The sequence below is a fragment of the Megalobrama amblycephala genome, linkage group LG3 (genome assembly GCF_018812025.1).
Source record: "Megalobrama amblycephala isolate DHTTF-2021 linkage group LG3, ASM1881202v1, whole genome shotgun sequence".
Lineage (NCBI taxonomy): Eukaryota > Metazoa > Chordata > Actinopteri > Cypriniformes > Xenocyprididae > Megalobrama > Megalobrama amblycephala.
In genome coordinates, this window is record NC_063046.1 from 34,688,771 (window position 1) to 34,829,749 (window position 140,979).

General features: G+C 36.7%; 3 protein-coding genes across 7 annotated transcripts; 1 reads left to right on the top strand and 2 right to left on the bottom strand.

Moving 5' to 3' along the window:
- Window positions 1–25,901: 25,901 nt before the first annotated feature.
- stim2b (stromal interaction molecule 2b) lies at window positions 25,902–79,638 on the bottom strand. Of its 5 annotated transcripts, none has more exons than XM_048185250.1 (13): window positions 78,715–79,638; window positions 78,404–78,557; window positions 43,370–43,500; window positions 39,413–39,524; window positions 35,589–35,700; window positions 33,527–33,642; window positions 32,841–33,018; window positions 32,029–32,206; window positions 29,444–29,605; window positions 28,891–28,991; window positions 28,548–28,786; window positions 27,101–27,281; window positions 25,902–26,512 (listed from the first exon to the last, which is right to left on the bottom strand). In XM_048185250.1, exons 2-13 carry the CDS (start codon window positions 78,543–78,545, stop codon window positions 25,984–25,986), a joined length of 2,181 nt encoding a protein of 726 aa, XP_048041207.1. In that variant the 5' UTR covers window positions 78,546–78,557; window positions 78,715–79,638; the 3' UTR covers window positions 25,902–25,983. The 5 variants fall into 5 exon arrangements, with proteins under 5 accessions (XP_048041207.1, XP_048041206.1, XP_048041209.1 ...); XM_048185249.1 differs by having other exon boundaries at window positions 78,691–79,638; XM_048185252.1 differs by having other exon boundaries at window positions 78,404–78,523; window positions 78,715–79,637.
- A 10,341-nt stretch (window positions 79,639–89,979) lies between these two features.
- tbc1d19 (TBC1 domain family, member 19) lies at window positions 89,980–120,137 on the bottom strand. The gene is made up of 21 exons (XM_048185253.1): window positions 119,905–120,137; window positions 119,712–119,784; window positions 118,529–118,574; window positions 116,453–116,528; window positions 114,901–114,975; window positions 114,750–114,813; window positions 112,341–112,387; window positions 111,931–112,041; window positions 111,515–111,587; window positions 111,110–111,148; window positions 109,162–109,274; window positions 107,225–107,299; window positions 105,616–105,678; window positions 103,360–103,444; window positions 103,228–103,272; window positions 103,009–103,041; window positions 102,816–102,925; window positions 102,612–102,703; window positions 98,804–98,919; window positions 98,464–98,534; window positions 89,980–91,988 (listed from the first exon to the last, which is right to left on the bottom strand). Exons 1-21 carry the CDS (start codon window positions 120,001–120,003, stop codon window positions 91,914–91,916), a joined length of 1,581 nt encoding a protein of 526 aa, XP_048041210.1. The 5' UTR covers window positions 120,004–120,137; the 3' UTR covers window positions 89,980–91,913.
- A 7,235-nt stretch (window positions 120,138–127,372) lies between these two features.
- Window positions 127,373–135,340, top strand: cckar (cholecystokinin A receptor). Its single transcript, XM_048185254.1, has 5 exons — window positions 127,373–127,854; window positions 128,117–128,368; window positions 129,972–130,230; window positions 131,323–131,450; window positions 132,898–135,340. Exons 1-5 carry the CDS (start codon window positions 127,728–127,730, stop codon window positions 133,467–133,469), a joined length of 1,338 nt encoding a protein of 445 aa, XP_048041211.1. The 5' UTR covers window positions 127,373–127,727; the 3' UTR covers window positions 133,470–135,340.
- Window positions 135,341–140,979: the final 5,639 nt, after the last annotated feature.

The window sequence follows — 140,979 nt, forward strand, 5'->3', positions numbered from 1 at the left end:
TCATGTCGTTCCAAACCCGTAAGACCTTCATTCATCTTCGGAACACAAATTAATGATTTTTTTGATGAAATCCAAGAGCTTTCTGGCCTCCGATAGGCCGCAACATTATTAACTCTTTCAAGGTCCAGAAAGGTAGTAAAGACATCATTAAAATAGTCCATGTGACTACAGTGGTTCAACCTTAATGTTGTGAAGCGGCGAGAATACTTTATGTGCGCAAAAGAACAAACAAAAATAACAACTTTATTCAGCATTCTTCTCTTCTCTGCGCTGTTCACATAGTAAACACTGTTTCTACACTGTTCATGGCCGACGCTGTTCAAGTGAGCAGCACGATGCATGTAATGCTGATGCAGGAGCTGGCCAATAATGAGTTGGTATTCTGATATAGAACCTGGAAGCGCTGCACTGTGTTTACTATGTGTACAGCGTAGGAGAATGACATGGAACAGAAGAAATTGTTGAATAAATTCATTTTTTTGTTTGTTTTTTGAGCATAAAAAGTATTCTTGTTGCTTCATAACATTAAAGTTGAACCACTGTAGTCACATGGACTATTTTAACAACCTTTCTGGGCCTTTAAAGAGGTAATAATGTTACGGTCTATCGGAGGCCAGAAAGCTCTCGGATTTCATCAAAAAATCATTAGTTTGTGTTCTAAAGATGAACAAAGGTCTTACAGGTTTGGGACGACATGAGTGTGAGTAATTAATGACAGAATTTTCATTTTTGAATGAACTAATCCTTTAAGTAACGTCAACTAAAGACTTGATACAAAGGGCTATACACAAAGGAATAATAAGGACCTCGTTAAGATGGGGAAAATCAAAAACCATGGAAACCTAGGGAAATAAACACCAGAAATGAAACCAGGAATATATTACAAAATAATTAGGAAAAATACAAACAGAGTATATAATAATAACACATAACACATACAGTTCTGTCTTAAGCAGAGTTCTCCAACCCTGCTCCTGGAGAGCTACCTTCCTACAGACTTCAGGTCTAACCCTGCTCCAACACCCCTGCGTGTAATGCTGCCTTCACATGCTATCGGAAATGTCCTACTTCCCACTTCTGAAGAAGTGCTTTGTTGTCAGAAAGAAAAAGAATCATGGAGGCGACCAGGTTTATTCTTGTCTCTTTATTGGGAAAAATCATATTAAAGACAAAATTATATTTAGCGTCCCATTCACTGACAACCATATAAACATTCACAGCGCTATCTAGATAGTCAGCTTGCTGACAATTCTGGAATTTCGGTCAAATACAGGCTACTTTCGCTGTGTATAAAATACACAATATGCTACAAATGAGTATTCATTTATGTAAATATGAGCTACTTTAACGACAAGACAAGGTGTAGCTGGAAAATATGAATAAAGAATACCAGTCACAGCATCAATCATTCTTCCTCCACCATGTTTAAAGTTTATGGCATGCCCAACTCAGGAACTTTGGTATCAAAATTTTCCCCTAGCTTCCCAGTGATAAATATGACTTGAGAGGAAATACGTATTTATAATAATTCCGATAGCATGTGAAGGCAGCGTAATTTTCAACTAACCCTTCAGACTTCAGAGAGCTTTGGTGATAATGCACATATTTAATTACTACAATACTAAATTCTCACTAGAAATTACATCAAAAGTGGAAAAAGTTGGTCAAAAATGTATTTACTCACAAACTGACCACTAACCGCAAATTTCAGATGCCATCTTTATTTTTTAGCTTAACTGTCACGCAATGGAACGCACAGGACTGTGGGATATCAAAAGCACCAAAGAACACATCTATGGTGTCTTCAAAAATTGATATCTCAGGTATCTCAGGAGACAGGATGTGGCACAATCATTGGATTTGGACGTGCCATGTTGCCTTCTTACCCCTGTGTCCTGTCTGCGGAGTGCAGAGACAGCATTTTTCAGCTTTCAGACACAGGTCTGGTCTTAAGTTTGTCTGTCCTCAACCTGAGCAACCAAGCTGCCCTTCACCCTTAAAAAGTCAACATGACAGAACATTAAACATTAACAAGTTTCTCCTTTTTCTTGCTAAAAAAAACACTTTTCATTCAGTCCCATACTGGAAATCCTTTTTTTCAAAATGAACGGGAATTTTAAGTTGAAACTGGTAGTTTAAATTAAACCAACAAGAAGTCATTTTGTAAATGAATGTAAATCAATCAAACTCATTTATATTATACCAATGACAAAAAAAAAAAAAAAAGATTAATCAGATCAAGTATAAAAAATTATTTTGTTCTTTAGTAATGACGACCCGTTCATGCTTTTTTTTAGTGTGCTTATCCTATTTCTATGGTGCAGACAGAAATGCAATCACATCATTCTCCACCACTGGACAAAGCAATCTCACAATCAATTTACCATTTTATTCATTTTGTGATGGTATCACATTTTGTGGCTGTTAAATCGAGTACAACTCAAGGGAAATAGTTTTGGTTTATATAGATAAAGGATAGTTCTGGCACAGTAACCCTTACTCCAGTGTGCCGTTATAACCAGGTTAAACTCAGCAAGCCCTGCAAGATGAACATCAAATCCGTCAGAGCTATCGGCACTTGCAGACACTTAAATCACCCTGTTGAGTACTGATGGCCTTGCCTGTCTGTTGTCTGTGCCCTAGGGCGTCTTCAGGTGGGGGATAATAGTGGTCAGCAGCACTGAGCTTTCACTCTACATACATTTTTCACACTTTTAGGATGAAGACATACTCTTTTAAAGCTCGGAACGCTTGTATCCTGAAATGTTTGAGGCTGGCTTTGCTCAAATCAAGAAGTTAGCTGTTAAAATCATTCATATTTGATATACAATCATTCATAGATGCTTTCCTTTGGAAGTAAGCAAATACACATTGAAATACTGGTTGTTTATTTCAGTAACTGTCTACAGTATGTGTGCTTGGTTCAATGGGAAACAGAGGTGCCTGCAGTGTGCAGTTTGTTTATTTGTTGTGCATCTTTGGAATATGGCGTGTGTATGTGCAGGGTGGACATACTTAAGGTGAGTAAGTGAGACTAGAATTGGAAATGGCACTTTTGGAAAATGGTACTCTAAGTGCCAGTGGAGCATCATGGGAAATGGCCTGTTTTTGTGGTGTTTCATGATTTGCAGATGATTACATTTTTTGATGTGCTTTTTTTAATCGTTTTCTATTCTGTTGATTTTGTTAATAAAGTACAGTTTTGTATAGCACACTGTATCTCTCTCTCTCTGCCTCTGAACACTGGTGTAATTTAGGATTACCATAGAATTAATTAAAAAAAGTTTTAGAGGTCCTAAAATTGGCTGCTATAGAACACTGCATATTGGATTGTGATTCATGCTGAGAAAATAGTAGAGTAACTTTTAAGTGAATGAGGAATAATAATGCAATATACAGTACTTACCAAAAGTCATTTAAATGATCATTTAAGTAAAGCAAATTATGTTTTTTGTTTATTTTTGATTGCATAATAATTGCAATATATACCCGTCACAGTCAGCAATGCCACTATGGCAGCAAACTGGTCCAAGTTTCATTTTCAATATCTTTTTTTATGGTTTAAATGATTGATTACTAAGGTTGATACACAAAATTTATTTTTATTTTAGAAACAGCTTTTTAAACCAGCTTAAAGTCTTTGCTGAAAAGTGCCCCCCAAACCCCTCTAAAACCAGCAAAAAGTCCAGCCTGATGAGATTTAAGATGTTTTTTTGTTTTTTTTTTAATAAGAAGATATTGTCCCTTATCAACGCAAAATCATCACAAAATACAACCTCATGCTGATTTTAACTCTTTCCCTGCATTTGACAAAATTTTGGGCAATGTTATACAGTAGGGGGTGATACCATGCATCTTCTAAAATAGTACGGAATCACTGGATCAAAACACATGCGAAAAAGATTAAGAAACAAGCTATAGAAGTATTGCTTACACTCATGTAAGCTAAAGCTATCATCAAACATTAAACAGCAGATAAATCAAAACTGCCAAAAGTTACCGAATGAATTATCGAACCCACAAAGAGCTAGCTGTGAAGCTTTTGGGCTGTTGGACACATTCTATTAAATCTGTTTTGATAATCGTCCTGAATCCAATCCAGACATAGTCACTGGCAAAAACACTACTTTTTCAGCTTTTTGTTCAAAATGCTGATTTTTTTTTTTTTTTTTTTTAATGAAACTTGTCCACATTCTGTTACTGATTAAAAAAAATATATATGAAGCTAGAATAAAAGTCTACTTTTCTTTTCTTTTGATATACTGTATGTTCAGATATTCAAACAAAACAAAATATTCTGGGGGCCATGAAAGTTTTGTGAAAATGATCAAAAATGCTGGAGCTGGCTGGCAACTCTTCTTTTGGAAAAAAAAAAAAAAAAAAAAAAAAAAAAAAAACGCTGATGGGGAAAGACTTAAAATCTTAAAAAGCTCACTTTGCTGTATGTGTGTGTGTGCACACAATGATACTGAGTGAGGGTATGATCTCTATTATCCAGATTCAGTGCGCTCTCTCACTCTCTCTCTCATGCCAATGTGACATTTTCTTTAAGGTCCTCACAATCACACTCATACACTCTCTCTGTCTTCCTTTAAAGTCATTGTGTTGGTCCTAAATCAATGAAAAGATGTCAGGGTCAAAGTGAACATTGTATCAGTGGCCTCAACTAGTATTTTGTGTCAAACAGATGAAACAAGTTGAAGTATATAAACCAGCACACAGCAAATACCAGTCTAGAAACATATGGTGTGTTTGCGTAAACCTACACACGCTCTTTTTAGAGAATGCCGATGATGGTGGTAATGATGTGCTCTCCCACACCTCTTGTTTCTTCTACTGAGTGTGTATCCTGAAATGTGCCAAGCCATCTGCTGTGTCTGAGTGTGTGTGTTTTTGTGTACACATGCAACCACTTTCTTTTGATCATGCCTGATCAAGTCCGTTTCCCATGTGCTGTTACTGACTTTGATATGTTTTAAGGAATCACTCCATATTTTGTCAGATCCAATAATTCTTCTCACAATTATTACCCGAAAATAAGAAAAGCATTTCATGATGCCCACACTTTGAAATTTACTCAGCAAAAAGCTGTCCTTTTGAAGCTCAATGCTTTTTATCTGAGAGGGACATAAGTTAAAAAAACTTTTTGACTCGGTTCTTTGATTATGTGATTGTATTAAATGCAGCAGAGCAGCTAAAATCATAGCTGAGAGTCACAGTTGAGGAAGGAGAGATTGCACAAACAAAAGACAAGACAGAATTAAACTGATTTGCTGAAATTTAACAGACATTAAGAGGAAGCTAGTTTTTCATGAAATCACATTTCCTGTGCTGCTACTTTAAGAAGCATTCAGACTTTTACTGGTAGAGGAAACCACATACAGTAGCAAAAACTTAGAAACCACCTAGAACACAGCAATGCACTGGCAACACACTAGCACAAGTTGAAGGGTTAGTTCCCCCAAAAAATGAAATTTGTGTCATTAATTACTCACCCTCATGTCTTCCAAGACCTTTGTTCATCTACAGAACACAAATTAAGATATTTTTTACGAAATCCGAGTGTTTCTGAACTACAGGTGCTGGTCATATAATTAGCATATCATGAAAAAGTTCATTTTTTATTGTAAATTATTTTTAAAAATGAAACTTTCATATATTCTAGATTCCCTACATGTAAAGTAAAAAAATTTTTTTTAATGTTGATGATTAGAGCGTACAGCTCATGAAAGTCCAAAATCCAGTATCTCAAAATATTAGAATATTTCCTAAGATCAATCAAAAAATGGATTTTTAAAACAGAAAAGTTCAAGTTCTTTAAAGTGTGTTCATTTGTACACTCAATACTTGGTCGGCAGCACATATTACAGCAAATGGCTTGCTCCTAGCACAAATTACAGCATCAGTGAAGTGTGGCATGGAAGTGATCAGCCTGTGGCACTGCTGAGGCACTTTTGAGCCTTCAGATCATCTGTATATTGTTGGATCGACTGTTTCTCATCTTTCTCTTAAAAATATCCCATAGATTCAGGGGTCAGGCATGTTGGCTGGCCAATAAAACACAGTAATATCATGGTCAGCAAACCACTTGGAAGAGGTTTTTGCACTGTGGGCAGGTGCTAAAGTCCTGCTGGAAAAGGAAATCAGCATCTCCATAAAACTTCTCAGCAGATGGAAGCATAAAGTGCTCCAAAATCTCCTGGAAGATGCACTTTGCACTTGATAAAACACAATGGACCAACACCAGCAGACGTCACAGCCCCCCCCCAAATAATTACTGACTTCAGAAACTTCCCACTAGACTTCAAGCAGCTTGGATTTTGTGCCTCTCCAGTCTTCCTTCAGACTCTGGGACCATGATTTCAACATGAAATGCAAAATTTACTTTTATCTGAAAAAAGGACTTTCGACCACTGTTCACTGTCCAGTTCTTTTTCTCCTTAGCCCAGGTAAGATGCTTCTGACGTTGTTCCTGTTTCAGAAGTGGCTTGGTAGTCCTTTTCCTGAAGATGTCTGAGTGTGGTGACTCTTGATGCGCTGACTCCGGCTTCATTTGACTCATTGTGAAATTTTATTAGTCGCTTAGTCGCAGGGAAAAAAAATCCACAGGAAGTGGCAAAGTCACACAGTCTGTGACGGACAGATTGTTAATAGCTGGTCTATGTGGTAATATCAGTACATCAGGCAGGACAGCCAAACGCTCGCCAATCATTCACTGGACTCAAATATGGCTTATCATCTGAAACATCTAAGTATTAGCAACTTTACATGGCCGCTCACTGTAACGTCAACCTAAAAAAATGTGGGCTACTGATTTTTTTTTTTTTTTTTTTTCGGAGTGTGAAAGCTGAATAGTAGTGCGCTTACTGCATGACAGCTAACATGGAGGCGCCGGTGCGATCGTTTGCCTTTAAAATATGCCGTCATTTTTGGTCATACAGATAAAAGTAATACATCTTTTGAATCTGTGAAGAGTCTACTTTTATTTGTGTGCATTCACAACAACAACAAAATTTTGTGCTTTTGTAAAATTAGGAAAGAAAACAGGGTCATCCCTCTATCTGTGAAAAAGAACCAAAACTCCATGTAAACTTGCCTCACAGACATGAAAGTGAATATATATAGAACGTGACATGTCTACTTATAAATGAACCAAATCAAATGGAAAACAAATATTCTCAGGTTATGTAATCCATATGAAACGTGCATATAGGTGCGTCCACTACTGCGGAGATGATGAGTCAGCATCGTGAACTACATCACTGCAGCCGAAAATATAGAAAACAATTAATTTATCAAGCTTAATGTGTGCTTGAACGCTGATTAGGCTATATAGGCATTAAAGGCTCTTTATTATGATTTACATGGTTTATTAATAAACGTGCGATTAGTCGCTTAAAATGAACAACTACTAGTCGACCAGAAAAATCTTTAGTCAAGGGCAGCCCTAATAAAGTCGTTATTTTTGTTTTTGCACACAAAAAGTATTCTCGTCACTTTATAACATTAAGGTTGAACCACTGTAGTTATGTGGACTATTTTAATGATGTCTTTACTACCTTTCTGGGCCTTGAAAAGTGCAATGATGTTGCTGCCTATGTATGGTTCCGAAACACCTGGATTTCATCAAAAATATCTTAATTTGTGTTCTGAAGATTAACAAAGGTCTTACGGGTTTGGAACGACATGAGGGTGAGTAATTAATGACAAAAATTTCATTTTTGGGTGAAGTATCCCTTTAAGTTTGTTTGTTAGTTTTGTCTTTGTCTGTATTTCTGTCTTCATCTTCTGATTCTCCCATTGTTTCCGCTGATAAAGCACGATAAGTGTCTACAGTCCATTGTCAATTTTTGCTCTTTGCGTCACCAAACTACAATACGTTACTAGCCTATCTCCAGAAGCAGCAGCCAATGAGTGTGATGATTCTCTTTGACGTTTAGTGACGTTTACCTCCACAGGTTAACATTGGTGAAATACACTGAGAGAGGTGCACCATACATAATTAAAACACTTTTTATAGAAACCTATTAGTACAGTGTAGTGACTAAGACAGATCAGACATACAATTATTTATTGTATTTAATAACTCCACAATACCCCTCACTCAACAAGTAAACTATGTGTAAGAGTTCTATGGGACAACCCCCGAATGGCAAATGACCCCAGATCGAGGACCAGGCACTGGTTACCATAACAGCAAAGGCACATCAACAAGATAAGACTGACCAAGATAAGAGAGAGTTCACTATCAATCCATTCCCTACTGAAACAGACACATAAGCTTATGCACATAAAAATGACTTTTCTAGAGTAATTCATAGACCTTTCTATGAATGAACATGCATATCCCCAGGTCATTGTGTGTGCATTATTACTGTTTTGTATATTGTCATCTGTATTGCATACTGTTTTATGCATGCCTTATGATAGAATTATTAGATAATGTAACCTTATTGGTATTATGTTTCATGTCAAAATGATCCTCGTTACATTGGTCGAGCCAGCCATAAGAGGTGTGACCTCCTCAGAAATTAAAAGCCACTATCTCTACGACACCAGTGGGTTGTTCATGTCAGAAAAGAGTGGAGACATCAGGGGCCCGTTTCAGAAAGGAGGTTAAGTGAAAACTCTGAGTATGTTAACCCTGAAATGAGGAAAACTCTGGGTTTTCCGTTTCATAATGGGAGGTATGTCAAACCCGATAAAGCAGGTTAAGTCAAGCCTGTTTCTGAAAGAGAGGTAACTTATACTCAGAGTCAGTTGACATGGTCGGGAAAGATGTCAGGGTCAAAGTGAACATTGTATCAGTGGCCTCAACTAGTTTTTTGTGTCAAACAGATGAAACAAGTTGAAGTATATAAACAAGCACACAGCAAATATCAGTCTAGAAACATATGGTGTGTTCGCGTGAATGGCGTGTTAGTTACCAACCTAACCTAGGGCATCGTTTCAATAAGGAGGTTCAACCAGCTCTGAGTTAAAACTTGAACTCTGAGTTGACTTACCCTGAAATGGGAAACTCTGAGTTTTTCGGTTTCAGAACAGTTGAATTGAGTTAGTTCAATCGTCTCTGAGCAGGTTGACTCTGAGTTAAGCGCATGCACCATGACTATGAAAAGCCATCATAAATGGAGCTCCGATATTACGATTCACCATGGCAACAGCGCGTGACATAATGACGTCCGCATACTTCAGAGTCAATGTAAGTTTAATTCTTACCACTGTTACAATATCAAAGGTGAAAACTGGCAGAACAGTAAGTTATTGAAGTAATATTCATTATCATGGTATCCTACATGCAAAAAAAAAAGAAAAAAATAATAATTTAACAGGATGCAATAAGAAGAGTGTAAATGATTTTATCATTATTAAACACTCGTTAGGCCATTTACTTCCACTTTTAGAACATTTTCTTCATTTTTATTGAAAATAAATGCCTTTCTGATGTGATATGTGATGGGAAAAGAATGAGCTTGGCAAAGGGTGGACTCGAACCCAATCAATCGCATCACAAGTTAGTTCTGCGCACACCAACACACTTCTGCCTACACACTGAAGTCATTAATCACATGGGTTGTTTTTAACCTTGAATAATCTCCGAATAATCTTGTTTTCCGTTTGCATTAAGATTATTTGTATTACCACACTGGCAGATATTGATAATTGTACTTAAATAAAATGCACTTAATTTAGATCCCCCCAGGAAACAAGACTAAATATCTTATATCATTTTCTTATAGAGAAAATCCATCTTGATTTAAGAATTTTTAGATAATTGTACCTGAAATAGGACAAAAAATACCCTGTAAGAAAAGCATTTATGCAGCATGAATGAATTAATGAACTATTTAAACATCACTTTAAATAGGGGGAGGAGAACGAAGGAAACTCTGGGTTTACCAAAGAAAACCTGCTCCTGACCAGGTTAGGTTCACAGAGTAAGTTACCATGGTAACTGACTCTGAGTATAAGTTACCTCTCTTTCAGAAACGGGCTTGACTTAACCTGCTTTCTCGGGTTTGACATACCTCCCTTTCTGAAACGGAAAACCCAGAGTTTCCCCCATTTCAGGGTTAACATACTCAGAGTTTTCACTTAACCTCCTTTCTGAAACAGGCCCCTGGTCAGGAGCAGATTTTCTTCAGTAAACCCAGAGTTTCTTTCGGTCTCCTCCCCCTTTTTAAACTGCAAGTGATGTTTAAATAGTTCACTCATTCATTCACACTGCAAAAATGCTTTTCGTACTGAGTATTTTTCGTCCTATTTCAAGTTCAAATATCTAAAAATTCTTAAATCAAGATGGATTTTGCATATAAGAAAATTATATAAGATATTTAGTCTTGTTTCCTGGAGGGATCTAAATTAAGTGCATTTTACTTAAGTAAAATTATCAATATCTGCCAGTGTGGTAATAAAAATAATCTTAATGCAAATGGAAAACAAGATTATTCGGAGTGTCTAATACTAAGTGCAAATTTACAGTAGCTCCGCCCACCAATGGCAGATCAGGTTAAAACTGCAGTGGTGTAGGCAATAGTGTGTTGGGTGCGGTGAACCACCTTGTGATGCGATTGACGGGGTTTCGAATCCGCCTTCTGGCGAGCTCGTTATTCTCCCTTTTCCAATCACATAAGAAAGGCATTTATTTTCAATAAAAATGAAGAAAGTTTTCTAAAAGTGGAAGTAAATTGCCTAACAAGTGTTTAATAATAATAAAATCATTTACACTCTTATTATTGCATACAGTTAAATTATTAGTTCAATAACTTACCATTCTACCAGTTTTCACCTTTGATATTATAACAGTAATAAGAATTAAACTTGCATTGACTCAGAAGTATCCGGACGTCCTTTTGTCACATACTGTTGCCATGGTGAATCGTAATATCGGAGCTCCATTGATGATGGCTTTTCATAGTCGCTTAACTCAGAGTCAACCTACTCAGAGTCGATTCAACTGTAACTGATGGCTTTTAAGGGTAATTACTTATTTGCTCATTATCATTTCATTCTATTCAGCTTTTCTCTCTGTTGCCCCAGAAGAAGAAAAAAGTAGAACGGAGAAAGATTAGAAGGACTGAGAGAGGTGCTTGCCTTTGGTCTGAGAAACATGATGCTATAATACTCACACAAACACACACACAATGTAGGAACAGCAGTGTATATGGACAGAGATGCCAGCACACTTTGAGTAAAAGAAGAAGCAGTCTTTGATCTTGGAAGGTCTATTGCCCTCTGCATTTCAAAGCAGAGACAAAGCACAGAGTCAACACACACCGATACTCCACACGCACACACACACACACACACACACACACACGTATAGCGGCATTCGGCAGAACCCCACAGCACTGAGTGTCCTTGGACGGCTGACTGATTGACAAACCAAGGCTTAGGTCACTGAATGGAGCCTTTGGCTGGGCTTACACACACACACACACACACACACACACACACACACAGACACTCACAGTGCTGTCATCTATACTGTCACAAAAAGTGCCTCCCTACCGCCAATAATAAGACTCGCTTTATCAAATTAATGTGTCGCTCTCTTCTTCTCTCTGTCTTTTTTTTCTACTGAGAGAATGAGAGATTCGAAAGGAAACTGAGGGAGTATATAGCGCAGGGCAAAGGGAGCGGGAGAGAGGAAGGAGATAAGGCTTCTCCTCCCAGGGCTCTGGCAGTGGGGCGACAGTGGAAGCAGGGACTGCTGGGGGAACGAAGGGATGCATGGGAGATATTTAATAAGGAAGAATACGATGAAGGAAAGAGGCATGTATTATTCATCCCCACTCTCATCCGCTGAGTTTGCGCAAATCAAATAGAAGCTCTCTTTGTTTGAGAGATCAAGACTGGCTGTTTGACTTGTATAGAATTTATTAAATTCATTTGATCGAAGTCGAAGGAGGATGAGGAGGACAGACGTGCTCCAGTCAATGTATGGGATGTGTGGAGAGGGAAATTTTGACCCTTAAATGGGACAGAGTGAATTGCAATGGAAGAATAAATTTAGACAGGAGGGACGAAAATGATCTTAGCATGTCGCTGTAACTCTGCCCCGCTCTTTGAATCTCTGGAGGGAAGCAATTTCCTGTAGGTTTTTACGGCAGACAGCCAGACAGTGTGTGCGTGTGTTAATGTAAGAAAAACACCCTCGGATTGTGATACCAAATGTGCAACATCTAAATATGCACAGCCTTGTGGTGACATATCACTTACATAAATATTCTCATGCACCGCAGGAAAGTGTGATGGCGTGAAAGATACAGAAAGAAAGTGTGTGCAACACGGAGTGGAATGAGCTGGTGAATGTGTGAGAAACGTACAGAATGAGTAAGAAAATTTACAGAGTAAAAGTTTCTAAAAGCTGCAGAAGCACTATGTGTGTGTTGGTTTATTTTATTTCTGGACACAAAATGGTGGAGTAAATGCAAATCTTCAGTAAAAGTAGATACCCAAAAAGTTCTTATTTTCATTTTTCACCAAAGCACACACAATGAAAAACATTTAACTTCAATATAATAAAATATGTATATATTTATACTTCAAAATAACACAATTATGTTAAAGGTGCCCTAGAATTAAAAATTGAATTTATCTTGGTATAGTTGAATAACAAGAGTTCAGTACATGGAAATGACATACAGTGAGTCTCAAACTCCATTGTTTCCTCCTTCTTATATAAATCTCATTTGTTTAAAAGACCTCCGAAGAACAGTCGAATCTCAACATAACACCGACTGTTACGTAACAGTCGGGATCATTAATATGTACACCCCTAATATTTGCATATGCCAGCCCATGTTCAAGGCATTACACAAGGGCAGGACATCTGGATCTGTGCACAGCTGAATCATCAGACTAGGTAAGCAAGCAAGGACAATAGCGAAAAATGGCAGATGGAGCGATAATAACTGACATGATCCATGATAACATGATATTTTTAGTGATATTTGTAAATCATCTTTCTAAATGTTTCGTTAGCATGCTACTAATGTACTGTTAAATGTGGTTAAAGTTACCATCGTTTCTTTATAAATCGTTTCTTTATACATCTCTTTATAAATCTCTCCAACAGTGTGTAAGCTTTAGCCACGGAGTGCCATCAAACTCATTCAGAATCAAATGTAAACATCCAAATAAATACCATACTTACGCGATTAGACATGCTGCATGACGAACACTTTGTAAAGATCCATTTTGAGGGTGATATTAGCTGTGTGAACTTTGTTTATGCTGTTTAAGGCAGTCGCGAGCTCGGGGGGTGGGGAACACGAGAATTTTAAGGGGCAGCAGCCTGAATCGGCGCATATTTAATGATGCCCCGAATCGAACTGGAGATCTATCCGGATCATTGAATCAATTGCTGACTCAAGAACAGCAGCAATGGACTGGTTAAATTCACAAATGTTCAGTGCAATTTCGGTGCAATTTGCAATTTTACACGATCATCGCGTAAACGATTGGCCCTCTGGCTTGTCAATTACTGCCATGACATTCCTTGTGAGAGACGTGCGCGCTCCAGTAACTTTCCACACTCCAAAGGCGCTGCATGCAATGTTTTTGTCAGGAGTAACAACTGCAGATTATGAGTTACCTGCGGTGAGTCCGACATAATGAATCCACTAACACGACACAGCAAACTGCTGTGGTAAACAAACACTCGTGTTCCAATACTCGTGCACGAGTTTTGGGAGGCGTTCCCTCGAAATGAGCTGTGAAGGAGGGGGGTTGTTCTTACGCATGCACTCATTTCAAAAACTCACTAACAGTTTTTGTTTTATCAGTCGTCGAAAACATCCTCTGTAGCACCTTTAATAATGAGTAACTTCCATTTTAAAAGCAATATTGTGCTCTGGGAACAGCCAAATTCTGTGGTACAGTACATCTTCATTTAGATAGAAAATGTGCGTGTCCAGACAGTGTTTCCCCCCTCAGAGACCTGAGCTGCATTAGCTGTGATTTCTCTCCAACGGCGAGAATATGAGCCACTATGACACTTGAAAACTACAGCCCTCATCTTTCAGCGGTCCTCTCCACTCACCCAGAAGAAGCGTCAAAAGATGTGGGTGAAAATCTGCTGTCGGCAAACCACTTATTAGATTTCGCAGACATGAAACCATTCAGGAGCTAGTCACCATGACTCTGTCTCTGTGATCTAGCACACCCATGTCCAAAGATGACTAACTCCCTACTATATAGTATGTGAAAAGCTGTACATCAAATAAATAGTATGCCCAAATACACACCAAGCAAAAAAAAAAAAAAAAAACAGGATGACCTACTACTTCCACAGAGAATGAAGTAGGCATCTGATGGACACTTTACAATGAGGCCACAGGAGAGAAGTTGTCATATTTGTAAATGTCAAGAAACAGTTATGCGGCTGACGTCGTAAGTCAAAAAAATATTGCCAACATGATGGATGTATGTTTGGATTATATTCATACTACACAGATGCATACTACAAAATGCACTTTATGAATTGTCAAGAATCAAATTTTTTATAAAACGCAGTACTGACAGTTCGCAATTTACTTCGGTCATTGCAGGTGTGCACAGCTACATTGATGATGATGTTCTCCTGATGATTTCAAATGCAATATGTATTTCCCTTTTGAAGCATAGACAAAAAACAATAAAAATGTAAGATTGTTCATTTTAGATTTTGTATTGTTATGTGAGATAGCACTCAGGGTCATTGTGATTACAGACGCGGTGGTGAAACAACATATGCTGACACGCGTACACACAGGAGACGTGTTAAACCTGTGAGCTTGGGAGTGGTACTGGGAGCTTTTACTATTCCTTCAATGGTACATGACTGCCATCTAGTGCAACATCTGTTTTGCTGTGAAAGGGATCATTAAAAGAGACTGCAGGTTTTCTGTGTGTGTGTGTGTGTGTGTGTGTGTGTGTGTGTGTGTGTGTGTGTGTGTGTGTGTGTGTGTGTGTGTGTGTGTGTGTGTGTGTGTGTGTGTGTGTGTGTAAGAAAGAGAGTGCCACTGAATGTATTTGAGCAAGAACAAGAAAGAGAAAGACAGTATGTTGGTGAAACATATGAGAGTGAGCGAGGTTGAGTTGTTTTAACATTTCTCCTTCTTGCCCGCTCACACTCTCTCTCTCCTTCCCTCTCTCTCTCCCTCTCTCTCTCTCTGAGCAGCACATTCATCATAAGAATCTTCTCGGCATATCTCTGTGTGGAATTGATGAACCATCAACACAATTCTCCTCACTTTCTCTTTATATTGATAAAGCAATCATGCATGTTTCTCCTCCAGTCACCAGTGCCCACTTACAAGATAAATGGGGTGTCACACAAACACATTTTTGCTTTTTCTATTGCTCTAATGTATACTTCAACCTCCCTAAGAGACAGAGACTGAGGAAAAAGAGGACAAAAATAGTATTCTCCACAATTCTTCTGTCTTAAAAGATGTCACTATTCTCCAGAAATGTGGATGTCTAAGGGTGCTGCAGAAATAAATCCTAAGTTACCCCTGGGAAATAAGTTAGCATTTTTGAACTTCTGGCCCATCATCCTAAAGTCAATTGGTTTTTAGAATATGTTTAAATCGCTAAAATTAGTTCAATGGTTAAGACAAGCTCAAAGATATTTTCATGTTTTATTCTACAACATAAAATAAATCAGTAATGCCCCACTCTTGATTCTTTCATTTACATGCCTTGAAAAAGGAAGTTGCTAACAAATGGCTAAATGAGACTATAGGCCATGCAACGTCAACTGGCGGCCCGCGGGCCAAATCCGGCCCGCCAGAGATTTCCATCCGGCCCCCAGAATAATACTGAATTCAGGAATAGCCTTGTAAGAGGAAAAAAGTTTAGGGCTGGTCCGAATACCATTTTTTGAGCTTCGAAGCTTCGGTAGTAATGAACATCGACTCTTCGGAGAGAGGGGCTGAACATATTTTTCTCTCTAATAAAGGCAGGAATCTGTGTCTGTATGTCCGTTTGCATTTTTATTATTTCGAGAACCGTTCATCCAATCGACTTCACAAGGCAGTGCAGTGTCGCATTTGGTGCAATATAGATGGACACGCGAGACATTCAGAATTAATAAACTTTTAGTAAACTACAGTCAGAACAGCGCGAGCGAGAAGCGGCGCACCTCACGCGGGCAGGGCTTATGCTCCGAGAACGGACACTGCACTAGTGATATAAAACGCACACACACAGGTCTGTTAAATTAAGCAATACTTTTAAGGTAGTCTAATATTTTTCTGACTAACAAATTGGCACAGTAAGGGTAGATTTAAATAAAGAAAAACGAAATTTAAATAAAGAAAAAACGAAATTTATATAAACAAAAACAAAATTTAAATAAAGAAAAAACGAAATTTAAATAAAGAAAAATGAAATTTAAATAAAGAAAAACGAAATTAAGTTAAATTAAAAACGAGATTAATTTAGATTGATAATAACGGGTAAAAATGCTAATACATTTTGTTTCTATTATTGTATTTTCCACAGTGTCAAAGCAACAAAACACAAGCTCAGACATGCACTTCGGTCCATACAAACTCCGCTGTTCTGAACACTCCCGTTGCTGGAACACGCGTCGGTTCTATTTCTAGCATGCACGCGTTTTCCGCGTGGCTCGAGCGCGCCTGAGACGCGTGTCTCAGTGTGCAAACTCCAACCTGTTAAATATGGGAGCCGAAATAAAAACGGACACGCCACGCAGCTGAGACGCTCACGCAGCCAGTGTGTCGCCGGCCTTATTCAAGGGGGAATGAGAATCGTTTCGCGGGGGATCCCAGGTGTGCAAAAAATAAAAATAAAAAAATATTCGAATGTCAAATTTTCAAATCGAATACCAACCCACCGAACGAATATTTGAATATTCGGGTCCGTTCCATATTTGTTTATTTTTAAATCTAACGAAAAAAAAAAACCCTTCTGAAAAGTAGCTTGTGCCATAGCCTGCCTTCAGTAAAGAATGACGATAAACGCGTTCTCTCATTGAACATCTTTTATTGTTTCACGTGCTCATTTTTTCACAAATGTCAAAATTTTCCTTGCCTGGGATTAGCGCACAATTGCGTGACAGTGATGGACAGCTTGACAGCCTCACAAATATGAAGCCTAAAATATCGCTATCGCCCCCTGGTGGCTTGCTGCAGTACAGGTAATATGTAAAAGATAAAATAAATTTGGAATTAGAATTAGTATATCAAATAATAACATATTAGGATACAATTCGAATTTTATTTTATATTACGAGTATCTGGCCCTTACAGTGTCTGCAGAGAAAAATTCTGGCCCTTGGACAAATATAGTTGATGACCCTTGCTATAGGCTCTCAGGGACGTTAAAGGTCCCGTTCTTCGTGATCCCATGTTTCAAACTTTAGTTAGTGTGTAATGTTGTTGTTAGAGTATAAATAAAATCTGTAAAATTTTAAAGTTCAATGCCAAGCGAGATATTTTATTTAACAGAAGTCGCCTACATCGAACGGCCAGTTTGGACTACATCCCTCTACTTCCTTCTTTAATGACGTCACTAAAACAGTTTTTTGACTAACCTCCGCCCACAGGAATACACAAAAAATGGGGCGTGGTCTTGTTGCACTCCCACGGAGAAGAGCAAGAGTTGCGTTTGTAGAGTGTGTTTGTCGGCATGTCGTCGAAACGCTGTTATTTTCATCCCGCAGTCCAGTCACCTTTGTTAGTCTTCCCAGGGACGCTGTACTTAGAGATCAATGGTTACAATTTATGTTTAACTCGGTTCCCGAAAATTATAATCCACATGTAAAACTATGTTTACAATAACACTGAGCGCATGCATCTCCACGTTATGGTGGAGCAAGGTGCGCTAAGCTGCTGTCGAATCACAAAACAGGAACCACTGGCACAATCAGAACTCGTTACGTATTTCTGAAGGAGGGACTTCATAGAACAAGGAAGTCATCAGCCCGTTTTTATGACAGTGGAAACAGCGGTATACAGATAAGTAAATTATGTGAAAAATACTGTGTTTTTTTACACGCGAAAACACATGTTGTATTGCACACTATAAACACAATCAAAGCTTCAAAAAAAACACGAAAAACGGGACCTTTAAAGGATTAGTTCACTTCTGAATGAAAATTTCCTGATAATTTACTCACCCATATGTCATTCAAGATGTTCATGTCTTTCTTTCTTCAGTCGAAAAGAAATTAAGGTTTTTGAGGAAAGTATTCCAGGATTCTTCTCCATATAGTGGACTTCAGTGGCATTCACTGGGTGGAAGGTCCAAATTGCAGTTTAAATGCAGCTTCAAACGGCTCTACGCGATCCCAGACAAAGAATAAGGGTCTTATCTAGATATATACTTTATAACCACAAATGCTCATCTTAGCTCTGCGATCCGCACACATGATGTAATCACATTACAAAGTTCATGTGTGACACAAGCAGAAGTACCGATCCAGTGTCTACAAAGCGAACGTGCAAAGATTAAACCAAACACCCTTTACAAAAAAAAAAAAAAAAAAAAAAAAAAAAAAAGGTAAAACAATGATATCGGATTATTTTGAAGTTGGAGAAGAAAATAAGATTACATTTCTGCCCTACCACAGTACTTCCACCTATGTCACGCGTGACCTTTCAACGTAATGCGTGGCACATCACAGAGCAGTGCAAGACAAGCATTTTTGGTTAAAAAGTACATAAATCGTGTAGATCGTGCAGAGCCATTTGAAGCTGCACTGAAACTGCAGTTTGGACCTTCCACCCAGTGAACCCCACTGAAGTCCACTATATGGAGAAGAATCTTGGAATGTTTTCCTCAAAAACCTTAATTTCTTTTCGACTGAAGAAAGAAAGACATGAACATTTTGGATGACATGGGGGTGAGTAAATTATCAGGAAATTTTCATTCAGAAGTGATCTAATCCTTTAAATGTCATATTTTATAGACTCGTGTTTATACACAATCTTCTTATCACAATCTTGCAAACCAATATAACTCAAAAAGTTGTCAGAAGCTTAGTTAGATCTTAGTGACAATCTAGTTGATACACTGATTTTCACATATCTAAAACAGCTGTACATTGGAAATGCAGCACAAATAAATTATACTATGAATAAAATAAAATAAAATACTTGAAAGAGGTAATATTCTCGAAATAAAATTACAGAGAGCTAGATTCAAATCCCAGATGATTACTGTTCAGTTCCAATCAATTCAAGTGTGGGGCACATTTGATTGTCTTTATTTTATGATTTTACTCACTTGATTAATTTGACCTGTACTTTTTTTTAATATAATTTCTAACCCCAAGTGTTTGGCTTCCAGCAGATTAGGAGATTTGTAAGTAGTCTAATAACAGTGGAAGTGGTGATGGCTGCCAGTTTCAGGGAGGGAAATATAGCCTAGCATAGAATGCTTGTAAATAATAGCCTGGTGGTATGACAAAAATCTTAAGGGCTGTACTTCCAGTAAAACTGTTATGAATGTGTGATAAATTAAGTTAAGTGTGTGCCTGACTGCTAGGGCTGAGAACAACCTTGCTCTACAGAGCAGTGAAATTCTCTCATTACCCATTTGAGAAACCACAGGGTGATGCTAACTTCCGAGTTGGCCTATAATATATGTCATCACTGCAGCTATGGCCAGTCCTGGAAAAAAAGATACCTGCAGAACTAACACATACCTTGTTATTTCATGACTTTTGTGATGCTTCACCAGACGACTTGCTCTTAATGGTTTTCCTTGTGGAACTCGACGGATTTTCAGAATTCAGACTCTCAACTTCAGAATCAGTCTCTAGTAGTCATCCGTGTTTGATGAGAAACGCTTGCTGTGGCCGGAGCTTACTAGCTCGACGTTACAGAAATAGAAACCAAGCGACTGACAAAACGCTTGTTACTCGCCGCGGCCGCTTAGGACAGAAACTTTGATCATAGAAGAGATACATTTTATCGTTTGTTGCGTCTACTTAGGCTACGAAGTTATGTTTTCAGCTTCAGCGTGGAATGAGAGAGCGCCAAGTGGAGACGTTCTGGGGTGAGTTTCCCGAAAGCATCGTTGGTGAACCATGGTCGCAAGTCCCATTGAACTCTGTTGGTAACGACGGAACTTGCGACCATAGTTCGCTTTGGGAAACGCACCCCTGATTGGTTGTCCTTTTGAGATCGATTGCGATGCTCGCGCCATTGTATCACGCCTGGTTGGGACAGCGTAGAGCAGTGGTTCCCAAACTGGGGTACGTGACGTGACAAAAGGGGGTATGCGAACAAAATGTTGAGTATTAAAATCGAGCATGTATTTCTAACTGCCAAAATGTCGTAAATCTAGTACATTTAATCAGATTACCTCATCATTTGCAGTCAAAAATAACTGTATCCACACAAGCAGAATGGCATGCATATGATAGAGTGCGTAGACTGCACGCTGCCTTAAATCGCGCTAAATTACTGTCGTTCTCGACAATGCACCTTTGTAAAAGTGGGGAATTTAGCACTTACTCGCATGAAGAACAAATACAGACACCGATTATGGATTAATTTCGATTTAAGACTCAAACTTTCTCCGATACAAAAACATACCTTGTGTGAGTTCTTGTATAACGAGCAAGAATGCAATTGTTCCCAAATATCCACATGACTGCAAACGTGACATTATTATACAACAGGTCAAAAAATAAAACGTACATTTTAAACAGTAGCTACTGTCATATTTACTCTATTTTGCAATGAAATAATAGTTCTAACGAAAACCACAGCAGAACTACAACACACGTCTGTTTCGCGAACAATTCTGCGGCTTTGAACGAATCGTGAGTCAACGATTCAATGATTCATTCACAGCCACTTGCTTCGTTACTGAATGAATGACTCGATGACTCACTCATAGAAACAGTGACTTGCTGCCACCTGGCTACTGGCGGTTTTAGTTTAATATTTAAAAGTTTTACTTAATTTTACCAATTGCATATTTCTCTATTGAACTTTTTTTTTTTAATTTAAAACATTATAAAAAAAATAAAGTTATTCATAAAGGTAAAAAAAAAAAATGCACTGGAAAATGTAGGGGGCAAATTTTGTCCCTTAATGGTAAAGGTGTGACTGCAGTCGAAGTGGAAGAGAGGGGGTACGCAGAAGGATGGTAATCCCTTCAGGTACTCCAAACTAAAAAGTTTGGGAACCACTGGCGTAGAGTTTGGTCTAGCACAGGGATGGGCAACTCCGGTCCTGGAGGGCCAGTGTCCTGCAGAGTTTATCTCCATCCCTGATAAAAATTCACTTGCCTATAGCTTTCTACTAATCCTGAAGACCTTGATTAGCTGGTTCAGGTGTGTTTGATTAGGGTTGGAGCTAAACTCTGCTGGGCAGTGGCCCTCCAGGACTGAAGTTGCCCATCCCTGGTCTAGCAGCTGAAATCGGCTGTGCCAGAGTAATGCATACCTAATAATTCACAGACAGTTAAGTGATTGCACAAATGAGACTTTTGCCTCATTTTTTTTATTAATTTGTTCTACTGTATACAAATATTCACACAAAAAAAACAGCTCAGCTCAATCATCTCAACATTCATGTGTCCACGTCAGTCACTGTATAAATATATATACACACAAACACACGTGTATATGCATTTTTCCTTCATCTATGTATCAGCGTATACAATGCTGAGTGAGTGAGTTCTGAGACAAACAAATTTAGGCACCACTGTCACGCTGTCCTCTCTGGCACTGGACAAAGGTCTTGCAATTCCAAAAAAAAAAAAAAATGTTTTTTTGCCAAAACATAATCAGTTTAGTGCCCCATTGTGGATGATTTGTATGAGTGGAGAGAGGTATAATGATCACAGTGATGGTAACACCCTTGAAACAGGGCACTCAGTCCAAGAGAGAGGGATTTTGGGTCAAAATTTGCATATCTTACATACATTTCTCCTCAGAAAAAAAATATCTTTCCTCAGCTACCCAAAAGAAATCAAATTTCTACAATTTAATAACTTCTAATAAACATATTTATAACATTTCAGAGAATAAATGTTGTAAGAGGCGTCAAATTCATCAATTTGCTGCTTTTTAACGCACCTTTACAAATATTCTCCTTAATCTAACTAACATAACTTACTCTTATGCCGCCAAAAGCGACTCTTTCCTGGTAAGGAAAGCAATAGTGCAACAACCTTTAGCAGGATAATTCAGTAGCGCTTTCCACACAGCAGTTAGTCAAGACGCCTTATAAACGCCACACCTGAAACTGTCTTCAAAACACTTCTAAAGGTCAGCTGTGAATTTAATACAGCTATGAATATGCTGGCATCAATCTTGTATTGTAAAATGGTGTTTTAAATCAAAACAGAAGAGTGTAAGGATAATTCAAATATAGTGCTCAAGTATTTAGCAAGTATTTAGAACGAAAAGTAATTTGTATTCATTTACTGAACTATTAAATTGTGTTTATTATTTCACTATGTAGGCAGTCTGACATGATGCTTTATGTTAAGTGTTACCTTTTTTTTCTTCTTCTTTAAAAAAATATATCAAGTACAGGAGCTCTGTGGCAGTAAACAGAAGTGACAAAGCTGAAAGCCCACATTTCACCCTGGGCCCTTGAGATGAGGGGAAATGATTTTTGATTATTTGCACACTATAGGGAAAACTTAACCCTACCAATGAACTAAATATTACAAACTTCGCTTGTGATGATGTCAAAGGCAGAGATATCTCAAACAACAACCAGCTGCCGATTAAAATCTTGTGACTTTAAATGTCATAGTTTAGCAAGAAAGAAATAGTTCAACCAAAAGTGAAAATTCAGTCATTGTTTACTAATCCTTAGTTCGTTCCAAACCTGAATGCTAATAATTTTTCGGTATATCACCAAATTTGGATTTTTTTTAACGAATCGTTACATAGGTCTTGTCATGCAACTACAGTTCATGGTGATCATGGGTTGTTAAAGGGTTAGTTCACCCAAAAATGAAATTTCTGTCATTAAGTTCTCACCCTTATGTCGCTCTAAACCTGTAAGACCGTTCATCTTCAGAACACAAATTAAGATATTTTTGATAAAATCCGAGAGGTATCTGAACCACACATAGGCAGCGAAGTCATTGCACCTTTCAAGGTGCAGAAAGGTAGTAAAGACATAGTTAAAATAGTCCACATGACTACAGTGGTTCAACTTTAATGTTATGAACGACAAGAATACTTTTTGTGCACAAAAACAAAACAAAAATAACAACTTTATTCACCAATTTATTCTCTTCCCTGTCAGTCTCCAATGCTGTTGACGTAGTAAAGAACAATGCAGCGCTTCCTTGTTTACATCCGAACACCAGCTCAGTATTGGCCAATGCTGTACAAATGAGCAGCACGACTCAAAAATGAGTAGGCGTTCTTATGTAGAACACTGAAGCTCTGCACTGCGTTTACTACATCAACAGCATAGGAAACTGACAGGGAAGAGAAGAAATTGTTGAATAAAGTCGTTTCGTTTTTGCGCACAAAATGTATTCTCATCGCTTCATAACATTAGGTTGAACCACTGTAGTCACGTGGACCATTTTAGCGATGTCTTTACTGCTTTTCTGGGATTTGAAAGGTGCAATGACGTTGCTGCTTATGTGTGGTTCAGAAACCACTTGGATTTCATCAAAAAATATCTTAATTTGAGTTCCAAAGATGAACAAAAGTCTTACAGGTTTGGAACGACATGAGGGTGAGTAATTAATGACAGGAATTAAATTTTTGGGTGAACTAACCCTTTAAGCACCAAAAAAAAAAAAAAAAAAAAACTAGAGGACTATAAAGGTTGTCCATACGGCTTGTGCTGTATCTTCTAAAGCCACATGATAGGTTTGTGTGAAAAACAGCTTGAAATTTAAAGGTGCCCAAGAACGTTCTTTCACAAGATGTAATATAAGTCTAAGGTGTCCCCTGAATGTGTCTGTGAAGTTTCAGCTCAAAATACCCCATAGTTTTTTTTAAATTCATTTTTTTAACTGCCTATTTTGGGGCATCATTAACAATGCACTGATTTACACTCGGCGCCGCCCCCTTAAATCGCGTGCTCCCTGCCACACCAGCTGTCGACTATATTACAGCGCATTTACAAAGTTCACACAGCTAATATAACCCTCAAATGGATCTTTACAAGATGTTCGTCATGCATGCTGCATGCATGCTTCGAATTATGTGAGTAAAGTAAGTTATTTATTTGGATGTTAAAGTTTTATTCTGAGTGAATTTGAGGCTGTCCTCCGTGGCTAACGGCTATTGCTACACTGTTGGAGAGATTTATAAAGAATGAAGTTGTGTTTATGCATTATACAGACTGCAAGTGTTTAAAAAATGAAAATAGCGACGGCTCTTGTCTCCGTGAATTCAGTGAGAAACGATCGTAACTTTAACCTCATTTAACTGTACATTAGCAACATGCTAACGAAACTTTTAGAAAGACAATTTACAAATATCAGTAAAAAATATCATGCTATCATGGATTATGTCAGTTATTATTGCTCCATCTGCCATTTTTCGCTGTTGTTCTTGCTTACCTAGTCTGATGATTCGGCTGTGTGCAGCTCCAGACATTAACTGGCTGCCCTTGTCTAATGCCTTTTATAATGTTGGGAACATCATGGGCTGGCATTATGCAAATATTGGGGGCGTACACCCCGACTGTTACGTAACAGTCGGTGTTATGTTGAGATTCGCCTGTTCTTCGGAGGTCATTTAAACAAATTAGATTTATATAAGAAGGAGGAAACAATGGGGTTTGAGACTCACTGCATGTCTTTTCCATGTACTGAACTCTTGTTATTTAACTATGCCAAGGTAAATTCAATTTTTGAATCAAGGGCACCTTTAAGTTATTTTTCACTCATTATCTGCACTTCAAACCAAGCTATGGTTTAGCCCGAGTCCAGATCAGCTGTGTAGTAACCAAACACAGCATGCCATTTTTAATGCCGCACTGAAACAGAAATAGTGACAGATATTTTCTTCCAAATTGTGATGTAGGATCAGAAAGTAACGGATTACCAAAAAAGTAAAATGTAGGGTGCATCAGTTGATGATTGGATTTTGAGATGTAAGCATTGCATTTAAAATCAGATCTGAATGTGAGCTTGTAGTCAATTGCAGAAAAGCAGGTTTTAAGCCAGGGCTGCCCAATCATGTTCCTGGAGATCTACCTACTTGCAGATTTTTCAAATTATAACGCCTTAAATTTTGATTTTGCTGGGGTGAAGTAGAAAAAGGCAGTGAGATGCCACAACAGTCAAAAACATCCATCTGAAGCATTTGTAAATAGGCTAACAGTAAAAAAACAAGAACAAAATACAGATGGACAGAATACTTGGAATATAGCACATGAGTTGTATAAACTGCTTGATTTTGGTGTTTGTTTGTTTTTTGTTTTTTAGTTTACCAACCCTTAGTCACTATGAACCTTGGTTGTATGACAAGAGCTATGTAACGGTTCTTCAAAAATAAATAAATAAATAAATCTTTTGTATCCCACATTAAAAACAAAGCATACAGGTTGGGAAGGGCATGAGGGAAAGTAAATAATGACAGAATTTTCACTTGTGGATCACAATACATTTAAAACAAATTATTCTAGGAACTTCAAAGAGAGAATGTTGGACTGTTTTGGTATACTTCCTGACCCCTTCCTGGTGACATAATTAGGGTGCACTTTATAGGAAACAAAAACCTAACAGAAGACTGTGAAGAGGCCATGTTCTGCAAAATGCTAACATGACATTTTCTGGCCTTCAAAGGCATACGTGTGAGGCTAAAAAAAAAAAAAAAAAAAAAAAAACATCACCATAAAAAGGCTTCCAACCTAGGACTGTACCCAGATGGAGCTACATTCCATTTAATTAAAAAAAAAAAAAAAAAAAAAAAAAAAGGACAAAGAAACTGAAAAATGTTTTGGCTTCTGGTTGACAGCATCACCCTCATTTATTTTGTTTTAAGGCTTCTTTTTCTCTCCATTTCTTCTCTACTGTTCCTCACAGCTTTTTGCTTTTCTTGAACAAGCTCTTGATCTTGGAGCGTTTTTTCTCTCCGTTATCACAAGAGTCCTGGGAGGAGGTGGTTTGGAGTTGCTTGGGCTCCTTGATAGCTTTGCTTTCTATGTCGAGTGAGCTAATCGAGGGGTAATGTCCCTCTGGAGGCGTCCCACCAGCGGGCAGCTGCCCCATGCTGTATGACTTTTCTAGAATGCCATTATAGGCCACAGCTTTGGTTCCAGGGTGAAAGGTTAAACTTTGAGATTCTGGGAGGGCGGAAGGGCGGGTAAGGTCAGGAGAGCCCTTGTGAACTGAGGAGGAGTCAAGAGATGAAGGGGAGGATGTGGAGGGAGGTAAGGTCTCCATGGCTGCAGCCTGGGCCTCTTGAGCCAGGAGAAGAAGTTCCTCACGAGAAATTTTACGTGGTGGGGTATCCGTGCCCGTAACACATGTACTTTGACCGGAGAACTGCTTCCTGCCCAAAGAGGAACTAAGAGAGTCTGAATCTGAGCATGTGTCCTGGGGGTCCCTGTGTAACAGAAACATAAAAAATAACACAAAATTCATCATAATAATCTAAACATTTTGGAATAATTACATTTTTTAAAAATGTTTTTGAAAGAAGCATCTTATGTTTTCCAATGCTCCATTTATTTGATCAGAAATACAGCAAAAACAGTATTATTTGTATAGCAAAAGCTTTTTTCAACATTCGTAACTCATCCAACAACTCAGAATATTAAAATGATTTCTGAAGGATCATGTGACAGAGAAGACTGGAAAAATGGCTGCTGAAAATTCAGCTTTGCATCACAATAAATGACATTATTAAAAATATTCAAATAGAAAACAGTTATTTTACATTAAAATATTATTTCACAATATTACAGATTTACTGTATCTTTGATCAAATAAATGCAGCCTTGATGATCATAAGAGACTTTCAAAAATATTAAAAAATCTTTTTTGACCAGTAGTGTACATTCACAGCCATAAATCACATAAGTTAACAAATTAATGTACAGAATTTTTAAAAAGAAAGTTTTGTATATCAAATAAAATTCTAATGAGATATGAGGAAAAAAGGTTAAAAAAAGAAAAGCTGTAGATGTCATACCCCTTCCTTTCTACAGTGAAGAAGATGTGATCATCATCTCCCTCAGGTCTGTACACCAGGGGGGCTGAGGCCATGGACAACAGGTCAGGGTCAGCAGAGAGGGTCGAAGGCTGAGACAGAAGACTTCTGCGAGAACGACAAACACTGCTGTTGCGGGTCAGAGGAGGACGAATCAAAGGAGCTGTGAGGACAAATATATCATTATGCACTTTCTCATGGTATGCTTATTATAACAAAGAATGTACTTTATGAATAAACAAGAACTGTCCAATGAAAAGTCCAATGCTGAAATAATAAAGGAACATTTCAAACACACTACTGTAGATTCTGACACACTAACACTTACAAAGTGACAAGCAATAAAAACACTCTATGTTAATCCAAGTATCTTTCCCAACCACATGCAAAGAGAGACACTACATTTTGTCAGTCACTTGATTTTATGATATCTTACTGAACCAAAATCCCATTCCTCATCTACATTAAATTTTAAACATGGACTTCACTAAGACATGACAATATGTTTCAAAACATTGTATTAGGGATGCACCAATATTACAATTTGGGCTGATACCTACAGGTTGAAAAGGCCACAAAAACATATTAATCAGCTCAACTGTTTTAAAACATTGATAATGATAAGAAATGTTTCTTGAGCATCAAATCAAAATAACAGAAAGATTGTGTGACACTGAAGACTGGAGTAATGATGCTGAATTCAGCTTTGCCATCACAGGAATAAATTACAGTTAAAATATTTTCAGATAGAAAACTAAAATGAAAATTTTTATTTAATTACTGCATTTTTGATCAAATAAATGCAGCCTTGGTGAGCATAAGAGACTTCTTTAAAAAAAACAAATCATACCAACCCCAAACTTGAATGGTATTGAATAATATTGTATAATCTAGTACTCGTATTAAATGTTATGACAGATAACTGATAAATCGCTGATTTTAAAATACTATAATATTTAATGTCTCAGTAAAATAAAAATAAAAATCAGTTGTTTAAATATTACAAGTCAATTTAGGCATCACATCCTTATGGAAAAAAAAACTGATTTATTAAAGATTTATTAATGTTATTATCTTTATTTAATATAGTATTTAATTGCACAGTATAATTAAGTTTAACCTTAAGTAAGCATTAGATGACTGAAAGGGTTTTCTAAATGTAAAAATAGGGGAAATGCATTCATAATTACATATTCAATATCGGTAGATACTTATAAATTACAAAATCTCTAATATCATGTGTTAACCCATATGATAACCAATATCCTGTGCATCCCTATATTGTATATTTCTTAAATGCATATGAATGAGTTCAGTGTAGACAGAAAATTGCTTGTTTCTGGAATGTTGTGTTGTACCTTAACATATACATTAGTTCAAAAATAAGTGACATTTTCCCACAATCTTGATCTTGAAGAGAAAAACTTACAAGTGAACTGTGGAATGATTGGTGGTGTGTCCTCGTCAAGATCGTCCACCCCGCCAGCGATCGGGTAGGGTGGCACCGACACCCGCGGCATGACCACCCAGCTGTGATCGGCGTACAGTGAGGCGGTGAGGCTGGGCAGCCCAGAGTTATTAACCACTGGAAAGCCACATAATTTCTCAATTTGCTGCCAGCGGTGGAGACGTTCCCGCAAACAAGCTGTAACCTCTGACAGAGATTTTCTAAAAAGAAAAAACACTGATAAGCCTTCATGTAATGTGAGAAACCATTAGCGTTTTGTGTGGGTGGTTGGTAAAGTGACTGCATTTGTATAAAGTGTGCTTACTTAGCCTCAAGTATTTTGTGGTCTACTTCATCCAGTGATGAGCTGTGTGCAACATGAAGGGTACCAAACACAGAGTTCCTCTTCTTCTTTATCTTTTCTGCCTGAAATTCACACAACATGAACATAGAAACACACAAGTGATGAAAATATAAAGATACTTCATGGAAATGCACCAGTCATTTGTTGGTTGTACTGAACTCAAGCTCATCTCTCCTGCTGCAGTGGCTGCTAATTGCTTTAGTTTAACTGCTGATGACTCATTCCAGAAGCAAATAACAAACGGAAAAACAAACCATGTAGTTAAAAGGTAATTTAACCACATCATTAAAAATCTAAATTAAAGAAGTTTCAGCTTCATTTTTGTTAGTCGCTGAGAGAGAAAGATATCTGTTTAGGTAGTTTGAAACTGAAAATTAAACTTCACTTTTAATGTATAATGGTTGATGTACAAAGTACATCTTATATAAACTGAAAGAACTAATAACTGTTTGGTCAGAAACTTTAAAACAACCACTTCCTGTTTTAACACGAAGTGACAACATAAACCGCTCACCTCGTCCTTTGCGACCATGAGCTGCATCTCTGCATTCTGTTTTTTAATGTTGTAGTACTGCACTTCCACCTCATGTGTGAGCTGTAGCCACATCTGCAGGGCTTCAGGCACCGACCAATCTGACTGCATCTCCTTCTCTGCTCTCTTCAGCGCCATTCGCACCTGGAAATACCCAACAAACACAAACACTCAAACATATATTACAAGTGGAACTCGTAATATATCATTTGTAATGTGGAATGACTGAAATACCACTATGCCTCCATCTAGTGGTGTATTTAAAGGTGCCCTAGAATCAAAAATTGAATTTACCTTGGCATAGTTGAATAACAAGAGTTCAGTACATGGAAAAGACATACAATGAGTTTCAAACACCATTGCTTCCTCCTTCGTATGTAAATCTCATTTGTTTAAAAGACCTCCGGAAAACAGGCGAATCTCAACATAACACCGATTGTTATGTAACAATTGGGATCATTAATATGTACACCCCCAAAATTTGCATATGCCAGCCCATGTTCAAGTCATTACACAAGGGCATGACATCTGGATCTGTGCACAGCTGAATCATCAGACTAGGTAAGCAAGCAAGAACAATAGCGAAAAATGGCAGATGGATCGATAATAACTGACATGATCCATGATATCATGATATTTTTAGTGATATTTGTAAATTGTCTTTCTAAATGTTCCGTTAGCATGTTGCTAATGTACTGTTAAATGTGGTTAAAGTTACCATCGTTTCTTACTGTATTCACGGAGACAAGAGAGCCGTCGCTATTTTCATTTTTAAACTCTTGCAGTCTGTATAATGCATAAACACAACTTCATTCTTTATAAATCTCTCCAACAGTGTAGCATTAGCCCGTTAGCCACAGAGCATAGCCTCAAACTCATTCAGAATCAAATGTAAACATCCAAATAAATACATTACTCACATGAACCGAAGCATGCATGCAGCATGCATGACGAACATCTTGTAAAGATCCATTTGAGGGTTATGTTAGCTGTGTGAACTTTGTTTATGCACTGTATTATAGTCAAGAGCTCGGGGGGCAGGGAGCGCGAGATTTAAAGGGGCCGCAGCCTGAATCGGTGCATGGTTAATGATGCCCTAAAATAGGCAGTTAAAAAAAATTAATTAAAAAAAATCTATGGGGTATTTTGAGCTGAAACTTCACAGACAAATTCAGGGGACACCTTAGACTTATATTACATCTTGTGAAAGAACGTTCTAGGGCACCTTTAAGGAAGGGGGCTGTTGTAAGGCAACAGACGAGCAATAGTAAACGGCAGGAAATTAATGCATTTTGGATGCATTTCAATTAATTACATTTTAGATCAATTTTGCAAGGTGATTTTAATAGCTTGAAAAATAGATTTATCATTACTGTATCAAGTCCATAGCTCATATTTATTACATATTGTATTGCTTTTAGACAGAGAGAAATTCTGACCACAAAGCCAACATACACATGACCTCTTTGTTACATAAAATGGTCTATTATTGGTCAGTTTGTTTTTTGGAAGCATTCATTTTTTATTAGCATTCATTTCACTTCTTACAATAGGCCTACCATTCAAAAGTTCGGGTCATTAATGGAACACTCCACTTTTTTTGAAAATAGACTCATTTTCCAACCTCCCTAGAGTTAAATACTTGAGTTTTACCGTTTTCAAATCCATTCAGCCAATCTCCAGGTCTGGCGGTAGCACTTTTAGCATAGCTTAGCATAGTTCATTGAATCTGATTAGACCGTTAGCATCTCGCTATTTCGATATTTTCCCTATTTAAAACTTGACTCTTCTGTAGTTACATCGTGTACTAAGACCGACGGAAAATGAAAAGTTGCGATTTTCTAGGCCGATATGGCTAGGAACTATACTCTCATTCCGGCGTAATAATCAAGGAACTTTGCTGCCGTACTATGGGTGCAGCAGGCTCAATGATATTACACAGATTGGCTGATCGGCTGAATGGATTCGAAAACGGTAAAACTCAACTGTTTAACTCTAGGGGAGTTGGAAAATGAGCCTATTTTCAAAAAAAGTGGAATGTTCCTTTAAGATTTTTTTTCTTTTTTGGGGGGGGGGGGTTACAGTAATGACTTTTACATTGTTAAAAAGTTGACTATTTATAATAAATGCTGTTCTTTAGAAATCCTGGGGGAAAAAATCTGAAGGATCATGTGGCACTGAAGACTGGAGTAATGGCTGCTGAAAATTCAGCTTTGTCATCACAGGAATAAATTACATTTTAAAATATATTCAAATAGAAAATTGTAATAATATTTCACAATTTACTGTATTTTTGATCAACTAAATGCAGACTTAGTGAGCATTCGAGACTTCTTTCAAAAACATTAAATTCACGTACTGACCCAAAACATCTGAACAGTAGTGTACTGTATAAATGTAAAGTCATTTACATTTACATACGGCCATGTATACAAAATCATTAAAATAATGCGTAGGTGGACATTTCTTTGCCAGAATAAACTACAATATGCATAAAGTCTAGCTTAACACACTAAAGACCAACTCATATCTATGAAAGCCTTTGTGTGATTTATATTGGTTCCTACCTGCACTAGTTCCTCCTCTGCGTACTTGAGTCTGCTGAGTTCACATTCAGCCCCCTCTCGCAGCTCTCGCAGTCTGCTAGCTTCTCTCTTTGCTCCGTTGATCTCGTCACGCATCTTCTGCTCCAAGTTTTGCTTCTCCACGGCCACTGTCCGATTCTCCTCCTGAGCCTTTTCCAACCTGATGAAACCACAGAGCAATTTATATCACATCTGAAATCTGCTGTGTTGCAATTTAAAAATATTATTAATAATAATAATCATATTCTGACATTTATTCAATCTCATGTTGTTCCAAACCTATGACTTATTTCTTCTGTGGAAAATAAAAGAAAGAGTATCCTATACACTCTTTTCCATATAATGGAAGTGATATAGGCTGTGAAGCTTCATAATATCATAAATAGTCATATGATAGCTTTGTATGAGTTTGATTATAGATTTCTTATCACATTATGAATGTAATGCCATACTTGACATGTAATCGTCAATGACAACGGGTCTCGTTGCTTTGACATCACAACATCATTAGTCTCTTAGATCTTGCTAGTCTCCTCTTTTGTGTTCCACAGAAAAAAAGAAAGAAAAAAAAAAACTCATGTGGATCTGGAATGAAATGAGGGTGAGTAAATGATGACAGAATTTCCTTTTTAGGATGAACTATTCCCTGGAGGCTACGTATAGAAGAGCTTAATGAGCCTTCTCATAACAAGAAATGAAATGTGATGTTAAACAGATGATAGAATAAGACAGAATATCCTATGGTCTTATTCAAACAGGCCCAGTCTCTCTCTCACTGTCTGTTATTTGCTCACCGGCTCTGTAGCTCTATCAGGCTCAGCTCAGCATGCTGTAGACTCTCCAAATCTTTCATCATCTGGGAGATGTGAACTTTAGACGATTTGTTCTGTATGTATGCAAACCAGCAGCCCCCAACGCCAATGATGATTGAAATCATCAAAATAAAGTCCTTCAGCCAGTGATGGTGTGGACCTAGAGGAAGAAGAGAGGAAAAGAATGCTTTTTAAACATACAATAGTTTTGTATAAGAAACTAACAAAACTTTGCAGTACTTGAGTGAGCTGTGACTGAAAATTATCTCATCATTTACTCACCCTCATGTCATTCCTGTTTAGTTAGAAATTAAACAGTTGCAGTTACCATCGACTTCCATTGTATGAAAATCAATGGGAACATTCTTCAAAATATCTCCTTTTGTGTTTAGCAAAATACTAAATTCTTTCCAAAGCAAAACACTGTACTGACCCTAAACCTTTGAATGTTAACGTAGTCATATGGATTTTGATACTTGTGGTGCTTTTTGAACCTTAAAAGCTTCCATTCCCATTCATCTGAACTGCATTGAAAACAGTGAGTACTACATGATTTGTGTCACAAGGAAGCAAAGTCATATGGTTTTGGAACAACATAAACGCTGGGCCGAACTATCCTTTTAAATAAACAATTAATGTCTTAATGCAGCTTATGTGAATGCACTTACGTAGCGGAGGTCCAAAAAGCACTGCGTCCAATGCTTTTAGATTTAATTTCTGTTTATGTCGTTGGTCTAATATCTTTAGCTGCATTGACATAAACGATGGTTCGTTGGCCGCTATTCTGTAACAGAAAGGAAAAACAAAACAGGTCAGGGGTAAGAATGTTAGTCAAGATCACACAAAATCAACTTACAAGAATCATAGTTTGTGATTCCTCACACAAACGATATTTTGAAATGTATAGTGCAAATCAACATAAGGACATCCAATAAATTGTTATACTTAATTTTTGTGGTCAACAATAAGTAATGTAGACCTACATGTCAATTAACTCTCATTAGAGTATTAGTAGACTGATTGGGGAAGGGGTTAGTAGAATAAGGGGTTCGGGGTAGTAGAACAAGCTGACATGTAGTTGCAAAGTTATTTATAGTCAGGAGAATGTCTGTTGGGGGAGCATCAAAATAAAGTGTTAGCAGATATTAAGCAGACAGTCTACTAATACTCCAATGAGTGTTAGTTGACATGTAGGTGCAACATTATTATAGTCAAAAGAATCCATCAAAATAAAGTGCTACCTAATAAATCTAATAAAGGATCAAATGCATATGAAATCTTAGGAATGAAAAACAAATCCCTGTAAGTGCAAAACTATCCTATTGCGTGAAATGAACTGGTATGTATGGGTGGGTGGGGGTGGGCACAGTTTATGTGACTGTATGTGTGTGTATGAATGGCAAGTTCAAGCTCAAAGGACTAATTTTAAGAAGCGAGTACTATATAGCTGAAAGATCACATGTGCTGCCACACACATACTGGGCATAGCTGCTGGTGAAAGGTGATCTGCTGCTGTGACATCATTTCATGAGTCATGGAGAAGCAGCCTTGAGGGGAAACTCAACACCATAAACCTTTCTTTACCCCCCACGCTCATGCACGTCTCCACTGTCTGTGCACTGGCACATCATCACCACTAGGGGGAAGCATTGCTGTTAAATCTCACATTTGGTGATTTTTTTTATTGGTGTATCAGCATTTAGAAACTAATAATAATTAATGTGAAATACATAAATTCTTAATAGGCTCTTTTTTACTTTTAGCGGTAACACTTTACAATAAGGTCTCATTTTTAACATTATACTGTATTAATTAACATGAACAATGAGCATTTTTTTTTTTTTTTTTTTTCATTTATTATTACCCTTATTAGCTAATACAAATGTTCATGTTAGTTCACAGTGCATTATCTAATGTTAACAGGTAAAACTTTTGACCTTTTTTGTTTTAGCAAATGTTGAGATTAACCCTTTCATGCATAGAGGTCACTATAGTGGACAGCTATTCAAAAAGCATTTTCTTGATGGCATAACTGCACATTAACCTCTACAGTTGACCTTAGTGCATCATCCTATACATTGCCACCAAGTGGCCAGCTGCTGTATGTCGTTTTTTTTCCCCCTCTAAACCATGATGGCCGATGGCCAGTCAGAAATGCCAAGTTGCTCCGGAATATCTATCCATTCCTTCTATCCTATGAGACTCTTAGGTTAAAAAATGGTTTAGCATCAAGCAATGTCTAATGAGTCATATCACAGTTACATTTTCCAAGTATTGATTTTAAATTGGGAGAAAATTCTGATTAATCATCTGTCCACTATAGTGGACATCATGCATCAATAGCTATATTTCAGCTACAATTCATACTATTACTGTGACTGTTTTTGAAAATATGTCATCTGCAATAACTTTGACTATAAATAAATGTATTTTTGGTATTAGAATGTAATTTGCATTAACATCAAAAAAGTTATGTGATTACGTCATGTATATGTCTTTTAAGATACTTTTATTTTCTACTAGTTTCAACTCTAGTTTCAGTTCTCTATTAGGTTCTGTCACAGTAAATGTAGCTTAAAAATCCCACTAAATAATGCATAAATAAAAAATAATAATTGTTGAGAGACTGTGTTAGGATTAGGAGTAGAAAAGTTGTTATGACTCAGTATCAAAACAATACAAGTCACTGGAGAGCCCATGACAGAAAGAAAAAAGTGCATGCATATTTACCGAGGTAACGTGTTGCCATCTACTTTAAATTCTCTGAAGTTTCTTTCATACTGAGGAAGCTCCACTGACTCCTTCAGCCATTGAATTGCATCCTCCAGTGTCCAGTTGTGCACTGAGAGCAAAGAGAGTGGTGAGAAGAAAAACGCATATTTTAAAAACAGATTTGTAATGTTTTGAACACAAAACTTCAACAAATAGGGATTCAACAAAGGGTTCAAATGTCTGAGACTACAACGTCAATCAAAATCCAATTGAAACTTTTAAAAGTCATGAAGAATGAAGAAAAAATATTTCCGATTCGGCACTTTTTCTAGGTTACTGATTGTGCTCTTTGTACAGATGGTCAAATGGTCTTCCATTGAAGCTCAAGATGCTCTGTGGATCATCTCAAACCATGCTGGAGAACAGCAGCCTGAACAGCAGGTCTGACACAATCTTGTGTGAGTTAATGCAGCTCAAGTGCTGTATCCATTAAAGGGATAATGAACAGTAACAGTGAGGTGCCAATTGTGCTGACGGATAAGCGTCAACTCCAGCAGGTGCTTTTACTGCGGTAAGTGTGAGGGCAGGGGGTCTATATGCATATAAATTGGTCAGTAAACTGTACAATATATATATATATATATATATATATATATATATATATTCACAAAATGCCATGTACAGCACAGACTTTTCTTTCCTATACAAAATAACTAAAAATGTGCATCAAAACAATGAAAGCCACTATCAATAACCAACCCATTGTATCTCCTCCACTCTCCTAAAAGATTGAAATGGGAATTCCCATCAGATAGCTCAAAGAATCTACTAAATAACCCTTAAGAGCTTTAAACAATACAAAACTGTAATAATAAACCAATTATAAAGAAGAGCAATATTCAAAATAAACAATAAACAGATGTAAGTAATGAATCTAAATGACCCCATTAATGACAGTTTTATTGATGAACTCATGTATATAAATGTATATTTTATTCCTTTAACATTCAGAATAATATGGGTTATGTTATGTTTAGGTTTGGGATGGGGTTTAGGGATCTTACATTTATCTACAAAACAATAAAAGGGAAATTATACATATATCTTTATGACATTAAAGATAAGTAAATGTTTTGAATTTAATTTACGCAAGTATTTTTATGTTTTAGTGCTATAAATGCGTCAATATTGTACGTTTCAGCACCTTTCTAAATGTACAAAAATGTACGTTTTGTGTCTTTGAAAGTTACGTATTAATACCTATTAACAATGAGACCAGGCTGGACCTTACAGAACATCCAAAGCAACATTGTGTGCTTAGTGTAAATGCACTCATTGTACATGGTGGTATTTTTACCAGGTGAGAACTCACAAGCTGCTTATGAAACATGCAGACCGGTCAAAACACTGAATTTGAGTCAAACCACACCAGAGTTCGTTTGGAAGAGGAACGAGAACACCTGAAAATGTGGTGACATTTTAACTTGACGCAGTGCATTAAAAACACAACACTGTCTGATTAACTCCAAAATAGTCTGCGCTTATTATGATATCTATGGTAGCCTACATGCAGGCAGCACAAAAAGTAACAAGAAAGGCAGTCATTTTCTTCTTAAGAAAATATTTGAGAACTTCTTAGGAATTTTTCAAGAAGTACACCTAGGAACATTCTTCAGAACTTCTTAGAATTTATCTTAAGAATTTTCTTAAGAAGATTTTCATGAATCCAGCCCCAGGGTTCAGTTGGCAATCGCACCAGAGTTTGTTTTAAAGGGGTGATGAACTGAGAAATCAAATCTTCCTTGAGTTTTTGACATATAAGAGGTCATCATACTATAAGAATATCCTGTAAGTCAGTGGTTCTCAACTCCAGTCCTCGGGACCCACTGCTCTGCACATTTTGTATGTCTCTCTTATATGACACACTCAATTCAGTTGATGCAGACTCTCCTAATGAGCTGATGATCTAAATCAGGTGTGTTAAATAAGGGATACATACAAAATGTACAGAGCAGTGGGTCCCGAGGACTGGAGTTGAGAAACACTGCTGTAAGTTTCAGAGCTGAAAACTTCCTTGTTAGTCCAATAAAAGCTTTAATTGACACCAGACCCAGCAAACGACAGGATTTACAAAGTGGGGATCTATGACATCAAAGGGCAGCAAGCACCGCCTCCGCAGAAGAAGATCAACGCCTACTTCATCACTGCCTGTTTAGCCCCGCCCACCGATTCGCACATGACATGCAATAGAATAGGTAGCCTAAGTAACATAGGCCTATATGGTGCTAAACCAGATCGAGCTACCAAACAATAAACATGCCATTGAGGATTACAAAATATTGTGCAGTGCCTGGATTCGACAGTAATGCAACAACATGTAAGTAACTGTGTTAAATCTAATGCCTGATCTGATATGTAATGATTCATGTACAGTCAGATGTTCTTTGTCTGTGTGTCAGTAAATCAAACCAGTGACTAAACGGTCAACTTGCATTGTTTCTCTTATAAAGATGCAAATAATCTGTTATTTAATGGTGATTAAATTATATAAAGAAAGCGATCAAATAAAGCTCCCTTTGCAATCGTTGGAGCAGCGCGCGCTGAAGCTGTCAATCAAACAGCGCGAGTTTATCGTGACACACACGTGCAAAACTCCCGTTTTATTCAACGAACCTTTTAGTTATATTGCATTTGCACTGTTAGTGAAGATGAAAGCATTTGTTAGTGTGCAGAAATTGAGTTGCAATCTGTGATCGGCTACACAGTGTTCATCTCTGCAACCTTTCATGCCATAGATCTAAATGTAATGCAACACTTTTCACGATTAGTTAACCTTGAGAGCTGTAATGGTAAAAAAGTGCTAAAAGTTTTCGAGACGTAGCTATTTCAAATGGAAATATGTTAGCCAATCACAGCAGTGGGCGTTTACACTGAAGTCTCACAGCAGACACGCCCCTTAAAACAGAGCGTTCAAACCAGAAGGATAAAATCAGGGTAGGAAAAATGCCTTTTATGATAATTTTGGATGTAAAAAGCATACTAACATTATAAGTGCACCCCAGAAAACATTATAAAACAATGCAGTTCATGACCCCTTTAATCAAACCAAACCTGCCAAGCTTGAACACACTCTTAATGCACTCCCTGTACCCACAGAAAAACCTGTGTCAACTAGCCTACATACTATGGTTTCAATTTACATCTGACTAGACATATTCCCTCAAATTCTTATGATGATAAGATAATTTGTAATGAAAACAATTGCCTTAAAATGCAAAATAGAAGAGTTTTCTCTAGCGGCCTTAGATTTTAGGACCCCACTGTACAGTATGTTCTCTCAACTTGTAGTTGACATCAAGAGAACATGGTGAACCTGCACAGGTGTTGTTCAGGGAGATGGTCAGATGGCCACTCATGACAATGAATTACTTAGTTATTACTTAGTTATACTTAATAGTTAATATAATGACTCAACTATTATATTTCATACTGGAACTAAAAAGAAACCAGACTCAAAAAACATCACAAATTGTGTGTGTGTTTGTATGCTGAAATTTTGTTTTTTATAATTTTTAAAAGTTTTATTAACTTTAACATCAACTAAATACTATTATGATGCAGCAAGTTGGGATATTAATATGTTAAAAAGTCCTTTCTTGTCTTGATTAGTTTGGGACACATCCTGCACAGGATTTTCAAATTATTCCATGTTTTTGCTCTCACATGTCCAGCCAGGGTATAAACAGGAAAGCAAAACCTCTACCAGTGGACACATTTTTTTTCTGTCACTCAAGGCTGTATCTACCACCCAGCCCATGTTTTCTCTATCCATCGCTCTTTACCTTCTGATATTTTCCAGCCCCTCCACAGCTCCTCCACCGTGATGTGCTGGTCCTCTCTGTGAAGATTACTGTGTTTATTGGTCTGCTGCTGTTTCATGTCCTCTATTATAAACTGCAGAAGAACAATAAGATAACATTACTGACATTACAGAGCATAGGAAAATGACTTCTTGTGAATTAGTTCATGCCATATCATGTTTTATTTGGCTTCAGGGTGCAAGCGACTCTATCAGAGGCTTTAAAGGTTTCAAAATGATCTTTTAATATCATGCAAATATTTTTAATGCAAAAAAGACACGAGAGAAACATCACACTTGAATATTGAGTCCATTGCATTAATTCATTTTTCAGATGGTTTTAACCAAAGCGACTTTCAAATAAGGAAAAACCCAAGTGATTAATCATAATGAGCCAACAACATTTGCAGTGCTGCAATGCAATAAAAGATGACCAGAAGAATACATACTAGATTACAAGCATACTAGATTAGTGTGAAGCTCTCTGTGGTCAGGTCTGTGTAAACTGTGTATCTCTCTGTGGTTCTGCTTATTTGTGTGCTGCACATACAGTACATGATGCAAAATGTCCTTATCCCTAACACTGTGTTGATAACCCTGTAACATCCATACCCCTGGTTTGACAGACAAGGATTAAGCTAGTCCTAGACTAAACTGCACATTGTAGCCATTTTAACTGAAAGCAACTTGCACTGAACATATCTTAAAATATGTCAGGGCCATTGTTTTGTCTCAAGATCTCAAGCACACCAGTAATGTTTTTTCTAGGGTACGTTTATAAAAGCTACTTAAATGGCCTAATTGAACTAAGGCTTAATCCTGGCTTAGTCTAAGCCCTGTCTGTGAAACCGGGCCTTGGTGTTCCTGGTCAAAAATGACCGGCCTACAAAAAAAAAAAAAAGTTTATAAATCTCTTGGTATACTATATTATCAACAAATATTGGATTCAAACTTTTGGTCAACTTGTTTTCTTTCAATTAGGACAGGTTTTGTATATATTTTTGAAACTGATTGATCGTAGACCTCATTGATCTGACCTGAGGATAAAATTCATCTATGTGAAAAAAGAAAGCCTGTAATAAAATAATTTGTTTGTGTACATGAACGTGTGTGCATATATCCACACATGGACAGGTCCAAGGCCTTTATCTTTGCAAGCACTCATGTACATATGAGACCATGATGAACATGCTTGTGAACAATAAATGTTTCTCTTATTTTCTATTTCTATATATCCTAATAATATATAATTCGTTATTTCCAGGAGCTCAATTCTACGTTCAATTAAACTGCTAACAGTGATTGTAAATTAAATTGCCTAAATTATTGCTTTGTTAGCTAACTGCATGATTATATGTACATTTCTGAAACCACATAAATTGGACAGTCCCCTTCGATACCAGATTCTCTAAGTTATAATGTTGACATGCATTCTCTGTAAAGCTGCTTTGAAACGATATGTATCGTGAAAAGAGCTATACAAATAAATGTGAACTGAACTGAATTATTTTTTATCTCCCCCTTTTATTTTCAATGGATGGTCATTTTTGACCAATATAAGCTCAGATCAATGAGGTCTACAATCAGTCAGTTTCAAAAATAAATACAAAACCTGACCTAACTGAAAGAAATCAAGTTGACAAAAATATTGAGTCCAATATTTGGTGATAATATAGCATAACGAATATATATATATAAATATAAATAATATATATATTTTTTTTTGTAGGCTGGTCATTTTTGACTGGGAACACCACAAGTGTGACTTTATCTTCTGCCATTTTTGTACAAGATAAAAGCATTTCAAAACAAATTTCCTGGTTAAACATTTAAGCACACTAGTGTGATAAAAAGGTGCATTTTATCATATTTTATTGATTATTGAGAAAATTATCCACAAATACTGCTTTTTTCACTGAAAAACTGAACACATAAGCTCAATGAGGCCTAAGTTCAATCAGTTCCAAAAATACATACAAAACCTGTCCTAATTGAAAGAAAACAAGCTGACAAAAAGAATGAATCCAACAAGAGATTTATAAGCCATTTTTGCAGGCCGGTCATTTTTGACTGGGAACACCACAGGTATAACAACATTTTCGGGAAAATGAAAATCTTCTCAGGGTCTCCGGGTCCCGAATAAAAAAATAAGGGTTATGAAAATCAGATACTCATAACCAACAAACGAGGGGCGTGACATCTTTAAAGTCGTGTAGGCTTATTTAGTGACTCTCTCTCTCTCTCTCTCTCTCACTCACTCTCACACACACACACACTCAGAAATCTGCTGTGTCCTGAAAGAGGACACCAACTTTCAGTGGCTGTAAGGAGGAGAAATTCTTGGGCCTCTTCTCGAAACAGTTCTTGAGCCCAGAAGCACCTGCCATGACCAGAAACAATCCTCAAAACACACATCATGTCCTCACCAACCACACGCATATATACAAACAGTCCCACTTAAAATTAAAAACAGCTGAACAGACAAAAAACAGGAAACTAAAGCGATTCTTATAATCTTGTGGTTGTGAGCGAACCTGAAGGAAATGGTGAGGGCCACTGGTGACGTCTGTATATGTTAGGTGTGGACAAACCAGAAGAGAATTAGAGTAGGGTTACAGTAGGGCAGTGAGACTTTTGGATTTACACTTTTGAGTAGTGTCAGTTTTCATGTTTTATGGGGACATACCATAGACATAATGATTTTTATACTGTACAAACTGTATATTCTATTCCCTAACCCTAAACCTACACATAACAGAAAACTTTCTGCATTTTTACACTTTCAAAAAAACTCATTCTGTATGATTTATAAGCTTGTTACCTCATGGGCACCTTAATTCAGGTCCCAATGGTGACACGAATCCCTTTTTCCACAACTGATGTGTGAGTTGATGAATGTTTATATGTGAATAAAAGCCTAGATTCAGTCTGTTCATCATACAAAGCGATCGTGTCTCTTCAGAAAATTTGGACTACATCGCTCAATTAGTATGGATTAGTTTTACGATCTCTTTATTAACTTTTTGAAGCGTCAAAGTGTCAGTTGTGTATATGTCTATGGAGGGACAGAAAGCTCTCAGATTTCATCAAAAATATCTTAATTTGTGTTCCGAAGATGAACGAAGGTCTTACAGGTTTAGAACGACATGATGGTGAGTCATTAATGACACAATTCTCATTTTTGGGTGAACTAACCCTTTAATGTATTATGAACAAACATGTATTAACAATGAATAATAGTATACTTATAAATTAACATTACCTTAGATTAATAAATGCTGTAAAATGTTCATTGTAAGTTCATGATAACCTGGTAATTTAAATGAACCTTATTGTAAAGTGTTATTAAAAAACATCCATGAAATCTTATAATTCCACATAAATATTCATGATTGTGGATTCATTTATTGGAACAAATAATTTTCTTTTGTTAGAACAATAATACATCTAAACACTGTTTCTGTAAAACAAAATGGAGCATGCAGAGGTCACATAAATCATGTAAAAGTCAAGATTATATTTAACTAGCACAGAATGTGGTGCATGTTTAGATCACGTTTAGGAAGACATGCATATGCATGTGTGACATATGCACGTGACATAAAGCTTTAACATCTCTCAAGCAAATTATATACAAATCCTATACGAATAATGCATGGATTTTTCATCTTGTAAACACTAACACACACACAGTAATAATAGCCCTATGGGAGAAGTACTCATATGTCACTGGTCTCTTCTTGCAGGCAAGAATCAATGTCAACTTTGCCCTTTGAGGTCCCTGGTAGGTTTAAGCTTCACTAGCCTGCTTTTAAGCCCCCCAACCCCTCACAAAATGCATGCATGCCCCCTCCTCACTCCAACAAATGTATTATTGTATTAAATGAGAGGCAACAATTAAGCAAACACAATTTTCCAAGTCTAAATGTTATATGCTCACCTCCACACTCTCATTCACTTCAATTCCTCCATCGTTGTCATCATCTAGCTGCTTGTGAATGTGCCGAAGTGCCTCTAAACTGAAGCGGTCGGCTTCGTTCATACACGGAGGGATGACTATCAAACACGGGTCTGCAGGAAGAGACACACAATTAACCTTTCTACATAATTAAACTCAGCATTCAACTTCTGCTTTTCTACACAGTTCATTCCAAGTTTATAGTACATCCAGATGATTTATGATAATTATAATTTATGGCAATTTTCATGACTTGCTTATGTAAACAAAACTTTCTGCTGTTGAATAATAAATAATCATATTACTCATCAAGTTTTTATCTAACTGTCTGTACATGTGCATGTCTGGGCATTTGTAGGGTTCTGTTTACAGTGGTGTGCTTTCACCGGTCTTGACACGCTTATTAGGTTGCAGGCTGTTGGCAAATGGTGCTGGTATTCGGTTGGATCACATCTTGGCTCTTATTTCAGAAAAGTGTGAAGGAAAACGAATCAATTCTGTTTTAACAAACTATTACTGGAAAAGATCCCTGATTGGATGAAACATCACACAGCACTGAGGAGGCCAGGAACATTTTCCCAGAGACAGACACATTCATCAGAAAAAATATATAAGTATATGAAATTCTTCCTAAAATATAAAGGCAGCTATGTATTTGCTTGTATAAAGACCAATGTATACTATATGAGAAAAGTATAATATTATGCAAAAAATATATTATTTTTATTGTTATTATACTAAGGCCAAAGCAAATAATTAAAATATCAACTGAAAAATACTGAATTATTAGTATTAATTAATATTACATTAAGGTTATGTGTACTGTATGGGCTTATATTCAATTTAAATGTATTTGTAAATTTGTTGTAAAAGAAAAAATAAAGTACTTTGCTCTACCCACTATTACAGAAAAAAAGTTATATTTGTGGGCCTAAATTCAATTTAAATTTATTTGTAAATTTGTTGTAAAATTGTAATTTGTAAATTTGTAAAGTGTAAATTATTTGTAAAATGTAAATAACACTTTTCACAATAACAATAATATAAAAAAAGCAAAACTTTATGTCCTCAAATGGCCTCAAACCCATGCTCTTGTAAAAAAGTTACTTACGAAATAATATACTGTATTTAAAAGGAAGATACTTAAGTGCAAACTGAATTTTTCTTACACCTAGGATAGTTCACCCAAAAGAGAAAATATTCTGTCATCATGTACTCACACTCAAGTTGTTCTAAACTTCTATGATTTTTTCTCTTCTGCTGAACACAAAAGAAGATATTTTGAAGAATATGGGTAAAATAGTTGATGGGTCCCATTGACTTCCATAGTATGGGGCCCTTCAACTGTTTGGTTACTGACAATGTTCAAAATATCTTCTTTTGTGTTCAGCCAAAGAAAGAAATTCATGAAGGTTGGGAACAATTTGAGGGTGAGCAAATGATGACAGAATTTTCACTTTTGGGTGAACTATCCTTTAATTGCATGTTATTTACAATTAAATGATATGTATTATAGTTTACATTAAATGCAATTAGTTGTGTTACTTAACCCACTTAAGTAGGACTTAAGTACATCTAAGGCAAATGTAACCCTTCTCAATAAAATATAAAATGCAAAATTCTGCTAAACAAACTTAAACAAAAGAAGGTCTTCTCTAAATATTTGCATTATGCCTTGCATGTGTTCCCCCATTGGATTGCATAATCATATTTGTGTGCCAGATGTCCCTGTCCACACTCATTTCCATGTGTGGTTTTTTGCATAAAACTCACTTGAACTGATGGGTGACATCACAGGAACACTGTGACAACAAGTAATGTCTAAAAATTACAAATACTGTTTGTCAAACAGTGGGGTCCAAACTTCCATTGAAAATGTGGGATTTTGTTTTATTAAAACATGAAAATGATTGTGGAAACTAAAAACTGTTGTTATGTTATGATGTAAAATTAATGAGAAATATTTGTAGGTCTCTTTATAGGAGATGCTTTATCATGCTGGAGAACATGGTCGTCAGGATGGACACAAAAGTTCAAAAGGTCATTAGAGACTTTCTGAAATGTGTTAACTTAGTTGGTCATGTGCAATGACAAATTGTATTAAATTACAAAAGGATTCAAAATAGAAGCATTTCCACTAGTAAGTAACCTACTTTTGGAGTCCACTGTACGTATCATTAAAAGGAATAAAAACAGAAAACTTAACAACATGTTCAGATTATACCAAAGAAAACAAAAAAGACTGCTGATGATATACAGGTCCTTTTTCATTCAAGTGACATTGCTGAACTATTAACAAACCTCACCTAATACGTGGGCCTATAGTATGTGGCAGGAAGTAACACTGTGCGGGGGAGAATAAATAAAACCATGTAGCAAAAATAGTTCTGAAGAACAAAATGAGTGAAATTAGGACACGGAAATCTATAAATAGATTTTCGTTTCCAGTTGTCAGGAAGTGGTTATCTAAATGACAAAGAACAGTACGGACCTCCATGAGAAATACACACACACATAAACAAACTTCTTAAATGACAGAGGCTGGAGGCACAAGTTACAGATAAAAGATAGACCGCCACTTGCTAAAACTTTCTTTCCATGATATAAAGGCAAGTGAAACTAAAGTCCTCAAACAATCTTCAAACACCACTTTTAACTTAAGCTACAAATTACATGCTACAGATTCCCAGTCTGATCAGTTTCTTCAGTCTATTTTTAATGGTGAAGGAAATCAGTTGCAGCCCTATCTGAAAAATTACAACAACAAAAAATTAGAATACACACAAGTATATAATATACAAGTAATCACACGAGTAGCCGCTGTGATTCGGCCAAAAACATTCATTAAATATGAATGTGTTCATTCATATTTAAATATGAATATATCTATATCTATACAATGCATTATATATATATATATATATATATATATATATATATATATATATATATATATATATATATATATATATATATATATATATATATATATATATATACACATACATACATACATACAACAGTTCTGTCTGGTTCTCGAATCTGATTGGTTGATAGCCATGCGATATTTTAGTGATAACAGCACTCCTACTGCCTTTTCACCGTTTGTATCACTCCGCTTGAAGTGACCGTCATGGCGGCCGATCAAATCAACCGTAATTTTTACAAATACTACTTCTTGTACCACGAACTGTAGTTTTAATAGTTTTTTAAGCGAGAATGTAGTTGTTTAGACCTGAAATATGTGACTCATATTTAATAACAGAGCCTATTTTACAATTTGTTTTGACGTTTTCGGAGATGCGAGCTCGAGTGCGTCAGCGGCCGTTCAGTGCTTCTGTAACCGCCGAGAACAGCTTCATCTCGGCCAGTGCCTCGGGGATTTGCCGTTGGCTCTTATAGTGGTTAAACATGAGACATAATTCAATTTGAGTACATAGAACGGGCAATCTTTGGTCTTATTAATCTATTATTTGTTACAGAGCAAGTCGAATTGTGCTATATTAAGTTTGATAATAATAAACGTTACGTTACATCCTTATATAGCACATGGCTACAAGGCTACAGGCTACAACTAGACGGGACATATCAGACTCTTCTCCGCTTCAAATACGTAAAACATTAAACTTTATAAACATATGGTTTTTTGAGTAAAGAAAACGCTTTACAATTTTTTTTTTCAAACATCAGATCTTTATTTACCGTTGCATTGCACAGAGGAGATGTCCAAACTGCGTGCGCACTTTATTCAGGAGGTGAGGCAGATTAATGAGGCTTGATTGACAGTTTGAGGATCCAATGGAGTTAGGAGGTTTTGTCACAAGCTCTTTAAAATCCTTTTCATTCGTTAAATATTTGTAAAACCCACATACAAGCCTAAATGGTGACCTATTTTTTTTTTAATAACTAGTGCTTTATGTTTGACTGAACTGTACAATTGTGCTTATTTGTTGTTCTAAATATTATTGTTAATAAATATGATTTTATATAAATGTCCATTAAGTAATATGGATTGAGTGAACATTACATTAATACGCCATTAGATGGCGGCAACACTTTACAGGAGAATAAGTCAGTGAAGCACAAGAGACTTTTAAATTTAAAGGAACTTTTGCAAAAGGAAGTTGTTTTAGCGTTGTGGTGTAATGGATTTTATGGAAAATTCCCAAACTGTAAAAAAGGACAAATACAAAGATCGCTTTCCTCAGCGGACATTCAAACGGACTTGTATAAAGGATATAATATTATGGACATCGACTTGAAGAATGAATGTAATGCAATATACCAGACACAGGTAATAGCCTACTCTCTCTCTCTCTCTCTCTCTCTCTCTCGCGCGCTCTCTCTCTCTAATACTGTACAAAATTCAATGTGTTTCAATGAAGCGACTCAACGTTCCTTCGTTACTAGTTCTGAAGCGACGTTTTAGAGTTAGTAACGGAGGCTTGGTCCAACTGTCAAATTGAGATTTGAATCCGTGGCAGAAGGAAGTAGTGCTGCACAAAAGAGGGTTTTAAAGACACTCCGTTGTTGTTCTTATTTATTTACACACTCGTGCCGTCGAACTGTTGTATAAACGCAATATCACACTCGTAGCCGTGCGATATGGCTGTATATCAGCACGCTGTGATTACCTGCGGCCTCGTGCCTACGGACGAATCACAGCGTGCTGATATACAGCCATATCGCACGGCTACTCATGTGATATTGCTCATATATATATATATATATATATACACACACACACATACACAGTGGGTACGGAAAGTATTCAGACCCCCTTAAATTTTTCACTCTTTGTTATATTGCAGCCATTTGCTAAAATCATTTAAGTTCATTTTTTTCCTCATTAATGTACACACAGCACCCCATATTGACAGAAATACACAGAATTGTTGACATTTTTGCAGATTTATTAAAAAAGAAAAACTGAAATATCACATGGTCCTAAGTATTCAGACCCTTTGCTGTGACACTCATATATTTAACTCAGGTGCTGTCCATTTCTTCTGATCATCCTTGAGATGGTTCTACACCTTCATTTGAGTCCAGCTGTGTTTGATTATACTGATTGGACTTGATTAGGAAAGCCACACACACCTGTCTATATAAGACCTTACAGCTCACAGTGCATGTCAGAGCAAATGAGAATCATGAGGTCAAAGTAACTGCCTGAAGAGCTCAGAGACAGAATTGTGGCAAGGCACAGATCTGGCCAAGGTTACAAAAATAAATTCTGCTGCACTTAAGGTTCCTAAGAGCACAGTGGCTCCATAATCCTTAAATGGAAGACGTTTGGGATGACCAGTACCCTTCCTAGAGCTGGCCATCCAGCCAAACTGAGTTATCGGGGGAGAAGAGCCCAAAGATCACTGTGGCTGAGCTCCAGAGATGCAGTCGGGAGATGGGAGAAAGTTGTAGAAAGTCAACCATCACTGCAGCCCTCCACCAGTCGGGGCTTTATGGCAGAGTGGCCTGACGGAAGCCTCTCCTCAGTGCAAGACACATGAAAGCCCGCATGGAGTTTGCTAAAAAACACCTGAAGGACTCCAAGATGGTGAGAAATAAGATTCTCTGGTCTGATGAGACCAAGATAGAACTTTTTGGCCTTAATTCTAAGCAGTATGTGTGGAGAAAACCAGGCACTGCTCATCACCTGTCCAATACAGTCCCAACTGTATTGGACAGGTGTTTTTCAGCTGCAGGGACAGAACGACTGGTTGCAATCGAGGTAAAGATGAACGCGGCAAAGTACAGGGATATCCTGGACGAAAACCTTCTCCAGAGTGCTCAGGACCTCAGACTGGGCCGAAGGTTTACCTTCCAACAAGACAATGACTCTAAGCACATAGCTAAAATAACGAAGGAGTGGCTTCACAACAACTCCGTGACTGTTCTTGAATGGCCCAGCCAGAGACCTGACTTAAACCCAACTGAGCATCTCTGGAGAGACCTAAAAATGGCTGTCCACCAACGTTTACCATCCAACCTGACAGAACTGGAGAGGATCTGCAATGAGGAATGGCAGAGGATCCCCAAATCCAGGTGTGAAAAACTTGTTGCATCTTTCCCAAAAAGAATCATGGCTGTATTAGATCAAAATGGTGCTTCTACTAAATACTGAGCAAAGGGTCTGAATACTTAGGACCATGTGATATTTAAGTTTTTCTTTTTTAATAAATCTGCAAAAATGTCAACAATTCTGTGTTTTTCTGTCAATATGGGGTGCTGTGTGTACATTAATGGGGAAAAATTTAAGGGGGTCTGAATACTTTCCGTACCCACTGTATGTATGTATATATATATGTATATATATATATATATATATATATATATATATATATATATATATATATATATATATATATATATATATACACACATATACATATACACACATATACATATACATATACACACATATACATATATATATATATATACATATACATATATACATTTATACACACATATATACATATATACACACATATATACATATATACACACATATATATATATATATATATATATATATATATATATATATATATATATATATATATATAAAAAAATACACACACACACACACATAAATATTTTTTAAATATATACACATTACAATATGATTATGACAATACGATTACAAATCACAGAAATCGGCACGAGTCTTTCACAATGGCAGTCTTTCGTCTGGGACAGCCAAAAATCATGGAGTGTATCATGGGCTTTAAGCAAGGCTGGAAAACTCTGGCCCAAAAGTTTTTCTCTAACCCTAATCAAACACACCTGAACAAGGTCTTGAGGATTACTAGAAAGCTACAGGCAGTTGAGTTTGATCAGGGTTGAAGCTAAACTATGCAGGAAAATGGATCTCAAGGGCCAGAGTTATCCAGCCCTGCCCTAAAGGTAAAATTTTTGCATATTTTTTTTCAGACAGCGTATGCATCTCTCTAGATTATCATAGGGCTAAATGTAAAATAAATTTGCATTCAGTTCAGAACGTAATCACACAACACGGACAACCATTTTCACAACCAAGTTGTGCAGACCTTTTAATCTAACTGGTAATTACAGAATTGCAAGGGAGAAGCGTCGTGTAAAGTAAATGCATACTGTGAGAGATCTGATATGTGCCTGGGACACTCGGATTACTGATGGATGTCTCACTTGAATAGGAGCAGAAACACTGCTGAAACACACAGCTTCTCACTTCTATCGGCTTTCAGAGGAAGTATGTCGGGATAGAAACAATGTTTACGTGACTTTGTGTTCGTTCATTGCAGGAGAGAAAACACAGAGAAAAACAAATGTGATATGAGCACTCAAAAGAGTTTATGAATGTGGAGGGCTACTGTAAGACGGCCTCTTTCTGTCCAACACCCACACCGGTCCTCTAGAGACCGTAAGACGAGAGGGTGAGAAGTTCAGTCAAACAAACGCAATGAAATGCGACTTTCACCTATCATCTTGCTGCAAACATTACCTCAAAGAAAGAAAAAACGCTATGGGAAAACAAGAATGGCTCATGTGTCTTTCTCAGCAGACTCTGCTTTGAGATGTTGTCATGGAATGGAAATACCAGTTCTGGATCAGGGATCTCTGTTAGGGATCTCCATTGTTTAGTCATGCTTCTAATATCACAACATGTCGACATAGGTAAAACAACTGTGTTGCTTTTGATAGTTCAATAGTGTCCATTCAGTTTTCAAACGTTAGTTGTTTTCATGCCTTTTGCATAATATTTGCACTGCTTTTCATCTTCAGAAAGATCTTTATTCCTCCCCATATTGCATGAGAACTGTGACTTGCTTAATAATGTGGAACAACCTCTTTAAGTAGGGCTTCCATTTACCTAAGAAGACCTGGCAAACTATTTAATAAACATGTCTGAGATATCAGTTATCTAAAAAAAAAGATATGAGAAATAAAACAAACAGACACTTTCTTTGAAACACTAAAATCTGAATGTTTATTGTACTGAAATCCTACTGATATGTCACTTGCATAATAATTTGGAACACAGTGTATAGAGAAAAAAGGTTCTTTATATTATTAAAATGTTCTTCACACTAAGAAAAATTGTTCTTTCAAGAAATGTTCACTGAAAGTTTCTTTTGGGGAACCCAAAATGATTCGTTGGTGTAGTTCATGCATACAGACAACACACAATATGCATGTTGTTCAATCCAAATCTGAATCTGCTCAAAAAAAAAAAAATCATAAAACCAGTTTAAAAACAGAAAGATACTTTTCTGTATACATGGGTGTAACCCATGGGTGTAAACCACATTCACCAAATATACTAAATCCCCTTCGCTTCTGTCTTTCTGAACCTCCAAAAAAGGCATATTATTCCGGCACCTATAATCCTCTGCTTATGATATTGCATAATTCTCAAAATCTGACAAGGTTCACAATCCAGGAGTTCAGACTTCCAGAAAAGGAGACAGAGCTTGTGCACCATTACAGTAGGAATGTGCAGATTGAAGCTGAAACTCAAGACCTGGGTGACTAACCACCAAAGCAGAGAGACAGAGTCTTAATTAGAGCAGATACTTATCTTTGATTTTATAAGCAACACTGAAGATAAGTGTTTGCACTAGAAGAAAAAAGAGAGAAGTGCACCGTCATGAGAGGGAGAACAACCACACATCATCCGTTTGTGTTTGCAGATGATGTGTAGAGATATTAGTCGCACAGGCTGACTTAAAGAGATAGTTCACCCAAAAATAAAAGTTATCCCATGATTTACTCACCCTCAAGTCATCCTTGGTGTATATGAATATCTTCTTTCAGACAAACACAAAGATACATTTAAAAATATCCTGTCTCTCCCAAGCTTTATAATGGTAGTGAATGGGGGGCCTGTTTTGAAGCCCAATAAAATGCATCCAAGCTTAGATGCCTCTCACAGTTTGAACAAATAGGGCTGTGCAACAAACTGAAGCTCCTCTTTTCTTATATCGAAATCCTCAAACACTTCTCTTTAAAATTTCTCGTTTTAGACTTCTAATTCGTGACCGGTGTTTTGTTTTGCTCTATCCTCTGCGCTTTCGCGTTTCAGTGCGTCATGCGTCAGGTCAAAGGTTACTCTCCCGCCCCAAATCGATGCATACGGCCGTCTGGAAGTTAGTTACTATAGTTAAAGTTTTAAATATGGATATTTTTCTTACAAAAACCCATTGCTTTGCTTCAGAAGGCATTTACTAACCCGCTGGATTATATGATTTTATGATGGATGGATGGATGGATGCTTTTTTTTTTGGACTTCAAAACAGGCCCCACATTCAATACCATTATAAAGCATGGAAGAGCCAGAATATTTTTAAATATATCTCTGATTGTGTTCATCTGAAAGAAGACCTAGGATGGCTTGAGGGTGAGTAAATCATGGGATAATTCTCATTTTTGGGTGAACTATCCCTTTAAACATAAGGACATCCAGTGAGGTCCACACTGTCTGAGGGAACTTCTCTGATAAGATCAGTCAGTCAGATGGGAGGAGGTCCACCCACGTACCTTAACCGCCTAACTACAAATGCAGAAGTCTGAACTGACAGTCAAAAAGTCAAAGGGGTCATAGCAAGTCGACCAAGGTTTGGTAATTCATTACTTTGATTGCTATATTATTAAAGATTTTTAAGTTTCACTGGCCCCACCACAAAAAGATAATCCATTTTACTTTTAGTGATGAATTTTATATGCACCAGACATGCTTTCTTTAAGAAGTAATAATGGAAATGAATGGAAAATGATAGCATATGCTGCAAAACATGGATACTGGATGTTTATTAACTTTCAACCCACTCTGATGATTTCAAGTTTTATATCTACAGTGTACTAGCTAGCAACACAATGTTAATGTACTGACATTTAAATACGTACAATCTGCAACAACAATATTCATTGTAAGATTTACTTCTTTTACTGTTGATTTCTGTATGAATTTAAAATACTGCATTGAGAGGGAAAATATGAAGTCAGATGACCTGATGACTGCTTGTCAAAATGTGTTACATACTGTATGTGTGAACTGCTGGTTTATGTGTTGCTTGTGTTTGCATACGTAAGAGGAAACCTGTAAAGTTAGGACTGCCCAGTGCTCTCAAACTCAGAAAAAAAAAAGGGGGGGGGGGGGGGCAATACTGTAGATAACTTACAAAACATACTGTGAATAGTTAAATATAAAATAATAAAAAATATATGAATATGAAAACACATGCCTGGTTAACCTAGCATAAATGTATTTGGTTATTGTGATATTTGCATTTACGTTGACATAAGAAAAACAGGTCTAGTCAAACAGTTCTTTATTAGTCTGACTTTTCTCGAAATAGCATCATCATTGTTGATATGAGTAACATTGTGAATATTGTGAGTAGGCAACCTTCTTGAGTTCCTGTTTAAGAACTGTTACTTCCTGTTTGTTTGGAACCACTTCCTGCAAACTCTCCTACAGATTCTCTATAATGCCACCAACACAATTATGACTTTAGCACTTATACAGGGAAATACAACAGATATGTTCAACAAAATGAGCTATACCACACTGACACAATCTTTACAGAATCTGCATAGAGTTTCATTCCTTTTTTATTTTCATTTCAGCTTTACAAAAGGCTTACATCCAGGAATTTCTTGTCAAATTTTCCCCAAGAGCATCTGGGCTTTATTTTCCAATTGTTGAAGAAATTCTGCCACTGATGGCAAGTATCCCTCAACATAAAGTATAAACTTTCATGAGACTGAGAAGGTACAGATGGTGCAAAAGCATTATAAGTATGCAGAAACATTATATTTTAATGAGAATGTGGCAGACTTCAGATTAAGTGACCCGAAATACAGTGTCTATGTCAGCATGATAATGTATTTGAGCAAAATGGTAGGTTGAATGAAATGATAAAACTCCACTATAACACTTCCATTATTTCAGCATTATGACAGTACACACCTCGCTCACTGTCCAAAGAGATGACATCAGAGCATGATGGATTTAACCTTTGACCACATCTTAGGCGCCACTGGATTAAGCCTTCAGTCTCTCCAATTAGCCGAACAGAGTTATAGCGGAAGTGCAGCACATAGCAACACCGCTACAGAATGTGTAACTCTAGCGGTTTGTGAAGTAGGATAAGCAGCCCTTGAGAACACACCTGTTTTTGGGGGGCCTGCAGAGCTGGATTACCACTAACCTCAAAGCATACGCTGACTCATCTAGCACTTCAGCCCACTGTACCCACAACGGAAAGTAAATCTCAATAAAAGATGGCTTGATTTAGCATTTCTCATTTAAAAACATAGTTTGTGAACCATTGATTCTTAATACTGTGTGTCGTTACCTGGATGATCCACGCCTGTTTTGTTTGTTTGTTTGTTTGTTTGTTTGTTTTTTATGTGATGGTTGTTCATGAGTCCCCTGTTTGTTCTGAGCAGTTAAACTGAGCTCTATTCTTCAGAAAAATCCTCCAGGTCCTGCAGATTCTTCAGTTTTCAATCATTTTTTTGGATATTTGAACTCTTTCCAGCAGTGACTGTATGGTTTTGAGATCTAACTTTTCACATTGAGGACAATTGAGGGACTCAAGCACTATAAAAAAAAGGTTCAAACATTCACTGATGCTCCAGAAGAAAACATGATGCAATAAGAGCCTGGGGTGAAAACTTTTGAAGTTTAAGTATCATTTTTTTTATTTAGTACTGATCTTCGGAAGCAACAGAAGATATTTTGCATGTTTCTCAGAAGACAAATAAGTACAATTTACCTTGATCTTCAAATTCAAATGTTTTCACCCCCCGGCTCTTATTGCATCGTGTTTCCTTCTGGAGAATCAGTGAATGTTTGAACCTTTTTTAATAGTTGTGTTTGAGTCCCTCTATTGTCCTCAGTGTGAAAAGATGGGTTCAAATATGCAGAAGATGCTGGAAAACTGAAGAATGAGCAGGACCTGGAGGATTTTTTTTTTTTTTTTTTTTGAAGAACATTGCTCAGTTAAGCTGTTCAGAACAAACAAAGGACTCGTAAACAACCATCACAAAACAAAAACAAAAAAAAAACAAAAAAGACGTAGATCATCCAGGTAACAACACAGTATTAAGAATCAATGATTCACAAACTTTTGAATTGGGTTATTTTAATAAATTCAGCTTTTGTTTTTTCTTGTCAACTATATATATTATATATATTTTATATTTATATCTATATTATATATATATATATATATATATATAAACATCTTTTATGTAAAATATCTTACTCAGGATATATATATATATATATAAAATTTACATTTTCACAGATTCTGCAAGTGGTTCACATACTTTTTCTTGCAACTGTTTATGAAAGGAATATAAATTGGTTATTGTGATATTTTGTGGTAGGCCTATATATACACACACATTTTTAAAATCTCTTATGTTCACCAACACTGCAATTATTTGATAAAAATACAGCAAAAAAGTAATATTGTGTAATATTATTACAGCTTAAAAAATGAATTTTCAGCATCATAACTCCGGTCTTCAGTGTCACATAATCCTTTATAAATCATTCTAACCCTTAAATGCATACCTCAGGTCTTTAGTGACCCGGGACGTCATTCACTACCCTCCTCCTCATTCATTTTTTAAAGTTGAGGTATTCCTCAATCAATTCATTGTAAAGAATATAAAAAGAAAAAAATCATAAAATTATAAAAGAATGCCTATTTTTGTATTCATTTTTTGTAAAAATTGTATAGGGTCGCAAACGACCCGAGGTGTGTATGAGTGTACGTATATTTTTTCTGCACAACAATAATTGAATCTTAGATGACGGAATAAGTACAATTCAAGTGCAATGATTTGGTGCTTAAGAAACTTATTATCAACGATGAAAACAATTTTGCCGTTTATTATTTTTGTGGAAACGGCGATAATTTTTTTTTTCTTTTTTCAAGATTCTCTGATTAATAGAAAGTTCAAAAGAGCAGCATTTATTTCAAATAGAAAACAGTAAAAACACTGTATTGTAGTGATGCATGCTGCGAAGCTGTGAGAGAAGGAAATATTGTGCATTATCATCTGATATTATGCTAGTGCCACTCCTGTAATACTCACGGTAAAAGCATAAGAAAACATTGAGGAAAACTGGGTGTGATAAAAGGGCAAGTGATGTCTCTGTCATATACAGCTTACTGTAGACAAAGTGTTGTGAGGCATTCATTGAACTAAGAGATAAAGAAACTCAGAGTGTGACAATGAGACGTTCATTTTTCTCCACTGCTTTCAATGGTTTGTGAGCTGGTTGTTTTTCTAGTGACAGATAAGTGACAGCTTTTCTTCTTTTTTTTTTTCTTTTCAGTAGAATGCACCCTTTCTAAGCACTCTGTATCTGTCTGTGTTGGGCTTCTTTGCAAAGCTAAGATGTAAGACTTGCAGAGTCTGCCATCTCCCTCTCTCTCTCTCTCTGACCCTGAAGAAGAGGGAAAGTCCCTGAAATGAGAGGCCACTGCTATTCCTTTCATCCAAAATATCTCTTCATCTCCTCACCCATGAACAGCACCAATTCAAGCTTTCATAATACATGTATTATGAAAACATATTATTAAATAAAAGTCTGCAGTTTTGGACAGAAAAGCAAAAGCACATATTGTAAAATAATTGATTTGGAGTACATTTTATTGAAGTACATTTTATAAGAAAATACTATTTCAGTCTTTCTACTTCATTTAATTTAATGCGTTACTGCCATTTCTTTGTAACCGTTTATGAAAATTACAAGCAATTACTGAGTGAAAATTGTTTTTACACTTTTTTTCTAGTGTGAATGAGTAAAATGTCTGTCTATATGTTCTCTCATGCACCTTGTGAGTTTAACACCATGGCAATCTGATAGACATGAGCAGTGGCCAGTTTTCCGCCCAGGCTATCGATGAATACACACAGCTACTCTCTCTTGGCATTGTGCTGATGCCTGACGCTTACATCATTACTGAAGAAACCGATGTAAATAAAACTGATACAGATGTTTGAACAAACAGTTCTGTTTTCATCACTCGCGAAATGTTACTGTGACAGTGGAGATTTGAGACGTTCTGATGCGGGTATAAATACAGAAAAGAATGAACAGAGACAAATGTAACATGACCTTTAGGAGAGGAAAGCAGGCTGTAATACTGACACTATATTCTATAAAATATCTCAACGAACCCTACTTGGATTTGTGGACTGCATGCATTCTGTGTGAATGTGAGAGCGTGTAAAGGAGTGTGTGTGATTGCACAGAGATCAAGGGCATGTAATCTTGGGACCACAGCTGGACTAATATGTGTCTTTATTATCCTCTGTAGTGGGTCTTAGCACCTTCATGTCATTCCCTTTTTAGCATCATGCCAACGGATTTCACAGCCGAGTGTTTGGCGTGTCAGGCTCCCCAATGTGATACCTTTGTTATGTCGTTCTAAATCACAATCCCAAATCATCAGGGTTACGAGCCATTCAAAAATGAACTGAGAATTCTACTGAAACTGCAAATCCATTCATGAATTTTAATTTAATTAAAATTGGTTTTCAGCACTAAAACAACAACGACAACAGCAAAAAAAACATAATATGTTTGCAGAGATTTAGGAAACATGCTAATTCGCCTACTTGTTTCTCTAAAAACAATGCTACAGAGAGTTATTCTACTTTGAAATGTGTCTTCAATTGTCGGAAGGTATATTAACCAAATAGTATTTCAACACACTGGGTTGCCATTTGGTGGAAAACACAGAGTATTGTAGCCACAGAAACCAGTAAATAAACTAGGTCAGCGATCGCACATTCTACCTGACCTAAAAAGCCTCGGCATCCATGTAAAAGGCTCTATGTCTAGAGGCATATTAACATGTATAAATCTACTCAACTTATAGTGTAAGGCAGGGGTCAGCAATTAAGTTTGGCATCGGACCAAAAAATAATTTCACCACTTGATGGCGGGCCAGAACATAGTCAAAGGATAATTTGAATTAATTAATGAAAAATGCAACTAGAATTGCCTGTGACAGACTGTTACAGTGTCTTTTGTAACTGGTAGTGAGCTGTTACTCTGTGTTAAATCCTGTAGTAGGACAGTCATTAACAAAAAACCACATTTGTGGCTGGATAATTTAATAAAGTGGAGTAGTGACCTGGCAAGTATCTTCATTCACCAACTTGCAAAACAGACCGCCTTGCTAAAACACACATATGTTGGAGATGCGGAATGGATAAAAATAACTCAAATAAAAGAGGACTTGAATAAGCCCATTAATGGCATGTTTGAGTCATGCTCTTAACAAACTATGTTTTTATTTCCTCTTTCCATATTGTGAATAATAAATGCGTATCATTTTTATTTGCTTGTTACACAATGGAGCCTAACATATTGTAATAATTATTTGATGTAGCCTACTTTTACACTCAGAATTATTCCTTGGCATCCTCACGTACTAAACTGCATTTATTTTAAATTGTTTGTGTGCTGGAGGTAAGCTATTACGTCATGTGCAGACTGATGTTAACATTTAAGCTAGCTGGTGAGAAAAAAATGGCACTATCGAAGAGTCTAAAGAGGAGAGTTGACAGCAAAAATAGGGCATACAAAGAAGAATGGAAAGACAACTATGTGTTTATCTTACCTATCTTTTTCTTACGTCAAAAGATAATAGAACCCATTATAATCAGTGATATTGACTAAACACTTGATGTGTCGCGGTGCGACGCGAGTCACCCAACAGTAAACTGATTCCCCATTCTGTTTTTGAAATAGCCCAAGTGCTTTGCAATGGTTGGTTTGTCGCGTTCAGCGTAGACAGCTTTTAGCTGTTGCGGCGCGATGCGAAAAAAGTCACGTCTGGTATAGACACGGTGATAATATTAAACGGCACCACGTGACGAAGATCTATTTCAGAACCAGCCGCTATCAAAATAACGCGGGTGCGGGACAGATATTATTGCTGGCGGGCCTATTTTGGCTTGTCACCTTCCATTGTCCATTGTGCTCATTCCTGTTCTCAAACTGCCAACCCGCGTGAACTTCCAGTCTGAGGAGGAGGTAGCAGGAGACACAACCTTCTCCAATATTTTGAATTTGGACTGCAGTACCCATTTCAACCACTAGCTTCAATATTACATACTGCACCTTTAATATAATCATCTAATGTCTTATGCAGTGGTTCCCAACCACATTCCTGGAGGCCCCCCAACACTGCACATTTTGCATGTATCCTTGATCAAGCACACCTGAATCAGGTCATCAGCTCATTAGCAGAGACTCCAAGGCTGTTTCTCAATTCCAAGAAAACAGAGAACGGACTTGCATTCTCGTGGAGTCCGGTCTTGCCAGGCGACCTTGAAAGAACGAACTCAGAAAGACACAAGGACACAGAACTCATCATTTGAGAATTGAGATGTGCTGCAATTTTGTTGCTCAACTGACTGTCCCAGCATATTATAAGTAGCGGCTAATACACAATAAATGCAACATAACATCACAAACAAAATGTCATAACCTATTAAAAGATTTCTTTCATATTATTAAAGACATTGTTTTCATATAATTTTATATCTTTTTATTTTACCGCATGCATTTATGAAAATCTAGCCTGTGTGTTACATGCTTTGTCAATGTTAAGATTCTTTTTTATATTCCAATAAAAATACTACAGGCTTTCTTCAGGTTATCACTTTATTAAAATTAAGCAAAACAAACGGTTTACTTTCACGAACCGTCAAGTATATGCGAGCTTGTAGCGGGAATCTCATAAGTGAGAACAAGAACTTTAAAGCTTACAGGCTTCCGTACGTCGACCACCCGCAGCGTCTTCTGGGATTTTTAACGGTTCGATTCCCCCAAGACTGCATTCGATGCATCCTCGACATCAAGAACACATCCAGGTACTTTCAAGCGTCCTCTGTTCTTGCGTTCTTGAGTATTGGAACTGACCTTCGACGGTTGATGATGACGTAGAGCAAGAACACAAGGACACAAGATCGCTGAAGAACGCATTGGAGAAACGGCACAAGACCAGAAATGGGTGCGTCAGACAAAGGAGACATGGAAAATGTGCAGTGTTAGGGGGCCTTCAGGAACGTGGTTGGGAACCACTGGTCTAATGTAATATTAATATATTATCTTTACATCTATATCTATATCTCTCTACAAGCGTTTGGGTTTGTAGGCTTTTTTAATGTTTCGTGTTATTTTTATATATTTTAAAAGGTATTGTATTACTGTGAAGGAAAAGTTGAATTTTCAACATCATTACTCCAGTCTTAACTGTCACATGATCCTTCAGAAATCACTCTAATATGCTGATTTGGTGCTCAAGTAACATTGATATGACAATGTTAATATATTTGATCTTGGCGTACTAGATCTACTATGCATGCTGCTGCTACAAAGCAAGTATGACTTGCAAATGCCAACAGATACATGAATAGGCATAAATAAAGTCTAGAGCATATCTAGACAGGTGGAGCTGGGGAGGTGGAGGGGACAGCTCTGATGTCACGCTGCAGGACAGCTTACAGCAAACACTGAACCAGACTATTTAAACCTTGAAGAGGCAATTTCATTGGCTGCAAGATCAGCAGAGGCCAATCAGCTTGCCCTATGTAAATGATGCAATTGCTATCAATTACATTTAAAGCACCTATCAGTCTGCGCTATCTGGAGATTTGTGATTAAACTGGATATTTATTTAACACAAATCTTTTGTAACATTATAAATGTCTTTACTAATGCATCCTTGCTGAATAAAAATATTAATTTCTTTTAAAAAAATGATCAAATGTAAATTTCTGTGTGGCGAACTCAATTCAAATTCACACTCATGAACTGACAATTTGCCAAATTTTAAATTCTTAAAGGGCACCTATTATGCAAAATTCACTTTTACATGGTGTTTGACCATAAATGTGTGTTGGCAGTGTGTGAGCAAAACCACCCTAGAATGAGAAAAATCCACCCAGTGGTTTCGTCACTGTGACGTAGAATTGCGCTAAGCCCCACCCACGTGGTTTGATTGACAATCTGGTTTTGGCATAGACCCCGCCCTCGGTGATCTGTCAACCATCCTCCATTGTTTCAACGACAGCCGGTAATGTCTCCTAAGAAACATAAGTGTTCTGTTGTGGGATGTAATAATGAACATAGTAGTTTTCACTTACTTCTGACATCAGAGCCACTGAAAACGCAGTGGATGGATTTTATTTGCGAAGGAAAGGCGCCACTCAAAATTCCAAAATACGTTTATGTTTGCGCAAATCATTTTTTGACTGACTGTTTTGAGAACGAGGGTCAATTCAAAGCAGGTCTTGCTTCAAAGTTAATCCTCAAGTGTGGATCGTTGCCTACTGTTCACGATCCAACGTCACCTCCAGAAGAAGTAAGTGTATTTAATGTTTTTTGAGCAAATAGTCATTTCAGTCGATGTCAGCCAATTCAATAACAAATGCGTCTAAAGTTGTTGTCGTCGTCGTAGAATGTCTGTGTATATAATTTAAACCTTGTTTGTATAGTGTGTATCCACACGTATATATATATTTTTTAAAGATATTGTATTAAAAACTGTGTATGTTTACTTAGCAAACGTTATCACAGTATTTGTGTTTGTAGTTTCAAAAAATTGCACGAACGTTATCACAGTGTGTGTGTGTGTGTGTGTGTTGCACATCCATAATTGCAAAGGGGACGCGATTAAAACTCTATAAGTACATAAATGTATCAAATAACCATTCAGAGACGTCCTGCTCCATTCTCAATTGTGTTTCTTCTGCCGGAGTCTCTTCATCATCTGGGTCTGATTCCGGTTCAAACATGTACGGCTGAATGCCATACAAAACAGCGGGTCTCTCACTCTCAGCCATTCTGCTTCTACCGACTGTTTATTGCCATAGGTATGCAAGTTACGCCCTCATCCAAAGGCAGGGCGGGGATATGCAGCTCATTTATATTTAAGGTGGTACACACCAAAACAGCTCTTTTTAAAACAGGCCCCAAAAATGACATTTTCAAATGGTTATAATAAATTAACTGTGGGGTATTTTGTGCTGAAACTTCACAAATACATTCTGGGGACACCCAAGACCAATATTACATCTTGTAAAAAGGGGCATAATAGGTGCCCTTTAATTTTGCCCAAACCTGTAAGTCATTCACATCAAGTTTGTACAACATGGCTGCATTATACTGTGTAGAAAATCTGACTGAAACATGGTAGAATCAATGAGGAGTGCAAACAAAATCCATAAAAAAAAGAAATAAACATACTTCAGACAGGAGGATGTATGTTTATTTCTGTTTATTTGGCTCACCACCTGTCCATGTCTTTACTCAAGGAATTGTATGCACTTTCAGCGATTCTCTTGTGTCTTCCATTACAAAATGCGCCATTTCCCTATGTATCCTGAAATGCACCAATCACATTGTGAAAGCAGCTAGTCAGACCAGGCTAGAAATGACAAGTAAACCTCAGAACACAGCCACATCCAGCGCATCACAAAGAACTCCTTCAGTCCCTCTAGAAAGAATGACAAAAAACAAGCTACACAGACCAGCTCAATAAAATGACCTACATTTCCATTGGGGACAATTTTCTGCATGAACTGAGATACCAGTTGGATGATGCAAGCCTTCAGAGAATAGTTTCAGTTAAATTAAAACATTACTCTTGCCATTTTATTCGTAAAAGAGACTGTTCTGAACTTAGATAAGCACATCAGCGTCTGGAGTCCCATCATAGACACATGAGAATATGTGCAAACTTACAGTATGTGGATCTTAACTGCTTTTTCTTGACAGTCATCTGGAGACTGAGAATATAAATACATTTTATCAGTCATGTTTGCAAAGAAAAATATTACTATTGCTCATATAGGATTATGTATTTAAACAAACCCCTTGCTCTAAGTATTAAACTTAGACAACTTATCTTTCAGCATAAATGAGTCATGTTACTATGTTTCAAAGCAATCAGGCTTACTATTTTTGCCTGATCGACAATAAAACAGAACAAATTAAATAGACTTACATTGAAACAGTGTGCACTGCAGAGTTATTCTCATAAACAAGAATATTATAGATTACCCAAATAAAAACCTTATTTTCAATTGGATCACAGTGATATTTAGCCTGGAGCTAATAGAAATATGTGTTTTTTTCTGTGCGTACTAATGTAAACCCTCAGGGATTCAATTAATTACCCCAAGTGAGAATAGTGTAGGTTAAACTCTTGATGATGGCAGGAAGCAGACATGGATATTCCCAAACTGTTACTGAGTACCCAAAGGAATTGATGGCATCTAGTGTTCCATATAAGCAGACGTGTGTGAATGTGTTCCACTAGATCTAATCGGAAAGCATGATCAGACCCTTATAAATACTGTCAGGACAGTCTAGATTATGACGTCTAGTTCTAGCACCCAAGTTTAGACCGCGATCATAATCTTTTGATAATATAAAGCTTGAGAATGTGAATACATAATTGCATAAATAAACCTGTGACTGTACCACTTCCTTACTGAATAAATAAATACTTGGTCAAATAATTACAAATTTAATAGAGAAGAAATACAGTGTGTAAAAATGTTGTAAAATTCAATGTAAATTATGATTAACCCAAAATTAAAGCTTCTGTAATCATCTACTCGCCCCCTGAAAGATATTATATAATATATAATATATATGCCCTAGTGACTTTGAAAATTCATTACCTGAATGGAAAAAAAAAAGAAAAAAAAAAGTGTACTGTTGAATGTACTGACAAGCATTAATGGTAAACTAAAATATACTTTAGTGTCATTTCTATTGAACATTGTATGTTATGCATTTAAATATATTTGTAATTACACATTTGGAATGAAGTTGCAATTTGGTACAGTTAAAATACATTTACTTTAAATGTCAAATTTAATTAACACACTACAGTTCAAATTAAAATCAAGTACTTTTTATGTGCTTTAGCATTTTAGTCAAAATAAGTGCACTTTAAAGCATGACAAAAATTAAAACAGTTATTTAAAATGTACTTTAAAGTAAGACTTTAAATTTGACAATACAAACTTTTTAAAAGTGTATTTCTTCTAAACAATCATGAAATGTACTCCAAGTACACATAAATTGACTTTTATTTCATTGATATCATATCTGCAAGTACAGTCTTGTACAAATATACTTATAAGATTTGAAGAACACTACAAGTGCATATTAAAGAATATTAAATGCACTTCTTTTTCACAAGGGTTTGTCCATAATGAAAGTCAGTGGGGTCTAATATTATTTGGACCCCAGTATTCTTCAAAATATCTTTAGAATAAAGAAAATTGTACAGGTTTGGAACTACCTGAGGGTGATGATGACAGAATTTACAGAATTGATCCCTTTAAGGCTTTTCTGTGCGTTCTTGTTAATATTGTTAAGATCATCATGTCAAACAGTAATGATATCTACAGTACTGAAAAAAAAAAACATATACAAGTAAAAAAAAAAAAAGTGAAAGTGACGTGACGTGACGTGTAGCCAAGTATGGTTTTTGTACTCTGCGTTTCACCCATCCAAGTGCACACACAGCAGTGAGTAGTGAACACACACATACACCGTGAACACACACCCAGAGCAGTGGGCAGTCTTTTTTTTTGATGCAGCGCCCATGGAGTGATTGGGGGTTAGGTGACTTGCTCAAGAGCACCTCAGTTGTGGGTAATGAGAGTGGAAGAGAGCGCTGTTCATCCACTCCCCCCCACCTACATTTCCTGCCAGTACTGAGACTCAAACCCGCGACCTTCGGATTACAAGTTCGACACTCTAATCATTTAGACCACAACTAGGTCACATTTAGGCCACAACTGCCCCATTACTTTTCAAAAAGTGTGAATAAATTACTTGTCCAAAAACTACTTGAGTAAAAGAGTAGCTTATTTAAAACTACTCATGAGTAGTGAGTACTGAATTGTGTATTCTGCCCCCATATAACCACTGTACACTGCAATTTAAAACTGTAGAAAACACTGTAAACACTGTAATTCACATTCTCTTTTGCTGTTTGTCAGAAAGAAGGAAGAATATCCTCTATATACAGTTTTAATTTTGACTTTTAAAATACATTACTTATCAGTGATTAAAATGTATCTACTTCCAAAAAAACAGGGAAATACTACAGAGATGAAAAAGTTACTTTCAATACACAGTACAAAAATACATTAAACTCATTTATAAGGTCTTAATGAACGATGAGCGAGTTATTGTCGCACTTAAAATATCAATGTTCAGAACAGCGCAAAGAATACAACGTATGAAATGGATCAAACAAACAAAAAAAAACTAATGTTTAACTAGTCTTTTTTTTCCTTATTAGAATGATTGAATTGGATCAACAACATTGGTTAATAAAGATAGATTAAGGACAATTCACACCGCCCCGACGACGGCCAACAAACGCCAACAAACTCGTCTGTTGGAGTTTGTTGGTTTGGTGTGATACCCCTGTTGGCGTTTGTTGGCCGTTGTTGTTGGCGTTGGTCGGAATCGGTTTTCACCCGACTGAACATGTTTAATCGGCGTTTGTCGGGTCGTGGAATGTCTGCGCGGTGTGAACAGTTTTCCAACAGACTGCAACCAACTCTGACGTAATCTGACCTGTTAACGAACCGTTTCCATGACGATGAGGGAAGTCCCCTGCAAAGACAGCTATTTGATCGCGCCCGCGCCTCACGCGCACACAACAAAGCACTGGAAACGTGACATCGCAGCTTGTTCGTTATAAAAAATAAAATACAGTTAATATATATATATATATATATATATATATATATATATATATATAAAAAAGGTACAATAGTCTATAGTGCAATCCGTGCCATTCAGCAAGAGCAGCTGCTCCACTTCACCGAAAGAGAGAGGTAACGTTATAACCACCATGAGAGCAACGCAGGTTTACCTTCAGTTTCGTTTTTTAATAATTCGTTTTGACTTGTTTAGCTACATGGTTGTATATGCTTATGGGTCTCGTTAATAAAAAGGGTCGCGCTAAAAAAAAAAGTTTAAAAACCGGTATACCAACCGCAGCGCAATAGGTTACGATCAGATCGATGGCTACAGCGCTTCGGATTTCAGGTTAGTATTTTTGTTTTGCCTCAATACTTTAATACAATGAAAATATATATGATACTATATTATTAATATAGTAAACTAACCTGACATATTGTTAACATGGTTACTTGTGTAGTTGTGGAATTTTCCCAGTCAGACGTCACTCGTTGGTCGGTGTTTGTTGGGGCGGTGTGAACATGACAGTTTTTTCTCATAGAATTCTAAATCCAACGGCCAACTTGTTCGTTGGCGTTTGTTGGTGTTTGTTGGCGCGGTGTGAATTGGCCTTTAAAATGCATAAAGTGTACTTGTGTAATTTAACATTTAAATATTGCAGGTTTGCGTAATATTCCGAGTTTGCATTTCACTTATTTTTATTCATTTTGAGGAATACTGACTCCGTTTTTGTATACATGATATGAGTAAATGCATGCTCACATTTAGTCTAGAACTGCCATCATGTTTACACAGTGCACACAACTCCTCTGCACCTTACTCCAGATTTCTCTCAACGTGAGGACAGGAGAGGTGTCAGTCCATAAATGGGAAAACTTGTTAATTATTTGTTATTTACATTGTTACTACTTACATTGTGTAGGCAATGAGGGTTTGCCCTTAACTGCATTGGGGGGCAAAAATCACATGTTTAAAGACACAATGCTGCATAAAAGCAGAAGTTTAACATACCAGCTCTGATCCACCACAGCCCCACGTATTAGAGGTGCTCTGATGCTGCTTCCAGAGTTTTAATAGCTCTGTTTGTGTTAAGACAATGTCTATGGAAAACAACTGCCCGGGCAGAGAGTTCCTTTTAATAAGACCAGATAACGAGATTAACAGACAAATGAATGGAAATGTAAAGCGACAACAACAGTGTTTACAGCAGTGCTGCTGCTATTACTGACTCTGTGACTTTGCGATGGAACCAAAGATGAGTGACAACTGACAGCTAAACTCAACCATCCAAAACGTTTCTATCTAAAACCTTTTTTTAAGTCAGCGTGAAAAGTAAATTGTGACAGTTTCCCACACTGTGATGTGAAGCGGCTTATTGAAGGTGAAAAACGTCTAGGATGGGACTTGATTTAGTCTGTAAATCCACTAAAAATAAAATTTAAAAAAAGTTTGTTTCAAGTCGGCACAACAAGAACAATAAATTAGCTACATTTTGTCACAAATGTATCAAGTGTATGAACACTGAATAATTTATATTTCTTACTCATTGCTTAATTTTAATTTATATTTTTAACTATTTTAATGTATGATTTTAATAATAACAGGTGTAAATTGGTATAGTCCTGGCTCAACTGCTGCCCCCCTAAAAAGATAAGACATTACTAAAGGAAAATGTTAACTACTGAAATAAGTTAAAGACAGGACAGTCTTTTGTTTATTGTTAAAGATGACCCAAATTCGAATGCTGATTTATCACATCTGAATGAGCATGATGCCGCTCTGTCGTAACATTTAAGCATTTGTGTAAATCCATTTATCATGCATATTATTAGATTCAGCCTCAGTGCTAAGAAGGCACTATTTAGAGGATGATAAACATTATATGACAAGTAGTACACACAAACTGAATCCATCGAAGCATTAATTCTGTTGAAAAGGTCAAGAAACACCCTTGTAGGCCTATGACTTTGGATTCCACTGATGTCAATCCCACTAGTCCAAGACAAAAATGTTGCATTACAAGTCTGTCTACAATTGAATGGCTGACGTGACAACCAGCATATGAAAAGCTGCTTTCACATTATTGCTTACTTCCTACTTCAGATTTATGTAATAATACCTCTTGTCTAGACATTTTAAGGTTACATTAAATTACAGTTCCCAGACTCAAAATTCCAGGACAGAGTGTCCCTCTAAGAGGCAGTTTGTTTGTTGAGAAGCTAAAGAGTCTAAATACACAAAGGCATTTAATGTGAGAACGGCCACGTTCACAGGAATATAAGGGGATTTCATCTGCCAACTCAACAAACATATACAACCTCAATTTCCAAAGAACCTCCTGAGAGATTTATGTTAGTAGTATGAGGAACTGTGACTGCTAAATGTGGTAAATATAAAAGAGCTGTTTTCAGTCACTTAAAAAAAAAATGTTATGAAACAAATCATTTTAGTAAATATCTGTTAGCCACCATTCACTATCTGATTTAGCATTTTTAAAGGGTTAGTTCACCCAAAAATGAAAATTATGTCATTAATGACTCACCCTCATGTCGTTCCAAACCCGTAAGACCTCCGTTCAAAAACATAAAAACATCATCAAAGTAGTCCATGTGACATCAGTGGGTTAGTTTTTGAAGTTTTTGAAGCATCAAAAATACATTTTGGTCCAAAAATAACAAAAACTACGACCGGGTCTGTTGTCAATCCAGGTTCACGACTCTGCAGTGACGCTGCTGACTTAAGACGCTGTTGACGTGTTATCCGGTGCGCCCAAGCTTCGTTTACAGTCTGAGGGAGACGCACACTGTATTCAAGCTATTCTACATTGTTTGTATTTTGGTATTGCTATATTTTTTTTAAAATGGTGCGTAAGTGTGCATGTCGCAGATGTCCTAATCGCCAAAAACAACGACGTAAAAGTGCATTACCAACACCGACAGATGAAAGGATTCAATGGAATCAATTCAATGGAATCAATTCAATGGAAAGGATTCCGGAAGAGAAGACAATGCTGAATAAAGTCGTAGTTTTTGTTATTTTTGGACCAAAATGTATTTTAGATGCTTCAAAAACTTCTAACTAACCCACTGATGTCACATGGACTACTTTGATGATGTTTTTATTACCTTTCTGGACATGGACAGTATACCGTACATACACTTTCAATGGAGGGACAGAAAGCTGTCGGACTAAATCTCAAATATCTTAAACTGTGTTCTGAAGATGAACGGAGGTCTTACAGGTTTGGAACGACATGAGGGCGAGTCATTAATGACATCATTTTCATTTTTGGGTGAACTAACCCTTTAAAGCAGGGGTCCCCAAACTTGTTCCTGGAGGGCCGGTGTCCTGCAGAGTTTAGCTCCAACTTGCATCAGCACGCCTTCCTGGAAGTTTCTAGTATGCTTAGTAGGACCTTAATTAGCTGCTTCAGGTGTGTATGATTAGGGTTGGAGCTAAACTCTGCAGAGACACCGGCCCTTCAGGAGCAGGAATGGTGACCCCTGCTTTAAAGGATTAGTCCACTTTTAAATACACTTTTCCTGATAAATTTACTCACCCCCATGTCATCCAAGATGTTCATGTCTTTCTTTCGTCAGTCGAAAAGAAATGAAGGTTTTTGAGGAAAACATTCCAGGATTTTTCTCCTTACAGTGGATTTCAATTGCTACCAACAGATTGAAGGTCAAAATTACAGTTTCAGTGCAGCTTCAAGGGCTTTAAACAATACCAGATGAGTAATAAGGGTCTTATCTAGCGAACCGATCGGTCATTTTCGAAAAAAATACAACCGTTTATGCTTTATAAACAAAATATCGCCTTGAACGTACTTTCCGCTTACGCATTCTTCATAACGCTTACGCTGAATGCTATTCAAGTTACGGAAAAAAACGAAACTGGTGCCGCGTTCTTTCCATAAGTAGAATAGGGAAGGCGTAGAACATTCAGCGTAAGCGTTATGAAGAATGCGGAAGCGGAAAGTACGTTCAAGGCGATATTTTGTTTATAAAGCATAAACGGTTGAATTTTTTCGAAAATGACCGATCGATTCGCTAGATAAGACCCGTATTACTCATCTGGTATCGTTTAAAACCCTTGAAGCTGCACTGAAACTGTAATTTTGACCTTCAACCTGTTGGTAGCCATTGAAATCCACTGTAATGAGAATAATCCTGGAATGTTTTCATCAAAAACCTTCATTTCTTTTCGACTGACGAAAGAAAGACTTGAACCTTGGATGACATTGGGGTGAGTAAATTTATCAGGAAAAGTGTATTTAAAAGTGGACTAATCCTTTAAGAGGTAAATAAAGATGAGAAAAATTATTTTGACTGTTACCCTCTGTGACGAGCAGGGCGGGCGAGAGCCGTGAGGGAACGGCGCGAGGCCGGTGACGCGAGTGATAATGAGCGTCACCTGCGAGGCGTGCCGGCCTCGAGTCTCTCACGGAGGAGCTCCGGAGGCATAAAAGGAGGAGCGACATCAGTGAAGGACGAGAGAGGACCAGGCCTGGACTTTATTTTACGTTTTATTATGTTTGTGTGGCCGGCAGACGTCCGCGAGGGTCTGCCGGCATTACTTTCGTTTTGTTCTTTGTTTATTTTATATTAAAGTTTTGTTGAACGTTCGCCGGTTCCCGCCTCCTTCTTCCCACATCTATGAACCGTGTTACATTGGTGCCGAAACCCGGGAGGAAGGAGGGACATGCTGTCGAAGAGCCCTCGCTGCTGAGGGGGATCGCGGTGCTGCGGAGTTCGGGCAGCGCGGGAGTGTGTGTAGACCGCGAGAGGCTGCCCGAGGCGGTGGTGCTGGAGCCTTGTGAAAGGTGGGACGGAGACCCGGATGCCGTGCTCCTGGGACGAGGTGGGGTGGCTGCCGTCCTGGACCTGGAGGGAGCGGAGGAGTCGCCGCCGTCTGCCGTGGGCCGGAGCCTGCTGCCGTCCGCCATGAAGGGGAGGAGCAGGGGACGGGGACTCTCTGCCGGCTGCCCTCAGTCGGAGGAGCCATCGCCGGCCGCCAGGAGGCGGTCGAGGATCGGGCCGTCCACCGAGCGTCCAGTGCCACCGCATGGCACCGCGAGGAAGAGCCTCCCGGCTGGCTGAGGACCGGGCGGCAGTGTGTCTGGGAACCGGACCAAGAATTTTTTTTTTTTTTTTTCTTTCTTTTTCCTCTCTCCTCTCTCTCGTCCTGTCGCTCCCCTTGCTTCCGTCTCCTTTCTCTCGTCTCGTCTGTCCTTACCCCAGGTGCTGCGGCCGCCGAGACAGGCCCCGGGGGGAGTAAGCGCAGTCGCGGGAGTACCCCCGGCCTGCGAGGGGCGTTGGGGGTATGTGACGAGCAGGGCGGGCGAGAGCCGTGAGGGAACGGCGCGAGGCCGGTGACGCGAGTGATAATGAGCGTCACCTGCGAGGCGTGCCGGCCTCGAGTCTCTCACGGAGGAGCTCCGGAGGCATAAAAGGAGGAGCGACATCAGTGAAGGACGGACGAGAGAGGACCAGGCCTGGACTTTATTTTACGTTTTATTATGTTTGTGTGGCCGGCAGACGTCCGCGAGGGTCTGCCGGCATTACTTTCGTTTTGTTCTTTGTTTATTTTATATTAAAGTTTTGTTGAACGTTCGCCGGTTCCCGCCTCCTTCTTCCCACATCTATGAACCGTGTTACACCCTCATATACAGTGTCCCATTGAGAAAGTATGTGAAACTATCGTCTGTCTGAAAGGAGTGTGAAAGGGCAAGAAAGGGTAAAAATTATCTTTCTGAAAACGTAAATAAGGCAATAAATTAGTAAGGAACTGCATTTATTAAAAAGGGATAGCTCACACAGAAACACAAAAAAGGTCAATTCTGTCATCATTTACTCACCCTCACGTCATTCCAAACCTGTATGACTTTATTTCTTCTGTGGAACGTGATATTTTGAGAAACGGTTCTGTCCATACAATGAAAGTCAATGATCACCAAAACAGTTTGGTTACCAATACTCTTGCCAAGACATGCACTTCAGATGTCCCACCTTATCAGCGGTAAATGATGTCAGAATCTTCATTTTATGGTGAACTATCACTTTATTGACACTGGTTTATAGACTGAATAATACCCTGATTAAACAACACAGATAAAAAGCACATCAACACTCATTTCAAGTTTGCCAGTGATAACCCGGTCTTGATAATTCACAAAGCCAGTGAGATCAAAATGACCTTGTTTGGAAAAAAACAAATTGCTGTACCAACAGACAAACTTTATCTCAACCAGGATAGTGAAAGTTGTACAGTTTAAGGCTACTACGAATTACTTGCAGTCACTAACGGAACTGAGTAATGGATTGTACAAATGCATTTTAGAATGGTCAGTTTCAACTGAAATATGGCCTGAAGTAACCAGTTCATCATGTAGGACATTCATAACATGGGAAAGACAACAAAAAAGACACACAGGCTGATAAACAAATGCATCTAAGCCTCTAAGACAAAGTGTATTCAAATTATCTAAAAGACATACAAAAACAATCGACCTTTCACTCTGAGCACATTTGTTATGATAGTCATCTGTGCTACAGGAAATTCCTTCATTACTGTGCTTACAATTGGGAGACCTTCTCTGAACAAGTAGCTCAACACATGCCACTCACAAAGACGCAAGCAGGGTCTACTCATAATAGCTTATGTGTTCTTTCTTTAATTCTCTGGTGAAATACACAAGAGTTGTATCTTTTTCCCTCGCTCTTTCTAGCGTGCACACATGTATATTCACAGTGGCATTCTGTAAAGCAGCAGATGACCACAGTCCGGATGGGATGTGGGTCGTTGGGTCAACACCAGCGGGGCTGTTTGACTCACAAAGAGCTTAAAGTCACACTCCCAGCACACACGCACATAAGCACAACGCCGCCAGAGAAAAATCGCCAAACGTCTACACGTGTGCATGCATACAAACAGCTCAAATTCTCATTTAGCATTTTAAACTGAAATCATATACACTGACAATCAAATATAACTTCACATACAATGAAAAACATTTGTAATTAAAAGTGAAAATAGTGCTCCAATAAAAACGTTTATAGATCTCGTCAAAAAATTTTATGCTGCTTTTTATTCTAATTCTGTGCATTCTTCTAGTGTCATGCACGTTACCATGGTGGTGTTGTCTTTGCGTGACATATACTGTTAAAAGGCAATTATGATGGCCTACAAGTCATCACGTGGCCGTCCATTGTCCACCTGTCATTATCAGCACATTTCACATGATCAAACAGTAATGGCTCAGGATGGTATATTGACTTATATACAGTAGTCAACATTTGAAGTGGATCAAAAAAGTTGTCCTAAGAACTCAGTTGTCCAAAGAAGAAGGTTTTAGGACAACTTTGATGAAAAGTTTTGATCCACTTTAAAAGTCTACTACTGTAGTTTACATACATAGTTAGAAACCAAAATGCATCATATCTTGTAGCATTATCATTGTATTTTTTAATAGTAAAGTTCTGCCAACCACAGCTGCTATTTTTTTTTTTTTTATAAGACTGTATCTGAAAGCTCATCTGAGTTCCACTAAGCAAAAGAATTCCAAGAAATCCTAATATTCCTCATGACGACTACACCCTTATTGATATAGTGGAGACTCAACAAAGTACACAAAACTGTTTAAAGCAGCCTGTGTAAATATGTATTAAGACAAGCGCTTAATTTGTGCGCTTAATGTTATCTGCCTATAATCTGGACTGCATGTATCCCCGTAGGCGTCACGGCCTACTGCTCAGGTTTGACAGCTTTCATTTAATTTGATATCCACTGATGCTTGTGCATATTCAGTAAATGAATGAGTAAAGTACAATTCACAAGTATACATGCCAACACAGCTGCTACATACACTGTTACACTACATTCACTGATGATATTTAATTTTCAGTTAACTAAACTCAGTGGCTGGAGAACAATACTGAAAACACTGCCCTCTCATTTCTCAAGTCCTTATAACGAACGTGTGTGTGTGTGTGTGTGTGTGTGTGTGTGTGTGTGTGTGTCGGTCGACTCATTTGGACCCAGGTGAAAAAAAAAAAGTATACTTCTATAATGTACTTAAAGTCCTCTATTTTTCCACACTAATTTTGTACTTAATATTCTAAAGCTTCTTTTTTATTACTTAACATAATCTTAAGAACATCTAAGTGTACTCAACTGTGCTATTTAGAGACACCATGAATATGAACTAAAATGTGCTTTTAACATACTAAAGTAACAAAACACTTTAGTGCATGATTTTTACACTAATCCATTTTGATGTTTGCATCACATAACTAGCTCCATATTTTTGGCTTTTCTGATGTATAGTAAACTTGCTTGGTAGCTCATGGTACAGCATTGCACTTGCGATGAGGAGAGCTCCGGTACGAGTCCCATAAAACACGTCACAATAAAAGACTTCAAAGACTTGTAAAAGCAAGCAAAAAAATAGATGGTTGCTGCATCGGTTAACACTGGCAGTTAATAAATGTAGGGTTTAATGTAGATAAAATGTTATTTATAAATGCAACATTAACCTTTTAATGCCACTCAACACGGATAGTTCATTTCCGAACTTCAACAACCAACGTTGTCAAATTAACAGTTTCAGATAAAACTGAACATGATTTTAGTGCCACTCACTGGACATTTCACTTTCAAAGTGTCGCAACAGGCACCTTTTTCCAATGAGCTTATTGGGTTGTCAATGTGAAAAACTGTAATAATACATGCTGGGGATTGAAATATGACTTCTTGGCTACAAAACACAGGGGTAAAGACCACCATTGACAGTATGTTAATTCTCAAAATGTAAATGCATCAACCCCTCACCTGAGTTAAGAAAACCCCCAAGTGTCATTGCACTTGAATTCATTTTCCTTAATTCAAGGAGTTTGTTGCAGCTGTGAACAGTAGTGCAATTCATTACAAGTGTCCATTAGAGTGCACTAAACTATGGCAACAGCTGAAATAATTTGCCCAAGGGCTTTCATTTCTGAGGAGTCAATTATCATTCGCATGCAGGTTATTTACCCTCCTGATTAAGTTTGCATGACCAAAGACCTGGACTGCATTCATCATATGAGCAGTTCGTAACTCGGTACAGACAGCAATCTGTCATCTCACCTTGTGTCCTCAGCAAGCGCTCTGACCAGACTGCTGCCCCTCAGAAATGATTCACTGTCATTAACGGCATGGCTAATATTGGGAAAACAGCTGTGGGGTGATGAACCAAGAATAAGCTGACTGACTGAAACATTCATGTTTGTTTATACATAACTATCAGTATGGTACAAATCCCAAGCCTTTGTTTGGCTTCTTTTTGTTTTTCATTATTTTGTATTTGTCTGATATTTAAAAGATGCAGAAGTGTCCCAGAAGATCTCTTTCTGTAGATCAAATGTGTCAATTTAAAGGATTAGTCCACTTTTAAATACAATTTTCCTTACTCACCCCCATGTCATCTAAGATGTTCATGTCTTTCTTTCTTCAGTCGAAAAGAAATTAAGGTTTTTGATGAAAACATTCCAGGATTATTCTCCTTATAGTGGACTTCAATGGCCTCCAAACAGATGAAGGTCAAAATTACAGTGTCAGTGCAGCTTCAAAGGACTTTAAACGATACCAGACGAGGAATAAGGGTCTTATCTAGCGAAACAATCAGTCATTTAAAAAAAAACAAAAATACAACTATGTTTTATATAAACAGATGATCGCCTTGCGCGTGCTTCCGCTTTCCGCATTCTTCAAAAAGCTGGCACCACGTTCATTCCGTAAGTTGAATAGGAAAGGCGTTTCGCTACATAAGACCCTTATTCCTCGTCTGGTATCGTTTAAAGCCCTTTGAAGCTGCACTGAAATTATAATTTTGACCTTCAACCATTTGGGGTCCATTGAAGTCCAGTATAAGGAGAATAATCCTGGAATGTTTTCATCAAAAACCTTAATTTCTTTTCGACTGACGAAAGAATGACATGAACATCTTGGATGACATGGGGGTGAGTAAATTATCAGGAAAAGTTTATTTGAATTTTAAAAGGTTTACTAATCCTTTAAAGGTGCCATAGAATGCTTTTTCACAAGATGTAATATAAGTCTAAGGTGTCCCCTGAATGTGTCTGAAGTTTCAGCTCAAAATACCCCATAGATTTTTTTTAAATTCATTTTTTAACTGCCTATTTTGGGGAATCATTATTAAATGCGTCGATTCAGCGTGCTTCCCCTTTAAATGCTCGCGCTCCCGCCCCCGAGCTCTCAACTCTATAATACATTGCATAAACAAAGTTCACACAGCTAATATAACCTTTAAAATGGATCTTTACAAAGTGTTTGTCATGCAGCCTATCAGATCATGCAAGTATAGTATTTATTTGGATGTTTACATTTGATTCTGAATGAGTTTGATGGCACTCTGTGGCTAATGGGCTAAAATTACACACTGTTGGAGAGATTTATAAAGAATGAAGTTGTGTTTATGAATTAAACAGACTGCAAGTGTTTAAAAAATGAAAATAACGGCTCTCTTGTCTCCGTGAATACAGTAAGAAACGATGGTAACTTTAACCACATTTAACAGTACATTAGCAACATGCTAACTAAACATTTAGAAAGACAATTTACAAATATCACTAGAAATATCATGATATCATGGATCATGTCAGTTATTATTACTCCATCTGCCATTTTTCGCTATTGTCCTTGCTTGCTTACCTGCATAAAGTCTGATGATTCAGCTGTGCAGATCCAGACGTTAATACTGGCTGCCCTTGTCTAATGCCTTGAACATGAGCTGGCATATGCAAATATTGGGGGCGTACATATTAATGATCCCGACTGTTGTGTCACAGTCGGTGTTATGTTGAGATTTGCCTGTTCTTCGGAGGTCTTTTAAACAAATTAGATTTATATAAGGAGGAGGAAACAATAGAGTTTGAGACTCACTGTATGTCATTTCCATGTACTGAACTCCTGTTATTCAACTATGCCAAGGTAAATTCAATTTTCAATTCTATGGCACCTTTAAAGAGATATATACAGTCATCTCTAAATTCACAGGGCCCAAATTATTTTTTTTTTTATTGGAGGGCTCAATAGTAGGCTATACCATAGAAGACCTTATTGGGCCACCCTCATTACAGGGCCTTGGGGATGACAACATTCCCAGTTGTCCCACCCATGATGACAGCCTTGTATACAATAGCGATAAACATACAGTATATCAGAGGCATCAGTTAATCTGCCAATATTTAGACATTTCAGAGTTTGTCGCTAACCAGTGAGTGGGTGACTCCTACCACATCAGTTTTGACAAAAACCTTTTTATACCTACAATAATCAACTAGAAGTAATATAATAATCCAACACAAATATTAAAAGTTGATTTAAAAATTACAGTTTGAATGGGCATTTCTGAATCTTGGGCTAGTTAACAAATGCATATGTACTTGTACCTAATGAATGGTCACTAAAAAAAAAAAAAAAAATGCAATTTGTTAGCCATAACAATGGAGTAGTTATCTGTCACTACTAGGATAGTGAGTGACTATAGAGACTAGCAGCAAAAGCACTAGTGACTGGCTAAATAGACACTATAGTCACTATTAGAATAAATGCTAGTATAAGAAGTTACTACTGAAAAAAAGATACTAGTCACTATTGTATTATTTATTAACTACTTATTAAAAATAACAAAAATACTAGTAACATAAAAATAGATACTAGTTTAAGCAATAAATGTTAAAATGGCTTGCCACAGTCACATTAATGAAAATAAATGTATACTGTTTCAGTTGCTTTCTGAATATTGTATAAAATAAGTGAATTTTAAGGCGGCATTATATCAGCCAGTGGCCGTGGAAAACCCCATCTTGTGGTTTTTCTCTCCATGGAGGTGCTGCCTGCTGACTGTGGGGTTCCCTCCTGCTCTCTCATGCCAAGCGTTTATTGGTGGAGCAGCAGGAATTCCATATGGATGTTGTCCTGACCTTCATCACTTTCATAAGCAGTCACACATACAGAATACAGATTCTTTCGAATCATCCTGAAGTGATGCGAGGCTGAGAGAGAGACCTGCCCACCATCAGGACCCACGGTGCCGTGACATAACATGTCAACATTCCCTCATCAAAACAGCAGTGACAATCGAGCAGAGCATCAATGCGTTTATCGTGTGTTACTAAAACCCCGTCCATAAGGCGAATAGAATAACGCAGGTTGATTGGGTTTGTGGTAGGATACAGAAGTCTTACCTGTAGGAGCAACAGCTGCTGTTGCTGGATCAGGAGTGACTCGGTTCGACAGTTGACTCGTGTATGAACTCTCTAAGCCCAATACCGCAGAGATGACGAGTCCACGCAGCAACAGAACCGCTGCCCCGGACAAGAAAGTCATGGTGTGCAAAAGCTTTCAACGAACAATAAATGAATAAACAAGAGATCACACAGTATTTTCACCCAGCGGATCGTCAAAAACGAATCACAAGAATGAAGCGTGTAATTTCAACAGTAGTTACACAGAAAGCAGCGAGTTTAAATACCCGAAATAAACGAGAAGATCCAACCTGTAAAAAATGTATCCAAAAAGAGAAGTAATCCAACCTAAAAAACGATCTACAATGCGTCCAAGACGTCAAAAGAAGATCGCGAGGTTAAACTCCATCCAAAAGAGATGGTCAACTCTTCTAATATGACACATTGAAATAGACATCAGAGCATTCAGACATCAGATACCAGACAGGGTTGGAGGATCTGGCTGTATCCTACTTTAGGATCCAAACAGATGAGTGCAAACTGACGAGGAATCCCCGTTTTAAATCATAGTCCCAAGGAGATGCATTTTCCTGCTACAAAATACCCAACTGGGTCCAATGCAATATCCTAATTCTACACGGGAAGTAACCGCAAACAGTCGCGGTACATCCACAAGAGCCGGCAGATATCCAGCATAGTAAACGCTTCTCAGAATGCGAGTGTCAGAGCCCAGTGTGCCGTTTAATCCAAATCCATCGGGACCATCCGAAATACACGTGTGTGCAGTTCATGTCCAAATATTAACCGAGTTTAAATGTCAAGTCCGCATGACTGCGCCTGAAATGAGGGCTCAGGTCTGCCCACTGCCTTTGCTAGTTGATGCAGAAACTAAATTCAGGGGGGCGGAAGTCCGTATGCAAATCATTTGACAACAGGACGCCGGCAGTTTGATTCTCCCTCTTCGCTGTTCTCGCCTAAAACTCTCATATAGCACAAAGCCTGCAGCTCGTGTGAACCGAGCGGGCTGTGTGCGGCAACACCGAGCTGTGTGCTTGGCTGACTATCGGTATGCACAAGAAAGAGCACGAAAGTTGTTCGGGAATTCTGGCGCCTCCCGGAAACAGCCCGCTCTATTGTTCATCACTTCCCACTTTTATTTCTCCCACCGTGACACGCAACAATTTACACCCTGAGAATCATCCAAGTTTTCCTCCTCGCAGTGGGCTGCGATTGGTTCATCGGTCCCAACATGGCAGAATCTGATTGGCTGACAGCGAGAGAGAGACGTGAGCTTTGAAGGCAGACGCGGTTGAAAGCAGGCAGGCAGATAATGGGTGTTTTCTTGTTTTGTGGGATGTTCATCTGGAATATGATTCTGATTCTGACAAAGGATTTTTCCTGTCATACATAATATTATGTGCATACGATTCAGTATTAAAGGTGGAGGTTTGCTTTATGATTTAAATCCAGAATAGACGAATCAGTCTTAAAGGTGCAATATGTAATATTTTTGCAGTAAAATATCCAAAAACCACTAGGCCAGTGTTATATATTTTGTTCACTTGAGTACTTACAAAATCCCAAATGTTTCCAACTATTTGTAAATCGTGAGAAAATTGCGATTTTAACCAAGGCTCCGGGACGTTTGAGGAGTCGCCTGTCAATTGCGTCATACCCGCGTTACCCTCGGTTTCCGAGGGTACACCAAAAACACTTTAATATATTACACGTTTTAGTAGAAAAGGGAACAACGGTTTTAATATAGGCCTATTTATAGACAGAAAATTAATTATCGCCATATAACTCAACACATTTAGTCTTACTGTTTAAATCTAATTTTCTTGATTTTCTGGGAGTACCATGCTTTACCATGCCTCAAAGAAAAACACTACGACTTGGCAAGTTCGACTCAGGAGAACGGTCTCCTGTGGACGGGAGAACACAAGTCTGGTGATTCTGCAAATGGAACAGCAGCGTACTTGATAACGTCACTCAGCTCGCTCTGGCTTCTCCGGTATCTCTGCATGTATCTTTTAGCCAACAATAAAACTAAATGTGTTATAGAACACCACTCTGCCCCTTTTCGTTTTATTTAAAAAACAAACAAAAACATATTAATAGCCTCAGGCAACGAGTGATTGATTATCTGCAATGTCTGCATATTTATAACAAAACGAAAACAACCCTGCCTCTTTTCGTATATATTTCAAAAAATATAAAACAATACTATTTGTGCGTAGCCTACTCTTATTATCTTCACTGTAATGAAATGAAATAAGCTATAACATAAAACACAACTCTGTCTCTTTTTGTTAAATGTCAGGTTTAATGATCAATAATAGCCATTATAAAAGGTATAAGAATATACAATAAGAAATAAAGCAAACAATTCAGTCAAGCGTATAAAATCAGCGCTTTAGTAGGATACAAAAGTTAAATAGCCATATATAAAGTTATAAAACGTCAAGTTGCCCTCAGCCAAAACGGAGCCAGCGGCAAACGTCAGAAGGACTAGCCGAGGTAAGGCTGCTCTCGGCTGGGCACATGGTGATCCGGTGATCGCCTGGATCTCACAACTCCGACAACGTAAGATTACATTTTCAGAAAGGCGCTATCTTTATCAATAAACCCGAAATTTGAGCTTTAAACCAGCACATTCTCGCCTGAAAATCTCTTAAAACTACATATCATGACATAATAACAGTAATATGTTTAAATTATGCGGGTTTTCTCCTTTACTATGATGCTTGCTGGTTAGTGCAAGATGCATTCTGGGATACCTGGCTGTCTCAAGTCTGCACAAGTCACCTCTCGATGCATCCTCGATAAAAGGGGCGGATCAAGAACACATCCGGGGATTTGAACTGAACTTGGCTAGATGCGAACTTTGAATTGGAACAGTACTTGGACAGCGACTGATGACGTTTCACAAGAACACAAGAGCACAAGTACAGACAAGTACGCATATTGAGAAACGGCTATAATAAAAGTTCTGCTGCTCCTGAGGCATGTGTTGCACAATCCCTGCAAGTAATTTTATGTCTAATAGATTCATAAATTCCATGTTTTATGTAAAGCACTTTGAATTACCTTGAAAATTGTTGTTGAAATGTGCTATACAAAATAAACTTGCCTTGCCAAATCAAAAACTCATTTTCATTTCATAATGATCAAAAGATTAAAAGATATATGAGGGTTTTGTAACAAATAATAATAGGGTGCACAGGTTTCATGTTTACCCCCTTGTATTTAGATAATTAGAGAGTTTTAGGGCACAAGGACACGCTACAGTACATGTGCATGTAGCACGTTAATCTAACCACAACATGGCTTTCTCTGATTCTGCACTGTTACCCGCTAAAATGTCACGGTTCCTACACATGATAACACATGATGTACATAAATAATGAACACATGTCAAAATGAAAAACACAGATACTTACAAAACCAAAAGCAGGAAAGAATTTGCTTTAACATTTGCTGTTGCTTGCTCTCCAACAGTTGTAAAATGCCGGAAATGTTTATCGCGAGATCTGGCAACAGTGATCGAGAGCTAACATTCAAGTCTCGCGTTTCCAGTGGTCATGTCTCAGTAGAGCCACAGTTGCCATCTAGTGGTTGATAATTGTAATTGTAAATGTATTTAACTTAAAATTAAATACAGTCATATATGTGTGTGGTATTATATGTGGTGTTATATATATATATAAAAAAAATATCGTATAATATGTAGGATTGTGTGACAGGAAAAATAAGCCTTTTCCAATTGTATACTTGCATTTGATGGTATATCATGAATCCCACAAGCTTTGTGGATGAAAATTAATTAACACTATTTTGGTTACAGCCAAGCCGTAAAAATTAGACTGTAGATTGCCTCGATTTTGCCGGGTGGACTAAAAGCAGACTGCACATAGCCTATCCAATTCAGAGCTAAATCGTGACTACAGATAGATCATGTCATGAAATGCCACTTACATCTTGTTGTAGAAATCATTGATATTGTAAACATGATGGGATATCAACCATCTCATGAACTTCCTGTCCAAAAAAATACAATACATCAGGACTGACTATAGGTGGGCTACATATAGCCGGTGTGACTACGAGCTAAATTGTGGCTATGCACAGCCTAGAACATGTCAAAGATATGAAACCAAACAACTTGTAATCACTGTTGACTTTGCTTACATGATGCAATATCATACATCTCGAAAGTTATTTTGGCAAAAACGACATGTAACCAAATTAAAGATTATTTTGGCTAAAAGTGGGTTACACATAGCACGGTGAAATGACGGCTATTGCTTGCTGGGATCGCTCCAGCTGCCTCGTTCAGCTCCCAAAACACTCGGTCCTGCTCCGCTTCACACTACAGTAACATTAATAATCGCATCCATGAACATGATTTCTTCCTGAGTACTATGCCGATTATTTCCACCGGCCGTGATGTGAAGACAACATGTCCCAAGAATTCTGCGCTCAAACTTGGCATCATCAAGCTACGCCTTTGTTTTGAATAGGCCTCTAGCAACCTCTAGCAGACAGAAAATATTACATATTGCACCTTTAAAAAAAGCTGTTTTCTACATGAAGCAGGTTGCCTCCTCATGACCGCAGCCATGTTGACATCACATGACCAACATGCAATTGCTAATAATACATTCAATTTATATAGTACATGTACACTCAAAGCAAGTGAGCAAAGCAAACGTTGTACACTACCCAGACATTCCACCTCTCCCAGATGTTTCGGGAGTCTCCCACATATTGATAGCGCCACTGATGACAAAAGAGCAAACAAGAGAAAAGCCCCGTTTTCACCTATGAAATGTGTTTTCGGTGGTCCAATCACAAGTGGTCATCCAAGACATATTACCGTTTACCAGTGGCGAAGTAGAATTTTAATTTTGGCTGGGCCTGGGCAAAAGTGAGTGGGCACTTTCACGTAGGGTCTTTCACCTTCCTACATATTCCTTATCCACCTTATTCCTGACAAGCCTACAGCATTTTTTAATTATAGGTGGCACTTCCGGTTTGGGGAACTTCCATTCTAAAAGACTGAAACGAATCATTTCAAATCAAGATTGCCCTACAAATAAAGCTTATCCATCAGTTAGACTGAATGAGCTGTCAATTTTCCTTCATGTTTTGTTTTCAGACAGCATGAGAATAATGTAACACTTGGTATTTAAACGGGACATGTTATTAGAAGAATATCTATGGCAAGAGCTCTTTTCAGTTGCTGCATTTTTCTTCATGATTATTTTCTTTTTTACCTTTGCATTCCGAAAAAGGACAACATATACTGCACATTTGTGGTCTGTTCTCCTCAAATCCTCAAGTCTCTTTCCAGTTTTGTTTTCACAGGTAAATACAATTTATTATCTGTCAAAATGACAGAAATCAATTTGAAATAGTATCATGCAATGCTGAAGTTAATGAACATTTCTGATTAAGGAAATACATAATACAGATATGTATTACTACAGTTATATTTAACCCATCTGTTGTTGCTGTGGAAAGAATTGCACTTTTGGGGTTATTCATGGTCTGTTGAAAGTACCTTGTTGATGCTTTTAGACTTTTAAATGCCCTTTTAATGTTTGATGGTTGAAGGGTGAGTAGAATAATGTCATCTCATTGTACCCAGTTTAAAAAAGGCGTATTATTGTGTTCATAGAGCGAGCCTTTCACTGATTGTTTACAGCTTAAGGGAAGTTACACCCATAATTCACGAAAAGCATCATGGGGCATAGGAATAAGGTGGATAGCCAAAAGCAAACTAATGGATTCAATATTTGGGTAATTTCAATAATTTTTTTCCTTTTTCTTTTTTTAATAAACCGCAGTACAGTAAAACTACCACATCTTCATCACAAACATGTTTGTAACTGTGTAGGGAAAAAGCATGTCCAATGTCAACATAACCAAAATGTATTCACAATAGGCCCAAGCACTGTTGCAGATTACAATACTCGAGCTATAAACTTAGAATAAAGCTGTGTAGAAAGAATCTCTCACGTCTGTTCAATTACAAATACATAACACAGATGTGAACTTTTATCAAGTGTGAATTAAGTCATACAACATCGACAAACAACAGCACCTAGAATAGCTACAACAACCCATCCACATACAAAATAACACAAAAAAGATCTGATTTTCAAAACAAAATGGCTTACCTGTTATGGAATGAACCAGAGACTCTTGGGATTGGAATTGAAAAGTGTTGCCGTTACCTGCGGGCTGATTGACGGGCTGATTCTCTCCCACATCAATGCATTTTTTTAAAAGTATTTTTTAATAGAATTTTGCTTAAACATCACTGCATAAACATGACACATTTTTTTTATAACTGAATGGATGAACACCAGCTACAGACAGGCACAAATGGCCTGAGGCAGCCTGGATAACACCCAATTGCCTAACACAGATGTCAATCAAACTCATCAAGCACAGTGGTTCCCAACCGCGTTCCTGGGGGCCCCCCAACACTGCATATTTTGTATCTCTCCTTTGTCTGACACACACATTTCAGGTCTTGGATTCTCTACTAATGAGCTGATGATCTGAATCAGGTGTGTTTGATTAAGGAGACATGGAAAACATGCAGTGTTGGGGGGCCTCCAGGAATGTGGTTGGGAACCACTGCATTATTTAATTTTATACTTTAATAAATATAGTATTTGTACAATAACTGGGGTGCCTATTCATGATATAGTGGGTGGGCCAATGCCCATCAGGCCCGTCCGTTATGCATCTCCTGTGACAACTTGCGTTCGGATTTCGTTGAGACCCTCCTCTCTTATTTCGTCAGACGAATTGGGGTATTGCTACCTCTCTAAAATGAGTTTTTGCAGGGTGGGATGTCTGCACTACTATTCAAAAATTTGGAGTTAACTGGAGTTACCAAAAGTAGGAGATTACCTCGCAATTGAACAGATCTGGAATGTTTTTGCGAAGAAGACTGGTATAATAAAATCAAGGATGCTTCAACTAAGTATGAGTTCAGGGGTGTGCACACTTATGCAGTTAGTTATTACAAGTTTTTTCATTCAGAGAACAGCATTTATTTGAAATAGAAATCTTAAATGTTACTGTCGCTGTTAATAAATGTAATGCCTCCTTGCGAAATCTTACTGACACTATACTTTTGAATGGTAGTGTAACTACAAGCCCGATTCCAAAAAAGTTGGGACACTGTATAAATTGTGAATAAAAACAGAATGCAATATTGTGGACGTTTCAAATTTCAATATTTTATTCAGAATACAATATAGATGACATATCAAATGTTTAAACTGAGAAAATGTATCATTTTAAGGGAAAAATAAGTTGATTTTAAATTTCATGGCTTCAACACATCTCAAAAAAGTTGGGACAAGGCCATGTTTACCACTGTGTGGCATCTCCTCTTCTTTTTATAACAGTCTGCAAACGTCTGGGGACTGAGGAGACAAGTTGCTCAAGTTTAGGAATAGGAATGTTGTCCCATTCTTGTCTAATACAGGCTTCTAGTTGCTCAACTGTCTTAGGTCTTCTTTGTCGCATCTTCCTCTTTATGATGCGCCAAATGTTTTCTATGGGTGAAAGATCTGGACTGCAGGCTGGCCATTTCAGTACCTGGATCCTTCTTCTACGCAGCCATGATGTTGTAATTGATGCAGTATGTGGTCTGGCATTGTCATGTTGGAAAATGCAAGGTCTTCCCTGAAAGAGACGACGTCTGGATGGGAGCACATGTTGTTCTAGAACTTGGATATACCTTTCAGCATTGATGGTGCCTTTCCAGATGTGTAAGCTGCCCATGCCACACGCACTCATGCAATCCCATACAATCATAGATGCAGGCTTCTGAACTGAGCGCTGATAACAACTTGGGTTGTCCTTGTCCTCTTTAGTCCGGATGACATGGCGTCCCAGTTTTCCAAAAAGAACTTCAAATTTTGATTCGTCTGACCACAGAACAGTTTTCCACTTTGCCACAGTCCATTTTAAATGAGCCTTGTCCCAGAGAAAACGTCTACGCTTCTGGATCATGTTTAGATATGACTTATTTTTTGACCTATAGAGTTTTAGCCAGCAACGGCGAATGGCACGGTGGATTGTGTTCGTCAATGTTTTCTGGAAGTATTCCTGAGCCCATGTTGTGATTTCCGGTTTTCCGGCCTTGACCCTTATGCACAGAGATTGTTCCAGATTCTCTGAATCTTTGGATGATATTATGCACTGTAGATGATGATAACTTCAAACTCTTTGCAATTTTTCTTTGAGAAACTCCTTTCTGATATTGCTCCACTATTTTTCGCCGCAGCATTGGGGGAATTGGTGATCCTCTGCCCATCTTGACTTCTGAGAGACACTGCCACTCTGAGAGGCTCTTTTTATACCCAATCATGTTGCCAATTGACCTAATAAGTTGCAAATTGGTCCTCCAGCCGTTCCTTATATGTACATTTAACTTTTCCGGCCTCTTATTGCTACCTGTCCCAACTTTTTTGGAATGTGTAGCTCTCATGAAATCCAAAATGAGCCAATAGTTGGCATGACATTTCAAAATGTCTCACTTTCAACATTTGATATGTTATCTATATTCTATTGTGAATACAATATAAGTTTATGAGATTTGTAAATTATTGCATTCCTTTTTTATTCACAATTTGTACAGTGTCCCAACTTTTTTGGAATCGGGTTTGTATATACTACAGTATAGATGTGACTCTGTGTGTGTGTTGATGGATTAATTCACGCTGAGATCAGGTGGATGGTCACTCAAGGTTGCTAGACTGGGCCTGGGACAAAACAGCACCAAAAGGCTGATTAGAATACAGTGCATGGATGTTGCATGAGAAGTCAGCAGGATGAGACTCTGCTGCTGATTACATAGCGAGTTTTGGCATTAAAATGGTGAGTTTTCCCAATTTTTGCATGAATTTAACTAACATTATTTAAACTCCATTACACAGACACAACATAAGAGTCCACAGCATAGTCCATAGTGATGAAGGAATGGACCAGCATGTCTGCGATCCATCAATCCAAACCGAATCAAATGTAAAAAGTGGTATCTGCTGGAACAATTAAACAAACCACAACGTAGCAGCATGAACCACCAACAATGCACAAACATTGTTAGGAATGAATCCAAGACTGTCCATCATATGAATGTATGTTGTAAAAGACAGAAAATAAAGAAAAAGGAACAAAACAAAAGATTTAATGTGCAGGCAGCAATTAGCTAACAAACCAATAGTTGTCAATATAAAGTTCAAAACCACTGATGCCACTGGGCCAAGAGACTTAGCTAAACACAGTGTAGCTGTAAATATCACACATTGTGCATTCAAAACAATGTACATTGCTTTCATATAATTTATCATTGTAATAATGTATTAAAGTCTTCATTTAATATAAAGAAACAATTTGTCTTTATATTGATGACATGCTGAAGTGCAAATAAACACAGATAATTAATCCTCTCAATGTGATCTCCCTTAACTTCCTGCATAAAGCTTTCAGCTGTATTACCAGGACAGGAGGGCAGTTTTTACATGAGTCTAAATATATAAAGGTGCCCAGAGAGGCAGTGGAAATGTGATAGTGCCTGTCTACAAGAAATGTTTCAGTGAGAAGCAATGCTATGGTGCACTCATTGAGGGACCACTAGGGGTGCACTGAAAGTCTGGTAATAATGGGACAGGGCGTGGGAAGCTGTGTAAACAGGTGGCAGATGTACCGAGAGACCATCGTGAGGCAATGGGGAGCGAAAAGCAGGGCAGAAAATGGACGAGTGGCATAATTTGATATGAGGTGCAGAGGAATTGAGAGGAGCAAGCGGATAGATGGAGCAGATGTCAGAGAGCCGCTGGAGTTTGCTTAGCTGGGGTCAGCTTGTAGAGTCATGAATGATGCTGACACTCACGGAGCTGAATGCACTGTACAAAATAAGGTCCGTTTATGTCTTCTAATCCATGTGGAAGAATGATTTTACCATTGTATTGCGGATGTCAACTTTTACTAAAGTCACCCTATTATGCTTTTTCAATATTACCTTTTATACACAATAAGGTCTGCAAAGTTTTATAGATCAAAGTGCACAACAAATAAAATTATTAAAGTTATATCTCATATACACTGTTAAAAACAAATGTTCCAAAAAGGGGGCATTTCACAGAGATGCCATATAAGAACTAGTTTGGGTTCCCCAAAGAACCTTTCAGTGAACAGTTATTAAAAAAGAACCATTTTTTCCTTAGTGTGAAGAACATTTTAATAATCTAAAGAAACTATAAAGAACCTTTTGTGTAAGGGAGGGTCCAGTGATGTTAAAGGTTCTTCACAGAATCATATGCTAATAAAGAACCTTTATTTTTAAGAAAGAATTGATTGAATTGAACCGCTGAAATGAGTCATCAAGTCTCACTTCCTACATAAACCTAAGTAGGTCTGTAACAAATTTGCATAATGCCAGCCTACTGTACGTTTTTCAGCAGCCTGAAAACAATGTTTCTTTAGATCCACCTGTTAAACACTGGAAGAGTTTGGTTCATGTTGTCAACATGTCAAGAAGACATTGTTTTCTGTACTGCAAATCCACTTTGCATGCACGTCCAAATGATGAGGCCTCAGGCTCGAATTGATACCGACACCATTGTTACTGTTCATATCACAAAAGCTGAGGACGCCTACGGAGTTGAATACAGGTATGGTAATGGACATTTAATTTTCAACACTCGGTGCAAACGGTTGATCAGTCAGAGCTGAGTAGGCTCATGGAAAGCCATGGATTAGAGAGACAGAATCCGAACGCACCATTTTTTCAGACTCTGCGAGAAATGTGGTGATTTGCGTTGTATATTCTGAAAAAAAAAAGAAAAAAAAATGTTTTTTGACCTTGGATGCATGTAAACCAACTGTAGGAGACCTCCAAAACAAAATTAGGAACCTTTAAAATAGCATAGGGGCACTGTTAAAAAAAATAATATATATATATACTTTTATATACTTTTTCTTCTGTCATGAGGATGAATTTTTGTGGCTTGTCAACACCACTGATTCCAACTTCAATCTTTTGATTGAAACAAAATATATGGAAATAAATAGTACCATTTTTTTCCCCATGCTTTTTAAGAAGTGAACTCTTCAAAGACAAGTCTTCTCTTTCTATCTCTATATCTTGTGTTATTTTTGTTAGTACTATTAAATAATTGTATTAAAAAAAGTGTAAAAATCTGTACCTTTTTTAGGTTCCTTGTATTTTCACGGTCTTGAGCACAGACTTTTTAGTCAAATTAAATAGGCATGTATCGCAACAAATATTGAAATGTGTTAATTTAGCTTAAAATGTAACTTAACAGTTATACATTTTTATCTAAAAAACTGATTTCAATTATACAAAAAAGTACTTCACATAAAGTACATTTTGCACACGTGAAGTACATTTTCAAAATCCATCCAAAATTCTGAATTACTGAAATAAAGAAATATTTACTGAGGTTGAAACAAACTCTTGTCATGCAAATGTAGGGCAATGTAAAAAAAAATAACCAATAACAACATGAAATGATCATGTGTATAATGTACAGTTTTTATTGAATAATGAATTAACATTTTAAAATGTATTTTAGGCAATTTTTAACATGCAAATCTGCATAAAAAAGCTAAATGTATGTTACATTATTGCACATGCAGAGTTGTCTAAAGTGTCCCCTGTTCAGATGATACTGACAAAAGAACACAATTTATTTGATGTGTGACTTCAAAATTAACTGCATTTCCTTTCAAATAAATCAATAACATTTTTGGTGATGTCAGGAAGTGTAACAAGTTCTGGGCATATTATTAGTCACACAAAACAGCCATTATGCCAATATGAAAGGCAAAACACGCATCTCAATCAGTGCTTCTTCTGTCATCCAAATTACATTTATGTTCATAGTGTGATGAATTCTCATCCAAATTCAAGGACTAACAAGAGCAACTTAACCGGAGTAGATGGGATCTATTATAATTTCAAGACTTCCACTATGCCAAAGATCCTTAAGGCCTAATCTTTAAAACTTACACTACAACCGTTAACATCTAAAATATCCTACAAAATGAACCCCATTTTCATGGAAGACCATATTGATTTTTCATTCATGATATTTAGCTATGTGGCATGAAGCACAGCATCTTCATTTAATTCTGTCATCAGTAGATTAATCACTCTAGTAAAAAAAAACACACCAATATTATAATTAAGGTACTTAAAGTTACTTAAATATTATAATTAAGTACGTCTTTATTGCACAATGCACATTTCTTAATATTAAGCCTAAAATGTGTTTTAATATCACTTTTAGTAAGGATAGTATGATCGCTGTATAATATCAGTCTTAAAATGCAAGATATTTAAAGTGTACCTAAAGTATACTTGCAATAGTTCCATATTAGCGCAATCAAATATACTTCAGTGTATCTTTAGTTGGACCTCAGTGCTACTTCCGGAAAACTAAAGTGTATTAAGTACAAAATAAGTAGTTCCAATTTAGAAGACTTTATGTATATCAATTCAGTATACCAAAAGTACAATTGCAGGGTATTTATATTAAGTACATGAATTTGCAGTATACTTAGCATAACACAAATGTATTTCAAATACATTTTGGTATATTTATTTTCACTAGGGCAGTAGATTAAGAAAATTGATTTTTTGTAGTTTTAGTTTTAATTAACAATAACAACACTGGGAGTTACATAGTATTCTTTTAGGTTAGCAGTGATAATATGGCATCAACACATTCATAACATTCATAAATAAGAATATGTTCAAAAAGGAATGTTTAAGATAATAAAGACACTGCATATGGCTCATATACCATTATTCTGTCCCATGTGCCACTATTACAGATCAAACTATGCATTGAATGCAATGCAACCTAAAATGGGGCATTGGCAATTCATTATACTCCTGTAATCGAATGCATTTCTGTGGAAAAAGGATGAAAGTGGGATGGCCCTATAATTTATCCTTTTGGAATTCAGTGGATTGTGAGAGGTAGTTACATACCAGAATGGAGCAAGATGGTTAGACGGGAGGGTTCATAACTTAGAGGAATTGGTTATGTCAGGTGAAAAGGAAAGTCGCTTTATTGCCATATTGCTACTTAAAGGAACACTTCACCCAAAAATTAAAATTGTTATTTTGACATATCACCCTCATGTCATTCCAGACCTGTATGACTTTCTTCTGTGGAGCATAAAAGAAGATATTTTGAGAAATGTCAGTGTTTTTGTACACACAATGAAAGTCAATGGTAACCAAAATGGTTTGGTTACCAACATTCTTCAAAATATCTTACTTTGTGTTCCGCAGAAGGCAGAAAGTCTTACAAGTTTGGAATGACATGAGGGTGAGTAAATGATGATGAGTAAATTTTCATTTGTGGGTGAACTATCCATTAAGAGTGAACATGAAATCAAAATGGACTGGAACATCCAGCCACCAACACACACAAACGGGTCCTCAGACGGAAGTGGCGAAGAGGAAGATCTGCAGCAAGGGCATCACCTTCAGAGTTGAGAGGTCAGCAAGAACAGCCTGCAAGAAGAAAAGAATTGAAAATGGAAAAACAAAGACTCTTTCTGTAGATTTATGCTAGTTTTGCACCTGTCATTAGTTACATTTCACTCAGATTATAAGAGGTGGTTTAAACTAGTGCTGTCAAATTGATTAATTGCGATTAATCACATCTAACATAAAAGTTTGTAAATATATAATGTGTGTGTGTGTGTGTGTATGTTAGAGCTGTCAAAATTAATGCATTAAAACATGCGATTAATTTTTTTTCAGTGTAACACATTAAATATTTATGGCAATTAATGCAGCATTTGTTTTTCCCATCATCCTTTAGATAGCATTACATTATATGATCATATTCTTATTCATGCAAATGCTTTTTGCATGAATAACCCTTCAAGTGTGACAAGACACAAAAGAGTACTCAGTGGCCACATTGAGATCTCTTTCACCCTTGAATGAACAAAATCACACAAAATTATGCCAAAATGCCAATTTTGTCGAGTATCCTCATAAGCACAGTCTTAAATGAGTTAAATAAAGTCTTAAATGAACGTAAAGAGTTGCGAGGAAATAGAATGCGTGTCAGATCCATGTCATGTGCGTCAGGTCTTAAAGTGACAGCAGCCTAATAAACGTGCTGCTGAGATGTCTGTCATTAAGGATAAATTAAACAAAAGAAAAAAGAAAATCACTCACTGCTCTTGACTGATTAACTTTTATAGCTTAAAGGTGCTAAAGAGGATCTTTTCGTCGACTGAGAAACCAAAGACTGTTAGTGAGTTTTCGAAATGAGCGCATGCGTAAGAACAGCCCCCCTCCTTCACAGCTCATTTCGATGGAACGCCTCCCAAAACTCGTGCACGAGTATTGGAACACGAGTGTTTACCACCGGCATTCGCTGTGTCGTGTTAGTGGATTCATTATGTCGGACTCACCGCAGGTAACTCATAATCTGCAGTTGTTACTCCTGTCTCCTGACAAAAACGTTGCATGCGGTGCCTGTAGAGTGTGGAAAGTTACTGGAGCGCGCAGCCGCGCTCGTCTCTCACAAGGAACGTCATGGCAGTGATTGACAAGCCAGAGGGCCAATCGTTTACGCGATGATCGCGTAAACGATTGGCTGATGTTTTTAAGGCCCTACCCCATGCACAGATGATGTATATTAATATTATTCCTTTCAGTGCACCTAATAAATAGTCTTTTATCAGTTAGTAAAGACAGTTTCAAGTAATACTGCAAAAATGTATAAAACAAAACATCCTCTTTAGCACCTTTAAATAAGGATTAATCTGTATAATTTATGCAGTGGAAACTGAAGTGATTGATAACTTTATGTAATTTCTGTATATTTTCTACCTGTTATATAAAATATTTAAAATGTACTGTCTTTGTTGTTTCTTAAAACCATCTCGAGATTAAATTTTGAGAAAAAACTCGTTAAATTTCGAGAAAAAAGTCGAAATAAAATGTTGAGAATAAACTCATTAAATTACGAGAAAAAACTCGTTAAACTCGTTAAATTTCAAGATATAAAATGTTGAGAATAAACTTCTCATAATTTAACAAATTTGTTCTCGTAATTTAACTACTTTTTTCTCGTAATTTAATGACTTTATTCTCAACATTTTATCTTGACTTTTTTCTCAAAATTTAACAACATTTTTCTCATAATTTAACAAATTTGTTCTCATAATTTAACTACTTTTTTCTCAAAATTTAATGAGTTTTTTCTTGTAATTTAACAACTTTATTCTCAACATTTTTTCTCAACTTTTTTCTTGAAATTTAATGAGTTTATTCTCTACATTTTATCTCGACTTTTTCTCGAAATTTAACAAGTTTTTTCTTGTAATTTAACAACTTTAATCTCAAGATGGTTTTATTTTTTTTATTATTGCTTGGCCCTAATCCTCTTCCATAGTTTCTACACAAATTTGGAGATTATATGTAAAATTATTACCATATAAAATCATATTAAAAACTTTAATGTTACAACATTAAAGTTTTTAATACAGGAAAATGTCCCATCAGTCCTAGTTTTGGGCTTTCAACAACAGACGCCTTGTTTTGGGCACGGAAAGGAGCATATTTACTGGTTGATAAATATTAGTAGCATGGCACAAAGCTTCACATGCTCGTTGTTTCCTAAATTAGGACCCGAAATAGATAAATATTAAGTCTGCTCTTTAAAACAAAGAAAAGAAGCAATGTAGGAGAATGGTTAGTATGTGCAAACAGCAAGAAACTCTGTATATTCGTGCAGTGTGCGCACGTCAAAAAAATCAATTCCGATTTGAAGCTTTTGTCCCATAAACGCGCACATCAACCCAATCACTTTATTTAGTGGCCGTATAGTATAAAGGCTACGAAACAAAAGGTGTCCAAGTAAACGTAGCTACTGTAAATATTCATGAGAGAAGCATGAATTCAGATAGTCTGTCAATAAAAACAAGATACTAAAGGTGATGATACACGGGGCAACTTTTTGAGCAATTTTCCAAACAATGTTGCCAAGTGATGTTGCTTGGGCACTTTCCCATTGAGAATGGGCAACAAATTTCTATCTGGATACTTTAGATCGAAATTTGTTGCCCATTCTCAATGGGAAAGTACCCAATCAACATCGCTCGGCTACATTGCCCGGCAACATTGCTCAAAAAGTTGCCCCGTGTATCATCACCTTTAGTCAAACTACAAGAACGCATAGCCGCCAATCCTGTTTCACAAAATGGCATCTGGTGGCCTGCCCTGCACTGATGTGACTCAAGAGCTTGTAAGGTGCTAAGAGTGCATCTGTCTCAAAGGAGCCGTTTGGGGCGGGGGCCTTCAAGTTCTCAAGCTTCGGTCCTTATGGAATTGGAAGCAAATAAATTTAGAGGCCCCTATCAGGTTAACACGTCTCCTCTAATGTTTCATGACCAGGCTTGGGCTCTAAAAATACGACGTGTTATGATACTTTCTCCAGTAGGGGCCAGGTGGTACATAAGCAAGCAGATACTGTCCAGCAGCATCTTCACAGCGTCTTGGGGCCCAGGCCCGTGCGTCACTGCGGGTTACAGCTAGAATTAATGAAACCAGGTCAGATGTACTTTTACTACAGCTGTCAATCAAGCAGCTGCATGTGACTGCATCCGACAGCACAGCCCTCTTAATGGCCATGGGATGCTTCAATAAAAGTTGGACATGGAGAAATGTATTTTTTAACTAAATAATATGCATATTAAAATGTTAAACTAGACAGATATTAACTGTAAAAATATATAATTAAGACGCCTGATTTCGAATAAAGGAATATTTTGGATCCAGTATAAGTAATCTAAAATCAATGTAATTTGTTGCATAATATGCATAATTCTGTTTTCTTTTCTTTTTTTAGTAGTTAAGGGGCAGTCAAACTACACTTTTTGTTCCACTGACTTGCATTCATATGCATACGAATGCAGGAGACCAAAAAATGCAAGCTCATGCACAGATGTTTTTGAGGTACATTTTTACATTTTGGTTGTATTACTGTTTTTTATATGTTGAATTTATGTTTTTAAAAAAGACAGTGTGACAGTGGAGTGTGAAGTCATATCACGACTGTTGCACCATCCATAGATGTTTTGTGTGCTCAAAGTCTAGCATGATCCCAGCATTACAGTAAGTGAAGGGGCCAATTTTTCAGTGGATTTAAAAGCAGAAATGTAAAGTTTATATGGTACGGTGTTGCCTCCAGGCAACATGGTCTATTTTAGTTTGTTTTTAATAAAATAAGGCACCAATTGATTGATCAAGAATATCTCAGGACAGAATAACTCAAAATACTAATCAAACATGACCAACAGGGGTGCATTTTGTGTCCTGTTTCAGCACGTCACATGACATTTTCTCCATTGAAAAGTGCTTTTTTCACTTGTTTGTAACTATTTAATAACCCACAAAAAATATGAGTCACCTTCACTGGCAAGTAAAGAAGTATTTTTAAGAACTTTACATTATATATCATCAAATGTTTTAGAGAAAATAACAAAAATCTGTATGTTGCCTCAAGGCAACATTGTACCATAATGGAATCACATAAGGCCATACAGGCATAATAGGTTTGAATACAAATGTATCATATTTGTAAGGAAAAGAGTTAGAGTTATCTAAATATGTTGCCATTTTCACATGATTTTGTAATGCACTTATGAGAATAGTAATTCACATACTATATCTGCATATATTATGATCTGCACATTTTCTATAGCACTTCAAAAAGGTATAAAACACAGGTAACCAGTTGATGAGGGTGATGATGAGGGGTTATACTGTGATGAGGAAGATGAAATCATAGTGACAATCCGTCAGGGAGAGAGTGAGGGTGAGAGAGAAGATGGAGTTGAGGATGAAGATGGTTATGATAACTTAATATAATAACATAATAATATGATGGTTTGGTAATATTTGTGTTCCACTATGGTACAATGTTGCCTGAGGGCAACAGCTGGATATATAATGTTACTTTTTATTAAACATGAAACTTTTAATACATTAAAAACTAGATACATTTGTTTGTTTAAGTGTCTAGTTAAAGAAATTGATGTTTTCAATAAATATATTTATTTTTTCTACATGAAAATGCCAAATGTTAATTTTTTTCCATTGTGGTACAATGTTGCCATGAGGCAACAAACTTAAAAAAATTAAGTGTCCAATTTTAAAGGTGCCCAAGAATGCTTTTTCACAAGATGTAATATAAGCCTAAGGTGTCCCCTGAATGTGTCTGTGAAGTTTCAGCACAAAATACCCCATAGATTTTTTAAATAAAAATTTTTAACTGCCTATTTTGGGGCATCATTAACTATGCACTGATTTTTTCAGCGCGCCACCCCTTTAATTCGCGTGCTCCCTGCCACACGAGCTCTCGATTATATTACAGCACATTTACAAAGTTCACACAGCTAATATAACCCTCAAATGGATCTTTACAAGATGTTCGTCATGCATGCTGTATGCATGCTTCGAATTATGTGAGTAAAGTATTTATTTTGATGTTTATATTTGATTCTCTATGAGTTTGATAGTGCTCCGTGGCTAACGGCTAATGCTACACTGTTGGAGAGATTTATAAAGAATGAAGTTGTGTTTATGAATTATACAGACTGCAAGTGTTTAAAAATTAAAATAGCGACAACTCTTGTCTCTGTGAATTCAGTAAGAAACGATGGTAACTTTAACCACATTTAACAGTACATTAGCAACATGCTAACGAAACATTTAGATAGACAATTTACAAATATCACTAAAAATATCATGCTATCATGGATCATGTCAGTTATTATTGCTCCATCTGCCATTTTCGCTGTTGTTCTTGCTTACCTAGTCTGTTGATTCACCTGTGCAGATCCAGACGTTACTGGCTGCCCTTGTCTAATCCCTTTCATAATGTTGGGAACATGGGCTGGCATATGCAAATATTGGGGCGTATACACCGACTGTTACGTAACAGTTGGTGTTATGTTGAGATCCGCGTGTTTTCCGGAAGTCTTTTAAACAAATGAGACAGTAAGCACTCCTGATTGTTCATAGAGTACAGATGTAGTTTTCTCCTTCCATTACTGCTCACTGATTTCTCACTGCAGATATGAAGGCTGCTTAGCTTTTTCAATTTTTACACAGCCTTTCATTGTGTTCCTTATTGGATCTAAACCGTTTCTAAATGATGCTTAATTTTTCAATTAAAACTTGTGTATTTGAGCTGTAAATGTGTGGTCACATTAGCAATATTTGTCCATTGTCTATTGTTAATAGTGTAGTGATGTATCACTACACAGCTACACAGATGAATCACAGCTCACAAAGAAGCCACTTTCAAATCAAGCAGCTTTTGTTTGGTTCATGTGACTAACTGCAAAATCTGTGTAATATTTCATCCTCACGCAAAATTCACAATAGTGTGGGTTCCTACTGAAACAACTGGATTCTGCCCCACAAAACTTCAAAGAACAGTAAATGTAGCCAAACTTTAAAGTTAAGTCATCATTTAAACAGTTTTTCTAGGGTTTTGGGATTTATTGCATTTCATTTCAACGAAGGTGTAAAATTGATAATAACTTCACAGAAAATGTTAGCAAGTGTTTGTTTTTTTCCCTCACTAAATTCATGTTAACTGCGTGCCTCACTGTATAATAATAACATTATGCCACAAATGCTGTCAATTGAGCAAATGAGTTTTAAAATGTTACGCAGATAAGGACACAGGACATGCACATACACACACACACACAGTGTTGATAGTTAACTGTCATGCTAAAGTTCCCATCACATTTGACATCACAGACTAAACATTTTAAAGCTGGGTGTGGGGCACTTGGTCCACTTTTAAAAGTGGCTATCCCAGCAATTTTAAAACATGTGCCTTGGGTGGACTGGGTTACTAGTGTTGGCTGCGAGTGAAGACACTATTTCTGTATCCCTTAACACTCACACACACACAAACACACACAAACACACACTCGCAAGTAACAACCTCAGCTGATGCCAGTGATGTCACTTCCATTAGGTTTTCAGCTCGGAAGGCAAAGACTGCAGCAGCCAGGACTGAAAAAGAGGAACAGACAAACATTCATCTTCCAGGAAAATGGGTGTATGCCATGTGAATGACTGACCCTTTCTTATTTAAGAGTGCACTAACATAGAGGATTTACCTATTTATTTAATTGAATTAAAAACAGTTTAACACCTCCTAAGCACTGGGATTATCTATTTATTCATTTAATTACTAATATCAAACTCCGGAGAAATGAAGTGACAGTAAATGATATGTTTCATGTTCACAATAGCTGGCAAAAGGATATATATCGACCTACCTGCCACTAACTCTAAGGAACCATATCCTAGGATACGGTCCCATAACAACAAGAGCTGGTCAGTGGACAGGTATCCTGAGAAGGCTCGGACTATCCACTTAAAGGCAATACGCAACCTGAAAAAGATACACACACACACACAAAATGAGACACACCAAAACATACACAGTGTAGACCTAAACACTACAATTCTGTTATGTTCTTTCACAAATGTTAAGGTGTGAGACTTGTGTGTGCATAATTCATCCACTAGATGGAGCTGCACTGTTACAATATAATATAATATGACTTGATAACAGTTCATTTCAGCTGGAAACTTGAGTAACATAAGCTTTAAGTACAGTATGTATGTATAATAAATGAGGCCTTAAATAAACATTTACACATTATTATGTAAATAATACATTATAATTCAAATATAGACTAGATTTTAACACTGTCAGAAAAATGCAGTTTCTAAGATGTTCCAGGTGTTTTTAGCATGCTCTTATGCAGTTACTAAGGTGTTTTAAGTTTAGCATGTCGCTTTGCAGGGTTTCTGTGTGGATTTTATCACAATGCAATGTAGTCGCTAAGGTTTTTTACTTATGGTGGTCCCTAAATAAGGTTTCAGTCTATCTTTCATAGTAAACCTATGAGATTTCTTTTTGTTTTTACCCCTCTTATTATCTGGCTGGCAGAAATCGTCAGTCTTAGAAAGTTTTGCGCAGATGTTTAATAGTTAAGTTTGGAGGTTTACACCAATATCCTAGCCCTAAATATAAAAGATGGATTAAATGTTATTTTACTACCATATCTAATGATAGTGTATTTTTTAAGGATCTGGACTCGGAATCAAATTAGAATCAACAAATCGTCCAAAAAAACAAAAACAGAATTATATCCATCCCTTTTACCGCTGTGCCCGGGAGCAACATTACTATTAAATAAATAACACTTATCCAATAAATAAGAATAAAGACACATTTTCATATATATTTTTAGAGCTATCAAAATTAATGTTAATTTTGCAATTATTATTGTTTTTAAAAAATATTTAATGCAATTAACGCAGCATCCATTTCTTCCTGGCATTTTATGATCATGCTATCATTCATTCAAATGCTTTTAAACCATTCAAGCGCGATAAGACGCAAAAGAGAACGCAAATCTGTATTGAACTTACAGAAACACACAAAATTATGTCAAAATGCCCATTAATGTCAAGTATCCTCATAAGCACAGTCTTAAGAAAGTTAAGTAAAGTCTTAAACGACCATAATCAGGGTTCCCACTCTTTTTCAGCGATCATTTTCCAGGACATTTTCAGTTTTACTATGGCAGGAATAAAAGACAAGGATCACGCCCTAAAGTAATATATTGCTCTCTAAGTCTTTAAAAAGCGTACAGTTTATTGCCATGACTTAACTATAAAATCAGTTTTTAATATGAGCTCTTAATCATGCATTGGCTTGTTTCCGCCACAGAATTAAAAAAAAGAAGTTGCAATTATCTCGCTATTCTGACTTTTTTTCCTCGCAATTGCGAGTTTATATCACAATTGTGTAAGCTCAGAATTTTTTAGAATTTAGATAAAAAGTTGCAATTACCTTTTTTATTTTTTATTCAGCAGCAGACACTTCCATAGTTTATTGCCATGACTATAAAGTCAGTTTTTAATATGAGCTCTTAATTACATTAATAATACATTATGACAAATTGTTCTCATTACCAGTGTCCATATCATAGCAAAAAATATTGCAACTATTTTAATGTCTTAACTTTTTGAAAATAAAAATATTAGTCAAAGACAAAGTCGATGAACAACAAAGAAACCCATAACACATAACAGAATATGTGGCAGGTCTATTAGTTATTTCTGTCCCGTCCAATGCTGGTTTTCACCATGTCAATCAATATAATTTTGGATTCAATCCCGCATTTAAATAAATTAGTCATTCCCAAAACTTTGCAGTGTGTATACTTAGCAGCATGAAATTATTATCGTATCAAAATTATTAGTTAGTAAGCTACTGAATTAGGTAGCTGCTTACTAATTAACATTATACATTTGAGCAGTTAATAGCATAAGCTTACTGCTGCAAATGGCAACACAAGACTAAACATCATCATTGAAAATACTATGTCAAAACTCAGCATTCCTGAACATCGCACTTTCTGCAAACTAACGGTAATTGTTTTTGGCCAGTAATAAACTTTTTGTTCTCAACTAAAGAAAAACCTAAGAGCTTTTTAAAAAATCATTTTCAAGGAAAACAACAAGATTTTCTAGGACATTTTTCATTTTCTCTAATTTTCCATGTATTTTCCAGGACTGGAAAGTTTGTCATCAATTTTCCAGGTTTTCAAGGTTTTCCAGGACGAGTGGGAACCCTGATAAAGAGTTGTGAGAATATCGGATGTGTGTCATATCCATGTCATTTGTCTTAAAGTGACAGCAGCCTAATAAACCTGCTGCTGTCTGTATCATTAATGTTAATCAAAAAACAAAAGACAAAGAGAAAATCACACACTGCTCTTGACTGAATCAGTTTTGTAGCTTTAACAAGGATTAATCTATATATATATTTTGGCAGAGCAGGAAAAATTAGAACCAGCCTGATTGGGCTAGTAGAAAAAAATCCTGACATATTAAAGTCACAGCTAAATGTGACATTTATTATAATGGATTTATGTGAAGTTCACTTACATTTAAAGTTGTTATATTTTTTAAAGCCTATTAAATATTTAAAATGATGGCTCTCAATCATACTGTAATGTTGAATGGCTATAATTACTCATTTCATCCCCAGAAATTGAGGGAAAAGTCCATTTACATCAGTGGCTGTATTGGTATCGGTGATACTGGACTTCATTCATAGTACTTAGTAAAGAGATGCCATTAAGCAAACATTTAACATATACCTTTTTAAAGGATTAGTCCACTTTTAAATAAACTTTTCCTGATAATTTATTCACCCCCATGTCATCCAAGATGTCCATGTCTTTCTTTCTTCAGTCAAAAAGAAATTAAGGTTTTTGATTAAAACATTCCAGGATTTTTCTCCTTATAGTAGACTTCAATGGGCACCAAACAGTTGAAGGTCAAAATTAGTTTCAGTGCAGCTTCAAATTGTTCTACACGATCCCAGATGAGAAATAAGGGTCTTATCTAGTGAAACCATTGCTCATTTTCTGAAAAAAAAATTGAAAATTCTATAAGTTTTAACCTTAAATGCTCATCTTGAACTAGCTCTCTTCTTCTTCTCCTCTATTTGAATTCCAGCAGTGTAGACACTGCTAAGCGTAATACTGCCCTCCACAGGCCAAAGTTTGAACTAATTGTTATATACTATTGAACTAGCATATTGCATATAAAAATAAGTTTAATCGTGTAGAACAATTTGAAGCTGCACTGAAACTAATTATGACCTTTAACTGTTTGGTGCCCATTGAAGTCTACTATAAGGAGAAAAATCCTGGAATGTTTTCATCAAAAACTTTAATTTCTTTTCGACTGAAGAAAGAAAGACATGGACATCTTGGATGACATGGGGGTGAGTAAATTATTAGGAAAAGTTTATTTAAAAGTGGACTAATCCTTTAATGTTGTTTCTACATTTCAATGTGAAATTATACAATATAAAAATATAATTATAATTAACATTTTAATGTTAGGTACAATTAATTGCGATTTATTACAGAAAAATGTGGGATTTGTTTTTTTTTAATTGATTGACAGCACTAATATTTTCATATATTATACAAGATACACTGTAAAAAAAAAAAACTGATTCAATAAGTAGAGTAATCTGCATTGTGAACTCACGGTTGTGCTCCAATCTCTCGTAGATGGTAGAACAGTTGAGGAAGATGGGTCTGCAGTAACCTCTCAAACTGCAAGCACAGAGACACTATACCCTAAAAAACATACACACAGGTTTGCTGAGCTCAGAGACAACCATCATCCTGAGCAAACCGACACAAAGGCAATCAATCATGTTACGTCACACACGCACACAGAGATACTTACAGATGGATGTGAGGAGATGGAGTGTAATCTGAAGAAATAGCGAATATACATCTCCCTAAACACGCTGTACAGCTTAGATGGCTCATTATATAAGAAACACAGAGGGGCCACTGCAGCACAGGATACAGACAGACGCTTGTTTAGAAAATAGATTTTGCAATTTGAGGCTATGTGCTTTACTCGTCATACTCACCGTACATTGAGAAGCCATGAAATGGGATGACACCTATGGGACGGAGAGGTCATATTCTGTTATACTGATTACCATTATTACAAAATTGTTTCATAATACTGCTAAACTAATAAATCATTAGGTTTCATAGGAATTTCAGAGAATTCAACAAATGAACCAATACATGGTGCATGCTGTGACATGCTATTATGCAAATACTTGTAATAGCTGTTTTCTCACCATTTGGGGGGTAAACCACAGCACACTGCTCTGAGCCAGACTTGCCTGAGTAAAAGACAACTTTATAGACTGGATAGAAACAAAGAAAGATATCTGAACTTTGCAACAAAGATAAACATTCAAAGACATTACTTTGGATGTGAGATTTGGGTGGCGTCGCACTGTTGTAGTTGAAATGCTCAAGGACTGCAGTGTCTCTAGAAAAACACAGCAAGACCTGTGGAAAAAAAAACGGTTGATAAAAAATTGTCAACACAAACAGACACAGATTCCTATTGCAAAACACACTTTGTATCTTTGGTAAATTGCTTATTTAATTACATTTGAAGAGCCACTTTAGGGTTCCAGCCTGCTGAGGTCAAGCATGTTCTTTCTCTTTTATTATTTTTCCCATAATGGAAATATAATTCATTTTTAAAAAAAGCAATCCTTTAAAAAGCAGCAGACATATTTCATCTGCTTTCTATGATGCGGGTTTCTCAGTAACTTTGTTTTCCTAATTTGTTTAAAATGCATTTCGGAAGCTTTCTAATAGTAAGTGGCCAAATACAGTCCTAGCAACCTAAAAGCTCAATAACAGATGAAACCAAACAGGTTAAAGGGATAGTTCACCCAAAAATGAAATTTGTGTTATCATTTACTCGCCCTCAGGTTGCTCCAAACCTGTATAAATGTACACAAAGGAAGATATTTGGAAGAATGTTTGTAACCAAGCAGCTTTAGCCCCCCATTGAATATCATAGTAGGCAAAAAAAATACTATGGTAGTCAATGGGGGGCAAGATCTGCTTGGTTACAAACACTTTTCCAAATATCGTCCTTTATGTACAGCAGAACAAAGACATTTATACAGGTTTGGAACAACTTGAGGGTGAGTAAATGATGACAAAATTTTCATTTTTGGATGAACTATCCTTTTAATTTTTTATATTTAGAAATATTTTTTCGTTTGCCAATTCAGAACACCTTAACAACCAAGCAGAAACACCCTGGCAACCACCCACCCATTGTGGTATTGCATTGTGGTAGTTTTTTTATTTAATGTATTTTATTTATTGTAATTTATATTTAATAAAGAATAAATTATATTTATTATAATAAAGCAATGTCACATTAAAGTAAAGTTTAAGTGTTCTAAAATAAAAATATCCCAGATAACAAATTTTCAGTGAAGGATTTGTACTTCAATAAAATGAATGTAATAAAATAAAGCTTTTGGATTTGAATACTTCTACAGGATCTTTGAAATCCATTTCAATAGGAATCCATGGCAATTTCACATGAGGGTGAAAGATTTCCCCATGCAGATTTTGAAACGGGTTCAAGTTGGTCACATGAATTCGCTGTGTTGACCAACAGAAAGCTGGTTGGTTTGAAAGTGACTTCTGTGTGAACTGTGCTTCATACATCACTAAATTACCTTTCGTTACATTTCCTTAATGTGACAGCATCTTTAAAGTTTGAATATCACCACCAAGTGTCACTATTGGATTGAAGAGTAATTATAAACGCTTTCAACTTACTTTCCCAAAATTCAACTCTCTAACAAAAACATATTATGACCACCCAGTGTCTGAAATTCTTGAACGACCCACAGAGTTCACACTAAACCAATATTTACAAGCAGCCTGGCTTCTTTATCACCTCACACCTGCAACTCATATTACCGTTCCATAGTGACAACACAATGTGCTACCGTGAAGCCCAAAACCACTGGCCATTTCTTTTGTATATTTCAGCGAAAACTCAGGAAAGAAGCAAAGAGGCACACTGATGGTTGTCCAGAGGATTCCAGCTAATGAAACACAAGTGAACAGCAACTCTCAAATTGCTTGCTTTTCATACTGAATTGCTGACGCATTTCATAACCATTTATGAAACTAGGAGATCAAGAGTGTACTCTTCCCTAATGATATCGAAAAATGGCCTTATATGTAAGGCAGGGTATCTCAGCATGTTTTACTGTTTTATGGGAAAAAAAGGAACCCGCAAATTAAACTTGAGTATAATTTTGTGGTGAAAGTGAATATCAAGCAGTGGAAATTTAATAATACTCCTATAATAAGAAATGACTCATCAATTCCCAAAGAATAGAGAGGTCTATCTGTGAAACTACACAACACAATACTGTATCTGTCCAGATTAAGGTACATGAAGTGAAAGAGCATTGGTTTGCATGGGTAACTTTCTCACAATAGTTTAGTCTACAGCGATATATGTGTACAAAGACCCCTATCAATGTAATGTCTAAAATAACTTTGGAAACTGTTATACTTCTTTGATTATCAAAGCTTTTATTATTCACTGAGAAAAGTTTTTATTTGTAATCAAGTGATTGAAAGTTTACAGTGTGAATATGTTACACTGACAGTGAAATGCATTCACCCACCTGATATAAATAGTCCTCAAACACAAAGTAGTAATCGTCATTACTTGCAGTGAGCTTCACATCCTGAGAAGAAAAATCAGGCATTTTAATCAGAAACGGGTAAAATTGGATTCTTTTTAATATGTAATACCACTGCAAACAAAAAAAAATTATCCTCTTGCCATTACATATTTATCACTTAGGGCTGGGACACACCAAAACGACGGTTAGCCACCAGACAGTCGCTGAGCATCGTTCGGGCTAGATTTGTGGTGTGTTCAGCACGTCAGCTTTAGTCGGACCTCCATCGGCTTTAGTCGACTGAGCATGTTAAATTGATGTCAGTCCGTTGGGAAAACAGATCATTCTGATTGGATGTTCAGCTTTGTAAAGCAGTGACAAAGCAAGCAAATGACAATGACAAGAGGGCACACAAAGAAGGCGCTTACCTACATCTTCATCTTTTTGGAGCATTCCAATACGCAAATATTTTCATAATGACATGAGCTGTTTGTAGCCAAATTAAAGGTGCCCTAGAACTTTTTTTTAAAAGATGTAATATAAGTCTAAGGTGTCCCCTGAATGTGTCTGTGAAGTTTCAGCTCAAAATACCCCATAGATTTTTTTTAATTAATTTTTTTAACTGCCTATTTTGGGGCATAATTAGAAATGAGCCGATTCAGGGTGTGTGGCCCTTTAAAACTGGTGCTCCACGCCCCAAGAGCTCACGTTTGCCTTAAACAACATAAAAAAAGTTCAAACTGCTAATATAACCCTCAAAATGGATCTTTACAAAGTGTTCGTCATGCAGCATGTCTAATCGCGTAAGTACAGTGTTTATTTTGATGTTCACATTGATTCTGAATGAGTTTGAGGCTATGCTCCGTGGCTAACGGCTAATGCTACACTGTTGGAGAGATTTATAAAGAATGAAGTTGTGTTTATGCATTATACAGACTGCAAGTGTTTAAAAATGAAAATAGCGATGGCTCTTGTCTCCATGAATACGGTAAGAAACGATGGTAACTTTAACCACATTTAACAGTACATTAGCAACATGCTAACAAAACATTTAAAAAGACAATTTACAAATATCACTAAAAATATCATGTTATCATGGATCATGTCAGTTATTATTGCTCCATCTGCCATTTTTTGCTATTGTCCTTGCTTGCTTACCTAGTCTGTTGATTCAGCTCTGCACATCCAGACGTTCTGCCCTTGTCTAATGCCTTTCATAATGTTTGGAACATAGGCTGGCATATGCAAATATTGGGGACGTACACCCCGACTGTTACGTAACAGTCGGTGTTATGTTGAGATTCGCCTGTTCTTCGGTGATCTTTTAAACAAATGAGATTTATATAAGAAGGAGGAAACAATGGAGTTTGAGACTCACTGTATGTCATTTCCATGTACTGAACTCTTGTTATTTAACTATGCCGAGGTAAATTCAATTTTTGAATCTAGGGCACCTTTAAAGGTGCTCTAAGTGATCCTGGGTGGATGTAACTTCCTGTTGATGTTCGAAGTGTTGTCAAACAAAACAGAGGCTAGCTAGACCCTTTCAAGAGAATAAATGGGAGTATACAAAACCATTTCTATCAAATAAACTGCATTGTAAATGTACCTTATATATTAGGTTGTCCACAAGCAGGCCATGATGTATGACTCTGGCCTTCAGCTGTTCATAATGTGTTATGACCTGTTTAATGAAATAAAAACAAAACTGACAAAGTGAATTTATCTTAGTCAGCTTAATTAGATTAACTAATACATAATGGATAAAGAAGCACCTATACGCAGATCAAACTACCCCCAGTCATTACAGCTAAGTTAATTATACTTACCAATTAACTAATTAAATTGCTATTGTAAGAAGCATATTAATAGGATCTTTTTCGAACACTCAATCATGTTCTTATGCTCTCAATGGGATCTCCAGCTGACAATAGACTAGTGCAAAAATTACAGCCAGATCTAAATTATCATTAGATCTTATGCTTATGTCACAAAAAAGGCATTGGATCCATTAATCTCTCATTTGAAACTGATGCACCTTAAGACAGGCTCTAATCATGGGTCTTTCTAAAAGCCCATTCCCTTCCTGTTACCTAGAGGGACCGGAGAATTTTTCCTTTTTTTTCTGTGAGGATAGGCATGAGAGCTGGTCACTGTCATCCAGACAGTGGCTTTATCAGCAGTTACATAATTGTTCCACCTGAAACATTTAAACTCTTGTGATTTCCCCTCTGTCATTCCACTGGCTCCTGTCCTGCCCACATCTACAGCATTAGCTTAAAGAGTGAGAGATTACTCCACTTGTTTAAAATGTGTCGCCCCACGCCGGGTGTTTATCTTCTTATTAACACATAGAGAAGGAACATTCTCCAGATGCCGTTTCACCGCTTTAACAGAGGCCCAAAGACAAATCAGGCAGCTGAGAGACATTGCTTCACATCTGAAAATGGCAGCTATTAGATGCCCAGGGTGAAAAATCACAGTGGGTACCTGATCTGTTATTTCTGCCCCACAAGCAGCTCAAAGCTAATTGTATTGAGAAGGATGATGTATTTAAAATTGCTTGGTCTGGACCACAGTACAATTTCAGGTCTCTTTTAATATTTTGAAAGGCATTATGCTGTTGTAAGTGTGCCCAGGAACAAGCAAATTATATGTCCTTAATAGAGGCAGCCAAACCACCTAATCAAGCAAACTCGAATATGGTTAGCTGGTATACACCAGAGAAAATCACTTCCACGCCAACCAAACGTACTACATTCTAATGTCAAACTGACTTGAATTCGTATCAAAAGCTCTACTGTGAAAGCACGTTCACCTCTTATTTTTAACTTCTGTTAACCTTCAAAAGAAGTGCAATAATTGTACTACCTTTACTCTGAAACTGTAATTTGCACAGCATATAGAACGTTTCAGTCAAGAATGTTTCTGATAAGTACAAATAAATACCCTTTAAGTGTCAGTTCTGGACTGTGTTCACAACAACTGCCATAAATGTCAATTAAGATACACAAATAGTTTCATTTGTTTAAATGTACATAAATATTTATGGTAAGTTTACATATGGTTAAGGGTCTGTGCCTGAGTGTGTGTATGTGTGTGTGCACACAAATTTGTATAATGACATGGGTATGACATAGGTATTACAAGGAGAGGGTGACTTATGAGGACAGTACCACATGTCCCCATTTTTCAAAAGGCTTATAAATCATACAGAATGAATTTTTTTGAGAAAGTAAAAGTGTGCACAGTTTCCTGTGATGAGTAGATTTAGGAGTAGGGGTAGTGTAGGGCGATAGAAAATATGGTTTGTACAGTATAAAAACCATTACGCCTATGGAATGTCCCCATAATTCACAAAAACGTGTGTGTGTGTGTGTGTGTGTGTGTGTGTGTGTGTGTGTGTGTGTGTGTGTGTGTGTGTGTGTGTGTGTGTGTGTGTGTGTGTGTGTGTGTGTGTAAAAAGAGAGAGAGAGGGAAAAAAAAAAAAAAAAAAAAAAGTGCCCTTCAGGTGCACAAGAATGCATTCTAAAATTCAGTCAGTACCTCAGGATCATCAGTTGTGTTCAGGATGAGAGTCCATAACTGGGCCCTGAGACCCGTGGGGCAGCCCTGCCTGCTGTACTGCTGCGCAGCTGCACTGTCTTGCTCGCTCACCACTACAGAAATTCAGAAAAACAGGAGAGGGACCCTCACATGTTTTAGTAAACTCTCTTGAGAGGCTCTTGAAGAATCCAAAGCTAATCCATATACTTTGGTCATTTTGGGGGAAGAGGGAAATGACATGTGAAGGCCAAGTATGGTAACCCACACAACTGGAGCAGTGGGCGCCCGGGGAGCGATTAGGTGCTTTGCTCAAGGGCACCTCAGTCATTTCCCGCCAGTATAAGGAATCAAACCCGCAACCTTCGGTTTACCAGTCTGACTCTCTAACCATTAGGCCACGACCGCCCCCTTGATTTAGAGAGACACTCTGTGGAAGCATCAAAAACCTAAAGCAGCAGGCAGTGTTTGTATATGAAGGAACATCCTAAGAAAAGCCAAACATCAGGTCTAATAATCCAGAAATTAAAGTGAGTGATTTAGAGAAAACCAAGGAAATAATAACTTGCACTACCGTTGTTTGGGGGGACCCCAAAAATCCAGTAAACAGTAATATTGCATAATATTTTTATAACTTAAAATAACAGCTTTTAATTTTAATATATTTTAAAATGTCATTTATTCCTGTAATGTCAAAGCTGAATTTTCAGCAGTCTCCAGTCTTCATTGTCACATGATCCTCCAGAAATCATTCTAATATGATTATTCTGTGCTCAAGAAACATTTCTTATTATTATCAATCTTAAAAACAGTTGTGCTGCTTAATAGTCTTGTGGAAACGTGGTGAATTCCTTCAGGATTTTTTAATGAACAAAGTTCAAAAGAACAGAAAATATTGAAATAGAAATCTTTAGTAACATTATAAATGTCTTTACTGTCATTTTTGATCAATTTAATGCATCCTTGCTCAATAGAAGTATTAAAGGATTAGTCCACTTTCAAATAAACTTTTCCTGATAATTTACTCACCCCCATGTCAACCAAGATTTTCATGTCTTTCTTTCGTCAGTCAAAAATAAATTAAGGTTTTTGATGAAAACATTCCAGGATTATTCTCCTTATAGTGGACTTCAGACGGTTGAAGGTCAAAATGACAGTTTCAAAGGGCTTTAAACGATACCAGACGAGGAATAAGGGTCTTATCTAGCGAAACGATCGGTCATTTTCGAAAAAAATACAACTGTATATGCTTTATAAACACAAATTATCGCCTTGCACGTGCTTCCGCATTCTTCAAAACGCTTACGCCGTATGTCCTACGCCTTCCCTATTCTACTTACGGAAAAAAAAACGAAACTGGCGCCATGTTCATTTCATAAGTTGAATAGGGAAGGCTGTAATTTTGATTTTTCAAAATTATTTTGACCTTCAACCATCTGGAGGCCATTGAAGTCCACTATAAGGAGAATAATCCTGGAATGTTTTCATCAAAAACATAATTTCTTTTCGACTGAAGAAAGAAAGACATGAACATCTTGGATGACATGGGGGTGAGTAAATTATCAGGAAAAGTTTATTTGAAAGTGGACTAATCCTTTAATACTTCTATTGAGCAAGGATGCATGAAAGTGGACTAATCCTTTAATTTCCTTTAAAAAAAAACACACAAACGGTAATGTAAATGCTTTTTTTCTCACTATAATTGAGATCATAATTTCATTAAAAAAAAAAAGGACAACATTTCATTCTTCTGAATGCATGGCATCATGGGATATCACAGGCAGTGGAAGATACATCTATGCTGCCTTCAAATTCTGACCAGACTGTATTATTTGAGGGGGAAATGGAATGGCAAATATTAAACATTCACATAACAAGAGTCATAAACTGGTTTTAAGCAAGCATTTGTGTGAAGATAACGACAAAAAAAAAACAAAGAGTTTATTTTTACCTTTTTTCCCAATGAGAATGTGCTCACTCTCAAACAAATCTGTGTTGAAACAGCAGAGAGATAGTGAAGGATAGAAAAGAAGTGAGAGTGCAAACAGACACAGATATTTAAAAAATGAGTAGTGAGCCTATTTGCTGGCCATAAATACAATATATAGTACATACAGAATTTAGAGGGTTGGACCATAATACACATCATGAGCAGGGTGCATACAGTGGTGAAGCTTCTGTTGACTTGTGACAAGTTAGTAGGCCTACTTTGTTAGTTATCAAAAACAAGAGGAACATCCTACAACTATTTGGACCAGTGCGGAAGGACTTTGGGACCTGGCAGGAGTGGAGCTAAGCACTCGTAATATTGAATTACTCCATGATCATATTATGAATGAAATGAGTAAATAAATACCTGGGGGAACATGAGTGTGATCATCTATACCAAGCTGCCCATAAGTAAGACCCAGTTCTGGATACGTTTCCCTCTGCAACACATAATGGGCCACAATTATCAAAATGTTTGATCCCTTACAAATAGACAAAATAGGTTTAGTTTATGATAATGCATCTATTCAAAAACTCAAAAAGGAATTTTGGCCAAATTTGTTTCACATAAATCTTTTCTAATCCATGTCATCTGCTACTCTCATAAAGTAAGTGGATGGCAATTTGAGGTTTGATAGTTTGCACAATAATTTCTCTAGAAATCTTAATTACTGTAATTTGTTTACAGAAATGGTTTCAGATGATTATCAGCAGTTGCAATGCAAATTGTTTGTGTCTTGACATGAAAATAAAAGGAAGTGAAATAAAAAGAGGAAGACTCACCATTTGAGGAATGTCACGGATGTTGAGGGAAACTTGGATTAAACCCCAGTTGCTTCTTACTGTGAGATCTTCACTGCGATTGTTATTCAGATTTCTTAAACCAATCAGCACCTACAAGACAACAAGTACAGTAAAAAAATACTAGACACAGCAAAAGCTAAAACCTTTAACATTTTCTGCATACTCCTCTTATCTCAATGTACTATGCCAACTATAAATAAACCATTCATCAGTGTAAGTGGTTCTGTGGTGCTATCAAAACAACCTCTCAGTCAATTCTCACTCAGAGTAATTTAACCGAACATTTCCTGAGGGAATCCAATCAGCTGCTTCATATCCAGCCCTATCTTTCTCATTTGGACCGGATGTTTGAAAATAAACTGATTCGATTATATCAGCGAGAGACCCACCTCAAGGAAGTCTTTGGGTGCGTAGACAGGCCTGAATTTGCTTAGGTCTGCAATTTAAAAAAACGAAAACAGAGATTTGAATGCTTCCAAACTTGTATATTGTAATTGCCTACCAATTAGTGTTATTGAAAACAAGAGAGCAATAGAATATGGTTGAGAAATTACACGGGCAACATACAAGGATGCTAATCAGAAGCTTTTTTGTTGTTGTTGTTTACTTTATACTTAAAACACCAATGCAATGACTTGATAAGATAAAACAAAATCTACACTTAAGTGAGAGGAAGAAAGAGAAAGGAGAGGGAGCCACAAATAAATGCTGGCAAAATATATTCATTTTGATATTTAGAGAAAAAAAAATTGATGCCAAACACTATGCAAAATGATGAGATTCGGGATGATGAAATTCTCTGAAGTGCTGATGGCATGATTTTGATAACACACTAGACATACATATACACAAAATTTTGGAATAATTTTGGAATAAAATCATTTTAATATTTTTGAAAGAAGTCTCTTAGGCTCACCAAGGCTTTTTGGTGAGCATAAGAATTTATATCCATTATTATCATTTTTAAATAATTATTATTAATTATTATTTATTTTTGGTGATACTGTGATTTTTTTTTTTTTTTTCAGGATTCTTTGAAGAGAGAATTCTTACTTACCCCAAACTTTTGAATGGTAATGTATCATGGCTTCCACAAAAATATTAAGCAGCACAACTGTTTTCAACATTGATAATAATAATAAATGTTTCTTGAGCAGCAAATCATCATATTAGAATGATTTCTGAAGTATCATGTGACATTGAAAACTAAAAATGCTGAAAATTCAGCTTTACATCACAGGAATAAATTACATTTTAAAATATATGAAACTGTTTTTACTGCATCTATGATTAAAGGTGCCCTAAAATTAAAAATTTAATTTACCTTGGCATAGTTAATTAACAAGAGCTCAGTACATGGAAATGACATACAGTGAGTCTCAAACTCCATTGTTTCCTCCTTCTTGTGTAAATCTCATTTGTTTAAAAGACCTCCGAAGAACAGGCGAATCTCAACATAACACAGACTGTTACGTAACAGTCGGGATCATTAATATGTACGCCCCCAATATTTGCATATGCCAGCCCATATTCAAGCATTAGACAAGCCAGTATTAACATCTGGATCTGTGCACAGCTGAATCATCAGACTAGGTAAGCAAGCAAGAACAACAGCGAAAAATGGCAGATGGAGCAATAATAACTGGCATGATCCATGATATCATGATATTTTTAGTGATATTTGTAAATTATCTTGCTAAATGTTTCGTTAGCATGTTGCTAATGTACTGTTAAATGTGGTTAAAGTTAGCAGTGTTTATTACTGTATTCACGGAGACAAGAGCCGTCGCTATTTTCATTTTTAAACACTTGCAGTCTGTATAATTCATGAACACAACTTCTTTCTTTATAAATCTCTCCAACAGTGTGTAATGTTAGCTTTAGCCACGGAGCACTATCAAACTCATTCAGAATCAAATGTAAACATCCAAATAAATACCATACTTACGCGATTAGACATGCTGCATGACGAACACTTTGTAAAGATCCATTTTGAGGGTTAAATTAGTTGTGTGAACTTTGTTTATGCTGTTTAAGGCAAGCGCAAGCTCCGGGAGTGGGGAGCACGAGAATTTAAAGGGGCTGCAGCCTGAATCGGTGCATATTTAATGATGCCCCAAAATAGGCAGTTAAAAAAAAATGAATTTTGAGCTGAAACTTCACAGACACATTCAGGGGACACCTTAGAATTATATTACATCTTTTGAAAACACGTTCTACGGCACCTTTAAATGAATGCAGCCTTAGTGAGCATAAGAGACTTCTATCAAAAACATTAAAACATCTTAATTATTCCAAACTGTACTGTACTAAAAGTGAGTAAATGATGAAAATGATGACCAAATGTTAATTTTGGGAGAAAGTATTTCTTTAACATGAACAAAATATGTTGGCCTGGCAATATTGCACTCTGTTTTGAAGTAATGGCAAAATTGTAAGACCAAAACCAAGAAAAAAAGGGTGAAAAAAAGTGCAATAGAAAGCAAGCAGAAAGAAGAATGCAAGGAAGAAGTTATAGCCATTAGCTTTAGTTATTGGGATGCAGTCCAGGAGTCTGGACATGCTCTGGTTTCACAGGAACGGCTGTTTATGCCAGTGTCCTACAGAAAGCGGTAAATGTTATCATACACACTGCAAACTGATAGCATTGTTATGGAGCTGTTATACTGCTCAGGGCTTCTGTGTACGAGCCAAACCTCTGTGTGTAAACATTCTGCAACGCATTAACACACACACACTGAGATGTAACCTCAAACACATGACAGGAGGGAAGCACAGACTGTGAGTGTCTGCATTACCTGGTTCATCAGTTCCCATCTCATTCCATTTATTTGTCAGCTCTTTCTGCTCTAGGACGGGACGCTATAAAACAGAGGGGAAAAAAATCTAATTGCTCAAATGAATATGTCAGAGATTCTGTGTTGTACATAAGCTGGTTTAGACCTTTACCTTCCGTGCCAGTGGGATTCCCAACTCCGTGCACATACTGTTCAAACTCTTCAGGATCCTCTTCTCCCAGCTCAACTACAACACACACACTTTGGGTTGTCATGTTTTATGGGAACATTCCTCATAAACCATTACTCATAGACGTAATGATTTTTATACTTTACAAACTGTATATTCTATCCCCTAACCCCAACCCTACCCATCACAGAAAATTTTCTACACTTTTACATTTTCAAAAAACACCACTTAGTATGATTTATGAAGCTGGACAAGGATTTCGGATACTGCCATCTTTCTGGGGACATTTGGTCCCATAATGTAGGGTTTACCTGAACCACACAAACACACTAGGGGTGGGCAATTTGAACAAATTCTTATTTTATGATATGAGAAATTTCATTTCACGATAACATTATACATCACAATATCGTTATTTTGTGATATTTTATCTAATTTCTGTTATTAAAAATAAGAAAAGAGAAGCAAAATTACAAACAATAGGAAAAATACAATATTATAACAAAAATATGAATTAAAGGTGCCGAAGAACATGTTTTCAAAAGATGTAATATAAGTCTTAAGTGTCCCCTGAATGTGTCTGTGAAGTTTCAGCTCAAAATACCCCATAGTTTTTTTTTTTTATTAATTTTTTTAACTGCCTATCATTATAAATGCGCCGATTCAGGGTACGCGGCCCCTTTAAATCTCATGCTCCACGGCCCAAGAGCTCGCGCTTTCCTTAAACACCATAAACAAAGTTCACACAGCTAATATAACCCTCAAAATGGATCTTTACAAAGTGTTCGTCATGCAACATGTCTGATCGCGTAAGTATGGTATTTATTTGGATGTTTACATTTGATTCTGAATGAGTTTGATTGTGCTCTGTGGCTAAAGCTAACATTACACACTGTTGGAGAGATTTATAAAGAATAAAGTTGTGTTTATGAATTATACAGACTGCAAGTGTTTAAAAATGAAAATAGCGACGGCTCTTGTCTCCATGAATACAGTAAGAAACAATGGTAACTTTAACCACATTTAACAGTACATTAGCAACATGCTAACGAAACATTTAGAAAGTCAATTCACAAATATCACTAAAAATATTATGTTATCATGAATCATGTCAGTTATTATTGCTCCATCTGCCATTTTTCGCATTTTTCTGTTGATTCAGCTGTGCACAGATCCAGACGTTGTGTAATGCCTTCAACGGGCTGGCATATGCAAATATTGGGGTCGTACATATTAATGATCCCGACTGTTACGTAACAGTCGGTGTTATGTTGAGATTCGCCTGTTCTTCAGAGGTCGTTTAAACAAATGAGATTTATATAAGAAGGAGGAAACAATGGAGTTTGAGACTCACTGTATGTCATTTTCATGTACTGAACTCTTGTTATTTAACTATGCCGAGGTAAATTCAATTTTTTGAATCTAGGGCACCTTTAACCAAAGCAAGTTTTAAGAGTATAAATGGATAGAAGATAAAAAGAAAAAAAAGAAAGAAGAATGTCAGAATAATAAAGATGTAAGAGAAAGATTGTACCTGGGCTTTGCGCATATATGCCAGGGGCTCTTTGGTGTGTTCAGGAGGTGCTCTGGGGTTCCCAGGGGGAGGCAGACTACACAACACATAAACATAATGCACAGACACAAGGACAGAGCATCAGTTACATTAGTTCGACCTCTATTAGTTCTAACCTACAATCAAAATTAGAGATTTTTTATGCATTTTTTCAATGTAAGAAATGTTAAAAAGAGTGCCCGTTTACTTTTTCAGTTGCCTTCGTTTCGGAAGTATTTCACCCATTTATTTTTCCCATAGGGATTTAAAAAATATCAGTGGGCCTCTCCCAATAACCACACTTGCGGTCTTGGCCACTTGAGAGTGTGTCCATATGACAGGAAATAAATGTGCAAGACTGTCCCAGGTCTGAAAAATGCCAAAGCGCAGTACACTTAACATGACAGAGCGGTATTTTTTAGACTAAGCATATCCCATCATTCATCACGTTCAGGAACTTATGTGCCTCGATTTTGTGAAAAGTCTAGGAAAACTTTCCAGTGTAATTTAAATGAATTAGATATTACATATAACTTGGTAGCAAAACGTAAAGTGTTGGAAATTTTATTGGTGCAGAGATAAGTATGTTTATTTTGTAAAAAGTTTGCAGCTGCTTTTTATCACTTAATCTGAAGCACCACATTTAAATTGTGTTTGTTACATAGGGACTGAACAAACATTTCAAAGTTTGAAGAGTACTGAAAATCAAAATGAATAAACAAAGCTCCTGCATTTTTACAACACTATGTTGTAAGTGTGTCCCACTGGATAATGAAAACACACACACACACACACACACACACACACACACAAACACACACTTTAGGTCTTTGCGCCCACTTGAACACTTGCATCATGCAAGTAGACAAGTGGTCCTTTTGTTTAAAAGTTATAAACTAGGGCTGTCGATAGATAGATTAATCACACTCTTTTTCACTTACAGATTAATGTCAATAGATTAATCACACCCTTTTTCACTTATTGCGAAATTAAGCATACCATTTATCTTAACATGTTCATTTTGTCATCATTTGCTATATCCAGTAAAGTAAACCAGGGTGATTTTCAAAAAAACTATTTTCTGCAAGCTTTTTTCAAGATTTATTTAAAAAAATATGTTGAAATAATTTTGGATGATGCCTTCAACAAAAGCATATACCATTGATTAATAAGCTCACAGCTTACAGTAAATATTTAGTGTTAAAAATTGATTCCTCTTGGGAAAAAAATGAATGAGAATTTTTCTTCCAGAACCAATTGTTGCTCTCTATTTTACCCATATATTGGCTCCTCCCACTCTAAAAATTCGGACATACACCAGACTTTCACATTAATGTCTACACAAAAAGACATTTAGCAGAGACACCTGTACTATAACACACCAAGACACCTGCACCACATTCCATTCTCAAACTTTATGAAGTCCTGTACTGGTTTTTTCAGTCCCTTTAGTCTTTTCTCAGCCCCATTAGCTTGAAACAGTCATTTTAAGATAAACACATCACCAAAAAATACAAACAGAAAAAGTGTATCTACAAAACATCTGACAATGCTGTCCTTTCAAACAAGGGGCGATACATTAAAGGCATACATGTATTTTTATTGCTCTTTTCTCATCTTTAACAATGTCCAGCTCAAACAGTTTTATGGGCTACACTCTGTAAAAGCAATTTTTATTGTACGTCAGACACTCCTGTAAACCCTGTCCTGTACTTGTACCTGGATCATTTTAAGCTTAATGATGCAATTCTGTATCTTGTCATTTTTACATTTTGCCAGAAAGAGTTCCAGTCATAAAACTGTATAAACACTAAAACTGGAGAAAGAAACATTTTCAATGTATGTGTATGAGAGTGTGATAAAAAGACAGAAAGAGTATATTATCTTGTCTAAATCTTATGCCAACCTATTTATTGCTGATGATCTCAGTATGGTAATACAATAATAACAAATCATTTAAAATAGAATAGAAAATACAAGTAGGAGAAACTGGCTAGAGTAATTAATGATGTGTGTTAGAAAAAATATATCATGAATATAAAATGATTTATCACTTACATGTGTAATTCTCTGTAAACTGCATTTTGTAATTTTCTCTCCCAACCTACAAGAATAAAAGGATCAGTGGAACTGCAGGAAACACGTTCATCTTTTGAGCAAGTTGACATATGATGATATGTACATGCTGAGTAGAATATATATATAAAATTCGTTTTTTCCATTATATATATATATATACGGTGCTCAGCGTAAATGAGTACACCCCCTTTGAAAAGTAACATTTTAAACAAAATCTCAATGAAAACAAAACAATTTCCAAAATGTTGACAAGACTAAGTTTAATAGAACATCTGTTTAACTTATAACATGAAAGTAAGGTTAATAATAGAACAAAATTTTCATTTTAACTCAAATTAGGGTGATGCAAAAATGAGTGCACCCCACTGAAAGTCTCTGGAGCAAAGCCAAATTTTAGACTACAAATGTCAAATTAAACAAGAATTCAACCACAGGTGAGTCTAATTATTCATTACACAGGTGTCCAGCAGACAGTTGACTATGAAAGGGTGTTAAAACCCCTTCCCATTTCATGCTGTCAGCAATGGCACCACATGGAAGGGAAATGTCACAATAATTTCTTTACACCAGAAAGGTGAAGGCTACAAGAAGATCAGCAAAGCTTTACTTATCAGTCAGAATACTGTAGCATAAGTGGTACAAAAATTTAAAAAAGATGGAACTGCAACCATCTCACAGAGATGTCCAGGTTGTACACGGAAGTTAACACCTCGACAGGAGCATCTTCTGATGAGAAGGGTTGAAGAAAATCGCCATGCAAGTTCACTGCAGTTATCTAAAGAAATTTTGGAAATTGTTTTTGTGTTCATATTGTTTAAAATGTTACTTTTCAAAGGAGGTGTACTCATTTACGCTGAGCACTGTACATATAAAATAGGGGAAAAAATTCAGCATCATTACTCCAGTCTTCAGTGTCACATGATCCTTCAGAAATCATTCTAATATGCTGATTTCTTAAGAAACATTTCTTAATATCAAATTTGCAAACAGTTGTGCTGCCTAATATATTTGTAAAAACCAAAAGAACAGCATATATTTGAAATAGAAATCTGTTGTACCAATGTAAATGTCACTGTCACTTTTGATCAATTTTATGAAGTCTATAATAATAATAATAATAAAACATATTTCACTTTAAATTTCATAGACAATCACGTCATACCTGATGCCTTTAACAATCTTCTCACATCATCTTTCAGTGTTTCTAGTTTAATTTCGGGTTTGTGCATACATTCCTATGAAGAAAAAAACATCTCTGCAATGAAACACAACAGCAAACGAAAGCTGGGGGTCTATAGTGCAGTGACCGAATATCGTGATGCACACTCTGCAGTCAGTTAGCTAAAGCTACTCACTTTAGCCTGTTTCTCCAGCTGAGAGTGTAAATGAGTCCCTTTGAGCCGTTGAACTATCTGCGTTATAGAGACAGACAGCTCTGTACTCTCGTCCATCATTATCACACTTTAATGTGATTTTTTTTTTCTAAAAGATCTTCATCCGTTAGCGCCGCAGCATCACAGGATGAAGCAGCCCGTATCCATGTAAATGACAACAAACCTTTCAGGAAACACTGTCCTCAACGCAAGGTTCCGACAATACAGGCCTTTAACTTTAATAATAAAAGTTTCTATGGTAACGACTGAAAATAATGAATTTCACAAAATCTATATATTAATATATTTATATTTACTTATATATAGGCATATTTTACATTTACAAAATATTCAAATATAATATGCTAATTTAGATAGCCTAGTTAATAAATTAAATATACATCATAGTAGTATTTCTTTATATTTAAATTACTTTTTTAATAAAATATATTTGATAAAATGTAAAAATTACATTAAAAATCACCCTTTTAAAATGGAAAAGCTCTGGTTTTAGAACAACCCCTGAATTACAGCTGTGGACAAAAGTATTGGTTGTGACATCAATTTTGTGTTTCACAAAGTTGGCTGCTTTAGCTGTTTTGGTGTTCATTAACATTGTTTCTAGATTATTGTGCACAGTTATCAGATGCATTTTAAATAACTTCAAAAAGATTCTTTGGCCAAAAAAATAATAATTTAACTTTATCTCCAAAACCCAAATTTCACAACTTTTTGGCCCTGGCACAAAATGTCTAGCTAATATCATTTCACTAATTATATCATCAGCACATATGGGAAAGTGTGGACAAGTACTAGTGAAAACCATTCTTATTGGATTATAAGAGCATAAAAGCTAAAAGGAGGGAAGAACTACTTCCAATCATTGTGTTCTTGTGTTAGCAATGGTTACCTCCAAAAAAAGATGTGCAGCTATCATTGCTTTGAATCAAAATGGCTTCACTTGCAAAGTATATTGCACCTGAAAGAACCATTTACCAGATCGTCAAGAAGGAGAGAGGTTCAACTACAGTGAAGAAGGCTTCAGGAGTGTCCAGAAAGCACCACCGTCTCCTGAGAAGTCAGCTATGGAATCGTGTCACCACCAGTGCAGAACTTACTAAATATTGGTGGCAAGTGGGTGTGAGTGCATCTGCATGCACAGTTAAGTCAATACTTTTGGACAATGGCCTGGTCTCAAGACAGGCAGCAAAGAAGCCACTTCTCTCCAAAAAAACCCCATCAAGGACTGTTTGAAATTATGCAGGTACGAGGATTGGAAAGCAGAAGACATGGAGCAAAGTTATTATCTCTGATGAAGCTCCCTTCCACCTTGGGATATCTGGAAAATCGATTGTCCGGAGAAGAAAATGTGAACCATGAGTCCTTTGTCATGCCAACAGTGAAGCATCCTGAGACCATCCATGTGTGGGGGTGCTTTTTCATCCAAGGGAGTCTCTCTCACAATTCTTTTTGTTACTTATTTTTTATTTTGAATGTTCTTCAGATCTCCTTTTACAACAATTACTTGCACACAGAAACAATATCCTTTACAGGGGATCATAACATTCACGCATCCTTACATGTATAATCAATTCCACAGAAAAATATGTCCAAAAATACAAGGAAAAGAAGAAATAAGAAAATCATTAACAACATTTAAATCAAACAATTTGAACAAAACAAACATCAACTTAAAACAAAACATGGGTTGTATTCAAGTTCCCCTGGCAAATATAACCAGTTAGTTCTAATGGTCCTCCATCACCGTCATTAATGGTGCCCATCTTTCAATAAAAAGTTTCCTTTGTAATCTCAACAATAAGTAATTTTCATAGTGTAAATATTTCTCAAAATTGTTAGCCATTCAGCTTGGTTTGGTGACTCATTTTTAAGCCACTTTATTGTAATGGCTTTCTTTGCTGCTATCAGTAATATCTGTAATAAATACATCTTTTTCCTACTGTGTATCACAACTGGTTTAATCCCTAGAATTGCTATCAGAGGGTCTCTTATCAGATCAACATTCAATACTTTATTAATATATATAAAAATGGATTTCCAAAAGTTATCCAACAAAGGGCATTGCCAAAAAATATGTGAGTGAGTAGCCATTGTCTCTCCACACCCCCTCCAACACTGACTTGATTGATTCGGGGATTCATTTTAGCCACAACTTGTGGTGTTCTGAAAAATCTATTATTTATTTTCCATTGAAATTCCTTCCACAAATTGCCATTCGTGACTTTATGAGCCTGAGTACATACCTCCAACCAAACTTCTTCACTTATTTCGAGCCGTAGCTCCCTAGTCCACTTGTCTTTCACATAGAATGAATTGTCTCTTGTCATTGAAGCAATGATTTTATAAACATTGGTTATTGGTTTCCTCATATGTTCTCCACCCTGAATTTTTAATAAATACTGTTCTAAAAGGGAGGGCTCTATTAATCTGTTCCAGTTTGGGTGTTTTAGTATGAAACTCCTTAATTGTAGGTACCTGAAAGAGTCTGTTCTTGGTAGTTTAAACTCTATTCTCTTCTATGTTCAAATGATTTGAAGTTGTTATTACTAAATAATTGGTGTACATAATGAAGGTTCAAAAGTTTCCAGTTTTTGAATCCTGTATCAAGTCTCAATGGAAGAAAATCTCGAATATAAGTAATTGAACTCAAAACAGAGAAATCGCCTGTTAGCTTAAACATTTGTTGTATTTCCTTCCAAGCTACGCATGTTGTGTTCGACCATTCTCCCAAAAGTTCTCTGGTGGATTTAAGCCTATTAAAGGGGATCACTGACAAAGGCATATCAGGACTGTAACTTTTTTCTATATTGAGCCATCTTGTACTTGTATCATCTGATAGCCACACTATCATTGCACGTAATTGTGACGCTAACCAGTAATGTTTCAAGTTGGGTAGTCCTAGACCCCCTTTAGTTTTTGCCAGCTGCAAGACTTTATATCTAACTCTGGGTCTCCTACCCTGCCATATAAATCTTGAGATGAGACGATCTAAAAGACTAAAAGTAGATTTAGGTGGAGAGATTGGTAGAGTTTGAAAAAGAAAGAGGAGCCTTGGGAGAACATTCATCCTAACAGCTTCCACCCTGCCTATTAAAGTAAGGGGAAGTGTATTCCAGCGGTTCAAATCGTGCTTAATTTTATCTATTAATTTAATATAGTTACTTTGATATAAACTAAGGTCAGGGGGTATATTTATTCCCATATATCTAATTCCCTCCCTGGGCCATCTAAATGAGAAAGCAGATTTCATCTGTGGGGAGATTAAATTGTTCATGGTGACTGCTTCTGTCTTAGTCACATTTCTTTTGTAACCTGAGTAAAATCCAAAGGTCTCAGTACATTTCATTAAATTTGGAACAGACTTCGTGGGATCTGAGATATACACAATTACATCGTCAACCTGTGTTCCTCTCCACTCACTTCAATACCACTATCTGTACTATCTCGCATTAGCTGTGCAAGGGGCTCTATACTAAGGGCAAAAAGAAGAGGCGAAAGAGGGTCCCCCTGTCTGCAACCCCTCCCCAACAGAAATTTTTGTGAGAAACACCCATTTACCCTTACTGTCGCTTTTGGAGATGAGCGTAGCAGTTGGACCCATTTAACAAAGCCAGGGCCCAGACCGTATTTCCTCAAAACACTAAAAAGGAAAGGCCAGGAGACACTGTCGAATGCTTTTTCTGCATCCAAAGCTAATGCCATACATGGCACTGGTTTAGACTTGGCATAGGACATAACATTCAGTAGCCGACGAATCTCTGGTCCGGGTGCACTAGAGTCGTAATAACTATTTTAAGTCTTTTTGCCAGTATAGAGGTCAATATTTTGCAGTCCGAGTTTCTCTCAGAATTCTACCCATAAAATACGCATACAGGTGCAGGTCATATAATTAGAATATCATCAAAAAGTTGATTTATTTCACTAATTCCATTCAAAAAGTGAAACTTGTATATTATATTCATTCATTACACACAGACTGATATATTTCAAATGTTTATTTCTTTTCATTTTGATGATTATAACAGACAACTAAGGAAAATCTCAAATTCAGTATCTCAGAAAATTAGAATATTACTTAAGACCAATACAAAGAAAGGATTTTTAGAAATCTTGGCCAACTGAAAAGTATGAACATGAAAAGTATGAGCATGTACAGCACTCAATACTTAATTGGGGCTCCTTTTCCCTAATTTAAACTGCAGCAATGCGGCGTGGCATGGAGTCGATCAGTCTGTGGCACTGCTCAGGTGTTATGAGAGCCCAGGTTGCTCTGATTGTGGCCTTCAGCTCTTCTGCATTGTCATATATGCATTGTCAACTGCATTGTTGGGTCTGGCATATCATTTTCTATGGGGTTAAAGTCAGGCGAGTTTGCTGGCCAATTAAGAACAGGGATACCATGGTCCTTAAACCAGGTACTGGTAGCTTTGGCACTGTGTGCAGGTGCCAAGTCCTGTTGGAAAATGAAATCTGCATCTCCATAAAGTTGGTCAGCAGCAGGAAGCATGAAGTGCTCTAAAACTTCCTGGTATACGGCTGCATTGACCTTGGACCTCATAAAACACAGTGGACCAACACCAGCAGATGACATGGCACTCCAAACCATCACTGACTGTGGAAACTTTACACTGGACCTCAAGCAACGTGGATTGTGTGCCTCTCCTCTCTTCCTCCAGACTCTGGGACCCTGATTTCCAAAGGAAATGCAAAATTTACTTTCATCAGAGAACATAACTTTGGACCACTCAGCAGCAGTCCAGTCCTTTTTGTCTTTAGCCCAGGCGAGACGCTTCTGACGCTGTCTGTTGTTCAAGAGTGGCTTGACACAAGGAATGCGACAGCTGAAACCCATGTCTTGCATATGTCTGTGCGTAGTGGTTCTTGAAGCACTGACTCCAGCTGCAGTCCACTCTTTGTGAATCTCCCCCACAATCCTCTCCAGGGTGCGGTTACCCCTATTGCTTGTATCACTTTTTTCTACCACATCTTTTCCTTCCCTTCGCCTCTCTATTAATGTGTTTGGACACAGAGCTCTGTGAACAGCTAGCCTCTTTTTCAATGACCTTTTGTGTCTTGCTCTCCTTGTGCAAGGTGTCAATGGTCGTCTTTTGGGACAACTGTCAAGTCAGCAGTCTTCCCCATGATTGTGTAGCCTACAGAACTAGACTCAGAGACCATTTAAAGGCCTTTACAGGTGTTTTGAGTTAATTAGCTGAATAGAGTGTGGCACCAGGTGTCTTCAATATTGAACCTTTTCACAATATTCTAATTTTCTGAGATGCTGAATTTGGGATTTTCCTTAGTTGTCAGTTATAATCATCAAAATTAAAAGAAATAAACATTTGAAATATATCCGTCTGTGTGTAATGAATGAATATAATATACAAGTTTCACTTTTTGAATGGAATTAGTGAAATAAATCAACTTTTTGATGATATTCTAATTATATGACCAGCACCTGTATATTGAATGTTTTTGCCAATAAAAGCCTTTAAAACTTATGAAATGCTTATGAAAGCATTATTTCCAGTAGAAACATGTGAAAAAATAATCTACAAATACTGAAGCAAAAAACTTTGCAAATACTTTTGGCCTCGGCTGTACAAGATAATCGTTTGTGGTTTTAGATGGGAATGCTGTTCAGTTACTAGGATTAGTGTTAAAGATAAGGGTAGATATCAGGTGACACTCATTAAATATCTATGATTTAAAAAAAAGAAAAGAAAAATGTAGTCCTTAATTTGCTCAGGTTTTTCACCAGGCTGAACCTGAACATGTATAGACATGAACAAGAAAGCAGATTCTGATTCTCTTTGCAGGAATGCTGATAATGTTTATTGAGCACAAATATATCTGACAGCAGCTATCAGGAATTAAAGCTTTTGGCCAGTGCTAGAGATTTTTGAGTTAACAAAACCTGTGTGTGGTCTTCTTCAAAGGACTTACCTTCTAAAACCTATTGTATTTTACAATGGTTTATAGTATGGCTGAAAGCTGTACGTTATAACTTTATTGTAAAAGGGTCTTACATTGTCACATCATTAAGACACATTGTATGTATCCTTTTTTTTTTTAACTAATCAACTAGTCTTCCAGAACAACAATTTTCAGTGTGTAAGCTGTCAGATCAGAATTAATGAGGCTTTTGTATCAACAAGCACAAAAGAAGTCACATGACCAACAACTACAAAACTGGTCTGAAGCATTAGATAGATGTAACATAGTTGACAAGTTGGTGCAAATCCTTTGATAATATACTATAAACTATACACGGATATTCACATATTGTACAAACACAGTAAAAGGGTGTAACATTGTGTAGTACAAGTTACAAAAATGTTTAGAAGCATTTAAAGCATGTAAGCATTGCAGGTCTCTCCCTCCCTCTTTCTAAAACTATAAAGCCTCTTTAAAGCTGTTTAAATTGTATTAGAGTGCTGAGTGCTTTGAGGTCAGTAACAAGGCCCTTAAAATCTCTTTCGGGGAAAAACCTATATAGTCAGAATAGTAAAAGAGTATCCAAGAGTACCCAAACAACTTCACTTGTAAAATGAAAGACAATTAACTTCAATGTTAATTAAAAATGTTGTAAAGTAGTTGCTCGGTTGTATGTACATATATGTGAAAGAATAGAGTTAGTGGCATATTTCATGATAAGTCCATCCGTCCATCCATCCATCCATTTTCCAAACCTGTTGTCCTATAGGGAGCGGGACATAATATGTCCTAAAACTTAAATATTACATTAACTGTTTTATTTTCTGTGGGATTTATCATTTTGGGGAGGACATATAATCCCGATTTGTGTGACTTTGTAATTTTGTAATAACTTTTTGTGGTCCTGGTAAACCCTATGGGGACCAAATGTCAGGTATCTCCTACATTTTTATCTACAAATCCTTTTTTGGTCCCCATGAACAAAACAGCTTATAAATCACAAGTGACGTTTGTTGAGTGAAAAAAAAAGACATTTGAGTGTGATGAATGCTGTCAACCCTACAATTTTTGTCCAAAAGAAGAGATTTTTATATTTTTATTTTTTCAAATTTTCACATTTTCTTCTCATCAAGCTGTAGAAAATGTGCAAATTATGTTATTTCTTGGGTGTCCAAATTTAACATTTTTATTAGATTTTTTGTTTTTTTTAATAGGGAAAAATCTGGGTTGCATAAATGAGGGTACTGAGTTGCCAGCAGAATTAGGGACACATCAAAATATTTCATTTTTGCATTTAATAAATATAATAATATTAATAATAACAATACATTATTGTTGTTGTTGTTGTTGTTAAGTAAAAATAAGGTATTCATGTGTTATGTTTATGGTTCATTTTATGTTATGCAACAGTTAGAATTTCTCAAAAAATAAAGGGTTCGGGTTGTTTTAGTAGTTCATGGAAGGTGTCTATAGTGAGAAAGTGAAGGCGGGGTCTACGGTTCAGTGAACGGCAGAACTGATCAACAGCATTACTTCACATCACAACTCATGAGCAGCAAGATTTGACGATATACAGTCCTGGATGTACTTTAAGTATCCATTTTCTTTTGTTATTTTTTGTTTTTTTCTTCTGACATCTCAAAACTTTAAATCTCAAGTTTTGTCTTGAATATATCATTGTGAATTAGGATAAAACCATGTGCTTTACTATAGAGTGCGGCACTGTGGCATTATGGCAGAGCAAATGTTGCTGTACTTTTACTTCCAAGAGATGAAGATACATTCGTTTGGATAGAAACTATATTGAAGGAAAGCGGGAAGTCATCAGAAACAACAAACAAACAAACATGGAGACATTTACAATTCAAGATATGCTCATCAATTCCACTGATATTTATAAAATACTATGTGGATTGGGAATCGGGAATTTGTCGGAGTGCAAAAATGACAGTGACAGCACGCTCGAACCAAAAGGTAAAAAATAAACTTTATTTACATTTATTTATTAGTCCTAAATGCATATTATTTACATTTAATCATAGTTTACTTTTATTATTTTTATATATTTTCCTGTGCATCAGAGCATAGCTCAGGCTTTTTGTGCTGGGAAATTTGTGAACGAGCCAAGACAAGCTTCGTCTTGCAGCTACAACTTTGCCTATAAGTAAATGTTCAAAAGATACATAATTTGCTTGTTAAATCTTGTAAAATATGGTATTCTCATCTCGTTTGTCAGATATGAACCAGACTGTTCGGATCGTGCTGTATGTGTTCATCTTCCTCCTGAGCTTCATAGGGAACAGCCTCATCATCACCGTCCTGGTGCGGAACCGGCGGATGCGGACGGTCACGAATCTGTTCCTGCTGTCTCTGGCCGTCAGTGATCTGATGTTGTGTGTGTTCTGCATGCCCTTCACACTCATCCCCAACCTCATGAAGGACTTCATCTTCGGCAGCGGCATGTGTAAAGTGGCCACGTACTTCATGGGTGAGTCATTTTGATATTTGTTGTCCACACTTAACTTTCTGCAGCTTCTTTAATCAGATTAATAGCTTAAAAGCTAAAGTTTTAGCTTTAACATTAGCTTTAATAGAATATCTCAAGTAGTGACAAGTAGTTTGTTATCTGAAGTGAATATTGTCCATACCTCCCCTTACAAAATCTGCAATGATAACAGCAGTTTCTGCCAAAACACCAGTTAAAATTAGTCCAACTTTAAATTAATATGAGATCTCTCTCAAATAGTAGGCTATAATGTTTTTCAGAATTTTTTGGTTTGTTTGTATGATGCCAGTGGTGCCTAATACCAAATTATAATGGTTTTATTGAAGTAATAATGGTAGTACTCGTGAGTTCTACACATTTGGTCTGTAACTTTTTTTTTCCTCTTTCAAAATATGATGATACTCCTATGATTATTCTCTTTGTAAATAAGTTGATTCAGATGACAGCAGATCATTTAACATACATGGACTTCATCTTGAATCAAACTACATAGAAATGAGATGTGATTCAATTTTCTTTCCTATAAACTAAAACTATTTGAAGGCTACGTAGATGCTGTTGTAATGTAGCCTGTATAGTTAAATTTGCTATTGTACAAATATTGAACTGTGAAATCTGTGAAATTTTTGTTGTGACAGTATTAACTGTGTTATTCTGTGAGTATATATGAGTATCATGATGATACACTTCTGTGTGAGAATGTCTAGGTGATATTTTCTGGTCTGACAAGCATCTTTGTGCTGATAACTGAGAAATCTGATAACTTTGTACACGAGAGAGGCACACTATATACGGTCACCTTACAAAAGGAAATGCCTAATGTTCCAGCTGCTTTTTTTCTTGCATTTGGTTAGTAAAAAAAGGCTGATTTAGATTCATTATTATTCATTAAGGGGCTAAAATCACAAACCACAAACATAGTGAAGCTTGCACTAATAGTACTAAAATGCATTTTATTATATTGTAAAGCTCAATTGTAACGGCAAGAGTTTTTTTTTTTCAACCTTGAGATTATACAGTTTATTCCAAGGTACATCCATTTTGAATTCATATTTATGACTTGTTGAATTTTGTGTAACAATTCTGAAAACTATTTATAGCCAGTTCCATATCCACTCTTCCAGATGTTGCAAACAATTTATTAATGAGACAATGCCACTGTCTCTGTATTTGATGCATCAGCATGTTTTATGTGTTTGTTTTGTGCTATTCTGTAATACTTGTTCATGATAAAGCTGACTTAATTTACATGCTCTGTTGTTATTACCGCGTGGGTTTGTTAACATTGCTGTCTAATTAACTGCTGTCCTACCCAGTAGTAAAGGGAGCAGTGTTAAGCCATTAAGTTTATTAACAGTCCGTGCCTTTGTTATCAGGACTTAGAGTTAGTTTGTTATGAAGTTTTCCTGTCTGTTTTCACTTTTGTGTTTACTGTTGTTTATAGAAGCATATATATATATATATATATATATATATATATATATATATATATATATATATATATCAGACCTTCTGAGAATCAGTACTTTAACAAGCCCAGATTTATTTTTGTATGTGCAATTGAGTTCTGTGTATCCAAACACAGGTATTTCGGTGAGTGTATCCACATTTAACCTTGTGGCCATCTCTCTGGAGCGGTACAGTGCTATCTGCAACCCCTTTAAGTCCCGTACCTGGCAGACGAAGTCCCATGCTGCAAAAGTCATCACAGCCACTTGGGTCGTGTCTTTTTTGCTCATGCTGCCTTATCCGATAGGCAGCACCCTGGTGCCTTTCATGCGCAGTAACAATAGCACAGGCAACATGTGCCGCTTGGTTTGGTCCAGTGAAGTCATGCAGACCTGGTAAGATTTATTAGGACTGTGTGTGTGTGTGTTTTTTTTCTTTTTGAGGATAAGGTGTGAAAGGAATGGGGACTAAAAATAAAAATTATGTCATCATCTATCGTCATGTTGTTCCTAACCTGTATGCTGTTATGTTTTCGGCAGCAGTTATTTACACTAAGTGTAAAAAAAAATGATGTTATTTATACTGCGTGTAAATAGTGGTAGATACTGTTTGCACTAAGTATAAGTGCAAATAGGGATTGATGATATTCACACAAAGTGTAAATAGAAGTAATATACAGTACTGTTTGTTCTAAAGGTAAAACATCTGAGTTATTGATGGGCGGAGTTAGTGAAAATTGCCTTTGCTAACAGAATGATTTGCGCTCAGTGCGAATTGACACTATCTTTATCTGTGGAATACAAAGGAAGACATTTTAAAAAACGTTCACGCTGCTCTTTTTCATACAGTAACAGTTTATACTGACCATGTATGTTAACCCTTACAAAAAAGTATACTTCAAGTTCATTTTATTAAGTACACTTAAGTAAAGTTCAAGTATATTTTTAAGTATACTTTATGTAGCAAGTAATATCAATGTACAAGTGGTATACTTGTAAGTGTACTATTTAAGTATTACTTGGGACTAAATTGGCCCACTTTTTAGAGTATAAAAGTGTACGTTTAGGTATACTTCAAATGTGAACAGTAAATTTGGCGTACACAACTACGTTTTTAAACTATTTTAGTAGTTTTATACTGCAAGTATGCTTTTACGTTTTCTTTAAGTGAACCTACAGTAACATGCTACTTATAGTTTACTATTTATATATTATATTTGCACTTTATATACTCCTATTAAGGTATACATTTTTATTCTTGAAATATACCTTTAACTGTTCTTTATTTTAACTCTTTCCCCGTCAGCGTTTTTTTTTTTTTTTTAAATTGACAGCCATCACGAGCATTTTTGATCATTTTCACAAAACTTTCATGGGCCCTAGAATATTTTGTTGTATGAATATCTGAACGTACAATATATTAAAAGAAATAACAGAGGTTGTCAACCCATGTTTGACTTCTTTTTCTCTCTGTCTGTCTTTTTTAAGGTATGTTTTCCTGTTGCTGATACTCTTTCTCGTGCCTGGGATCATAATGATGACAGCTTATGGCCTCACCTCACTCGAACTCTTCAGGGGAATCAAATTTGAAATGGCTAATAGGAAGTCAAACAGAGGTATGGGGAAAAAAACTTTCTGACCTTAATATTTAAAACGTGGAATTATTGTATAAAAGCCTTTTAAGTTGAGCTGTTTAATCATAAAGTCAATTTGTAGGACAACCCAGAGGGCTATAATGTGCACTTCAAGTGGAATCGAAAGGGGCATGTTGTTGTGACCATTGCGGAAACTCTAAAATGAAACATAAACATTTAGTTGTGCTAACATGTATACATAAGTGATAGAAATTAATTTTCATCCATTTGAATTCACATGTAGTTCTATGGGTTTATTGTTCACAATATAATTATTTTGTTTTGTGTAGGCTACATGCATGTTATGTTTCTTGACTTGAACGTGTCGAATGTTAATAACGAATGGCCAGGTGCTTTCCCAGGTGCATTCAAGGCAGCGTAATTGCCCATGGGTTACCTCAATTTTTTTTTAAATTCATAATTAAAATAAATAAATTAAATGAAAATAAAAAATAAAAACCTGTGATTAACACTTTGAAAGAATTTTAAGTCAATAGAGAATTTTATTCTGCAACATAATCGTCATTACCGTAATTACACTTGAAGCTGTTCACATCCTCGGAATTTTGTGTTTCTATGGCAACACTATCAATGACAAAATGAATCTGCAGAAGTCAGGTGGTACAAGTCGGAGCTCTCAGAAAATTACAAGTTGCAATTACGAGTTTTACGAGGGCATGGATGCTAACTCGGAATCTTGTAATTACGGTAATTCCGACATGGTGTTAGCGAACCTCTACTTTGCAACCGTTAAAAAATTATGTTCTATATAGTATGAATATGGGTAGTATGAATGAAAATCGGATGTACTACATTCGCCATGTTGTCACTGTCACGTGACCTACCAACATCATTTGTGTTGATTCACTGCCATTTACATCTCCTCTCCCGTGGCTTCATGGGATAGTCTTCATAGAACAGCCATCCAGGTACTTTTTGCCTACTGGTTCCGGATATACTACTCTATGGATATACTATACTAGCATATACTATATACACTACTCTATAGTATGGAAGTAGGCTTAAACGGACATATCGTATGAGACGAAATGAGAAAAACTTTATTCTTTAAACACCGTTTTCATAAAATGGCTGGTTATGAATAATGTGCAAAATAATTATTTCATAATTGTTGAATATTTATTTACCTTGATTGGCCCTACCTACTGTGTTCTCCTTTTTGGCTGACATTTATTGTCTGGATATATTCATACATTCATTCATTATTCATTTATTTTAGCATGTTAAATAAGCAGAGGGCAACGGCTTTGTGACCAACCTGAAAGTTCTATGCGACTAACACTAAATGCAAACTGCAAAATGTATATGCATTAGTCAGAGATAGTGGAGAAGCTGCTTTAGGGTTACATACAGAACAGCTCTATCCTAAGTTACATAATCATGGTTTCATCCTCACTTTGCTCACTAGAGAAAGAATACGGCACGTCCAGTCTGAAAAATGGCGATAGCGATGGCTGCTACTTCCAGCCGTCCAAGAGGAAGCGCGCCGAACCCGTGCCGCTCAGCAACCCAAAATCCAAACTGAGAAGGGTTTGCAGCAACAGCCCTACAGCAAACCTCATGGCCAAGAAACGGGTCATACGCATGCTGCTGGTGATCGTGGGGCTGTTCTTCCTCTGCTGGACACCGATCTTCGTTGTTAATGCCTGGCGAGCCTTCGACAGACGTTCGACCGATCGTCTCCTCTCAGGAGCACCAATATCCTTCATCCACTTGCTGTCCTACACATCTGCCTGCGTCAATCCCATAGTCTACTGTTTTATGAACAAACGCTTCAGACAGGGCATTCTGTCGACATTCAACTGCTGTAGGGATGATTTTGATGAAGTGAGCAGGAGCAGCTTCCGACGTAGCACCAGAAGAGCTGGAGGGCTGGGAACGCTGTTTGGAGGAACCGGACAGGCTGACGGTAACACGCAAACCTCAGGAACGCTTACTAGGCTGACTGAGACCAGTATCCGTGGCTCAGCACAAGCATAATTGACACTCATCAAACCTAGAAAATTTCAGCCTAAGAACCCATTTTGGTATAACAAGAAGTATATCTAGAGGAAAGTCTGAAAAATATGATATCATTATCAAAATCGTTCAGAGCTTGGCAGGGCCGCGCACAGACGTTTTGGGGGGGCAGGTGCTCAAGTTAAAAAAGGCACCCCTCTTATAATTATTTATAAAAAGTAAAGTTACATATTGCTGATCATCTTTTATTAATTACATTATTTAAAACTACACACTATAGGGCTGTTATACCAATTAAATGAAATCAGTATTAATCCATCTTACCATTAATCAAAATCCATTTACACTTACAATTTTCTAAATTGTATTATGAGATTATTGTACTAAATATAACATTTTGAAAATAGAAATATGACAAGTTGGAAAATGTATGAAAAATGAAATACTATTATATATTAAACTAAAACTGACAGTAGGTGGTGGCAAGTCGTAATAAGTGAATGATAGAATCGTTTATTCAACCGATTTGTTCAAACCAGCTGATTCATTCATGAAAGAAGCAAGTCTCTATTGACTTTATGAATGGGTCATTGAATCATTGACTTCCCTGATTTGTTTAATCATTCAAGAACGAAACACTGCTGTGTGTTGCTGGGAGACGCAACTACTCTGCTTTGTTTGGAACTATTTTTGTTGGCCCAATAGAGCAAAAACTCAACTCAAACTCAGAAATCAAAATTACAACGTTGTGTCTAAAAATAAATGTAATGTTTATCGAACGGTTTGTAAAATTAATATTACATTTTGCAAATTGCGCTTATATTTGGGAAAATAGCACTCCTGCTCGTGTGATATTGCTTAACTATAGTATGCTATAAACAGAATACAAGAACTCGTAAGGGCAATTCATATTTTGAATTTTAGCGGCATTTTTATTCATAGCATTTTCGACCTTACACAACTTTATTTTACGTCAACAGCAGACTAGTTTGTTCATTGTTAAGCTTAATGCAGGGCTATTGCCTAAGTTAGACTGGCTGTATTGAGATGTTTTAATATTGATTAATAAACAGTGTCGAAGTTTAGAGCAAACACGACAGTTACCTGGCTGTCACCAATGAAGGCACGTCTGTGAGATGTGGATGCTGCTCGCTTGGTGGCTGTGACAAAGGATGTTGGAGAGTGGGAGTCGCATTATTATTAAGAATAAGTTGTCGGCACATGCTGAGAATTGATTGAGAATGGATGCCATGGTGCAAATTTAAACACAAACTAAAATATAAAATAAAAAAATGTCTTGCAAAAAGGGTACTTATCTAGTCCGAGTTCAAAAGGGCAGGTGCTTGAGCACCACTTGGGGTCTATCTGTGCACGTGCCTGGAGTTTGGCGATGTTTAGTAAAATGGCTGCTAACTGAAAAGAGACTGATTGTACTGTTGATAAATGAGAGCACAAGCACATAGACAGTGGCTGCCAATAGCATCGAAATGCTGACAGAATCTAGTGCTTAATTTAAGTATGTCACTGTTAAACAAACAGAAGCATCAAATGGAGCAAGACTTTGTCTTCATTTCGGCTCTGACTTATAAATGTTGAGATTTTTATAAAACACAAGACTTTATAAATAAGTTTGTCCATTTGGCTCTCTAATTTTCTGGCTCACCTAGAAGACAAAGAGGAATTCCTTTGCTTTTCTTGGTATTTTACTTAATTTTTGTGCGTGCGTGTTATGGTCAAAGCAATCTTCCAGATGTTTTTAGAATATTCTAATAGTTCTTTTAAATACACTACCATTCAAAAGTTTGTGGAGTTGGGAAGATTTTTTAAAAAGTTATTTAAAGAAGTTTCATATGCTCACTAAGGCTGCTTTTTTTGTTTGTTTGTTTCTGCATTTATTATTGTGAAATATTACAATTTAAAATAAGTGCCTATCTTAAAAATAAGTGTTTTCTGTCTTAATATATTTTAAAATGTAATTTATTATTGTGATGCAAAGCTGAATTTTCAGCATCATTAGTCCAGTCTTCAGTGTCACATGATCCTTCAGAAATCATTCCTATATGCTTTGCTGCTCAAGAAACAGTTGAAAACAGTTGAGCTGCATAATACTTTTGTCGAAACCGTGATATATTTTTTTCAGAATTCTGAACAGAAAGTTTTGCAACAGTGGAAAAGTCTTTACTGATCTGCTAATGCATCCTTGCCAAATAAAATTATTAATTTCTTTTCATATATCTTACTGACCCCAAATATTTGAACGGTTGTGTATATATCGGTCATCTGAGATCAGTTTGGAGATGCTTAAGAGTGTACACTGGCCTGTATTTGATATTTTGTTCATCATATCTGCTTCAGTAATGACCACACAGATATAATTCTCTGTTTGATAAATGTATGACACACACTTACACTATCTGTATAGCAAAACCTCTTTGGATTTATTGCCAATACCACATGCAAAAATGTGTAAACTCTGTACAAAATGTACCAGCTTGTATCTGTGTCCATAGGTGGATGTGTAGCATTAACCATTTTCTTCTAGGAAAGTACACAGTCATGTCTTTATCTTGCCGTACTGTTTGTACTCTGTGACATAGAGACTGTCCTTATCATTGCATGAGACTTTTAACACCTGTTGCGCACTTCAAAAGAACCTAGTCAAGGCTGCTTCTAACATCTGGGATATTTTCACCAGGACATATGGTCATTGACTGTATTTGTTTGTTTATAATATTTGTATATGCCAAACTCACATTTTTAATTTGATCTCTCAATGAAATAAACAATGATGTCTTATTTTAATAGCATACTCATAAAATAATAAGCCAAGATGTTATAACGCACATTTGTATGGTCCTCGATACTGACAACATACTGTATGTCTATACTCACTTACATTGACACATTAAACCTTGTAAAGTATTAATCATCTGTCGAATGTCTGTATACCAGGAAATTTAACCACCCAAAATAATAAACATCTGCTTATTAAAGGAAATATTTCAAAACCCTGAGGAGATTCACATATGCCAGTCCACATATCATCTAATAATGAATATTTTAGGAGTTCTTTGTATGAAATACAACCTGGGGGTCGGACCAAAATGTTCCTATTGTGAGTTTTATTTCAGTTGCGTCACTGTATTTTTGTGAAGTGGATATATTAAAAGTGACTTTTTTCATATAGTTTTCATTGTTTTATCAGGCAAAATGTAGGAAGTCAATTATTTTGAAAGATATAAAGATACTGACAAAACGGGATGCTCTTGTATATACTATGATATGGTTTACTTTAGCAGCATGTGGTGGATGCGCCTGGTTGATGGGATGAAAATTCTGTCATCATTTTCTCACCCTCATGTGGTTCAAAACCTGTATGACTTTCTTTATTCTGTGGAACATAAAGTAAGATATGTAAAAATATGTCTCAGTGTTTTTGTCTATACAGTGTTAGAATGACTTTGAAAAAAACAGCCAAAACATTCTTTAAAATATCGTCTTTTGGACTTTAGTAAATGATGACAGAACTTTTATTTTTGGGTAAACTACCCTTTTAGGGAGCAAAACGCTGGCAAATATGCAAGTTAAATCCCAGACTACAAAATAACTTTGTGAGATCAGGCTTGCTTTATGTAATCTATCAGCTGGATAAAAAGTAGTCTGCGAAATGACACATAACACAGAGTGACCCAATAAAAACATCTGTGTTGATCTAAATGGAAATGTTGTTGGCTGACAGTGTGGTGCTAAATATTCAAAAACATTGACAAATTGAGAAATTCTTGGCAGTTCCAATGCAATACAGCAACCTAAAAATGAGCTATTTCAAGATGATTTTAGTATGCTTTAGTAAGTATAAAGTTATCAGAAAGCCTGTTTGGGGTCTTTTAAAGAGGTCATGAAATGAGAAATCAAATCTTTTGACATACAAGAGGTCATTGCACTATAAAAATATTCTGTAAGTTTCAGAACTCAAAACTTCCTCATAGTCCAAAAAGAGTTTTTGCTGAAACCAAGCTGCCAAAATGACTCGTTTCGGATTTTGTCTCAGTATGACGTCATAGTGCGACGAAAGACCACATCTGCAGTAGAAAATCAATGCCTACTGTACATCGACATCACTGCCTCTTTAGCACCGGCCACCGTTTTGCACATCATTTAGTAGTAAATACCAGAGACGCAATGGCCCATTTCAGGGGTTGCTAAAATTACAACTTAAAATCAGCCGGAGCTAGAAATGTATCTTCATATTTACAGATAAAGCTTCATATTACAAGTAGACTATTTGGCATTGGCTGTGGTCATGACATGAATATTCTGTATCCATTACATCCAATAGCTGTGACAGGAATCTTTGGGACTGTAGCATATTCTGAAGCTAAAGGAACAACTGGAGCTGCAGCAACAGGAACCTTTGGGATTCCTTTGATGACGAGCACTGGAACTGCAGCGGTTTCTGAAGTGGCCATGTACCTCTGGGAAGGTCTGGTACCATGTCGGTCGAGACAGGAAACTTGGGGACTGGGGTGACCATGACCAGGAACTCTGGGACCATAGCGGGTTAACTTAAAATTTACTTTTTGTTAGAGCCTCTTGGGCAACTGGGGAATGTGCCGTGAAGCTGTCCTAGTACATTTAATCTATTTTGACCCTGAAAAGGTACGTAATTTTTTTAAAAACATTTTTTAATCCATCGCTTTTAGTACAAAGATGGCTTTGTAAGTTTGTTAAAGGGATAGTTCACCCAAAAATGAAAATTTGATGTTTACCCCCAGCGCATCCAAGATGTAGGTGACTTTGTTTCTTCAGTAGAACACAAAAGTTGATTTTTAACTCCAACCGTTGCCGTCTGTCAGCCGTATAATGCAAGTCAGTGGGAACTTCTACTATAAGGCCGTGTGTCCACCAAATCGTTTTTAGCCAGCTGAAAACGCTAGGCGCTCTGCTGAAAACGCCTATCTGTGAGCGCTTGAGAGCGCTTCTGCAGCGCAGCGTTTTTTTACGTTGAGACGCTTTGTTGCTATGATATGGAATATTTGCGGCACTGTTACTTATAACTGATTTTACAGGTAATTTGTTTCAGACTAAAAATGTTCATACAATGTGAAATTACTTGCTATGTTTTTTCGGAGACCAGCAAAATTAATTTCTCATTCATTTTGTTCCGTTCTCTGCTTGTTAATGTCGTTGTACGGTTGTGACAGTTGGTCGGTGTAGTATTTGTCCCGCCCCTCCTCCACTCTGATTGGATGGCTGGCTAAAAAGTGACAGTGATGAGCGCAGCGTTTTACTCAAAGTTGAACATTCTTCAACTTGAGGCGACCAGTAAAAAACGCTGAGCTCTCAGCGCTTGAGCGTGAAAAAGACGCTTAGCGCCTCGTTACGCTCATGGCGTTAAAAAAACGCGGCGTTCCCATTGAAAACAATTAAAAAAGTACGCTCGGAGCTGGAAAAAACGCTCTGGTGGACACACGGCCTAAGAGTAAATAAAACTTGCATAGACAAATCCAAATTAAACCCTGCAGCTCGTGACGACACATTGATGTCCTAAGACACGAAACGATCAGTTCGTGCGAGAAACCGAACAGTATTTATATCATTTTTTACCTCTAATACACCACTATGTCCAATTGCGTTCAGCATTCGCTTAGTGAGGTCTGATCACGCTCTGACAACGCGCTGTCTCGCGCTTATACTTCAGTGACAGTTAGACATCACTGCCGTTGTCAGAGCGCGATCAGACCTCACTAAGCGAATGCTGAACGCAATTGGAAATAGTGGTGTATAGGTTGTTTGCACATGACGTCACAGCAGCAGCGTGAATGAGTCTGGAGGGCAGGGAGTGATGTTTCTATATAGGAATCCTATCAAAACCTCAAAATTCGCATGTTTTGCGTCGTTTATGGTTGCTCAAATCGATAAAATCGAGAACCCAGAAGGTGTTTATATCGTTTACATAACTTATACCGTTTTTTATAACTTATTTCGTTTTTTAACTTTAAAAGTTGTCGCCTTTTATAGCGTTTTGCGTCTGCTGATACTTGCACTGGGGGTAAGCAGATAAACATCAAATTTTCATTTTTGGGTGAACTATCCCTTTAAGACTGTCAAAATACACGTTTTATTTTTCAGATTTTTTTTTTTGGTTTTTTTTCTTAAACAAAAACAGATATAACCACTTGAACTAAATTGTTACATCTTTTGTGTTTGGGTATGTTTTAACCTGAAAATGAACTGTGGATTTATACATAAAAAAATGTTTTTGTTGTTTTTTGTTTTACATTTATTAGTTAGATTTGTTTTAAATTACTGCTGTGAAATGCATTAAAATAAAATGAAAAAATAAGATGTATTAATGTGTTAGAGCAAAAGTTCATAGTCCAAATAGTCTAAATTTGAAAAAGGAAAGAGGGTTTGGAAAAGAGAAAGCCCACATTTCACTTTGCTGCCACCTATTGATGAAGTATTGCAGCATGAAAAGGAGATTTAAGCTGTTTATTATAATCATCGTTTTTTCATATGAAAGAAAAGTAAAATGAATATATTTTGTTTCAAAATATTTCAGAGTAATATAATTGATGTTTTGTTAGAAAAAGTCAATGAGTTCATGCTGGTAATTCTCATATTATATGTCCTTATACATTTAATCTAATGATATACTATATTCAAATAAAATTTCTCATAAAACGTGATAAAAATATATATTTTCTTGCATCACACTGGTTTTTGCTGTAGTTCTTGAAAAAATTGAAATTTAAAAGCATTTCTCAATTTTTAATTAATATAAAGGGAGTAAAAGTAAACTTTTGTGCATTCACTCATTAATGAGAAGTTAGTGATTAGATACAATATGGCTTTAGTTAAAACATATGTTATGACTGTTTTATAAGCTTACGTTCCACCAAACAGACCCTGGAATGCAAAAGGTGTAGTTTTTGGTAACACTTTACAATATGATTTCATTCCTTAATATTAGTTAATGTATTAACTAACATGAACTAACAATGAGCAAACCATTTGTTACAGTATTAATTCAGTATTTATTCTAATCTTTGTTATTTAATCTTTGTTTAAAAGACCTCCGAAGAACAGGCGAATCTCAACATAACACCGACTGTTACGTAACAGTCGGGGTGTACGCCCCCAATATTTGCATAGCCTATGCCAGCCCATGTTCAAAGCATTAGACAAGGGCAGGACGTCTGGATGTGCACAGCAGAATCATCAGACTAGGTAAGCAAGCAAGGACAACAGTGAAAAATGGCAGATGGAGCAATAATAACTAACATAATCCATGATTACATGATATTTTTAGTGATATTTGTAAATTGTCTTTTTAAATGTTTCGTTAGCATGTTGCTAATGTACTGTTAAATGTGGTTAAAGTTACCATCGTTTATTACTGTATTCATGGAGACAAGAGCCGTCGCTATTTTCATTTTTAAACACTTGCAGTCTGTATAATTCATAAACACAACTTCATTCTTTATAAATCTCTCCAACAGTGTGTAATGTTAGCTTTAGCCTGTTA

Bases quoted from the DNA above. Each gene is read 5' to 3' on its own strand.
- stim2b (XM_048185250.1), bottom strand. From the start codon at position 78,545: ATGACTTTCTTGTCCGGGGCAGCGGTTCTGTTGCTGCGTGGACTCGTC. The intron at 35,701-39,412 runs GTAAAGAGCGAT...CTTTGCTCTCAG, and splicing joins GGGCTGGAAAATATCAGAAG to TGCACAACTGGACACTGGAG. The intron at 33,643-35,588 runs GTAAATATGCAT...TTTCTGTTACAG, and splicing joins GATGGCAACACGTTACCTCG to AATAGCGGCCAACGAACCAT.
- tbc1d19 (XM_048185253.1), bottom strand. From the start codon at position 120,003: ATGATGGACGAGAGTACAGAGCTGTCTGTCTCTATAACGCAGATAGTT. The intron at 114,976-116,452 runs GTACAATCTTTC...TGTGTGTTGTAG, and splicing joins CATATATGCGCAAAGCCCAG to TTGAGCTGGGAGAAGAGGAT. The intron at 111,588-111,930 runs GTGAGTCTTCCT...TATGTGTTGCAG, and splicing joins TCCGTGACATTCCTCAAATG to AGGGAAACGTATCCAGAACT.
- cckar (XM_048185254.1), top strand. From the start codon at position 127,728: ATGGAGACATTTACAATTCAAGATATGCTCATCAATTCCACTGATATT. The intron at 128,369-129,971 runs GTGAGTCATTTT...ATCCAAACACAG, and splicing joins AGTGGCCACGTACTTCATGG to GTATTTCGGTGAGTGTATCC. The intron at 131,451-132,897 runs GTATGGGGAAAA...TTTGCTCACTAG, and splicing joins TAATAGGAAGTCAAACAGAG to AGAAAGAATACGGCACGTCC.